The sequence below is a fragment of the Urocitellus parryii genome, chromosome Y, assembly GCF_045843805.1.
Source record: "Urocitellus parryii isolate mUroPar1 chromosome Y, mUroPar1.hap1, whole genome shotgun sequence".
NCBI lineage: Eukaryota > Metazoa > Chordata > Mammalia > Rodentia > Sciuridae > Urocitellus > Urocitellus parryii.
The window spans coordinates 20,519,201-20,625,893 of NC_135548.1; the positions used below are offsets into that span (position 1 = coordinate 20,519,201).

Below are 106,693 nucleotides of genomic sequence, written 5' to 3' on the forward strand. Positions count from 1 at the left end.
GCCTCAGGTTCCTGGTTTTGAGGATTCACCAGGTAAAACAAAATCAAACAGAAATCAGAGCTGAAACACCTTCAGCAGGTGGAGAGGTTGGTGAGGGATTCCAGGCTCATCTGGATTCTGAGCAGGGGACTCAGAGAGTTAGAGAGTGGATGTTGGGGAGCTGGTGAGGGAGCCAGTGGGTGGATGCCGTGGGGAAACCTGCAGTCTCCGTCAGTCTGGGCGGCTCTCACAAAACACCAGAGCTGGGGGACTTAGATGGCAGAAACTATGCTCCTGTGGTTCTGGAGTCTGGGAGTCCAAGATAGGGGCTCTGGCTGATGGGGTTCTGGTGAGGCCCTCTTCTGCCTTGCACATGGCTGCCCCCTTGCTGTGTCCTGACACAGACAGGAGCTCCGGGGTCTCCTCTTATAAGGGTACTAATGCTGTCCTGGGGGCCCTACCCTCATGACCTTGTCAAAACTACACACCTCCTGAAGTCCCCACCTCCTAGTACCATCACACCAGGGGTGGGGGCTTCACCCTATGAACTTGGGGGGACATAAACACTCAATCCATAACACCAGAGAGCAATGGCTGGTCCCACAGCAGACACCTCCTCTAACCTGCTTCTGTGGCACTCAGTTCCAGTGTTGCCGAGGCCCACTCCCACCCCATGTCAGGAACCTGGACTTCCAGGGGTCCTGTCATCTTTATTAATCCAGTGACAATAACTCCACCCCTAACTTGAGGGTTCTGGGAGTCTCTGCTTCTTTGGGGGAAAAGAAAATCCCTACTCAACTGGATCTTCTTCCAGGAAGGTTTCTAAATGCAGAAGGGAAGAGGGTCAAGCTCTGATCCTAGGGTCTGGGGTGACTAGGTCAAAGCCCTGACCACTTGGGTCACTCTGTGCTCCTGCAGCCCTCGCCAGCCCACCAGCAGCCCACAGGGGTTCAAAGTCGTCAAAGATTTATCCAGGTCGACCACCTGCAGAGCACCATGGGGTCTCCTGGATGTCACCTGGATAAAGAAGATAGGATGCCAACTTGGATCAGGAGAAGCACAGCGGGAATCAGCCGAGAGGCCAGGGGAGCTGGCTGCAGGTTCCCAGAGGCTATGCTGGTGATTCCAGCAACTGCCTTCCACAGTCCTCAGGAGACAGCGGAAACACTCCCCACAGCGAGAGCAACTCTTCTGTTTCTACAAATAGGACAGTATGGAAAGGGGAGGGCAGAAGAATAACCTTACTCTTCAGAGAGACCTAACAACACTCGTGGAAGGACTGGGGTCAGCACTGACGGATGTCCAGCTGGCGTGAACCCTTGCTCTGATGGGATGAACCAGGATGTGGCCTCTGTGGTCAAAACCCACAATGCACATCTCACGACCAGGAAAACTCCAGGAAATTGTGAGAGAGGAGGATCCTCCTCTGTGCCTCCCTTAATTCCTTCCAAGGGTAAAGACCCCAAAGACCTAAGGACCTCCCACTAAGCTCCTCCTCTTAAAGGCCCCACCTTTTAAGCTGTCAAGGTCATCAAACCCAAGGAAAGTCTGAGAAGCTCAAGTCTAGAGGACCCCCAGGAGACAGACAACTAAATGCAATGTGGAATTGTGGAAGAAAAGAGAGGTATTGCGTGAAAACAAAGGACAGTTGAACAATCTATGGTGGCAGTTAATAATAATCACTATAGCTTGGATGTAGTTTGTCCCCCAGGGGGTCATGTGCTAGAGGCTTGGTCTCCAGCTTGGTGATGGTAGTGGTGGGTCCTTTAGGAGATAGAGCCTAGTGGGAGGCTTTATCCTTGGAAAGAATTAAGGTGGTTCATGAACTAATTCTCTTGAAAGGGTTGTTGTAAGAAAAGTGAGCCTAACCCTCTAAGCTCGGGTTCTTTGTTTTGCCATAAGATCTCTTGCTCCCTCACGTTTCTGTCATGGCCAATAGGCCCTCACCAGAGGCTGAACCAAAGGGCTGCCAGTCTTGAACTTTCAAGGGTTGAAACTGGGCTAAATAAATCTCTTTTCTTCATAAGTATACTGCCTCAGGTATTTCATTATAGTAATGAAAAGTGGACTGGTTAAAATATAATAGTATCAATATTGATTCGTTAATGAAAACAGAATGCACTATCGTTAAAAATTAATAATGGGGGAAATTGGGCACAGGGTATGTAGAAACTCTGTATTATATGCTCCATGTATCTGTAAGTTTAATTTTATTCTTATAAAAAATAGCATGTATTAAAGAAACAAAAACCTGCAACAATGAGCTTTGGGATGGTCAACCTATAAGCCAGAAAAACTGCCTCTCCAGGAAATTCTTTGAGCTATTCAGTATCTTTTTAATAAAATCATTTTTGCTTAACCCAGCTACCATGGGAGTTCTGTTGTCCTCAACCAAGAAGCTAGACTAACACATGCCCATCCTTATTTACCTACAGCATTTAAAAAAGAAAGAACTGTAGGAGATTTGGTGTCTTTTCCATTTTAAGTTGTCATCTTCATGTCATCTTAATGTCTGAGAAATACCTGGGGACAGAATCAGGATTAATGAGATAATATCTGCAATATGTGTTGAGCTCCCTGGAGCTGCTGGAAGATGAGGCACATGTATTATCATCATTAGAAAAAACATGCTTCAAAATGTCGGCAGGAAGGTGGATATATGTGGAAATCAGTTCAATTACTGGTGCTTTTCAAAATAGATGAGTTCTATAAAAGTTAAAGTGATTTTTCCCCCACAAATAAAATTTCTCTTTAGTTCCTCCATCAAACATTACTGTCTGATGATATTTCAATTATTTTTGGTTGGGCTCCCTTTGACAATATATTCAGGCAGCTTTAGTTTCTCTGTTTCCAGATTATCAAGTGGAATAGTCTCAACCTTCAAACTCTATCTCCATTTTGAGAACTAGCATAGATCATGTGCTTTCTCTTAATGGTATTTGAAATTTCAAAACAAATATCATTATGGCCATAAATAAATCAATACAACGGTAATTATACTGGAAAATATTTTTTTAAATGGGATCTATCTTGCTCCTGCTAGCTAGACATTCTCGAATTTCAGCCTCTAAGTAGCTGGGACTACAGGCAAGCATCACCAAGCCCAGCAAATATTTTTATCTTTAAAGTTACCTTTAAAAAATGTGTCAGCTTATGTAAATACTGAGTGAGCTTGGGGTCTTGCATTTGCCCCTGTTAAAGAGGACAGAGGAGGGGGCTCTTCATGACCCTTGTAACATCCAGACTAGTATGTTATTTTGTTTTCAAAGTTCATAGGAAAGAAATAAAATCATTCCTCAGTATCCACAAGATATTGGTTCCAGCTGTCAAAATCCACGAATGTTCAAGTTCCTTATATAAAACAGTACAGTATTTGCATATAACCTATGCACATCACTTGTATATTCAGCAATTCTCCAAAGTGGTCATATCAGTTACAACTCCATCATGAACATCAGCAATTATTGGCTCTCTGACTCCAGTTTGGTCACCTTCAACCCAAACTAGTCTTTTTTATTTTTTTTTTTAAAAAAAACCTTACAAAAGATTCCACGAATTAGCCAATATATTCTAGAAAATTTCCAACCAATTCTCCAAAACTCTAGTTGATAAATATAAGACCTATTTCCCAAGACATAGTTAAAGATGACTTATTGAACCATTTGAAAACAAGAATTGCCAGTTTCAAAATTGGGTTAGAGGTGTGCTCACTGTTAATCAGATAGCTTATCTTTTCATGATTTAGGATTTTTGACATCTACCTCCTGGCACCAAATTCAGATTTGGTAAAAGTAGATATGTGGGTTGTTTTTTTTTTTTGGGGGGGGCACTGCTGGGAATTGAACCCAGGACCTTGTACATGCTAGGCAAGTGCTCTACTGAACCACACCTACAGCACTTAGCAAATGTATTTTTTAAAATATTTATTTTAGTTTTTTTAGTGGACACAATATCTTTATTTTATTTTTATGTGGTGTTGAGGATTGAACCCAGTGCCCAGCACATGCAGGGCGAGCATGCTACTGCTTGAGCCATATCCTCAGCCAGAATTTTTCTTTTTTAAAAAATGGTAAGTAATTAGGAACTCAACATAAATTGACCTAAATGACAAAGGACATGTAGGAACTCTGCACTAAATAAGTCCATTTTTTGATAAAGTTCATTTTTTGATGAAATTCATTTTAAGAGCATTGTCTTCAAATTTTTTAAGTTGAAAAATACACATAAAAAGACCATTTTTAGCAATGATTCCCAATAGTTGTCACAACTTAATTTGGCCCTGAATGTTACAACAAGGGGAAGTTTATGTTGAACCTTTCAAACGCAGTAGTTTCATATGAAGAACTTTGCTGTAAAATACCATTTGAAGGGAACTCAAGCTCTATGCTTGTCCTCTAGTATCCCCCAAATAGGACAACTCCCCATCCAGCAGGTAAAAGTGTGTGTTTTTCCTTCCACAACCAACCAGCCTCTGTGGAGTGGCTTTTTCTGATTGGCATCCAAATCTTCAGCAGAGCAGAATGAACCACCTGGGGGTGTCGCACAAGCTTTCACAGAACCATCTCCTTTGTCGAGGTTTTTTTTATCTTTTTTTTTTTTTTTTTCAGTGGTAGCCCTCTGCCACTGAGCGACATCCCCAGCCCTTTTTATTATTTTAATCTCGAGACAGGGTCCTCTGAGTTGTCCAGGCTGCCCTGGAACTCGAGATCCTCCTGCTTCAGCCTCCTGATACCTGGGACTAGAGCGTTGTACCATGCTCGGTTTCACCGAAGTTTTCTCATCTGTTCCTGGGCAGAGTTTTGAAAGGGTCTCCTGATGATACATGACACGGCAGGCGCCAGGAATGGGTAGCCAGCCTTTCTGAAGCACTATCAGGGCAAAACACCAATAATTTTTTAAAATACTATTTGCCCAACTTTGAAGAATTTTCCCACCACTTCGAAAATATCACTGTTTTTGTGATATCTCCAAGGCTCCAGAAAACCATGTGTCTTCCAACAGAATCTTGAATAAATTACCACACTCCATCTCCTTTATTGGTTTTTATAATAGAATCAAGAGGGGAGTTCTACCAATCTTCTACAAAACTTGAAGTTTCATGACTCAAGCTAATTCAGCTAATCATCGTCTGATTAAAAACTTGGACTGGCTTAAACAACAATCTGAAAATTTTGCTCTGATTCTTCTCCAAGAAAAACTTGGGCAGCTGTCAGAATGCAGATTTTTCACATGCGATTCTCTGCCACGAAAGTTTGGCCTTTGTTGTTGTTCTTGTTTTAATCTTGGTGATGGAAAAAGCTGAATCATACAAAACAAACCTTCAGCACTTTGTAGATTTCTGATATTATAGTCTAGTTCGGCCCAATCTTATGTGCCTCAGGAAATGAACCTCTGTGGGAAAAACAAATGTATAAGCAGACAAAAATTCTTTTAAAAATATTTTGACTTAAGAATGATTTAAATCAAAGAATTTCTAGCAGTCATACAACATATACTAAAAAAAAAAAAGCCCATCCTTGACACAAATCTGCATATATCTGACAATTAACACTGTCAAACATTTTGATGCCATCTTAAATAGTCTCCTTCTATATATTTGTTTCCACTATGTTATTACAGAATAGCTATGGCTGGGTATGTTATAGAGAAAAGAGGTTGTCGGGAATGGTGGTGCAGATATGTAATCCCATCTGCTCCAGAGGTTGAGGCAGGAGATGTGACCAGGAATGTGACCATGAAATTGGTCAGCCACGCCATGTTCCACGCCTGTGGAGTGATGAAGGGGTGGGTGGTTGGTCCAGGCCTGCCATCATGTCTGCAGGTGGGATGCTGGAGTCACTTTAGCACCCAGGAACCTTGTCCTTGGCCTACCCCATTTAGTGACACCAAGGCAAGGTTTAATAATTTTTCTTGACAATTGTTAGATGCTGTCCTTATGTTAGGTCAGGACAAACACTAATCTTTTCCGACAGAGGAGAGTCTCTGCACCTATTTTTATTCTTTGTTACAGAGTATATGAATGCCAATGTTATTTTAAAGACATATTCATATTTATATTTAAACAGAAAGCACATATACTGTGTAGTAAGAAGCAGAAGAACAAATTGGGTTTTATAGGAAGGTATATATCATACATTGCATTAGCACACCAATTTCCTCTCGATGTTTTCTTGCTTTTTTTTTCCTTCCTAGCCTCTCCATTCCAGAAACTTGTTAATATTTATTCCCTGTGGTTTGTGTCATAAAATAAATGTAAATTCGTCATTTTCCAAGTACAGATGAACCCAACTTAACAACAGTTCAACTTGATTTCTGACTTTACAATGGTGCAGACTTCTAGGTTGTCTGATTACAGCCTTTCATTGTCTTTGAGCTACTTTGTGCCTCAGCAAGTTGTAGGTCACTGTTAGTTTCCGAGGGCCACCATGAGGCAGTCTCTGAGACCAGGGGACTGAGAACAGCAGACATTTCTTTCTGGGGCTCCAGAGGCTACAGGTCTGAGATCAGGGGGAGCTCTCTCCCACATTCTCCCAGCTCCTGGTGGCTGAGACAGTGCTCTGGGTGCCTCAGAATGGACTGAATACACCCTCTGACCCCTGCCTCTCTGTTTACATGGCCTTGGCACTGGGCCTGTGTCACTGTATCCAAATTTTCTTCTAATGAAGATACCAGTCCTATTAGACTTAGGGTTTACGCTAATCCACTATGAGTTAATCTCAACTTGATTACATCTGCAAAGACCTGATTTCAAATAAGGTCAAGTGCTCAGGTTAGGGGTAGAAGTTTTGGTGGACACTGTTCAACCCAGTTCAGTCACTGATAGCGCTGCTTGTTTATAGATATGCAAATTCCATCCGCTTCAGAAGAGGTTCAGCTGACTTCTTGCCCGGCCGCCTTGGAAAACCAGCTAGCTGCCTTCATCTGCATGCTATTTCAATATTTCTGATCTATAAACACATATGCTCTTATCCTTCTCTTTAAACTGGTTGGAACAGCTACCTAGTTTCTTCATTCACTAAATAAAATCTTTAAAATTTTTGTCTGTATGGGAGTGGTGATCTTACTTTTTATTATTAATATTATCTTCTAACAGTGAAAGGAGAAGGATGAAGAGAACTCCAGGGACTCCCCGCCTCTCCTCCCCGGCCCTGGCCAGCCCTGAGAGAACTGCAGAAGCAGGCCAAGGTGGTGCTGGGCCATGGCTGCCTTCTGTGGGGTGCAACTCTACCTGCTCAGCCTCTGGGAGACATTCTCTTGGGTTCTCTGTCCTGCCACTCAGCTGGGGCCCTCCCCTGGTGGCTGAGCACCTGAGCCAAATGCCTTCTTGCCCCAAGGCCACCAGGCTCAGGGGAATAGCCACAGAAGATGAGGGACCCACCAGACAGCCCCCCATCTCCTGCCTTTTGAGAAGCTGCTGCTGCAGCTGGCCCAGCTTTATCACCACCGAGTGTGACTTCTAGCCATGTCAGGGGACTGCTCTGCTTTCCTGTTCCTCCCTGGTTCTCCCTGAACTCAGGGTAGCATGACATCTGTTCCCTCTCTTAACACTTGCTTCCTCTGGCACAGCTGACCATGGATAAGTAGGAAGTCAGCTCTTACAAATTGGGAAAGTTTTCAGATCAATCACTGTTTAAATTGCTTGTTTTTCTTTTTGGAAAAGGACAATTTATTTTTTTATAATATTTCATATTTGTAAATTTTTGTTAGTGGCCTCTGTGGTAGGTGACTTGGCCTAAATTTTCAAAGCCTTTGAATGATATTTGAACAACAGAAGGACTCAAGGAAACTCTTGGGGGTGATGGATATGTTTATTACCTGGATACAGTGATTGCAAAAGTGCAAAAGGAGTGTATATGTATGTCCAAACCTGCCAAATTTCACATGCTTATTAAGTGCAGGGTTTTTTGTTTTGTTTTGGTACCAGGGATTGAACCCAGGGGTAGTTAACCACTGAGCCACATGCCCAGCCATTTTTAATATATATATATATATATATATATATATATATATATATATATATATATATATATATATATATTATTTTGAGACAAACTCTTGCCAAGTTTCTTAGGACCTCACTAAGTTGCTGAGGCTGGCTTTGAACTTGTGATCCTCCTCCGTCAGCCTCCCAATGCTGAGGGCCATTACCAGCTGCTAGGACTATAGGCATGTACCACCAGGCCTGGTAGGTGCAGTATTTTGATGTCCAATAAAGCTGGGAAACAATATAGAAATTCCACTTGCAATAATAACCAGAAAGACACAAAGCAATAGTGAGCTAAGATATACATAAAAATGTGCATTGTGCCTTTGTTTAAAACCACAGGAAATAAAGTAAGGTCTCATCAGAAGTGGACTGTGTGAGCACGTGAGGATATCACTATACACAACTCATTGTCATGCGCATATCAAGAAGATTGTGGATTTTAATTTGTACATTAGTTTGCTAGGACCTCCATAACAAGGTACCATCAACCAGGGAGCTAAAAGAAGAGAAACCTGTCTTCCCTGATGTCTGAGTCTAGACGTCTGATATCACGCAGGACATGCTCTCTTTGAGTCCTGCAGGGGAGGCCCCTCGCCTGTTCCAGCTCCAGGCGGTCCCCAGCACTCCTGGGTGCTCCTTGGCTTGTCACTGTGTCACCCCACCACCATCTTCATGTGGCATGAAGGTCTCTACCTCATGTCTCTCTTCTCCTCTTAAAAGGAAACCAGTCACACTGGATTAAGGGCCCAGCCTAGCCTACTACGACTTCATCTTAACTAATCACATCCACATTGACCTTATTTTCAAATAGGTTCTCATGCTTAGGTACTGGGGCTTAGGACTTCAGTGTTATCTTTTGGGGGAACACAATTAAACACATGAGAGCATGGCAAGAGACCTACAACAGCCAGGCATGGTAACACACCCTGCAACCCCTGCTATTCCAGAGGCTGAGGTAGGAGGAGGGCAAGTTAGAGGCCAGCCTCAGCAATTTAGCAAGACTCTGTCTTAAAATAAAATAATAAAATAAAATAAAATGCTGGGGACATACCCCAGTGGAAAAGCATTTACTTAGCATGCATGAGATCCTTGGTTCTACCAGACTACTCCCCCCACCAGTAAAAAAATTAGCTACAACATATTCTTAAGCAGAAAGAACTAGTTAGAAGATACTATCGTGGGCTGGGGATGTAGTTCAGTGGTAGAGTGCTCACCTGGCATGCTCATAGCCCTGGGTTTAATCCCAGATCCCACCAGAAATTATTTTTGTTGTTGTTTGAGAAGATACCTCCTCCTCCTCCTCCTCCTCCTCCTCTTCCTCCTCCTCCTCCTCTTCCTCCTTCTTCTTCTTTTTGTTTTTTCCCCCTTGTAACAGAGATTGATTCCAAGGGTGCTTAACCACTGAGCCACATCTCCAGCCCTTTTTAAAATTTTTATATTTTGAGACAGGGTCTTGCTGAGGCTGGCCTTGAACTTGCCATCCTCCTGCTTTAGCCTCCTGAGTCCTGGGGTTACGGGAGTGCGCTGCCACCTGGCCTGGCAGGAGACACCATCTTGTTCATTCATGGGAGAGGTCTGGTGAATCCCACAGGATGGCAGGAACTGCGGATCATCTTTCAAGGGTGAGCACCAGCCACACTGTCTCCTTGAGGCCTGGTTCTGACTGAGGAGGAACTCGTGAGCCTTTGAAAGTCAGATTGTCCATGCTTTGTGGCCCTCAAGGGTCAGAGTCAGGTGAACAGATTTTGAGTCTGAAGATTTCAAAGGTGTGACTGCTCCCTTGAGACCAGAGAACACCAATGTTGTGTGACAGCCAAGCCAGGGAACTGGCCTGGGTCCTGGGGGGTTGTATTGGGCAGCCCAAATGCACAAGAAATAAGCAACATGTAAAAATGAAAAATAAACTTTAGGTGGCTTAGGCTTGCCCAGGGACAGGTTGGCGGGTGGAGGAAGGCTGTGGGGTGTAGGAATTCAGTGATCTGCCAGGTGTCGGGGTGGGAGGGAGTGGGCTAATCCAAATCAGACTGGGCTTGCAGAAGTCTGTAAGGTTCTGGAAACTTCTCTGTGTTTGTTATTCCTGTGGGGCTGCCCTGGGCCACAGGGAAAGAAGACAGGCAGGTTGGAGGCCCCTGTGTTCTGCTGTAGAGCTCGAAGGGGCCCCAGCTATGGTTGTGGTAAAGAGGACCCTGATGAAGCAGGAAGCTCTTGCACGGCAGAAGGATGGACAGTGGGCTGGGCTCCCTGAGGGCCCCAGGGTGGACCCACCAGTCCTTGGCTTGTGGCACCTGGGCTTGTGGCATGGACCATCGATGATGGTGATGGCATCTGTGCCTCATCCTTCCCCAGCTTTCCTTCCCCACCCCCATACCGGCCTAACCACTGAGCCACAGTCCCCACCCTTTTTATTTTTTATTTTGAGACGAGGTCTTGCTAAGCTGCCCTGGCTGGTCTCGAGCCTGGGATCCTCCTGCCCCCAGCCTTGGGTGTGCGCCACGCTCAGCTCCTTTACCATCTCTCTGCCTGGATTTTCAATCTTCCAGCCTTGGACCCAAGTCAAGTGGCTGAGCTCTGTTTCTCCCATTTCCTTCTGGCCTGCAGTGTCCCTGGAGGCTATGCTGAGCTCAGGAGGACAGCAGCCGTCCCCCAGGACCCGCTGGAGAGACAAGGGCTGGTGTTCTGCAGAACAGAGCTAGGCCCGTTCTGGCACTTAGGCAATGCCACCGTGTGCCAGGCACTGTTTAAGCATTTGACATAAATTAACTCACTCAATCCTCACCAGAGAACTACGAGGAAGCCACTATTCTTATTCCTGTCTCTACAACAGCAGAAAGACTGTTCTACTTGTCAAGAGGAGTGACTCTGGAGGCTGAGGCGGGAGGATTGCAAGCTGGAGGCCAATCTCAGCAGTTTATCGAGGCCTTGAGTATGTCAGAACCTGTCTCAAAGAATAAAAAGGACTGTGGATGGAGTTCAGTGGTAGAACATTCTTCCCTTGTGCAAGGCCCTGGGTTCAATCCCCAGCACCAAAAACAAATAAGTATAAAATAAAATAAAAAGGAGGACCTGAAGAATGGGGTTTATTTCTGAGGGCTCCTGTGGGTGGGGAGCTGCCAGGCACGGTCTTCATCATCCGGATCTTTCTGTGGGATACCATGCAGCAGCCTCTGGGGATCGGGCAGGGTGGGCTTCCCCAGCCTTGGGGAGTCTGGGGTAAACACTGACCTGCCACAGGAGGAGGAGCTAGTGGCACCGGCACCTAGAACCAGGGGCCTCCTGTGCTGAGGTGGGTGGAGGGAGAGAGTCCTTTCTCAGTTGAGGCTAAAGGCTCGGGGACTGGGCTGCAGCACTGCAGGGTTCCCCTGACACCCTGGGGCAGGGCCTCCAGCTACTGGGTGAAGACAGGGGAGGAGCTGGGTGGCCCTTCCCTCCCCAAGGGCTGCGGGTTAATAATAGCAGCTAATGCTAACCCAGGCTGTCTCCGTTGCAGATTTCACTTCACCTTATTCTGCATGTTACCTTCCTCATCTTCTATTAAAACGGTAGGATGTGGTGTCACAGTCCCTGGAGAGGAAAAATAACTCAGGCTAAAAAGGATGGAGTTTTTGAAAAATATACTGAATGTCACAAACCCTCAGAAAAATCATGAAGGCGTAAGTTAGTTACCTTTAAGTGAGCCCATCTTCGTACCTGTCTTTCAGAGTAGCACATGGGATATCCTCAGTGCTCCCCAAACCTCCCTGTCCCCTCCTGATCAAAGGTCAACACTCTTTGTTTTTCAACACTGAGATTAATTGTGCCTGATTTGTAAACTCCTATGAACGGCATTGTATGTAGTGTGTGCTTTTGTGTGTTTGGCTCCTTTGAATCAGCCTTCTGTGAATGACCTTTCCCTTGCCGTGGTCTGTGGCATAGTCCTTCCATTTTCTTTCTGTATACTACTCCACTGTAAAAGTAGACTGTGACTGTCTTATCCAGTCTGCTGTTGTTAGAAGATACTTGTGCCCCACTGTGATGAGTGGAGCTCCTGTGACTACTTTGCTATTCCAGTCCCTGTCTTATGGAACACACATGCTTATTGCCACTGGGTGTACACAGCAGCGAAGGACTGCAGCCTTGGGTTGGTGCCACGTGGGGTGTGAACCTATATGAGATCATGCTCAACCCTAGAATGGTGCCAGATTCCACCAGGTGCTCTGGGGGGTTAGAGCTGGGGCATGGAGGCCAGGTGGTAGTGGGGGACACCTGACGGGGCAGTGGGGGGTGTGAAGCAGGAGCGAAGGCCGTCTGAGGGTGACTGAGAGAAACAGCAAGCTGGCTGTCTCTATGGGGGTCCCTGGCAGATGTGATGTCACTGTGTGTGATGTGGAAGGTGGAAGGAGGAACCAGTTTGGTCTGGCTGAACAGGATCTCAGGACACCTAGGAACCTCCAGGTGACACTATTGAGGGTGCCACCTGCTGTGCTCTTAAAGCTGGGCCCTGGAGCCCTGGGTCTGGGACTCCTGCTGAAGGTGAGATTGCTGGGGAGCACAGGCACAGAGAAGAGAGAGCCTGTGAGCGCCTGCGGGGGGGTGGTGGGGGGGAAGGGGCGGGGCAGGGAGAGGGCAGGGCTGCCAAGGGCCCAGAGAGCCTCCATCGTGCAGGGCACACCCTCTCTCAGTGCGTCCCTGTTTAACCGGCCCAGGTTGTTTTGCTGGGTGGTACTTAACCGCCTGGGCGTTGGGTCTGCAGGGAGGGTGGACAGCAGTTCCCCAGAGGAGGGCCAGCCTACTGCAGGAAGGGGGGAGTCAAGAGCCGGGCATGGAGAGGAGTTGGCAAGAGGACTTTATGTAAGACCCGGAAGAATTAACCTGAGGCAGGAGAAGAAAAGAGAGAAAGAAGGTGTGAGCTGGGAGATAAAGGAGTTGGAGATTGCAGGACCTGGGAGGTCCCCTGTGGTGCAGATCCACAGGGACTCTGGAGAGAGGAGGGTGGAAGAGTCTGTGCCCCAGGGCTCCTGTGGCTGGAATAAAGTAAAGGCCGTTTTTCCACATTCACAGGAAAACCCTGGGCCTGAGACTCCCCCTCTCAAGGCTGAGAGTCTCTGACATCAACACTTCTGCCTGAGCGCCTGCTACTGCTGAGTGGCAGACGTTCCCGGAAGGCCACGAGGTGAATGAATGGCGAGCATGTGATACCAGGAGTCCCTACAGAGGAACAGTGGTGATTTGTTAGAGAGAGAGAGAGAGAGAGCGCAAGGGACAGTTGTGATTTCATATTGAACACAGTCAGATTTTCTGCTGGAGACAGTGACGGCAGGTCTCTAGGAGATGGACGCTCTGCAGGATGACAGCGTCCTGGAGCATGCTGCATTGTGTGGGAGGAGCGGGCAGGACTGGGGAAGACCCTGTAGGTGAGAAGGCCCAGGAAGAAGAGCAGGCAAAAGGGCTGCGTGAAGGAAAGGCGGATGGGAGGTAGGAGTCCCTGGGTGCTGGCTAGGGGAAAGAAAGTTAGGTCAGCTTGAGACATGGTTAGGGTTGAGGGAAGGAGTTTTAGGAAACAGATCAGCATAGTTCAGAAATCTTCCTCCAAGGGCAGATTATGGGAGCCAAAGATGGAGGTAAGAAGTGGCACCATTTTTTTTCTGATAAAAATCTGGGGAAGAGGACTGGGGATGTGGCTCAAGTGGTAGCGTGCCCGCCTGGCATGCGCGAGGCACTGGGTTAGATCCTCAGCACCACATAGAAATAAAGATGTTGTGTCCACCTAAAACTAAAAAATAAATATTTAAAAAAAATCTGGGGAAGAGCAGATTGGGCCCAAGATTTTGGGACACAGAGAGTGGAGAAGATTGAGATGGTGAGCAGTTAGGCACAATGTGATATGACACAATAATATGTTTATTGCCTTAGGTCAAAACGGAATGTGATACTCTGCCCTCTGAGGGGTTGGTGTGTGGCATCTTCCTGCCAGTTTGGTATTATAGCTCTTCTGAGCTCTGTGGGACACAGGGGACGGGCCCTGTGTGACACCATCAGCAGTAATGCCACAGGTGTCCTCTCCTGCACCCTGGCCCCAGCGCCCTGGGGTGTAGTTAGGCTTCAGTGACATCTGAGAGGAGTGGAAGGAGAGACTTGGGTGTTTCTTCCAGTTCTTGGCCAACAAATCCCAGTGTCCAGCATGAGTCAGCGTTGGCCTTGCCCTGCCTCTGGGTGGCGAGGACCGGGAATTGGCTTGCTCCCTCAACACTTAAGCCCTTTCTGCTCCACTCGATGATGTGAGAACTTTATTGAGGTCCTCTTCTTCTCAGTAACATCTCAAATATTCGGTAACATCTTTGTTCCCTTCAGATTTGAATGATGCCCAGCCTCGGTGGCTGGCGACTCTCCTGACACTAGCTGCACATCTTGTGAGCAGGGCGCAGGCGCAGGATCTTGCCATCCCGAGTAATTGGAAGTAGGACGGTGCTGGGTCCCTTTCCATCCCTGCCAATGCCTGGTGTGGGTGTCTAGAATAAATACATAAATGGCAGATCAACACTGAATCAATAAATACCAGGCAGGGGAGGAAGGGGAAGAGGTCTAACAGGTCTCTAGGCTCCCCTGAGGCATCCATGCAGGCTGGGGGGGAGGTGGGGGGGTGGGGGGGTGTCCCTGGGAGCCAGCTGCTGTCACAGGGAATGTGAGTGTGAGTCACTGGGTGAGGCACCATGAGGAAATCTGTGACAAAACGTGCATATTGAGAAGTGGAGGGTGCATCTGCTGTGCTCATGAGCCAGTTGACTGAGTAACTCCAGATTAGGAGAGGGAAGAATAGAATCCGGGCGTGTATGTCACCCTGTACTGGGATCTTTCTGGTCCTAAAAATAAAATACCAGAATGTTCTGGTGAATTGCTCAAGAGAGCTACATCCTCCCAGCCACAACCCAGATGCAGTCACACTCAAGTGCAGAAAAGCTGCTGACGGAAAGTAGCAGCTGTGGGCAAACCTCAGTCCCCTCTCAGGGTCACACTCTTGCCTAGTACCTGCAGCAGCTGCTCTAATCCCTTCCGGGTCGGAAGGAGGGCAGCTGCTCTAGGAGGTTGGGTGGGGGCTCAGAAATCCCTTCCTTTTCTCCAGAAATGCTTCCTGGGTCCTCAGAGCCACATGCTGCTTTACGACACAACAGGGACCACTCTGCTCGGGACGATTCACGTCCAGCTCACCCTCCTAGCCATGCCCCTCTGCAGTCCTGTGTGAGTGTCAGTCCCCTTCCTGTGGCCCCAGGACCTTGGGGAGCATGAGATATGTGCATCCCTACTTCCAGGTCCAGCCCTGCTGAGCTGAGTGCCCCCAGGATGGGCCACTGGCATGAATCCCGGTGGCTGCGGCTGTGCCCCCTCACTGTTTAGGCAGGAATGGGCCATGTCAGTGTCACCTATGGCCCAGGACTGGAAGTACCCACAGCTGTAACAGAAGAGAAGTCCCAGGGCAAACAGCAGGGCAGTGATCCAAAGAGCCACAGGAGCAGAAGGGAAGGGAAGGGAAGGCATTGCCTGCTTGCTTTACAGGTCACAGCATGGGCAGGTTCCCCGAGAAGCACGGAAGACCTCCAGTTTTCAAATACATACACACGTCTGTGTGTGTGTGTATGTGTTTTATTTTTATTTATTTTAGTATTGAGGATTGAACCCAGGGGCCATTTAACCTCTGAGCCATATCCCCAGCCCTTTATATATATATCTGAGTCAGGCTTTGAACCTGCAGTCCTCCTGCCTCAGCCTCCTGAGCCCCTGGGATCACAAATGTGTGCCACCACCCAGCTAGTCAAGAGTTTTAAATGAGTAAATAAAAGTGGAAAGTGCGACTTGGGAAGATATCTGCAGCAGGTTGGCTATAAAAGAGGAGTGGGGCGGAGGGAAGTGGAGGTCTGAGTGCAGGAGAGCCTGGAGGAGGGGCCCTGGGGCTATTCCCAGTCCTAAGGGCTTAGGGTTTGGAGGCTGAGAAGGGTCAAAGTTCAGGGAACCTGCTGACCAGAGGGGACTCCAGGTGGTCACACAGGTGACTGCTCCCTCCCTTCTCTGCAGAGAAGGAGGTGAGGGCTTTAGGGGAGCGGTGGGCAGGAAGGAAGTCGGGCAGATTTGAGAATCCTGCTTTGGGGCCTGGAAGAGGGCATCCGGAAGGCTGCTGGAGTCAGGGTCGGGCAGGGAGAAAGGAGCCTGTAAGAGAGGGACTCTGGGACACATCCCCTCCAGGGCATGGACAGGAAGAGAGTGTTACCAAATGCTGCATCCTTGTCCCCAAGGCCAATCCAATAACAAGGATATGGTTTTAAGAAAAACGGAAAGGAAATTTTATTGTTTTGCTAGCAAAGGAGGGACACAGGGAGTCCTGTCCCAGGGGCTGTGATTCCGTCCACCAGGGGGAACAGGGTTTTTTATAGAGGTGATTCAAAGGCTACCTTCCTCGTGTTCTCTGTTGGAGTTGGAATTCACTGGTTAATTGGGGAGACAGTCATTTCTGAGATCTGGTGCCATCCCAAGTCTGGATGACCTCATTCCTGTGGTGGTTGTACTCCAGGACGGTAACTCTGCCTAGGATGGGGAAGAAAGGTGATCCTGTTCCCCTGAGATTAGAGAGCAGAGAGATTAGAGAGGATCAAGGAGAGGAAGAGAAAGAAACATGTTCTTTTAAAAATACGTTGCAGTGGCCGAGCATTGAGGTCTAGATTCAAGGCATAAAGTGGACCCCTGTCACAACAGGACCGCAGGAAGGACAGGAACCCCGCAGCTAGCAGGCCTGCTCCCCACTTCCTTCAGGTCTCGATTCAAAATCCACTTTCTCAGCAGGACCATCTCTAATCTTCTCTCAGCTAAAATGTAACCCCTGTTTTCTTTGCCTGTTGTGCCTTCCATTGGCACATAACACTATTTAACATACTATGTTTCCATCTTTTTTATTACATGTTTCTTCCAGGGGAATGGGAGCACTTAAAGGGCAGATGTGGTGGGTAGAATTGTATCCCTTCCCAAATTCACACTAGGGTCCACACTTTCAGTATGTCAGAAAGTGAATTTATTTGGAAATAGGGTCCTTTTAGATGCAGTTAGCTAGACAGGTGTTAGGGCAGGTCCTGGCTCAATACGACAGGTGTTCTCGTTAAGAAACCAGACAGGGACTCAGACACACATGTGGAGAGGCCATGAGAAGATGAGACAGAGATGGGGTGACAGTGCCACAAATCCCAGGGGCATCAGAGATGGACAGAGAGCCACCAGAGGCCAAGACATGGGGCAGACTTGCCTTGAAAGGGTAAAGTTTTTAAGCTGGAAAGATTGAATGTAAAAGATTAGGTATTATTAAGTTCCTCTGTTACACCCAGATTCCTGAGATAGTTAAAACAACACCCTACTAGCCATTTAGCCTAGGGCCCTGTGCAGTTCGTCACAGGGCCTGAACCAATCAGTTTGAATGTGTAACCCGCTTAGGAATGACCAATCACCCCCGCCCAACCTGTTCCCGCCAATGAATGTGCCAATCACGTTTCAGAGTTGTTGTTCAATTTTCCCGTGCCTCATGATGATTTGTTCTGATGTATGCAAAGCCCACTGCCCTCTCCAGAAAGTGTACTTAAGCTCTGCTTGAACCTCTGCTCGTGGCTCTGGGCCGCTCTCCCTTCCTGAGTGATCCTTGAGCCTCAGTGCGCTGAATTAGGATCCTCTTCAATAAACTCCCTCCTGCCTATTGCATGAAGCTGGTCTCTTGTGGTCTCTTTTTCCAACGATTCGCCGGATCCTTACAGCCTTTGAAGTCCTGGGAAGGAACAAATTCTGGGGACACTCTGAGATTGAGCTTTGGAGTCTCAAAGAACTGTCGACACAATGAATTTCTGTCGTTTGAGCCACCTTATTATGTGGCACCTTTTAAGGGCAATCCTAGCAAAAAAATACAGCAGAAAAACTTCAAATTTTTATTTCATTCTAGATCTGAAACAAATTTAGAAGACTGGGAAGTGACAGATAAGGGTACAGACTGCAGTTCTCCCAGCATGCATTGCTTGTTCAGCCAAATCGACCCTGCCTTATGTCTTGTCCCCAAGGGTACATTTAATCTGAATAAGACCATTGACAAGTGTAAGCTAAACAGTAAGGTTCACAATTGTAACACTGGTCCACTTTATGCCTTGAATCTAGCCCTCGCTGCTCGGCCACTGCAACTTATTTTTAAAAGGACATGTTTCTTTCTCTTCCTCTCCTTGATCCTCTCTAATCTCTCCCCCTCCCTAATCTCAGGGGAATAGGATCACCTTTCTTCCCCATCCTAGGCAGAGTTATCTGTCCTGGAGCACAGCCACCACAGGAATGAAGCACCTGAAGATCTCCCAAATTAACCAGTGAATCACTCCTCCAATGGAGAACATGGGGATGTAGCCTTGAATCACCTCCATAAAACCCCCCAGTTCCTTCTGACGGACAGAATCACAGCCTCTAACAGGACTCCCCTGGGTTTCTCTTTTGCTAGCAAAGCAATAAGCTTTTTTCCCCCCTTTTCTCAAAACCACTTCCATAGTATTGGATTGGCATCAAGGACAAGGACAGAGCTTTCTGCAAGAAAAAAAATGATAACTCCAAGATTCTGCTTTAGTCTCTGCTTTGATCACTGAACTTTCACTCAGCGGGGAAAAGTGACAGGGTGGCCACTTGGAGAGCTGGAGTGAAGCATGACTAGGTCCCTGTGCAGAGACCGGCACAGTGCCACACCCCTACTGGTTCAGAAGGTGGCTTTTGAAGGGCTGGCAGCACCAGCAGGTGCGGACCCCCCAAGTTTCCTTGTTTTGAATCCCCAGCAGTCTGAGAAGGGTGGTCACACACAGCGAGATCCGAGTCTGGCTTTGTAGGGAAAACTCCCAGTCAGAAACTGGTCTCAGATCTGGGTGCAGCCCAGGGCCAGCGTCTTCCAACCTGGAGGTGGGTTTTTACAAAGTCCCTGAAGATCCAGTGTGATGTGTGAATGGCTGAGGAAAGGTCAAGTTCCTGATCAGCTGCGCTGTACACCTGCAGAAAGACCTGCAACAGGAACCTGGGGGGTGTGGGGGGTCACAGGTCCTGAGGAATCACCTGCCCTTTTGTCCAAAGGGATCTGTTGAGCATCAACCCAGGTGGTGAGGCACCCTCTTAGAGGCTGGGAGTTCAAGAAATGAGTAAGACCTTGTCACTGCTGACTCTCAGGTTACAAAGGGAGATGACAGTTTGACAAAAATGTATTGGAAAACAGAATAATGAGCACTGTTATCAGGGCCAGTGATTGGGAGAAGGGTGGAGTTTTTCCTGTTCTTGGGAGAGCAACTAGAGAGGTTGTCACTTCATATAAGCCTCCCAGGAGTGGTCTTTAAATTCCATCAACCTTGATGCAAAGGAGGACCCAAGTCTTGTCCTGAGAGTAAAAGGAGCTTTCCTGTCATACCCACTATTGTTAATTCCAGTGGAAGAAGACTGCAGAATGGCAGTTAAGTGTCACAGGCAGAATACTTCCCTCAAAGGAAATGAGGTTCCTTCACAGCTATGGGAGTCTGATTCGACCAGGAGGGATCTAAGGGTCAAACAGCAACGGATCTCTTCATCAGGAGATCCAGACACTCACAGAGGGAGCTTTCTTTGTATTCCCAGCAGATCTCAGTGGTATCTGGTCTGGCCATTCTCGGGTTAACTTGAGGACACTCAAGGTGACTTCCTCTTAGGGCAGACAACTCAGGGAAATTTGCAAAAATTCTAAAACGAATCATTTTGGTTTTACTTGAATTGCTTTTGAAAAAAGAGTAAGAGACGTCCTGTCCCTCATTAACTAGGGCTTCTCTGGAGGCAGTGGCAGAGCGGGAGGAACCTGTTGAGAACCTCAAAGGCTCCAGCCTTTACTTTCTATACTTTCTTCTTTACTTTCTATAGATCTCTCTATATTTTGGCTATGAACCACCATCTTTTAAAAGGCAGCACAATAAGTTTTTCCAACATTTAATATTTTTGTCTCATTTGACTTTTTTTAGAAAAAAATTTTTTTCCATTTCACTTGCTTTTTTAGTTGCTAGCATGGAAACCAACTCTTGGAAAGCTCAATCAACAATGACAAAAACAACAGCAGCAAAGGAATGTGTGAGATGGAGATACCTCAAGAGATCTCCTTTAAATTCATGGTCAGGATCGCCTCCAAGCAAGAATCTCCACTGGAATTTGGTTACATCATTCTAGAACAATAGGAGACAAGTCCAATGTTTGCATTGAGATCTTCCTGTCTAAGACCAAGGTACCATGCTCCAGTCTCTTTCCCTGAGGAGAATTTTCAGGTATACCTTAAGTTTCTTCTTGATATTCTAGAAACATATATTTGAATAACAGCAATGAAAAAAATATTGTAGTTCAAGAAACTCAAGCCACTCAAGGTGGGCCGCTCTTCTAAGGAAACACCTGGGAAAAGGTGCCTTTGTGTACATCAGAGAAAATGCTAGAAATACCCTAAACATCAAGAGTAGGAGGTTGGCCCGGTGTGGTGGGACACCAGGGTCTCAGGAGGCTGGGGGCAGGGGATGGCAAGTTGGAGGCCGGCCTGACTTTAAGATAAAAAATAGAGGCCTAAGGATATAGCTCAGTAGCAGAGCTTTCCTAGATTCCATCCCAGTAGAGGGTGTGGGAGACTAGGAGATTGGTGAAACAAATAATGAATACCCAAAATTAACACATTCAGAATTGGAGCTATCACTGCAGCTTATAGCTGGTGTAGCCATAATCAGAAGCTCCTTTGTTTGATACCACAGTGTGCTCTTTACCCCAAGCAAAGCAGCCTTCCCTACCACAAAATAAAAAGCATTTCTCATTCATTTCATGTGGGCTGATTCTCCTGGTGAATAAGCCAACAAATTTGGAGAAGCAGCTCCCACAGAGCAACTTGTACCATCAGGCGAAGGGATGCTTTCTTTTTAATAATAATGAAATTTAACACTTATAGTGTGCTCAGTTCCAAAAGGTGTAAAGGCTTAAATCCATTGTCATTCAAACTTCCATTCAGTCCCTGGAGGTGGTGACTGCTAATTTTATGAACGTGGGGCATGTGGGTTTACATCCATCTTCCAAATAAGGTGGGGACGGCACTATAGGTACCTTCTGTTTTCATCTTTAAAAAGATGTATACTGCTTGCAATTTTAAAAGGCCTGACACAGAAAGGTAACCAAACTTGTGCTGATTTTGTTTTCATGGCCCAAAAGAAATTATTCATCTGAAGGAATTGTGTAATGTATATCTTTGAAAATCATAAGTTAAAACAATCTGGGAGAATTTAACACAATTCCTTGAAATGTTATGGATTGCAAAGTTAGCCTGAGTTGGAAGTTCTAAGCTATTTTCTCTTCCTATGTAGGTTTTGTACACATAGTATATACATGTTGGCTTTACAAAAATACTTGTTTTTCAGCTGTCTTCCAGAAAGGTTGAGAATATTTTGTCTTTGTGGTAAAGTGGAGTTTATTTTTAAAAGATGGGGTGGGGATGGGGACCCATCTGGGCTAGTTCTTTGCCAGGGACTTGTTACTCTTTCCCTTTTACCCTTCTGTAGTGCTGGGACAGAATCTAGAGCCCTGGCAGGCTAGGTAAGTGCTTTACCACTGAGCTGCACCCCTACCCCCTGCTCTTGTTTATCTTTAAGTGAAAACCATTCCAGTATTATTTGGACTCATATTTCTAAGAAAGAAAAGAAGGAAGTGGTAAAACACTGAACACAGCCTTAATTCCCTCGCTTAGTGGCATGGGTGATAAGGACCAACTTGCTTTAGAGTGCCCCAAAAGTATATGTGGGCAGGGCGCCCTGTCCTTCAGCGTTCTTATTTTAACCAAACCAGACCTCTGGGAGGGAGGGGGCAGTTCAATTTGTAAGTCCCCTGGCTGCTTTTAACAGGCGTTTGGAAAGGCTAACACAAGAACTGTCGACCTTGAAAGGGGAAATTCCCAGTGGGAATTTATGCATCTGTAGCTAGTTACAGAAAAAGGTAAAAAGTAAACCATTATCTGTGGTGTTTTTGGCTTCAGAAAGAAATCCCCGAGTACAGAGCGAAGCCGGTGAGGCCAGGTTCTCTGCCAACTCCGGGCGCATTCAGGTGCGGACTCGTCTTCACCAGAAATCGCTGCTTGGGTCCCACCGCCCTTCCTGGGGCAGAGGTCGTTCCTGCTCATCTGGCGACACTGGAAGACACTGGGTGACCACAACAGTGTGTTGGGCCCAGCGCAGTGTGGCAGTAGGGGTCCAAGGGCTTCAGAGTTCGAGTCTCTCTGGGGCCCATATCACTAACCGGGATTTTGGACCAAGTTGCCCACCGGTGCCCCTCGGCTTGCCGGGCTGCACCTGGGGTCCCCACGCCTCGCCTCCAGTGGTTGCATCCGCACAGTGTCGTTCCTCTTTGGACGAAGGTCTCCCACGAGTGGGCACCTGGTGGGCCCACGAAGATAGGCGCAAAAGAAGGAAGGAAAGGAGGTGGGTGGGCGGAGTGGAGGTTTTGGTCTCCAGGTCGGTCCCCGTGACCCATGGCACTGCTTGTCAGACAGGGCAATGACACGGGGCTCGGGAGGTCCTCACCAGGCGCCTACACGCTCCGTCTCTTCCACTAGACGAGTCACGACGCATCTACCTCACCAAAGCGAGGGGCTCTCTGGCAACCCTCCCATGCTCTTCCTCCTCAACCCGCACCCAGACACTGAGAGGTCAGGCTCGGCCTGGGGGGTAAGTTCGGGACCCCTGGTAGACCGCCCCGGCCTGCGGCCCTTCTCTCAGCTCTTTAGGGCCCAATCGTTGGTTTCCAGGGTAGATCTGTCACAACTCTGTAGATCCCACCCACCACGTGACATTGCCCTGAGGCGGGGAGCTTGGGGTCCCTCATGGCTCGGTTCGGTTGCAGATCCTTTTCACCTAGATGCTCCCCCCAAGTTCCTAACGCTTCCCTACTCCCCAGGATTGCTCTTTTCCAACCCACCGGCAAGCCATGGCTGGCCCCGGTTCTGCGTGACTTGCGGTCTCTGTCAAGCCCTCCATCCCACCGGGGTGAGGCTCGCCCACGGCAGCGACAAGCCCCCAGTTCAGAGGGGCAGCACCGGCTGGGCACTGTTCTCCCCACCGGCCTGGGACCTCAGAGAACGGCTTCTTTCTTGCACCCGAACTCCGCGAGTGGTGCGCCCGGGATTCCCCGGCCTTCAGCGGCCACGGCCGGGGCAGACTTGGTCCCGGAGTCTGGGCTCCGGAGAGGTGACGAAACGGGCTCTGAGCTTCTGCAGCGGTGAGAGAAAAATGCTCCCACTCCGGCCCGGGGCCTGGAGCCCTCTGCGGGGGCGAGTCCCAGGGGCTGGTGGTTTTTCAAGTTGGAAGCGGGCTCTGCCCTCAGCGTCCCCTGACCCCACCTCCGCCCCTGTCCCCAGGGGGCTGGTAGAGGGCGGGGCGGGGCCGCTCATCACCCCAGACGCTGGCTTTCGGCTTCTGTAGTTACTGCTTCTGATTCTCCCGCGCGTGCCTTTCTCGTCTCCAGGCAAAGCCGCTGGGTCCTGCGAGGCCCGGGCTTCGCTCTGAACTCTTGCCAGGGACGCGCCCCGCCCCCCTGCCCGCAGCCGCCTGCGCCGCGCTCAGAAACCCCCTGGCTCCTCCCACCCCCGGGGGCTTTTCTCCAGTCTCCTGTGACTTCTCCTGAGCGCAACCGCGTGGCGCTGATTTCCGCCGGGCTGGAGCGCTCAGGCCATGGCTTTTCTGGGGACGCACGGGGCGAGGAACGGTGACCTCGGTACGCGTCCCGTGTCCTCGTTTTCCTGCCCGCGCGGGGACCCCCGGCCCGCGCCCCGGCCGCCAGCATGGTGCTGCTGGCCGGGCCGGCCGGAGGGCGGTGGGGCGCGATGCTTGTCCCCGCAGCCGCCGACGGCACCCCGGGGCGAGGAGACCAGGGACGACCCAGCGGACTACAAGGAATACGAAGACTTCTCGAGTCTGGCCGACACCCGCAGCATCGCTTGGGACGATTCCTTCTACCCTCCTGAAGGCGAGGACGAGTGCAGCGAGGTGAGCTCGGACAGCGTCTCAGAGGGCATCCCGGAGGCGGCCACCTTCCTGCGCGCCGCCTGCGCCAACGACGTGGGGCTGCTGCAGGCGCTGGTGCGGCCGGGCCCGCGCGTCCAGGAGGCGCAGGAGACCGACCTCAACGGCCGGGTAAGCGGGCGTCCCCGCAGGGCTGTGCTCTCTTCGCTCAGTACCCTCTTTCGCCCCGGCACTCCCCAGATCCAGGCCCAGTCCGGCCCCGCGGTTACCCCGGCCAGAGCGCCTTTTGCTCTCTGTCCGCGCTCGCGGCTGGTGCTGGGCTGGTTCGCTCTGCCGAAAGAGCCTGGCGACGGGAGACGCTGTCACCCCGCTTCCCAGGGCATCCACCGCCCGACACCGCCCCGTGCTCCCTGAACTGGCCCTGGAGGCCGGCGCTGGAATCTTGAGTTGACTCTTGTGGGGCCTCTTCAGCCTTTTCCCCATCTGATCGCTACCTTTCCTCGGGAACCTGGTAGGCGACCCTGAGCCCTCGCCTGCAGGGGACAACCCTTCCTGACCAGCGCCCCGTTTGCCCTCTCTGCCCTCTCGCTGGTCTTGCCCCAAAACTCTGTTCTCAGGTCCGTTCCTCCCGGGGCCAGCAGGATTTGGAAGTGACAGTTCCTTTCTTTACACAGACATACTATTCTTCCCTACCGCTGTTCCTAGTGGCCCGCGCAGCCCCCAGCCAGTATGATCTGTCGCCTGGTCACCGCCAGGAGCCAAGGCCCAGCAGCCCCCACTTCCGGCCAGACAGGGCCCTAGGGGAACAGCCACACACACCTGGGTCGGGCAGGTGGGGTTGGAGGGAAGGAGGCACAGAGGACCCGTTAATTATGCCAAGGTGTTGAAATCCACAAATGTTTAGAAAAAAGTTGGCTTGAGACGACAGGAGAAGGGCTGGCTGTGGAACAGAAGCCACCCAACACTTCCACAGAGAAACTGCAGGGTGACCATGCTGGTCATGTCCCCATTAACCTCTGCTGGGTGGACAAATAGCAGTGTGTTCTCACCTGATTTTCATATCCCCAGACTAGCAAAGCAGGGGTGCAGGTGCCTCTGGGAGCCTGCAACTGACAGAAAATATTCGATTTGATTTTGGGACCCAGGTGACCGTTTCTTTGGCCTATGTTGGGGCACAGGGTGCAAGGTGGTTGGCCCCTTTGTAGTCTGGGTGGGCTTTACAAACATGGGAAGCAACAAGTGTCACTTTTGTTTGTGCTGATTTGACACAACAGTTGTCAGGCAGGGAGAACTAAGGAGGGGACCCAAGGTGGGTTCCCAAGGCCAGCACCACCCCAGTAACCTGTAGTTGCATCATTGTTTGGCACTGGAGGGGGATGCTGAAGCTTGCCCCTTCTGCTCCAGGTAGCTGTGAGTCCCTCCTGAGGCTCAGGTGGCAGTTTTTCTGGCTCTACTTTCAGTTTAACCTAGTGGGAGTTCCCAGCTCAGATGCTCATCTCTCCTCCCTGAAGCCAGTGCCATGCCAGCTTTAAAGGAACCTCAGGAAGGTCACAGGTAGGGTAGGTCCCCTCTCTGTGGTCCCACTGGGCTCAGCCTCCGCTCTTAGCTGCCACAGGGCTCAGCTTTACTAGGTCTCCTTTAGTGGCAAAAAAAAAGATGTTTGAAAACAGCTGAGAAAAGTGACAAGAATGTAAACAGGTCCTAGGGGGCTTAGGCTAGACAGAGAGTCCTGGGACCTCTTTGAAAGCCCCTTCTCAGGGAGTGTAGGGGTGGGGAGTGGGGCTCCAGCCTCCCAGCATCTCTGCCTCAGTTTCTTCCCCTGTAAATAGGGTTACCGACTGCCAGTGCCTCCTGGGTGGAAAGCACAAGACCTCATCCTGCTCATGGAGCTCCGAGAAGAGGACACGAGGCCGTTAGGGGCTTGTCCCCTTTCTCACTCCCCCCCACCTTTGCTCACCTTCCAGCTTGGCCTTGTGTTTTGCTGGGTGAAAGCTTTCTCTGCTTTTATTTTCTCTGGACTGTGAAGGTGGAAACTCATCACGCTTGTTTCTTTGCTTTGAGTCTCCTCTGTACCCCATCCAAGGTGAGGGCCCTGGGCTCCTTAATCTCCCATCAGAAGGAGCAGGGCCCTGTGCTGTGCTGTTCAGGGGACAAGGCAGGGGCTTCCCTTCTCCACCATTGGCTTCATGATGCTGTGGGTTACACAGCCTCTGTCTCCCTGAGAAGCTGCTGAAAGGATCCAGTGTGGCAAGGTCCAATGCACAGACCCATGGAAGATGGGCAGAGCCACAGCAGAACTGTTCACTGGGACTGACTGGGTGCGGGGGTACTTCAGGAGGCTCGGGTGAATCCAGCAGCCCCTGCCTTTGAGCATCTTGGCACAGTAGGGAGAGAGGAACTTGAGAGGGAGCCAGAGCTTCCCGTAGAGGCTGGGTATGAGAAGGGCCTCCAGAATGCAGGGTGAGGACAGTCCTGAAGGCCCTGTTAGAGCCAAAGGAGGCATAGACCAGGGGATGGAGGACATTCTAGTCGGGCAGGTGAGCTGAGGGGGTGGTGGCAGCTGCAGCATGGTTGGTCCTGTGTGGTGTGAGAGGAGGGGATGTGGAAAGCAAGGCCAGAGAGGCTCTCCTGACCAGGTTGAGTGGGGCGTGGTCATGCCAGCCTATAATCCCAGGGACTTGGGGGACCCCAAGTTCAAGGCCAGTCCTAGCAACTTAGTGATGGGCTGGAGATGGAGCTCCGTGGTAGAGTTCTTCCCCGGCTTGTACAAGGCCCTGGGTTCAATCTCCAGCCCTGGAAATAAGAAGAAAAAAACAGGTAATTGGGAAACAAACTAGTTTAGCATGTTAGTGGCCCAACGTGGGGCTGTGGTGTCACATGGCTTGCCCCCTTAGGGCCTGCAGGTTTCCGTTTTAAGAGTTCCATCTTTGGGAGTCCTTTTCCGTTTTCCCCCACCTAAGCCAACAAGGCCCAGGAGGTAGTTACAGGCAATCCAGGTGCAGACAGTGAGGGCTGAGACTCAAGATGGGATGGTGAGTTGACAGAGCAGGTGACACTGGAGCAAAGGACAGAGAAGGTCTCTGAAAAAGAGCCTTGAGGTAGATGGAAGTGGCAGTGCAAAGGCCCTGAGGGAGAAACCTTGCTATGGCCTGGTCTGCGAGTTCATCAGGAGTAGTGACCCCGAGAGCTTGGTGAGTAGAGGGGTCATCGCATTAATGGCAGAGGGACAGCTCTAAAAAGCCAGCTTCCCGGGGGTGCATGGGGGGTTTCTAAAGGCTTCTCCACTTCTTTGCTGGTGTGTTGAGTGGTGCTCTGCCTGTGCCAACAGGCATTCCATTAGGCTCGGGTGACTGAGGATCAGATGTTTCTGTTTAAGAAGACATGTATTTTCCTGCCTCCTTAGATGAGTAGAATACGGGATGTGGCTCGGCACACTGTTTTCCTTCTAGAATATTTATTGCTCTAAAAGGATTGTGTGATTTAATATGCAACAAGTGGATGTGTGTCAGGTGATTCGCTGACAGCATGCAGTGCAGCTCCTGCCGTCTTCAGGGCTTAGGATTATCCTGTTGCCTCTGACGTGGGGACAGTGGAAGTGGCCATAATTCTTTTTCTTAATTCTTGTCCTCCTTGTATTACCACTTGAGAGTCTCGGCTTGGTGGCCCCTTAGGTGGCAATGAAAATGAAGGAAGTGTTGTGCTGTTTTAATTGTCACAGAAGGACACTTTGCATGGCAGACAGCTCCTGAACCAAATTAGGCCCAATCATGCTGACTTTAAAACACTGCACTGCCCTCTGGCTGGCGTTCGGTGCCTGCAGGTTTAAATGACAGGCCCTTAGTTCCTTCGGTTCTATTAGCAGAGCAAAGCCAGACACCCAGGATGGGCGTCTCCTTTCCTCAGGGGCTTCCATTCGAGTTCTGCAGATTCATAGCTGTGATCAGATTTTATCTTGAAATATACTTGAGAAATTTGTCTTGATGTCATTCATTGTTCGAGTGCTCCAGAAAGATGTATAAACTGTGGAATCACGTGCCCTAAGACGAGGCTTACATTATTGCAGCCCATGGGCAGCCCTCCGCCCTCACCAGGCCTGGCACTCACAGCCTGCATGAGCATGGAAACAGGGTGATTACTCCCATTCTTGCTGGTTACTATAGAAAGTGGACAGGCCTTATGTCTCTCCATGTGTACTGGGGTCCAGTGGGCACTAAAAGAGTCTTGTTTGCTGTTTGGGAACCTATGTCCCTGTTGTAGTTGCATCCTCAAATTTTGAGGTGCAGAAAAGCCGGTGGCCAGGGAGATTGGAGTAGAATTCCCCAGGGACTGGAACAGAAGTGAGTCTGTTTTGGTGGCCTGGGAAGACTTGGGCCTGTGGCAGGCAGTTAACAGATGTCCACCACTTCCTCCTTACTGACCATGGTGGGCTGCTCCAGGTCCAGCAGCAGTAGAGAGACCCATGTGTTTCTCATACAGGTGTGTCATTTATCTGTGGCCACAGGAGTGCTGCATATGTTAGTCAGCCTGTTGTTACTGTAATGAAATACCTGAGATAATTAACTCATAAGGAGAAGAAGTTTATTTTGGCTCACTGTTTTGGAGCTTCCAGTCCAAAATTGGGTAAACCCATTGCATTGGGCCTCACCCATTTGCTTCTGGTGGGGGTGCCAGGTGCAACGTTCAGGAGCACGTTGGTGGAGCACAGTGCTTACCATTAGAGGAAGGAAACAAAACAGAAGAGGAAGAGACCAGGGGCTTGCAATTTCAACCTGTCCTCCTCTTTTCCCCCAGCACTGGGAATTGAACCCGGGGCCTTACAAACTGACTTTACATCCCAAATCCTTTTTTAAAATTTTATTTTGAAACAGGATTTTGTTGCGTGGCCCAGGCTGGCCTCAACTTTGCTATCCTCCTGTCTCTGCCTCGGAGTAGTTGGGATCACAGGTCTGCACCACTGTACCTGGCTTGGAATCCCTTGGAGGGAACATCTTCAATGACCTCAGGACCTCCTGCCAGGCCCCACCCGCTAACGTCTGCTCTACCTCCTAAAAGCACCACCCTGAGAACCCAAACTTTAACACGTGGGCCTTTGAGGGACACACAACTAGGAAACCCCAAGGGGGTGTGCCACAGGGACCATTTTGCCAAGGTGGCGCAGCCCAGCTGGTCCAGGCTGGATTTCTAATTAGTCTGCAGTCAGCTGGTGGTCGGCACGGCAGGGCCAGGATGGTCTCTGCTGGGGTGACTCATCTCCGCTCCACATGGCCTCTCAGGTCCCAGCAAGCTTACCCCCTGATGTTTCTCCAAGGCTGCGGCAGAGTTCCAGAAGTCAGCAGGACCTCAGGAGGCTTGGGTTTGGCTCAGGTTCAATGTCACACTCGCTGACACAAGTCTGGAGGTCACACCTAAATTTAAGCAGGAGGAGTGTGACCCCTCCTCTCAAGGGGAAGAGCTGCATGTGGTAGACAGAGGGAGGAGGCATGGGGCCATTTTTACAACCAGTCTAGAGAGGTGAGGGTGAGGGGTGGCTAGGGACACCTTGGGCACTCACCCATGGTGCATCTCCAAGAGCTGGTGGCCTTTGTTCTTAGCTCTTGAGCTGGTTTTGTGTGTGTGTGTATGTGTGTGTGTGTGCATGTGTGTGTGCTCATGTGTGTGCGTGCATGGGGGGTGATCGCTGGAGCTCTTGGCGAGGAGGGGTGTGAACTCACAGTGGCTTCTGAGGGAGGCTCACACAGCTTGTCTACCCTTGGGGGCCGGGATGTGGGGGGGTTGTCTTGGTTCAGGGGTGAAGCGATAGGTTCCTGGAGGGGCAGAGGTGTTCCCATGACTGAGCCAGCGAGGTGGTCTATGTGCAAAACCCACCATCCCTGCAGCACCGCGGCCCCACCCACTGTCCAGGAGCCTGCTGGACCTGCACCCCAGTAGACTCTGGAATGCAGCCAGGGGAGGGGTGAGCTGGCATCCCTGCTGGCCTGAGGCCCCTGCCATTCAGTGGACGTGACTGTGGCGATGGTATCTTCTGTGCTCTGGGAACCTGCAGGAGGCCTCCAGCTTAGGTGTTGGTTGACAGTGCTCAAGAGGATGAGAACTCCACTCCATCTCGAAGGCCCTGCTGAGGTATGCACCAAGGAGAGGCCTAACTCTTAGTGATGGTGTAGGTTGGAACTAGAGTGAATGGTGGTGAATCCAGGGAGATTCCCAGGTACGAACTGGCTTCTGTTTGAAAAGGATGTGATGAGCTCAACCTAAGTGTTTATTTAAAATTCCTGTTTGCTGTGAAAAATGGGACTCCATCATGGAAGTAACCCCAGGACTCGCAGATTCAGCAACCCCAGCATCAGCCCCTCCATGCTACTGTCATTTTGAGGGGAAGGTTACACTGAATGGCAAGGAGTGTGTCTGTTTCAGAATTTTAGGACCTTGTCCCAAGATTAGAGCTGGCAGGGATTTTGTAGTCTGTGTCAACTTCATCTCTGGACAAAATGTCTGAGATGATCAAATTGATAAGGGAAAAGGTTCATTTTAGCTCATGATTGCAGCAGTTTCTGTCTGTGCTCGCTCCACCCGGTTGCTTTGGGCCTGTTCACAGGACGTTGTGGTGGGAGCACGTGGTGGAAGAGGACTGTTCACCTCCTGGCACATCAGGAAGTAAGGAGAGGGGGACAGCTCTGGCCAGTCTCAGTGTCCCATTCAGGGGCCTGCCCTGTGACTCGGCTTCCTTCCTGGGCTCCACCTGCAAAACACTCTACTACCTTGGGAGCGTCCTGGGCTGGGGCCAAGCCTTTAGCACCTGGACCTTTGGCACCACTAGAGATCCAAACTACAGCATGTTATAACCCCTCCGTGTCGTCGTTGGCAGAGTGGGACTCAGGGTAGAGAGAGAGGAGGGGGCGGGGCTGGGTCCAAACCTAGCTTTGACGCTGCTTGTGAAGGTTCCGGCACCCTCAGGGCCTCTCCCTGGGGTTCCTCAGCTTCCCATCTTCACCTCCTGCCTGTGGGAGGAATGGACTGGGATGCTAGGGGGCAATGGATGTCGGGTTTTTCTGTTTTGTTTTTGGTACCAGGGATTGAAACCACTGAGCCACATCATCCCCAGCCCTTTAAAAAATTTTATTTAGAGACAGGGTCTCACTGAGTTGCTTAGCACCTCATTAAATTGCTTAGGCTGGCTTTGAATTCATGATCCTCCTGCCTCAGCCTCCCAAGCTGCTGGGATTACAGGTGTGTGCCACTGCACCTGGCTGTTGGGTGGTTTTGAACATCTTATTTAACTAATGTCCGTCATAAACTTCAAGCCCCCATGAGACCTCCAGGCCTGTGATCCCCTAATGATTTTAGGACTATTCAAATTTCATGTTTCTTTTTTGGTCTGTTATGATAACTTTTATTTTCTAGGAAACTGCTCCATTACATCTAAGTTTATCATTATAAAGCTGTAGAGTTTTTTTTTAATCTTTGTAATAACTGTACTATATACTGGTCCACCCCCCCTTTTTTTAATGATTGAGTAATGAAGATCAGACCAAGGGGCATTCTAACACTGAGCTGCATCCCCAGATCTTTTATATTTTATTTTCAGATGGAGTCTTACTAAGTTGCTTAAGTTCTTTCCAAATTGCTGAGGCTACTACCTTGGGAGTATCCTTGCAATCCTCCTGGCTCAGCCTCCCAAGTAGCTGGGATTATAGGTACGGGCCACCACATCTGGATCCTGTATTTAAAAATTTGTGCTTTTTTTCCTCTTCAAATATTATAAAAACAATCTACTTTATTATTATTTTCTGATAATCAGCTTTTGTTCTAGATCTGTAATCTTTACTCTTTCACCAATTTCTACTATTTCTTTTTACTATGTCCTGGTGATTTTCCATCAAGTATCACTTTTACTTTTCCCCATAAATTTTGCTATGTGGTATTTTTAGTACTGTTCTCTTCTAATTTACATTATGATTTCTTTTTCTTTTTAACCTAAGTAATTTAGAATTGTGCTTAAATTTTTAAAAATGTATCTTTATGCTTTATTTAGAAGAAAAATTTTTAACCTAGTTTAGGGAGCTCGGTCTGTATGATACCACTTCTTTGTAATACCTCTAGTTTTTCTTTTTAAGTTTCTCAAGACTGGCTTTCCAGCCTATGGAGCCAGTAACTAGAAATCACAACCATGGGGCATTCTAAAATTGCTCTAAGTCAAAACAATTCCATATGTAAACCAATGTGTAATTTCATTTAATTCAAAGAAGAATGTAGAGCAGTTGTAAAATTGGACAAAGAGAGTGTGTTTCATTCAAGAGGGCTGGGAAGTAATTCATTGAGACAGCTGGCGGAGAGCTGGTGGGTCTGCATGCTCCTGTGCCTGTGAAATATTAAGAGAGTACGAGGGCAAGGTCGGTTGATGGGACCCATGGAGACCTGCATAGCCTGGAGAACAGGTTGCCCTTCCTCACTCTGCCCGGAGAGAGAGGCCACAGTAGCCTCTGTTTGTAGATCTTAGGTGGTCAGATTTTAAGATGAAGCAGGACCTTAAGAATCCCTGATGTCTTTATAACGTGGGTACATAAAATGTTTTGTAAGAGGTGGTTTTAAGCAGTGTCCCTGAACTGAAGAACATTTAAAGGTGGATTTTTCTTCTCTCTTCTAAAGTCAGAGGTGCAAAAATTAAGGTAGAAGTGAACTCCCACGTGACAGGCGGCTCAGTGGCAAAATTGGATTGGCGTGGTGGGATTTGAAAGCCATTTCCAAGTAGCAGAGAAATAAATGTGTGCTTCCAAAGGCATATTTATGTCAGATCTGCATAAGCTCAGATCAAAAGTAGGCCTTTGGTGGGGTCAGAGAATTCCTGTCTGGCTTCTAAGAGTTTCTGGGATGCTTACCTGGCTTTAGAATTGGAGCCCATGACTCTGGCTAGGGACATTGCCCCAAGAGGGGCAGACAGGTGTATGGAAGGAAGGCCAGATGAGGTGGCAGGAGCAATGTGTCACCTCTGCTCAAGAGGAGCCAGCCAAGGGTGTTAAGTAATAGTCATTCGTAGTAGTCATTCTTCTGAGGCAAGGAAAGTAAAATGTAGTTTGTTCATCTATTTTGCCACGCTGAGGGTCGGTCAAACCCAGGGCCTGTTACATGCTAGGCAACACGCTATATCCCCAGTCCCCGAGGTTGCTTGAAAAATAAAGGAAGACCAGGGAATTATGCTGAGTGACAAGATCTCAAGAAATCACCAGGCGTACGATTCCGTTCATAGGACTTCCTCGAACAAATGCAGTTGTAGAGCCTCCCAAGCTGTTTCCTGGAGGATACGGGGAGAGGTGGAAATATGGAGGACAGTTAACTGTGATCCCACTTTAGCCCTGAAACACAGGGTCTGTCAAAGAGGGCTGTCACTGCAACTGCACATGGTTGGAGTATCTGGCTCAGAACTATGGAGTACCTTGCCGGGATCAAAACTTCAGAAGAACCTGGATGCCAAGAAGAGACCTCCTCGTTGCTAAGACCCCCCAGCTCTGTCTTCTGGGTACAGATGCTGCCAATCCTAGGGGCCTCCTTGACTCCCAGGTCCCAAAGCCTCCAGTTTCAGTGATGCTCTTCTTCAACAGACCCTGAGTTTCTCTCTCTCTCTCTCTCTCTTTTTTTTTTGTGGTGCTGGGGATTGAACTCAAGGCCTTGGGCATGCGAGGTAATCACTCTACCAACTGAGCTATCTCCCCAGCCCCGACCCTGAGTTACCCGAGGCAATCTTGGGGTCAGGTTTACGAATTGCCCTTTGTATTTCCAACAGCCTCTCCTCTCCCCATTTCTTCTGTGCCGCAGCTTTGGGAGGTTCTAAGACTGCAATTATGAAATTGGACTAGCAAATATGGCTTCTAATCACCATCTCCCCTGTTCTTTGGGATTTCTGCTACCTTTTATCAAAAGATAATTTGAGTTTTGTAGCTCACCTACAAGTAAGCTGGCTTCACGGTCTGGTGATTATAAGGGGTGCTTGTAAAATGTTTGTTTCTAAAATTTGTTGTTTCAGAGTAATTATGATTAATATCTAGAAGCCGATTTCTGGTGAATTATCCATTTGTTTTGTACTATTGTCAAGCAGCTTCATAGTTGATAATTTACCTAGTAAGTGAATTGGAGCCCATGACTCTGGCTAGGGACATTGCCCCGAGAGGCAATAAAGTTGCTCTTCTTTAGATGGGTTGAAGGAAAGTGTGCCTTTCCTTTTATCCAAACCTTACTAATTTTGGAAATGAAAGCAGGGTCCGACCTAGTGGATGGGGGGAGGGGACCAACTGGAGACGTTGGGTGTTGAAAGGGGTGGTGAAGGGACCAACCAAAGTGTGGGCATCTAAAGGAGCTTTCCCCATAACCTCCCCTGGCCCACTGAGCCAGACCTGCATTTTAAGAGGGTTTTCATGTTAGAAGAACTCTAGCCATTTCCTGGGAGTGGATAAGTGGGCGTGGAGTTTGGTGGTGACAGATGAAGGCTTGATTAGGGTGGTTAAACTAACCACCTCATTAAAAACAAAACCCTGATATTTTGATCCCAGTTTCCTTTAACCTGAAATGGAGACACTTCTGAAGGTAATAACATCTTCCTGAGGTTCTTTGCAGAATAGATTAGTAACTTAAATAGAAAGTTTCTGCTCTGCGCTAGACACTCAATAAACAGAGCTCTAGTTTTTGTAGGTGAATTAGTCTCAAATGGTTTTCCATTACTGCTGGTTCCCTTTCAGCCAGGGAAAAAGGTGGAAGCAAAGTAAATGTTTAGCTAAAGATGAATCATAAAGAAAATGGCATGTCCACATGGTGAGGACTCTTGTGTCCATTAGAAGTGGCAGCTGGTGCCTGGGGATGACAAAGCTGTGGGGGAGACCGGGAGGAAGCAGAGAAGGGTCTGGGGCTCCTCTGGGTGCACCTTGCGGCACCTCTGGCTCCAGGTGGGTAGAGAACGAGGTGCTGCCCCAAGAGATGGAACTGAGGCAGATTTGGGCTTGGAGGACATCAGAGTCCAGACGCAGGTAGCTGGGCAAGGGGGGCGTTTCTGCGAGGGATTGTGCCCGCAATGGCCATAGCTTTTCTCTGTCTTTGATGTTCTCCTGAGTACAGATTAGAGCAAAGGGCCCTGGAGCAGGGCAGGTTCTGTCTGTTGCACTGTCAAGTGAGCAGCTGCGGAGGATCCCCCGTGTTCCTCCCGTGCTGGGAGGGTCAGTCTGTGTGGTTTCCTTCTGGACTTTTGGCTTCGGTCCTTTACAACTGGAGCGACAATAGTCATCTGCTAAAAATAGTGGTGGTGACATTTTTCCTCGGTCAGTTCTGCTGGCACTGTGGTGAGGTTTTTTCCTTTGATGTGAGATCACGGGCATATTTCTAGGAAATGAGTTCCTGGTACCGCAGAGCAGGCTCAGTTGACCTTGACCTTGCTTGAGACCTTGAACTGACCTTGGTGCACTGAGGGGCCCTTAGATTACAGGAGCTGTATCTCCTTGCTGACCATTATCATTGGGGTGGGGGTGTCAGACATTTGGGGACCCCGTCCCCCTGGAGTGCAGAGGGCACAGTGGAGCAGGGGAAGGAGCCTCATGTCTTTTCACCTGTATGTCCTATGTTCAAAGGGTGGGCTGGCCAGGCACCCTGAGGCCCCTCGGGCTCACCTGCCCAAGGGGTGATGGGTGGGTGGCTGCTCTCAGCAGGCAAGCATTGGCCCTAGGGGTCCTTCAGCTCAGACTCTTCATCACAGGAGAGCCATCACCCAACTTGGGGACACAGGACATATCTTTTTGGTGGGCCTTTGGGAGACAGGAGATCCTTCATCAGGGAGGGCTCATAGACAGGAATGGATTGAGAGGTTCAGCCTCCAATCATGTGGAGTGAACATACTTCTTGGAAAAATTCAGTTAGTTAAAACACACAAGGAAAGCTCTGGTGAGTCGTTTTTAATAGAAATCATCTTTTTAACTTTTCATCTTTTTAACAATTCTAAATCCTTTGGGTTTTTTTGCAATGAGGCACAAGTGTATTGAGTTGATTAAAAGAACATGAGACCTACCTCATTTGTTAGAAGCAGTGACTGTAGTGACTCTGTGGACAATTAATTTTACTGGGTCCCAAAATATTTAAGATGCCATGAACTTTCCATTTCCTAATTTTAATTCAGTGGGGACTTTCAAAAATAATCAAATACTCTTATTATCCTTCTGTTTGGGTTGGGCGGGTTCCACATTTCTGCTTGCAAAGGGGTTGATTCTGAGTGTGAGTTCTAGTGTAACATGAAGGCTGTGGGTTTTTATATCAGTAATACAGAAATTGTCACTGTTGAGTAATGGCATTTTGGCAAAGGAATAGACATCACAATACCAGACTTTAAACCATGTGCTACAGAGCTATAGTAACAAAAATGGCATGATAATGGTACCAAAATAGACGTGTAGACCAAGGTACAGAGTAGAGGTCATAGAGACAAACCCACATAAATATGGTTATGTCATACTAGACAAGGGTGCCAAAAACATTCACTGGAGAAAGACAGCCTGTTCAACAAATGGTGCTGGCAAAACTGGAAATCCATATGTAGCAAAGTGAAATTAAACCTCTATCTGTCACCCTGCACAAAAATCAACTCAAAGTGGATCAAAGACTTAGGCACTACAACAGAGACCCTGTGGCTAATAGAAGAAAAACTAGGCCCAAATCTTTACCATGTTGGCCTAGGACCTGACTTCCTCAACAAGACTCCTAAAGCGCAAGAAGTAAAATTAAGAATCAATAAATGGGATGGATTCAAATTAAAAAGCTTCTTCTCAGCAAAGGAAACAATTAATAATGTGAGGAAAGAACCTACAGATTGGGAGAAAATCTTTACCACATGCACCTCCGATAAAGCATTATTCTCTAGGATATATAAAGAACTCAAAAACTTAACACCAAAAAAGACGAAATAATCCAATCTATAAATGGGCTAAGGAACTGAACAGACACTTTACAGAAGAAGAAATACAATTGATCAACAAATTTATAAAAAAGTGTTCAATATCTCTAGCAATTAGAGAAATGCAAATCAAAACTACTCTAATATTTCATCTCCTGTCAAAATGGCAATCATCAAGAATATAGGCAACAATAAATGTTGGCAAGGATGTGGTGAAAAATGTACACTCATACATTGCTGGTGGGATTGTAAATTGGTGCAACCACTATGGAAAGCAGTATGGAGATTCCTCAGAACATGGGGAATGGAATCACCATTTGACCCAAAGGACTTAAAATCAGCATACTGTATTGATGCAGCCTCATCAATGTTCATAGCAGCTCAATTCACAATAGCTAGACTATGGAACCAACTTAGGTGTCCCTCAACAGATGAATGGATAAAGAAAATGTGGTATATATACTCAATGGAATATTACTCAGCTTTAAAGAAGAGTGAAATTATGGCATTTGCCAGAAAATGGTTGGAGTTGGAGAATATCATGCTAAGCAAAATAAGCCCATTTCATAAAATCAAAGGCTGAATGTTTTCTCTAATATGTGGATGCTAATTCACAAAAAAGGCTGGGGCACTAGGGAATAATAGCATTACCTTAGATTAGGTAGATGGAAGTGATGGTAGGGTAGGGTAGGGGATGTGGGGATAGGAAAGATAGTAGAATGAAACAGACATTATTACTGTATGTGTATATGTGACTGCGTGACCGATATGATTCTGCAACATGTACACTCAGAAAAACAAGAATATATCCCATCTATGTATATCAAAGTGCATAAATGCATTCTACTGTCATGTATAACTATTTAAAACAAATAAAAGGATTTTTAAAAACCACAATATCAAATGCTGAAGGAATAATAAAGTTTTGTGTTTTCAATATCTTTCCAACAAGTGGAATATGTAGTTTTAAAAATATTTGAATAGAATTACGTATGCATGGCTTTGAAAGTCACTTATACTTACAGAATCCCAAGGTCTCTACCCAGAAAATCAGATAGACTCACATATAGATGTTTTTCAGCTTTGAAAATGTGGACTTTTAGTATCCTATGATTATTTAACACGAGTGATTAATAAAATTCAGCAGTTCAAATTAAATAATCAGAGGATGCTTAAGAAAAAAAACTATAAAAAGAAAGCTAATTAAAATGCTATAGTAGAGAATCCCCAAAATGCAAAACAGAAAGAAATCATTTGAAGCCAGGCATGATAGGTCACACCTGTAATTCTAGCTACTTGGGAGGCTCAGGCAGGAACACCACATGTTTGAGACCAGCCTCATCAACTTAGCAAGACCCTGTCTCAAAATAAAATTATATAAAAGCTAGGGATGTGGCTCAGGGGTAGAGCACCAACCTAGCATGTGCCAGCTTAGGGTTCTATTCCCAGGGCCCTCCCATGTACCCACACAAAGTAATTTGCAAAAGAAAGTGGAAAAAAAGAAATCTTTATAAATAAAAAAGAATGCAGTCGCACTGAGTTCACATACCATACAGTTCACTGGTTCAAGGTATGAAAATCGGTGGTTTCCAGTATACCCACGGATGATTGGCAGCCACTGCCACAGACAACTGTAGCAGCTTTTCATCCCTCCAGAATCTCAGACCCTTTTAGCTCTCACCTTAAATCCCTCCCATCCCTAAGCAACCATTAAGCTACTTTCTGTAGATTATGTACATTATTTATAGAAGGACTTTGACATTATTTATAGAAGGATTCTTATGAACGAACTGGATCCTTGTAACTTAATGTCAACACGCCTTGACATTCTCAATAACATTCTCTCAGTGAGAGCTGACTCATGGGAACCGCCTGCCACACCAAGGGCGACCTGTGTCGGCAAGTCCCCTGCTCCTAACTCTGTGGTGCCAGCGTAAGGAAGGGCGGTTTTTCAGTATCTTTTGTTGTTGTTGAGTCCAGGACCTCACCCGTGCCAGGCCAGGGCTCTACCATGGAGCTACAGCCTCAGGCTTTTTGAACATCATTTTGTTTTGAGACAGGGCCTTGCTAAGTGGCCCAGGTCAGCCTGGTTCTTGTGATCCTCCTGCCTCCAGTTCCTCCTTGTAACGTGTCCATCTGCCCTCCTGCCGCTTCCTTCCTTTCCTCTTAGCCACCTGCTGTGTCTCTCCTGACATTAAGGAAAAGCCAAACAAAACCCAAACTCACTTGCCAGGGGGTTGGGCCTGGCAGGCCCTTGAGGTGCCAGCTGGCCAAGGCCAAGGGCTGAGAGTGGTGGGTGTGGTGCCCTTGATCTGCCTACAGCCTGGGCTCAGGGTGAGCCTGGCCTTGGGCACTTAGGGCTTCCCTGGCGGGTGGGTGTCACAAAGGCCCCTCTCTTGGCTGTCACCCTCACCCCCATGAATTCTCATTTCTTCCCACCCACCCCCAAAGCTCCTCCTGGCCTTGGTGGGGCTGCCTCTTCTCTCTCCCCCAGCGTTTTGGGCACTATCACAAGAATGGGGAATGAGACGCTCTCCTGGGGTTCAGACTCAGTCACCTCTCAGCCAGGTGTGTGTGTGTGCGTGTGAGTGTGTGTGTGTGTGTGTGTGAGAGAGAGAGAGAGAGAGAGAGAGAAAGAGAGAGAGAGAGAGAGAGAGAGAGAGAGAGAGAGAGAGCGCACAAGAGCAGCTAGTGCCACGTGCACAGTGGTCTGACCACCCCCGGGAGCAGGCAGCCCCCACAGTCATGAGAGCCAATTTCTTAAAGTAAACCTCTTTCTGTCCATGTCTCCTATTGGTCCTGACTCTGGAGAGCTCTTGCTGGTCCTCCCTCAGCAATGTCCCCTGCTGGCAGTCTGGTGCTGCTGATGCCAGCTTGGCCCTGGGCCTTGGTCCCGAGAGCCACACTGGCACCTGGGTGGTCTGCGGATTCCTCTGGCTTCCCTTCCTTGAGCCTCTCCTGCTTTCTTGCTGCTGCTGCCTCCAGAGCCGGCTTCCTGGGTTTGCAGTCGGTAGCCTGAGCTTGTGAGGGCCCTGTTCTGAAATCTTGATGCTTGGGAACCAGGGCCTGAATTTCCATCTTGCACCAGGATGCAGATTACACAGTTGGTCCTGGCTGCCCCCCTATTTTGTTGTATCCAAGCAGTGCAGGCTCCCCCCAGGATGGTCTCTCACTTATATCGCTTCCCCCTGAGTCTGCATTGTCTGGTGTGTCCTGCTCCCACTTCTGGTTTTGTCCCCACGGGCAGCTCTTATTAAAGCCTTGTCTTCAAGACTGTTCCTTTAAGGCCCCCCAGACCGTGTTCTGTATGTGTCCCTTTGTGTCAAACAAATGGGTGACCTGCTGTCCCCCAGTCATGCTGGGCCACCTGCCCCCAACCATGCAGAACATGCCTTCCCTCTGAGGCCATCTCGGGTCTCTTTTGCATGCATTTCCCGTGCCGTCACCACATGGCTTCTCGCTGACTGCTCTCAGTGAGGCCCCTCTGCTTTGTCTGTAGGATTAGTGATTTCTCTTGAAGTGAGGTCAGCTGCGTGACGGAAAACCCTCCATAGATCTCGTTGCTCATGGTTGGTGGTTTGTATCTGTTGCCGAATGGAACTTGGGTACTGTGTCCTGCTGCCAGTTACACACCCTTGATTTTGAAGTTGCCAGATGCTCCTCAACTGGTGTTGGGGTCATGTCTCCGCAAACCCATCTTAGGGTGAAAATATCATCACACACTCTTGCCTACATCCCACGCAGGTGACGGAATTGGGGTCTCTCTTGGTGGAGTGGGCTGGCTGCGGATAAAAGCTAATAAAGAGAAAATGGAGGGAAAAAAACACAGTACCCGGGAAGTGATTTTGGAAAGCGGAGGCAGGAAGGCTCTCGGATCTTAGGGATGAAGCTTTAACACTGGAAAGAGAGAGAGATGGAGCCCGCGTTTGCTTTATTTATGTGGGGGGGAACATCAAAGGTCTTCCATGGAATGTTCTTTGCCATCTAAGGTAGGAGAAGGGCAGCCCAGTTCCCAACAGGTTACACCCAACTCTGGAGCTATGAGAGCTGTCTCACTAGCACAGCAAAGACAGAGACCTCATGGCTTGGGTGGCCCTATATTCATGGGAAAGCTAGAATAGTTCCCAAGGAAAAAATCTAGGTCTCCAGGGCTCATGGGTGGCCTCCCACAACACACCAAATACACCTAGCCTGCTGTACATTAGGCTTTTCCTGTGACCTTGGGCTTTTTGGGAACAGAGGCCCACTGCCTCTGTCCAGCCTGAGAGACAGGGTGGGACCCACCACTTGTTGCTAGGCTAGGCACAGATCCAAATTAAAAATTCAGAGTTAGTTTCTACTGCTTGTGTATTGCCTTCACATCACGTGGTCGCAGAATTGGAAGTCGAGCCACCGTTAAGTTGGATGTCCTCTGTCTTCTAAGCAGGACAAAGCTTCTCAGTGTAGGCACTGCTGACGCCTTGGGTCCCAAGGACTGTCCTGTGCATTGCAGAGTGCTGAGTAGCATCCTGACCTCTGTCCACTCAAGGCCAGTATCCACATGCTCCCTAGCTGTGTAACCAAAACTGTCCCTGGGGACACAGTTACTCCGAGCTGAAAATCACTGCAGATTAGGGAGGAGGAGACTGCTGGAGTTGTGAACCTGGGCACCATTAACCTGGAGAGGGTTGTGAGGTCATAGAAAGTTTCACAGAGTTGGCACACCTGGTGCCTCTCCTGCTTCTTTCTCACCGAGAGCTCTATCAGGTGCTTTTCATTTATTTATTCACTTATATGTTTATGATGTTGTAATTATGATGGTTTTTTTAACACTTTTTTTTGTGGTGCTAGGGATTGAACCCAGGGCCTCACTCATGCTAGGCACATGCCAACTGAGCTGCATCCCAAGTCCTTTCAATTTTAATTTGAGTCAGGGTCTTGCTAAGTTACCCAGACTGGCTTTGAGCTTCTGATCCATCCTTCTTCCTCAGCCTCTTGAGTAGCTGAGATTACAGGCATGAGCTACTGCTCGTGGCTCCAGTTCCTCCGATTTCTTGATTGTCCCTCTGCATTTATCCAGTGCCTGCGACGGGAGACATCATGGGTGAGTGGAGGTGACCACCATGTGTGCTGTGAAAATTTAATTGACAGTGAAGCTAATGAAGAGCCAGAGACAACCTACCTCATGCTCAGCAAGATTGCATGATATGTATTTAGCCAAGAAAACTGAATATTAGTTTTTCATTTAAGGGATTTTTAATAACTAATAACAAATGAAGCAAATATTTATGCCTTGCATTTGTTCCTTTAAAAAGACATATTGCAGGGCTGGGGCTGTGGCTCAGTGGTAGAGTGCTTGCCTGACATGTGTGAGGCACTGGGTTCGATTCTCAGCACCACATATAAATGAATGAATAAAATAAAGGTCTATCAACAACTAAAAAAAAATATAAAAAAAGAAATGTTACATAATACAGTTTGCCTTAAATATGCTTGATTGTGCCTTAGGTTGCCTTTTTGGAGTCTAATGTGTTCATTTACTTAGCAAGTATTTATTGAATGTCTATACCTGTGCCAGGTGCTGTTCTAGGAGCAGAACCCTGAACTGAGAGGGATATTGTTGCTCTGATGATCTTATTTGCTGTTGGGGAAAGAGTGCGATGACTGAGACATGTGCAGTCCTTAGCAAGGGAGGCCTGATAAGTGCTCAGGAGGAAGGATAAAGACGGACAGGCAGGGGATGAACGGCTCTTGCAGTCCCGGGTCGACGCTGAAATTTCCCTTCCTTGCTGAGGAAGGAAACTTTGAGTAAAGACTCAAAGGTAGAGAAAGTTGTGTTGCTTGGAAGTTTAGGCAAATATGTTCCAGGCAGATGGAGCTGGTGGGAAGCCTGGAATGTTCTAGAACAGCCAGGAGGCAGAGAGGCTGGGGCAGAGCAGGCTGGGAGGAGGAGAAAACCTGAGGGACTAGTGATTCACTGTAGACCTTAAGCTGTGGCTGTCAGGCCCACTTCCAGGTGGAGGGTCCACTTCCACTGGACTCAGGTTTCAGCGTGTGACCATGGGAGTGTGAAGGACCAGGCTGCCCTTGCTCCGGTGAAGGGAAGGACCCAGAACTGGAAAGCACTTCCTGGGTGCTGCACTTCCTCATGAGCCCCCCGCCTGCTGCCCAGAGGCCCACTTGGCCGTGGGGTGCACTCAGGTTGGGATTGCTGCTGGCTGGGCACCTCCCTGGAAGAAGGGGCCCCGGGCTGTGGAGTTGAGAGGGGCCCACCTGAAGCAGAGCTGTGGTCCTGGAGTCACATGGGTGGCCTCACAGTGTGGCCCCACCTCTGGGTCCTCCCGCGAGACAGATGCTTTTTATCAGTCCTACGCCTGGCCCAGTTCTTTTCTGATGATTCCAGTGGACGGTGGTACAGTCCATGCGTCTTGAGAGTCCCCCGTCGTTTCTGCTCATTATGCGACAGTGTGGAATAATACAGCCCTGTGTGAAGGATGGAGGGAAGTCTTGGTGCCACAATTCCAGTTGGAAATCATTGTATCTGACACAGTGTGGGAATATGGTGTGTGTCAGGTTCCTGTAAGAGTGTGTGTGTGTGTGTGTGTGTGTGTGTGTGTGTGTGAGAGAGAGAGAGAGAGAGAGAGAGAGAGAGAGAGAGAGAGAGAGAGAGACTTTCTTCCCTCAGCTTTCCGTAGTTCCTAAGACAACATTCAGACCAATAAATAATCCTTGTCTGCAGTGTTTTAGTGCTGAACAAGTTTTTCTGTGCTGCATCTTAATGCATGGTTTAGGAAATTGCTATCGGTCTCCTGTAGTCAGAGCCAGATTCAATGGGGAAAGATCTTTCCAGTGCAAATGTGGGCCTTTCCCAGTACATTTACATCCACCACATTTACATGTACCGGGACATTACTCATTTGTTTCCTGCAGTTTAACTTATCAGCAGTGCAAATGGGGGCCTTTTCAGTGCATTTACATGTACCAGGACATCATGTTTCCTGGCTTTTAACTTAATAGTGGTATGTGCTTGGCTAAGAAGCCGGGAGAAACTTTTGCTTGCTGTGTTTCAAGGGGCAATGGATTTGGGGCTCTGTGAATCTTTCACTGCAGGAGAATGTTTCTGCTGTGTGTGTGTGTGTGTGGAGGGGTGGTGCTAGGGTTGAACCCAGGACCTTGCACATGCTAGACAAGTGCTGTACCACTGAGCTACGTCCCCAGCCCTTTATTATTCTATTTTGAGACAGGGTTTTGTTGAATTACCCAGACTGGCCTTGAACTTGGAATCGTCCTACCTCAGCCTCAGCCTCAGCCTCAGCCTCAGCCTCAGCCTCCCAGGTAGCTGGGATCATAGGTGTGTACCCACTCTAATCCCCTGGCCTAAGTGAAGTTGCCTCATTTTCCCTGTGAGTGATCAACCCATACTGTGAGCATCTCTGACATCAAATACTAATGTTTGTTAGGTATTTTACTCTGCTTCTAATAGAAATACTTATTGGGAAAAAGAGAAATACTAAACAAAGAAGAAATAAAAAACAAGTGACCTAGGTGACCAGTGCTTGGACATAATGATAGTTAACATTTGGGTTTCTTTTCTGACCTGTGCTATGGAATGTGTAGGATCTATCAGTCTGTAAAGTTATCCATAAATACAATCAGATCCTCCTTTTTTTCCACACTCTGAGCTCATTTCTATGTTAGAAATGCATCAGAATTTTGAACTCAATTTTCTATATACATCGTAGATTATTGGCTAATTTGGGGGCATTTTGGTTGTTTCTAGCCTCCTGCTATGTAGCTCATGCTCTGATGCATGGATGTCTTAGTGCAACCCCTGCTGGCTCTTGGGCCTTCCTTTTTAGATCACTCCCTAGAAAGCCTATTATTTGGTATCACAGTATGAGCCTTTAAAAAGCCACCTTGCTCTTCAGGAAGACCACACCGATTTGCCTTTCCACCAGTGGGGTGTGAAATTGCTCACTTTGCTATATTCTTATCTTACCAAACACTGATTATTACAAGTATTGAAATGGCTTTTTGGCCTTTGAAACATTAAAAGTCATGTATGCTTATTGTAAAATATTCAGATGACATAGAAAGGTAAAATACCAAAGATGAAAAAGAGTCACTGCCAGTTTATTATCTAGACATAATTGCATATTTAGGTATTACTTTAGAGATATTTAATATAATATGATACATGTAATTTTTTTTTTCATAGCCACATATTGAGGGCGTCTTTCTATGTCAGCTAATAGTACGATGAATTACTTTTCTGGATATTTTAATTTATTTAATCCCTGATTTCCGGTGGACGTCAGTTATTCCTAGTGTATGATTTAGGAACAGAACAGTGATTCACATGTATTCTTGCACACTAATCTATTTATTTTCTTGGGAAATTATTGGAGCTTGAGTTTGGATCAGTATTTTGAAGTTATCTGCTTGCCCTTGAGGCAGGATTAGGCTTTTATCCGCCATGCCATGCATGGTCATGCACTCGGTTTGGCCAGTTTAGCAAGAAGCAAGTTGCATAGCTTTTGGGCAAATGTTTGAAGACCCAGTGCTTGATTTGCTGTGCCCTCCTTTCCCTCTTCTAGGTAGTGTCTCCTCCAACAGCCTGTATCCTGGAAAGGAAAGCAATGGGGAAAGAGCTGACCTGCAGTGACATGTGGTATGAACAAGAAGCAGACATTGGTCATAAGCCTTTGGGATTTGGGGATTGCTTGTTATTGCTGCATAACCAAGCCTATACTGACCAACATAGTGCATATGAACAAATTGCCCTGTAGGAAAAGAGGGCTTGATTATTGTCATGATAATACTGCTGTGGCATCCATCTTCTGCCCTTAACCAAAGCATTTTGAGGCAGTCTTTGCCCTGAGCTTCTTGCAACATTACTTCTGTTTTAAGCCTGGAACCCAGTAATATCATCCCTGAGTTTCCTGCTTGGCCTCAGGTGCTCGTCAAGTTGCCCACTCCTGTCCTGTCAGGGGAAACCACTAGGCAGTGCCCCAGACCTCAGTGTTGGCTCTGGCCCCTGGTTCCTGCCCTTCTCTCTTGCCTGATGGTTCATTGCACTTGTTCTGGAAGACTCCTCCAGTCCCTCTGGCCTGGTCAGGGGAGCTGCCCTCTCCTCTTGGACTCGGTGGGTAATAAACTCCATCTTGTCATTGTTCCTGTCTCGGCGTGCCTCCCCGTACCTCCCTGCCTGTATCACACCTAGCCTAGAGACCTCACCTGACAGATCCCAGCACAGCATACTAGCGGGGTCATACCCATAGACTTGCCAACACTGGTGATTCCAACTTCTTTTCATCTTTTTTCCATTCAAGGTCACAAAATGATACTTTACCTTAAGGTGTGTGTCTTTGATTTTTGGAGTTGAAACATGTTCAATAGAATTTGTTTTCTAGCATTTCATACTTTTTCTCTTTTTGAATTACTTCTTTATATCTTTTGCCTGTTTTTTGAGGTCTAAGGATTATATTTTTGTCTGTCTTTTTGAGGGCTAAGGATTTTTTTCAAACATGCTAAAGATGTTAATTCTTTATCTATCATATGTATCACATTCTTTTTTTAGTTTGTAATTTAAAAAATCTTGTTTGGGGTTCGTAGAATCTCTTGCATTTGTGGTCTAATATCTTTGCCCATTTTGGACAATTCTCTCTATTGTCTTATCATACTATTTGACCCCTTTCTCTTTTTCTTCTTGCTCTGTGACATCAAATTCACGCATTTCGGACTCTATCCACCATGTTACAGGTATATCTCACTTTTTTCTATCTTTCTTATCCTTTCTGTTCTTTACTTGCTCTTTAGCTTAATCTGTTGTTGCTTTTTAAATTCTTTTTGGATCTATTTTTTAATTGATACATACAAACATAAAAATTGTACATATTAATGGGGTACTATGTAACGCTTCAGTAAATGTGTACATGAGCAATGTTTAAGTCAGTATAAGCATATCTGCCTCAAGAATATTTCAGTTTTTTTTCTTGTCTTCTCCTTCTCTTTCTTCTTCAGAACTGGGAATGGAACTCAGGGTGCTCCACTTTTGAACTGCAAAACCAGCTCCTATGCATTTTTAAAAAAGTATCAAGACAGGGTCTTGCTGAGTTGCTGAGGCTGGCCTCAAACTTGGAATCCTCCTGCCTGTGCCTCCCATGTAGCTGGGATTACAGCATGCACCCATGTCCAGCTCTACCATTTCATTATGAAGAAAACTTATAGGAGCCTTTCTTTTTGCTTTTTGAAATACACAGTGTATTATTTTATCTGTGGTCATCCTACTATACAATAGCACACCAAAATTTTTGTTCAACTGTAACTTAATCTCCAATGAACAACTTTTCCCTATCCCTTCTCTCCCCCCCGATTTTTAAATTCTTTTTTATCCTTAGTGCTGGGAATCGCCCAGCACCTTAGCATACTAGTCAAATGGTTCACCACTGAGCTACACCTCAAGCCCATATATTCTTAATTTGTTATATATATATATATATATATATATATATATATATTTTTTTTTTTTTTACTTATTTTTTTAGTTGATTCATCTTTACTCTGTTTATTCTTCTAGTTCTCTGGTAAAATTCATTTGTCATCTTTTTAAAAGAACATATTAAGTATTTATTTATTTATTTATTTATTTATTTATTTATTTATTTATTTATTTTTGTGATACTGGGGTTTGAATCCAAGGTTGTTGTGCCATTGAGCTACATCCCCAGCCCTTTTAATTTATTTTGAAAGAGGATCTCACTAAGTTGCCCAGGCTGGCCTCAATTTTGCGATCCTCCTGCCTTCTCCAGAGTCACTGGGATTACGGGTATATGCCACTGTGCCTGGCTAGGTACTTACGTCAAACTTGGATAATTCCAGTGTATGGATGTCCTTGGAGATGTTTTCTTTTGTCTGTTTTTCTCTTGGTCTGGTCTCCCAATATGTCCAGTAATTTTTTTGGAGTGCTAGACATTGTGCATAAAAATTGCAGTACTCTGGATGGTGTTGTCTTCCTCCAGAGAGATTTTAGTTTTGCTTCTGGCAGACAGAGCCAGGCAGGTGATTGTGGACTAGGTCGTAGTCTTTGCAGGGTCAGCTGCTCTTTGTGGCTTGCCTGACTTGAAGGGGGGATTTCCTATGGAATCATGGCGGCTTCCCAGGCCTGTTATCCTGGGCAGCTGTGGACTCCCTGATCTTCAGACTGTCTCTCTGGAGGCTCAGCAGCCCTGCTGCTCTCTGTGTGGTTTCTGAGCCTCAGAGCCCTGTGAATTCACAAATGCCACCTGGGGATAGTGACCAGAATGGCAGCCCATCTTCAGGCTGTGCCCTTCTTCCTGGGCAGGGGCCTGTGGGACCTGGTTGTGTTGGAAATGCGATGCCTCTGAGTGGATATTAAACAAATGGAGTTATTGCTGTTACTTGTTCTCAGTGGCAGAGGGTCTGATTGAAGCTAGTGTCTTAGGGCTGAAAGAGAAGGTCCCTGGTCTGTTTTCCAGTGTTTTGCTGAGAAGGTTTGAATTTTTGTAGAGTCAGATTTATCTATCTTACTCTTTGTGGTCTCTGGCTGCACTATCATGCTTCAGTTGCTTTTTCTAAGCCAACTTTATAGAAGTCGTCATCTACATTTTCCTCCAGTGCTGTTGTGTATTCAGTGATTCATTTTGGCATAAGAGATGAGGTGGAGATCCAGCCTCACTCTTGCCCATATGGCAGGGTGTTCGTCCAGCACTGTCGACTGAGTGATCCGTTTTCTGTGAAGTTCTGAAGTATGATCCTTACTGTTTAGTATCTGGTTTCTTGTTAATAGTGTAATTTACATGACTTTGCTTATTAGTATTTATTAGCTCTTTGCTAATTTGGGGGTTTTCTATGTTTTACTCATTTGAAAAAACTGTATTCTTGGTGTTTTCATGTTAATATTTAATGTATTTTTGTTGATATTTAAATAAACTTGTATATGTTATTAATTTTGATTGCTGTTTTTGGATTGCCTTTTAGTTTGGGTTATGACTTTTTTTTCACAGTATTAGGGATTGAATTAAGCACCTCATGTGGGCTAAGCAAGTGTCCCATCCTTTTTGACTTTTTATTTGGGGACAGGGTCTAGCTAAGTTTTTCAGGGTGTCCTCAGTCTTGGGGTACTCTTGCCTTGGCTGCCCGAGTAGCTGGGATTACAGGTGTGCCTACAATGTGTGGTTTTGCTCATGATTTTTTTTCCTACCAGGGATTGAACACAGAGGTACTTAACTACTGAGCCACATCCCCAGCCCTTTTTATTTTTTAATTTGAAACAGAGTCTCGCAAAGTTACTTAGAGCCTTGCTAAGTTGTTGAGGCTGCTTTTGAACTTGGAATCTTCCTGCCTCAGCCTCCCAAATTGCTGGAATTACAGGCATGTGCCACTGCACCCAGCTGCTTATGATTTTTGATATAAGTGAATATTGTGTTTTTATGCAGTTAAATACATTTGTGTATTTATGTCATTTCATTCATTGTTTTGATGCTTTTGAGATCCTTCCTCATCTCATGATCAGCAGACTGCCTTAGGATATCGATATGTGCTAACATTAATTTTTACCTTTAACGTTTTAGTCCTTTTGTGTTAAATTTTGATTCATGGTATGTGCCATGCTGAATCATTCACTTTTCCAGCAATGTTGGTGAAATTCTTCATCTGCTGTTCAGATTATTCCTAGAACACATATGTGCCTTTAAAGGAAGGGTCTTATTCTGGACCACCTGCTCTGTTTTTTCCCCATGTGTTGGTGTTTTTATTCTTTTTAGTATTCTACTTTTTCTTTTCCTCATTTTTGTTAAGATGGTACGTGCATGTGATAGAACAAAGAATCTGCAGGGGCTGGGAGTGAAAGTGGCCGTTACTCTCTCTGACCTCTGCCCACCTGTCTGCTGTTTAGGGCCATCGCTTGTGACCACTTCTCCTTTCCCTGTCTGTGGTCCCTCCTTGCCGGTATGCAGCCTGGTCTAGTGACCTGACTTGGTTTATCCCTTCAGGACAATACTTAGGGTTCCTTGCTGTGACAGATGGAGTTTTTTGCTACTACCTTACTTTTCCCTGGATCCAGTCAGACCCACCCACCCATAATTTTGTCTGCATTTGTTCTAGTTCCTTGCATAATATATTTTATTTCAACCTCAACTCCTTTCCCATCAATTGTATCCAGCATTTTTTGACTGGTAAGGACGTTCCTAACCTGTTCCCCTTCTCCTCTCCACGTCCACCTCTCCTTGTCTTTACTCCTTTTCCAATGATGAGCTTAATGACATTTCCTTAACTGTGTCATTGTGTTTATTATCTCAGTTTTAGAATTTGATCTTACAGGTTGAAGGTTGATCTTACAGGTTGATCTTACAGGTTGTTTATGTGGTTAGAGCTCTCTATTGTTATTTTTGATGTAAATGGAATTGTTTGGTAGGTTGTACGTCAAGTCTGGTTTCTTCACTGAGCACAATACTTGTGAAATCCCATCCCTGTCATTTCAGCAAGTAGCTCATTGCTTTTTATTGCTTAACAAAATCCATTGTGTGGAGATATCTCACCTTGTTTATTTGTTTATTTATTGATTGGTTGGTTTGCTGCTGGGGATCTGGGATTGAACCCAGGTTTTACCACTGAGCTGCATTCCCAGCCCTTTCTGTTTTTTATTTTGACCAAGTTGCTAAGGGCCTGGCTAAGTTGCAAAAGCTGACCTTGAACTTGCCATCCTTCTGCCTTAGTCTCACCAGTTGCTGGGATTACAGGCATTCACTATTGCACCTGGCTCTATCCATCTTTTAACGGACATTTTGTTGTGTCCAGTTTGAGGCCTTTATGAATAAAGCTGAAATTAACATTCAAGTTCAAAAAACAAACAACTCTTTCATTGGTTGAAGAGTCAGCTAGTGGTCTAGGATTGCCTCTCCTTTTCTGAGCAATAATGCATTTTAAATTGCTATAGCATACATTTTACTTGGTGTTTTTTCTTTTTTCTTTCTTTTTTTTTGTAAAACTGCAGCTGTTTATTCATTGTGCCTCTTTAAGGAAAAGAAAACAGGATTGGTCTGACTTTCATAGCCCCACTTTTGCAATTTGGATACAGCATAGGCTTTACTTCACTTAGGACATTAGTTCAGGTATTAGAAAATTTACAGGTGGATCTTGGGAGCATCTGATCAGCTGACAGGCCTTCTTATTTCAGAACAATGGAGGGGCAGGTGTAACTTCAAAGAATAGAGCTGAAGCCAGGGTGAATCAGAGGCAGCAATGGCTTGTGACAGCCAACTGTCAGTAACATAGGCATAATGAGTCCCGAGGTGCCATCGTCTTGGGAGGGAGTGATCCTACTGAATGTAAGCTTGCTTGAGGAGGGGTTTGGGAACTTGGGGTTGAGACATGGGCCAGAAGTCAGTGGGCCCTGCATGGAATGTGTTTCAGAGAACTGTGAGCAGGTGAACTCTGGCTTCTCCCTGGCACTGACAAGGGATCTCTTTGACGAGTTGGTTGCTGGGTGGTTTGTTTCTTTTGCATTTGTATTTAGTCATTTGAAGGAACAGCATGTATGTTACTGGGCTTGATTTGCAAATATGTGTTCCATTCATATCCCTTGCCAGCCATGATTTCCCTCACAGTAAAAGTCGAGGTTCCTGGTGACTGGAAGAGTGTAAACTAAGCAAATTGCTAGGTACTTTGAATACTTGAGTGCACAGCACAGTCAGATTTTATGTTTGCAAATGTGCAAAGCAAATACCTGCTCTCAAAGCAGCTGCTACTGACAGGATGCCGCCGAGGCCAGGAACAGAGTTGGTCCTGAAAGGGCCTTTCCAAGCATGGTGCCAGGTACACTGAAATAGTTAACTCTTGAACCAACAAAGGGATGCTGGTGTTTCTACTGAAGACATTAGTTCTGCACTGGATCAGCTGACATGCTTCTGAGTTCAGAATGACGGAGGAGCACATGTAACTGGCCCCTCCATGGTACTTGATAGGGATCAAGTACCATTCCATCACTTCATGAATAAAAAGGGAAATTGAACATCAAAAAAGGAGGAAGAGCAGCTTCTGAGGGAAAAAGACTGTTCTGGAAGTTGAACATGTGGAGCTGTATGAAGGGCTCACCTCTCTGTCCATTTGTGCTGTGTTCTCATTTGGACTTTCTTGGGAATGACATGGGACCCTGGATGGGGCTGTAGCCCAGCAGTGCCCTGTACTTGCCAGTGCAGATGCCCATGTCAACAGCTATGCTGAGGTTTCCAGTCTTGCATGGAAGATGGCACAGGGCCTCTTGCTTCTTCTCTGAGGGTCCCCTGTCTCTCTAAAGGTGGGGAAGGTGCCTCAGCATCAGGGGTCACCAGCCTTAGCTGAGCACTAAGAGCACCAGGGAGCAGGAGGCCTGGCATGGCGAGAGGGAGACCTACAGCTCTCTGCTCCTCACAGGGAAGAGATGGTCTGCTCTGGTGGGTAGGTGCAGGGGACTTTAGTGAGGATCTCTTTGCAGAGGTGTGGGAAGGGCATCAGGAGGCCATGAGGGCCATCGTAGTCTTGAGGTGAGTCACTGCAAGGACCAGAAGACCCCCATGTCCCAGGAGACAAGAAGAGTGGCATTTGGCCTAGAACAGAGCCAGGAAGGACAAGCTGTGGCCAACGTGGAGGAGTGCAGCTGGCCAGCAAGATGGCTTCCCTTCCTCTAGTCCCTGCCTCTGATCTGCTTGGGTCCCCAGGGACCAGCTAGAACCATACAGATGGACCTCCTAGCACCCATCAGTCACCTGGTTGTGTGTGGGGGGGTTGCAATCCCAGGTGCCTGGCACCCGGGCCCAGTGAGGACACTTACGCAGTCCTGTTTCATGGTGTCTTTTGCTGAGGGGGCCCCCTTTCTGCTGCAGGCATGTTCAGAGTCACTGACCGTCCCTCAGCTCTTCCTCCAGAACCGGTTCCCACGTTCTTTGCATCTCAGTTTCCCAGAGAGAGCTGGTTCAGCTCTTCCTGGCCCTCAGCCCAGCAGGCACCATTATCCTTGCAAGGACCCTCAGCATCATCCTGCCCCAGAGTGTGGGGCCCTGGCTTGTGGCATCTGGTGTTTTCACCCCAGACACCCAGTACCTGCCATCCTGTGTGGGTTTCCTAGACTGGACATCAGTGTTCCTGAAGATAAATCCGTGCCATTGGCCAGGATTGTGTGCACGCCAGGCCACGGAGATGGGGCTGCACTGGAAAAGCACTGGAGAAGATAACAGAGGAGCATTTGGAGGGACAAGCCCCTGGCCTGCTGGGGACAAGCTAAAGGCTTGCTAATATTTGGTTGCCTTTTAGGACCTTAACTTCCCGTGAACTGTAGCTCACCCTGGCTCACCTTGGCTCCTCCTGGACCCGGCCTCCCATTCACCTTTTGCTCTAGCTGAGCTCCCCCAACCCTGCGCCCCTGCAGACCCCTGATTCCATCCCCTGTCCCCTCCCTGAGGCACCTGGCTCAGACCCGACCCTGACTCAACCCCAGCCCCTCATCCCCCTTTGAGATTCCCCCTCCCCAGCTCACAGCTCAACACCCCTGACCCTGGACCCTATTCCAGGTGGCCCTGCCTGTGCCCCCGTTCACAACTCTCCCCTGCCTCCTCCCACCGAGGACAGCTCCTCTCTGCGACAGACTGCTGTGTCCATCGGGCTGGTTTTGGGGCTGTCTCTGGACCTAACTGTGGTGTCATATCATGTGCTTGGGGTGATGACGAGTCAGAGTCGGATCCAGTCAATGTCTCCATAGTGAGCCAAGCTGGCGAGACCAAACGTCGAGGGGCCACTTGTGGTGGTCATGAGGACCGGGCGAGGGTGTCTTCTGGCTGACCAGGGGCCACCATTCCCTTCCTTGTCGTGGGCATGTTCCCTACTCAGTACCGTTCCTAATTTCCTGGTTAGGGAGAGGTGAGGGGGGATGGCTTGTGACACATGGTGATCTTAGAACACACGTCCTTCCCATGGTCCCTTTTGCCTGCTCTTCCTCTGTGCAGCTGTGCTCATCCCCATAGGATCCGGAAGACCTTCAGGGCCACCGAGGGTTGGGGGCTTAAGACTGAAGTCTCGAGGGGACTCAGGTGTCACCCATGAGGTGGGTAAGACAGGGACCTGGAGGAAGGGTTCCTGGGAGAACAGGACAGGGTTCCCTAACGGGAGAGGGGTTCTCTAACAGTGTCTGGCCTGGGGGCCTGGTGGGGTTGGGCTTGAGGGACCCACAGGGAGGATTGGAACAGGCAGGACCTGACCACAGATGGGTGGGGACAGGGAGGTGGCTGGCTGCAAGGTCCAGGGGCAGAACTGGGTTTTCTTGGTGGAGGAAGATGGGAAGGGCTGTGCTGTGGTGGTGAAGGAGTTGTTCTGGATGGAAGGCTGCGTCAGCGAGGGAGGGTGTGTCCTGGAGGTTCCAGGCCTGCAGAAGCTCTGCCTGCACTTACGTGAGCTTCTGGGCTGAGCAGCCTGGCCTGGAGCATCTGCTGATGGGACGTGCCCAGGCCTGAGCTTGCCTGGGAAGGGGACCGGACGGGCTGTGGGGAGTCTCCTCACCATCACCGAGTGGATCCGTGTGTTCTCTGTGGCTGGGCATTGGACATAGGTACAGGGTCTGGTGGCTGGTGGGACCCGGTGAGACTCCTGGCCACAGACCCTGTTGGGGGCTCAGCCAACTGAGAAGATCCCGTCTTGCCTGTGCCTGGGGGCACGGGGGAGTCTATTGTTCTTGGCATGAGTGGAACAGATTGTTCTAGGCTAGGAAAAAATCAAACCAAAACAACAAAACGATTTAATTACGTGCCAGCACCCTTGGAAATTAGTTATTCTTTCTAATATGAATCTCTAATGCAAGTTGGATATATCTCAGATGCGTGTGTGTGGGAGTTTTTAAAAATTGTTTTTGAATTTATGGACCTTAGGCCTGGGTTTTCTGGCTCTTTCTGTTTTTCATGGGGCCCAGGTCAGAAGCCAGCCCCCTACTTTCCCCACGCCCGTCAGAAGTCTAATCCCCCTGCGTCAGTCACTTCTGAGCCTGTCCTGGGGCACCGGGAGATGCCACCTCACTCATTGTGTCATTTTATGCAGGTGACTCCTGGTGGGCCTCCTACTTCTGTCCCCACCTGTCCCAGTGCTGGCAGTGCCTCGTCACCTTCAAGCCCTGCTTTACGTTTGTGGCACTTGATGGAGGAATAATTCATACTGGTGACATGAACACCTTCTGAATGGCCAGGCGGTGGTTTTCAACAGATACAGCCAGACATCGCTTAGCAACAGGAATGTGTTCGGATAACGAGTTGTCAGGTGAATTTGTTGTGGGGACATCATGCAGTGGTGCGGGCCCATCACTAGGTGGCCTCTTGTACTGTCAAGCGACACAGTGCCCTGTGCAGGGGTGCATACTTATAATCCCCGCTACTCTGGAGGCTGAGGCCAGAGGATTGGGAGTTTGAGGCCAGCCTTGGCAACTTAGCCAGATCCTGTCTCAAAGTAAAACAAAAAGGGCTGGGGAGGCAGCTCATGGCCGAGTGCTTGCTCTGGTTCAATCCTGGGTATGGCCAAAAAAAAGTAATAAACTGGAGGCACGAGTCTGATGCCAGCCCAGCGTAAGTAGGAGTCCACTCTGAAATAATGATAAAAACTCTAGCAAACAGTAAGTTTAATATGGTCACTGGTTGTCCTCAAATGTCATGTACTACACATGACAAGATGCGCTACACTTTGTATGACTTTGTGCAGTAAATTAATTTACATCAGCCTCACTCTAGACATGAATTTATGATGGCCTTGATGTTGTTGGTGACAGGAGTCTTTCAGCTTCGTGTAATCATCGTACCATGGATTGAACCCTGAGCCTTGGCCGTGAGAAGCAGGTGCTCTACCATGAGCTGCATTGTCCAGGCTGATCTGCACCTGTGATCCTCCGGCCTCAGCCTCACAAGTGATATATTGGGATCTTACGGGACCACGGTTGTACATGGGATGTCACTGACTGAAATGTCATTATGTGTCACATTACTGTACTTGTACCTGTGTGATCGTCCCCCCCTCCTAAAACACAAGCCATGCTGTCCCCAGTTAGTTTCCTCCTGCTCCTTTTAGTTAGTCTGCACCCATGAAAGCCAACCGCCATTTACACAGTGAAGCGGGGTTGACCTTCAGAGGACTGGCACGTGACAGGCTGTGTTGCCTGGCTTCTGTCCTCGACACACTGGGTTTGACATGCACCTATCTTGTGTGTACCCCGAGTTGCTTCTCATTTTAAATAGCTTCATTGAGATATAATTTACATAGCATACAGTTTGCCCATTTAAAGTCTACAACTCAATGTATTTTTTGCATATTCCATTTTTAATTTTTAAAATTGTGCTAAACTATAGATTTGGTCATTTTGATCATATAGTAAGTGTGTTATTTGCTGGCATTGATTCTGTTTGCATTGCTGTGCAATATCACCACTATTTTCAATTTTTTTCCATCACCCCAAACAGAACCCTGTAACCATTAAGCAATAACTTTTCCTGCAGCCCCTGTAACCTCTAATCTACATTCTTCCCTGTTCAACTTATTTCACATAAACACAATTGTGTATTTGTCCTTTTGTGTCTGGCTTATATCACTTAACATGTTTCCAAGCTTCCTTTCTGTCGTAGTGTAAATTTCATTCCTTTTTAAGACTGGATGATATTCTGTTATATGGATATACCAGTTTGCTTATCCATTCATGTATTGATGGGCACTTGGGTGGCCTTCATGTTTTAGCTATTGTGAGCAATTCTGCTGGGAGCATGGGTGTACAAATGTCTGTGTGTACCCTCCTTTTAACCTAGGAGTGGAATTGATGGATCCTTTGGTAACTCTGGTGTCCAGCTGTTTGAGGACCACAGTAGCTGCACATCTGAGATTATGACCAGCAATGCAGAAAGGTTCTGATTTCTCCAGAGCCTGGCCAGCACTTGTTGGTTTGTCTCTGTGTCAAGTCACAACCGTCTTAGGAAGTGTGAGCGGCATCTCATGTGGTTCGGTTGGCACTTCCCTGGTGACTAATGCTGTCGAGCATGTTTTCAGGTGCCTTTGGCCACTTGTGTCTTCTCCTTGCCTGTGTTGCTTTTTATGCTATTGTTACTTTATTGACATATTTGCATATTGGGAAATGCATACTTCTTAGAAGTAAAACTTAATGCATTTGACAAATTTATATATGCACATACAAATATCACCCAAATTGAGACAGGATGATTCTGTCACCCAGAAGTTCTCTATGCTACTTTCCATGAATCCCCACACTCTTCCCATCACTGTGTATTAATTATTAATCTTGCTTATTCTTGGATTTCATTAGATGACTAAAAAAACAAGCATTTGTGTGTGTGTGTGTGTGTGTGTGTGTGTGTGTGTGTGTGTGTGTATTTGGCTGTTGTGTTAGTGTAGTGTTTGAGGTCTGTGTCAGTGTTCTTGTGTATCAACCAGGACTTGGTCTTTGTTGCTGACAGTTTTCCTGGGTTTGGGTACAGCCGAGTTTACTCATTCAGTCTCTTGATGATGAATGAGTTTTTTGCTGTTTTTGGCTTTTCTGAATAAAGCCGCCCTAAATGTTTTTGTACATGTCTTTATGTGGAGATAGTCTCTTCTCCTGAGTGGAGTTGCTGGGTCACAAGCTAGGTACGTGCTGAACTTTAATAGAAACTGTCAGTTTTCCAGTGTGGTTGTTCCATTTTACACCCCCACCCCCTGGGAACACACGTCCCACACCCTTGCCAGCATTTGGTATTGTCAGTCTTTAATTTTAGCCACTCTGGTGGGTGTGTGGTGGTATCTCATTATGGGTTTAATTTGCATCTCCCTGATGACTAATGATATCAGCACCTTCACATTTGGAAAAGGTTGTGATTTACATTTTTTACATTAAATAGTTAAGATCCTAATGAACACCTGCAGAACAGCCCTGGGAGCTCAGGACATCTGTTCTGATTGACAGATATCAGTTTCAGACACATCTTCAATCACAAATGAGTTGGCAACTCAGTTAAAAAATAAAAAGCGAGGGGAGGCATGTATTTAAAGAATATTTGGAAAATAGAGGAAAATGGCCAGGCTCTCTCCTCCCACCTTGCCTCCCACTGAGAGCTTGCATTCTAGAGGGAAAATTCTGGTCCTGACACACACTGATAGCACAGTGATGTTCCTCCTCCAGCTCTGAGCACATTCCAGCCCCTTGGCCCTCCTGCCTCATGCTGACCTGGGATGACCGTCCACCAAGCTCTGGCTCTTCACAGCTGTCTCTGCACTTGCAACACGGCCCCTCCTCCCTGGTCCCACAGGGCGACTCTTGGCTTGGCTGAGGAGGCTCAGCCTGCGACCGTGCCAACTCCTCCCCTGCCTGGACCAGTTTCCGTAGTCTGTGTCCCTCAGTCCCCTGGGCCAGCGCCGCCTCATCATTGTTTACTTCCTCCTCTCCCTCCCAGGCCCTGTCCTGTTAACATTCATCTTCATGTGCCCAGCCAGGCCCCAGCAGGCCGCACCCCTGCTTGTTGGGTGGGGACAGATGCCCATGGGTTGTTGGCCTTCCTCCCCAGGAGCGAGCTTTCCGTGGTTTATTTCATCACACCCTTTCCAAGTGTGTGTGACCACACCTGTGTATTCCTAAATCTATGACACAAAATACAGGCCCCCGGACCTTGCATCCTGACCTTCTCCCTGGGGCCACTGCACCCCAGCCTGTGACATGGGGCTGCCATTTGTCCCCATGGGAGCAGGGAGCCCCAGAGTTGGAGGTGGCCAGGTGGCTGGCAAGACCAGCTAGGAGGCGTTTGAGGCGTGGCCCGAGGCACCTAGGCCAGGACTAGGCGAGGATTTGTTTGGATCATGTGTGAGAGCCCAGGCATGACAGAAAGTGGACGCTTCTCCCCGTCCAAAGAAGCAGCGGTCAGGCTAAGAATTAATGAGGTGCATCGAGCTGTATCTGGCATCCCCGAGGGAGTGACTGACAAGTGTGTGCCTGGTGCCCAGGTGCAGCGTTGGCATTGTCACCGTCCACCTGAGAGCCCCCCCTGAGCACCAGCCTGGGACCTTGACCTGTAGGCCCTATAGCTCCCGGGCCATGTTAAAAGACCAGGATTCAGGAGGCCTAGGCTGGGGCCGGGATCCTGCCTGTCTCTGAGCTCCCTGTGACCCTGATGCTGCTGGTCCCAGAGCCTCACATGAGTGGCTGGGGCTGAACCTAAACCCACCAGGAAAGAGCAAGTTGGTTGTTGGTGACTGGCCGGGTGGTCCATTCTCGTCCACTCTAAGTGAGGCAGACCAGCATTTGTACATCATGGAATTTCTACTTGTGAAAACATTGCCTTTAAGAAAGGATTTGGGCTTTCTTTATCATTAAGGAGATCGTACTGATACCTGCGTGCCTGCAGTGCATGGGGGGTGGGCGAGCTGCTAGGCACACGCTCCAACCATCTGAGTAGGCTTAATTCTTTGAATTGAAAATTTGTAGCCAATTTAGATTGGGGGGGGTACTTTTATGTTGTGATTTTACAGGAAATTCATGAAATTTTGATGGTAAACTCTAGGTCCAGAAAGGTTCCATTCATTGTTCATTGATTGCTGGTTATAGACTTATACAGACCCTCCCAACTCTTTCTTTTTTGGGGTCCTGGGGGTTGACCCCTGGGCTTTGCATGTGCTGGGCAAGTGGTCTATCTCAGAGCCACACCCACAGCCCTTTTTATTTTACTTTGAGACAGAATCTCCCTGAGTTTCCCAGGCTGGCCTGGAACTCGCCACCCTCCTGCCTCAGCCTCATGCAGCTGGGATCACAGGCCTGGCCACTGCCTGCCCCAGCTCCCCCCAAGGGGTTCTTTGATGGGAACAGCCTTTCTTCCTTTCACTGTTTCCTTACAACCTGTGAACACGCTTTTGTAATTAAACAAGTTGGAGATGGGAAGCTTTGTCGGGATTTGTATTTTCATAAAAATTCTGCATTTTCTAATTATTAAAGAGAAGCAACTATTCATTGTAGGAAAGAATGGGACTTTTTACTAGAGAAAAACATAAAGAAAAAGAAGTCAGTAATAAGCTCATCATTCAGAATCGTCACTCCTGAAATTTGGGTGCATTTCCTGGTATATTTTTATGCGTGTTAATGGATAATTTTACAGACTTGTCTATAACAGTTTTCACTTTATATTACTATTTCATACTGTCCTCATGATTAAACTTCTTTACAGTTTTCATTTTTAATTTACTTAATTTTTTTGGTGAGGGGGTACTGGGGAATGAACTCAGGGGCACTCGACTAAATCCCCAACCTGATTTTATATTTTGTCTAGAGACAGGGTCTCACTGAGTTGCTTAGAGCCTCCCTTTTTCTGAGTCTGGCTTTGAACTCTTGATTCTCCTGTTTCAGCCTCCTGAGCCCCTGGGATCACAGGTGTGTGCCACCACACCTGGCATATTCCACACTTTTAGTAATACTTGATAACAGGAGATTATATACCATAGGAAATTTTCTTAAACCCCATTTCCAACTAATTTCAAAAGGAAAGGACATTTTTTTTAAGAAATAACATTGTCCTCTGTCTTCTAAGAATCTAGTGAATCCTGGCTGAAGCCCAGAGGGGAAATTTTCTTAGCTGCTTTGTGGCAAATTCTACTGTACCTAGCATACATCTAGTAGATTATGGTTAATAAAATACTAGTACATTTTGTTTAATTATATTTCCACATAAACGTATTCAACCCCAAGCAGAGATCCATTCTCAATACAGACCTAAACTTGTCTGTTAGTGTGTCCAGGTTGTAGAAGATTGGGAATGGATCTTGTCAATAGTCTATCCTGGGGCTGGGGACGTGGCTTAAGCGGTAGCACGCTCGCCTGGCATGCGCAGGGCGCTGGGTTCAATCCTCAGCACCAAGTAAAATAGAATAAAGATGTTGTGTCCAGCAAAAACTAAAAATAAATATTAAAAAAAAACTCTCTAAAAAATAGTCTCTCCTATGTACTTGTGATGTTTATTACATTGTTGCTGTATTATGTCGTCCCCAAACACAATGATTTAAATGAACACTTGGTTTATTTTCTCTCACGGTCTGTGGCTCAGGAACTTGGGAGCAGCCTGGGTGGTTCTGACGGAGAGAATGAGGAGATGGTTGTCTGAAGGCCTGGCCCAGGCTGTGGGGTCCCCTTCTGAAGCGCCTCACTCCATGGCTGATGAGTTGGTGGCTGGCGGCCTCAGTTCCTCTCCTTGGAGAATCTCTCCACGGGTGTGCTGGAGAGTCCGCATGGCATGACGGCTGGCTTCCACCAGAGCCTGTAATCCAAGAGACCAAGGTCAAAGCCACAGGCCGCTTTAGGGGTGCCTATCATTACTTCCATCATATTCTGTGGGCTACACAAGGCCATCCTGATTCAGCACCGGAGGTGACTACCAAGAGTGTGAGACCAGAAGGCAAAGATCACTGGGCCCTCTTGGAGCCGGCTGCCCCATCTGTCACTGTGAATATTAGAAGTATTATTATATTAGCGTGGAATTGCAATGACGTATGTCTTTTGGTTTTCAAAAATGATTCCTGACTTATAACTCCCTTTCCAAGGTGGGCCATAGAAATTCATCTTCCCCCACCTTCACTTGGCCATAAAGAATTCTGTGATCTACCTTGTCTGTTAAGACTCTCTTCATTCCAGAGAAGCCCTACCCAATGTCCTGAAGGAAGGAATGCTACTGAGAGAGGCCAAGGAGAATCTGAGTAGGCAGGCCCTAATGAGTGTCCCCACCCAGCCTGTTAGCCTAGTGCCTGTGCCATGAGTCTCAGGGGAAAAACACACAGGGACAGGGTTCCCGCAGGGAGCTGAACATGCGAGGTGCTTGGAGGCAGATGCACCCCTAGAAGACATGGAAGCCCCATGTCCTTTCTCCCACACCTTGCCCTATGCATCTCTTCAATTGTATCTTTCATAAGGTCCTTCATAATAAACCAATGAATGTGTTTCCCTGAGTCCTGTGAGCTGCTCAGGCAAATTAAACCCAAAGAAGGGTAGTGGGAGCCCTGATTGACAGCTGGCTGGTCAGAAGTGCATGTTATAAACCACCTGGAGCTTGTGACTGGCACCTGAAGTGGGGGACAGTCCTGGGGACTGAGGCCCGGTCTGTGTGATCTCACACCATCTGCACTGGCTAAGAGGATGCCAATCAGGCTCACCACTGCTGCAGAGCATGCTTCGGGTCAGGGGTCTCCTGTGTTGATTGTGGGGAAGCAGAGGGAAAACCAGATACCTTGTCATCCTGACCCATGGAGGAATAAGGAAGAAAGGTGTGCTCGTGTCAGATGGATGTGTTTCCTCCCCTAGCAGGGCCAAGAGGTCTCCCAGGTGTTGCTCCTCCAGTTGTGTTTCCTTGTAGTTCTGCACTGAGCTGTGTGCGTCCACGATAAAAATCCCAATCCTGATTTCAAGGTCACTCAGTGAGTCAATGGTCTGAAGAACATGGATTGCCCTGACTGTCACTGCCTTTGGTTTCCCCGTTGGTGAAAGGTGTGGCTTCCTGTCCCCACCTGCTGCACTGTGTGGAAACCACTCCTGGCGCTGGGAAACTGGGACATTAGAAGAGACTCTGAGACGTGAGCAGATTGTGTGTGTATGAGTGCATGTGTGTGTGCTGAACTCGCAGGCAGTTAGGTTCATAAAGTGACTTGCAAACTTAGGCAGCTTTTTAAATTTTGTTTTTAATCTTTGTAGTGCTAGGAATTAAACTCGGGGCTTGATGTGTGGTAGGCAAGTATCTGCCATGGAGCCACAGCTCAGATGAAATTACCATCAATCTGAAATCATAAATCCAAGTAAGGTTTGCAATGATAGTAAAATTCACATTTTATGCAAAATTTAATCTAAAGGGGAAATTGTTTTGAATTACTGACAACCTTGAACTCATTAAATCCTACTTCTAGGACGACAGAGTGAACCCTCCCTTGGAAAGAATTCTCTTGATCTATTTTACTTGGAAAGAATTCTCCTGATGTATTTTACACGTTTATTTGTCCTTTTATTAGTGTTTGCCTCATTTATTTCTTCAAAACAATTTATTTGGCATATTTTTACTTGAGGCAGAAAAGCATCAATAAAAATATGAATATCATTGGGAGCACTCCTGTCATGTGACTTTATTTGGATAATTAAAGAAGCATGAACCTTGAAAGGACATTGAAACAGATTCAGATTATAAAACCTACAAGGCTTGTCTCTCACAGAATGGCCAGTTAGGTTTCCCTTTTCTCCTTTCAGAAAAACAGAAGAACTTCAGTCTTTCCAGAGCCACGCACACATGTTGGAAAGGAAAGAAGGGATGGTATCATACCCCTCTTCCGAACTGTGGTCATTATTATTTTTTCATCTAATACTGTCCTGGGAACATCTTTACAATCAGCAGCTGCATTGTGGCTTCATTCCTAGCTCAGTGACATGGGTTCCCATGCATGTACCTAATTAGCTAGCCATTTCTCTCTATGTTTTAGTACCGGGGATTGAACTCAGGGGCACTTAACCACTGACCCACATCCCCAGCACTTTTTGGTATTTTATTTTGAGACAGGGTCTTACTGAGTTGCTTAGGGCTTCCCTAACCTGCTGAGGCTGGCTTTGAACTTGCAACCCTCGTGCTTCGGTCTCTGGAGCTGCTGGGATTATCGGCGTGTGCCATCGCGCCCGGCTGGCTAGCCATCTCTGTGGATTTCAGGCTTTGGCAGTTGCAGATCTTTCTGCAGATCTCTGGACACACTTCTGATGTCCCCACAGCGCATTCCTGAGGGTGGAGTTCCTGGGTTCAGCGCCTTGGGTTCTTTGGGTCTGCCTATTGCTCTCAGATCTCTTACTCATCCTCAGCTCTGGGCCCAGCGTGGTGCTTGCCACACTGAGAGGCAACCGTCTGCCCTGAGGTTTCCTCAAGTCACTTCCTTTCTTGAGTGCGGAAGCAAGATAAAGACCTGAAGCTCATCTCACCCGTTGCCAGCCCTTGGTTCGGAGTGAGCCGAGCGTCGTGGAGGTAGGAGGTCCTGGAGTACTTCAGCGGCTTGAGCATTCATTCCACAGATGCTTATCGACATCTTGCAGATGTCAGGAAACCAAACTAGAAAGGTAGGATTGTGACCCACTCGGGCCCAGCATCCGTGGCAGACTGGCATGTTCAGGGGCTTGAACATGGATAGTCTGCAGAAGGGTCAGGCATGGAGATCCACTACGCCTTGTGGGCAGTGGGCAGAGGAAGGGCTCTCAAGTCAGAGGCTTGAAGGGAAGGAGCCAGAAGTGTCTCTGGGGACACCTAACCATGGCACCTCATCTGGCCACACTGGGTTCAGCCAGCTCAGCTTCTAAATGTATGCCCTGAATGGCAAATCCCCGGCTGCTGGGCTCACCTTGTACAATGTCTTTAGAATGTATGGTGTAACATGGGTGTCAAATTTTTGTTTCTCAAAAAGTCCAAACTCCTGTCCTTACCAGTGCATAACTGTAAGTGCATCTTCTTCCTGATCAAGTAGCAAATACAGACTCTTAAAATAAAGCACAGTCCCGGGGTGGAGGGGCAGTGGCATTGCAGACAGTTGTTGATGCGACACAGTGGTAGGCTCACACTACTGTCACATACACACACACACTCAGGACAGGCCGTGTTCACTGGGATGACAAGCAACCCCAGATTTCAGTGGCTTAGCATGACCGGGACTTGCTTCCTGCTCACCCATGCACGGGTGCCAACTGCGGGGCTGGGTGTGGGGCCTGTCCTCCCTCCCTGAATGGAGCCCAGGCTGAGCGTCACTCTTTCTCAGCATCTGGATGGTTCAGGCAGAAAGCAGGGAATGTGGCAGACTGTATGCCCTCTTTCAGTGGAAGCAACACGTGCCATTTGGCTGACATTTCATTACCCAAAGCAAGTCTGAGTCAAGTCAGAATCTCACAAAAGGTTGGGAAGTGGAGTTCTACCATGTGGCCCGAAAGGGTACCGTGGGAACAGCTCCGGTGATCAACGCAACTGAAGTGTCCTTGGGCTTTTGTTTTTAAATTTTTTTTGTCTCTTTTCACCATCTCCTTCGTGGGCCATTGCTCACCCATGGCAAGTGTGTCCCCTCTCTGTACTAGTGTGTCCCCTCTCTGTACTAGTGTGTAGGACAAGTGGAAGAGAACACTGCTGGGGGCATTTGGGGGCACAGGGGGATCAAGCCCAGGGGGCTCCACCACTGAGCTACATTCCCAGCCCTTTAAATCCTTCATTCTGAGACAGTCTTGCTAAGTTGCCAAGGCTGGCCTTGAAATTGTGATTCTCCTGCCTCAGCCTCCCGAGTCACTGGGATTATAGGTGTGCTCCTGTGCCTGGCTGTCAGGGCATTTTTAAGGAATGCTAACTAAGGGGTGTTGGGACAGTGAGACACACCAGGCCATGAGCTGGCAACATTTCTGGAGAAATGAGCTCATCTTATTCATAGTTAAACCACTGAGTCGACGACTTTCAGCAGCAGGGCCTTTCTCCCTCTCCAGTCGCTCAGTGCTCAGCCCATGTCTGCTCCTGCAGCTCAAGCATCTGGTCTTAGGGCATCCCCTTGTGACTTGGGGTCTGTTATGGTCTTTTTTTTTTTTTGGTACCAGGGATTAAACCCAGGCAGGGGCGCTTAATCACTGAGCCACATCCCCAGGCCCTTTTTAGTTTTTATTTTGAGGTAGGATCTCCTAAATTGATTAGGGCTTCACTAAGTTGCTGAGGCTGGCCTTGATGGTCTGGTGTTTTGACAGGCTGCTCTTTCCTCCTGGCAGAAAGAATAACTGATTGTTTAAAGTGAAGGTTTCTAATTGTCTTAGTCTGTTTTATGCTGCTATAACAAAATACTGCAGACTAGGTAGTTTACAGACAACATAGGTTTGTTTGGCTGATGGTTCTGAATATGGGGAGTCCCAGATCCAGGGGCCCAATTGGTAAGGGCCCTCTTTCTGCATCATCTCAGATGACCCACATGGCTCTGGGGTGGCCAGGGCTGCTTGGGTACAACCCCCACCCTTCGCAGGTGGTTCCTTTTCTGTTGTTCAGAGGTTTGTTTGCTGATGAGAATGCCGTTGGCCTAGACGCTGTCTTGCCTGCTTTTCATGGTTGATTAAAGTGATGTAAGTTCTTCATGGTAATAATTGCTTTATTTTAAAGAATTCAAATTTCGCAGAAACAGCGGGTAGGAGTGACGGTAGTTCTTTAGTGTTCCTTCCTGCCCTGTGTTAGTAGGAGTTCTCCAGAGTACTGTGTGTGTGTGTGTGTGTGTGTGTGTGTGTGTGTGTGTGTTTATATATGTGGTGAGAATCGTTGTAAGGACTTGTTGGCTGATAGGACTGTGGGGGTGGAGGCTCAGGGAGGCGTGGCATCTGAACTCAAGGCAGGTGCTGGTCACCCTCTTACTGTCTAGTGTGTGGGGGCATCATCTTTTTTCTTAAGGCCTTCAACTTATCAGACGAGGCCCACCACACTATGATGGTCTGATTTACTCAAAGTCTACATTTTTTTTTTTTCGAACTTAGGATTGAACTCAGGGGAGCTCTACCACTGAGCTATATCCCCCGACCCTTTTTATTTTAGACGGGGTCTTGCTAAGATGCCGAAATTGGCCTGGAACTTGCCATCCTCCTGCTTTAGCCTCCCAAGTCCCCAGCATTACAGGCATGTACCACCATACTCAGCTCAAAGCCGACCATTTTAAGTCTTATCTAAAAACCTACCTTCACAGAAACATCTGGAGGAACGTCAATCCAGACACCAGGTCGCATGGCCCAGCTGGCACCACACCACCCTCCCTCCCTGTGCTGTTTTGGTGGGGCATGTTTGTGTGTGGCTCTGAGTGTTCTGACCCGCGGAGCCTGCTGCCACCCCTTCATTGCTATTGCTGTAGATGCTGTGAACAGATCCCTGGTGTCATGTCCTCCCTTCTTCCTGCAGGGAACGGGCCTTGGCTCAGCCCTTGTTTTTGGTTCTGGGATTGAACTCAGGACCTCACACACGCACAAGTTGAGGGCCCTCTTTTTTCAGGTCATGGTCATTTCCGACCAGGGATGTCACTGGCGTCCAGGCTGCCATCAGTAGTGGCCTGTGGTGTGTTTGGGGCGGTCTTTCCTGAGGGGGCAGGAGGGGTGTGGAGGTGCAGGTGACCCTGGGCCCAGCTGGAGAGCACCCTCTACCCCCGGGAGAAGCTCCCTGCCCCTGAGTCCTTACTCCTGGTCCTTCATAGGTCGTGTGGGTGGCAGGGCCCCTGCCGTTGGCCTTCTGAGGTGGGTCTGTGGTGTGTGCTGACAGCTGGCCAGGGCTCTGTTCCCCTCACTCCTGAGCTCTGCCCCAGGAGCTCTCCTGGGAAGGCGGGGAGCACTGTGCAGGGCCCCTTAGCTCTAGGGGACCCCTGGCAGGGTTCACTCACTCCTAGGACAGAAAAATGAGAAATTGGCAACTAGACACCCAGAGAGGGGACCTGTTGTCACTGTGATCCCAGCCCTGGTGGAGTGCAGTGCCGTGCATCTACTAGATAATTGACAGCGGTGCTTTTGTTGATGTGAGAAGATGACTGCTGAGGGATCGCTCCTGAAATATGCTGCCAAGGGTCCTGTTTCCATGGGTCTGTCTTGTTAATGCAGGAAATTGTGGCATAGTGGAGAAGTCCTACCACCCAGGGAAGCTCAGAATGAGGTCTGGGTGCCAGCTGGAGTCCCAGGTGTCCCTACCATTGTGTAACAGGAGCCCTCAGGACAGGCCCACTGCAGAGAGGAACTGGCAGCATGAGACCCGGTTAGCAGAGAAACTGCAAGTTCCAGGAGCTTGTTTGTGAGTGGATCGGCCGCTCACTCCATGTTCTTTTCTCTTTAAAATCAAACTATTGAAAACCTTTTCATGCTATGAATAGATCACTTCAAAGAGTACATCCGCTAGTGAATGCTCCATTGAATGGCTTTCACTGAGTTGACGATGTGGTGAGGATGTCGATGTTGAAACCTATCATGGGTGTCCTCTAGAACTTACAACAACATCCATGATTTTCTGTCCTCTTGGAAGGGCCTCTGGGAGGCTTATTGAGATAACAGGCGGGGGGTGGGGGTCTGTGAAAAATGATGTTTTTATTAAGAATCTGGTGGTGGTTGTGCTGGGCCACTGTGGGGTTGCTCTGAACTTGACCTTGATGTCCCAAAGCAGTGGCAGGTGTACTGGAAGTGCTGGCTGTGGCTTGAGTATTAGCTCTGGGTTGGATTTTATTGTCTCACTGCATCTGCATGTCTGAGGAGGTGGACCCGAGTCTCAGCCTGCTAAAAGGTGTCTCAGTTAGCTCTGGCTGCTATAACAAACACAGTAGACTGTGAGGCTTGTGAGTCACAGGAACCTCATTCTCACAGTTCTGGCGGCTGGAAGTTCCAGATCAGGTGACAGTAGGGTTGGTTTCTGTTGAAGATGGCCACCTTCTCTCTGTGTCCCCACGTGGTGGCAGAAGGGGCTACAGAGATCTTCAAGGTGCCTTTTATGAGGCTCCACCCTCAGGACCTCAAACCCTGGAGACACTACCTCCAAATATCACCACGTTGTGGGTAGAGATCTGACAGGCAGTGCCCTCGGCAACCAATGGCTGCCTCGTCTGGCCTTGTGTTTCTTGACCTTTGGTCATTCCCGAATACGTTTTCCTCACATGTGTGGGGGGACGTGCGTGTGTGTGTGTGAGAGTGGATGTGTGTGTGCTGGCGATGTCAGGCCTGGGTATTCAGACTCTGCAGTTTCAAAGGACAGCACAGGGTCCCCACCCCTTCCTCCTACCACTGACTCGATGGACTGATAGAGTAAACCCTGCTTCAGGAAGTCCTCTGACCCCACAGGGAATGTCACAGAGTTCCAGGGGGGAAGAGCCCTTTCCCTGGGAGTCACAGGGGGAAAAATCTGCTTGTGCCAGCACAGACTTCAGTGTGACTCACATTCACGGGCAGTTTTGATGATATGCTGCTGATAAGGCAAGTGCATTCATGAATTGGGAATTTTTCCATGGCAACCGTACAAAACCCAATTCGTATGAACTTATCATCTTTTCTTCTCTCTCTCTTAAAAAAAAGAACAACAAAAAGAAGGGTGCAAAGTGTTATCACCCCACGTAATTGGAAAGTCCAGAACCACCATGTCAGGTGAGGCTTGATCCAGCTGCCCTTACCGTGGCTGCAGGACCGGGTTCCCTATCTTTCCACTCTGCCTTCCTTGACTGGAGCCTCGCCCTCCAGCTTCTCCACCTTCTCCTGGGCAGCAGCAGAGCACAGTGGCTGCCAGAGCCCAGGACCCCCTTGCCCCCTCCTCCAGCCAGAGCCACGGAAGCTCTCCCCATAGCTCTTGCTCAACCCCTGTATCTGTCATTGTCCCTGTTAGGTGACATGCCTCTCCAACCCAGTCTCTGTGCTCAGGGATGGAGAGGTGACGGCTGGGATCCCTGGAAGGGGGAAGGCTCACTCCCGTGGAAACAGGGGCTGACTCAGAGTGACTCATTCCCCAAAGAACAATTGCGCCATGTTAACCCGAGGAGAGGATGGATGTTGGATGCCACAAACACACACCCACTGTGGTGCTTTTGAGATTTGTCCTGTAATGAAAAGTGACACTAGCCAGTTTAGAGAAGAGGGAGAAGAGGTGGTCACTGTGCACAGGGGATCAAGGTTGGTAAAAGGGGGCTGAGTTCTCAGGGCCAGTTCTTAGGGCCGAGAAACCTAGCTCCAAACAGCAGAACTTTCTTGTCCCGTTGTCTGGAGATCGGAAGTCTGAAGCCCGGGGTCATGGGAGGCCACATTCACCAAGGCCTGCAGAGGAGAGTTCGTCCTGCCTCTGCCAGCCCTCACTGTCCTCTGCAGTCTCTGCCATGTGGTCACATGGCCACGTGGTCACATGGCTTCTCCCTGTGCCTCCCCCGTCTCCTGTAGGACTGTAATCACATTGGATTGGGGTCTACTCTACTGAGGTGTGGTCTTGTCTTAACTGCACCCATCTACAGTGACCCTGTCTCCAGATAAGTTAACACTCATGGCACGGGGGTCAGGACTTACCATCTCCATCTGCAGGGTCACAGTTTGTTTCATAGAAAAGCCTTTCTGGGGAGTCTCAGGGAGGACTTGGTGGCTTGGTGTTTATTTTGGCTGATGGGCAAGGCTGGCTGCAGGCCCTTGGCCCTGACTGTTTTATGGTGGAGTTGCTTTGTCTCACCTCATAAGGGATCTGTAGACCCCACAGAGAGGGCTGTGGCTTAGGGCCCATTGAGCACTGAAGACAGTGAGCCAGGGACCTGCCACATGGGATGGATTTGTCTCCATCTCCACGACCTGCTGCTTCCTGTCCGTCATGGCCCGTGGACACCAGTGAGTGCAGGGATGTGGGGACCAAGACTCAGCTCTGCATTCTGGCTTCCTGTGTCCCTCGCTAAGGGACCCAGGCAAGTTCAGTGGCTGTAGGCTACAGAGGCCATCCTGTGAACCAGGTGACAGGTCTCTTCTCATGGTCACTGTGTTAGACGTGCAGGTGGGAGGCTGTGCCTGGCAGCTGGCAGGGGCTTCATGGTGGTCTCATCGCTGTTGCTGCTGGAGATGAGTACGATGGCAGACCTGTCATATGCTGTCCCCTCACCAGTGCACGATGGCAGGCCTGGCAGGCCTGTCATATGCTGTCCCCTCACCCATGCATGATGGCAAGCCTGTCGTCTGCTGTCCCCTTACCCACACACAAAGGCGGGCCCATCGTCTGCTGTCCTCATGCACAATGGTGGGTCTGTAATATACTGTCCCCTTACCCAGGTACGATGGCGAACTTGACATACACTCTCCCCTCACCCATGCATAATGGTGGGCCTGTCATCCGCTGTCCTCGCTCACCCATGCACGATGGCAGGCCTGTCGTCTGCTGTCCCCATGCACGATGGGACTATCATAAGCTGTCTTTTCACCCATGCACAATGGCAGGCCCCTCATCCATGCACAATGGCAGACTGTCATATGCTGTCCCCTCACAAATGCACAAAGGCAGGCCTGTCGTCTGCTGTCCCCTCAGCAAGGCACAATGGCGGACCTGTCATATGCTGTCCCCTCACCCATGCATGATGGTGGGCCTGTTATACACTGTCCCCTCACCAGTGAATGATGGTGGGCCTATAATATACTGTCCCCTCACCAGTGAATGATGGCAAACTTGACATACACTCTCCCCTCACCCATGCATAATGGCAGGCCTGTCGTCTGCTGTCCCCATGCATGATGGTGGGACTGTCATAAGCTGTCCTTTCACCCATGCATGATGGCAGGCCTGTTGTCCGCTGCCCCCTCACCCATGCACAATGGCAGCCTGTCCTCTGCTCTCCTCCTCACTCACCAACCTGCTGTAGGGTTATGTTTCCTTGTCTTGCTGGAGACCAGTGGTCTCAGGCTGTTGGGGTGGACCTTGCTGTCCTCCTGTTCAGCAGAGGTCTTAGAGGAGCTCAAATGCTTTCGCCCTTCTAGGAACAGAGGACACAGGGAAAATCAGGCCACCTCTACTATAAAGTTGCTGATGGTGTACACATCGGACATGACTCTCTGTTGATGGTCTCGGATATTAATATTGCATTCGCCTAATGGCTTGGCATTTATTTAGTTACCAGCTCTCCAGAATCAACCTTCGGCTTGCTTCTCTCTCCTGTTTGGACCTCTTCCCCAGGGCCACACAGTGTCCACCTCTCCCCAGGTCTCCTCCTGGCTGTCAACGAGGCCAACTTTCCCAGCACCTGCTCCACGTATCTCCTCCATCTCATTTGATGGCAGCCGCATCTGCCCAGTTGCTTAGCCTGAACTTTGGGGTCCTCCTGGGCTCTTCTCTTCCTTTCACAAACCATGTTCACTCTAATAGCAAAAAACTTCACAAGGTGTCTGGAATCCAAACGTGTCTCTCCTCTGCCCCTCTGCCACCTTCCTGGTCTCCTGGAGCCTGCTTCTGGCCCCGCAGCCAGACCTGAAGCAGAGTGGACAGCCCACTCCCCCAAGCTCTGCGCCCTGCTCCGTCCCTGCTGGCTGTGGACTCCTCCCAGGGAAGGCGCCATCCGAGGATGCTCTGTGTTTCCTCTCTGGGGCTGTTTCCCCTCAATGTCCCCCAGGCTCATTCCCTCGGCTCCTTCATGTCCTGGGTCCAACAGCCCCTTCTCCCCAGTCTCCCTGCCCCACATCCTGCCCTGTACTCACATCTCACCTGCCCCATATTACAGTCTAAATCCCCCGAGCACTTGCACGTCTCCGAGGCCTGCAGTTCACTCCCCGAAGGCGGGAGCCGACTCTTCCCCGACCTCTCCACCCTCCAGGCCTCCCTCCCATCTGATCAGAAGACCTTTGAGCATGAGCCAGCAGGTGATTTGCTCCACAGTGTCACTGAGAGCTGGGGACTGGGGGTCCTTGTTGCACTTATCCAGCGCCTGGAGGTCAGTGGTGGGTTGAGGACGCTGAGGCTGTGCCCCTCTGACCCGCTTCCCTCTTCGTTTCTAGACCGGCCTTATTGTTGCCTGCTACCATGGCTTTGTGGACACTGTGGTGGCCTTAGCCAAGTGCCCCCACGTTGACGTCAACTGGCAGGACAACGAGGGGAACACGGCCCTCATCACAGCTGCGCAGGCAGGTAAGGAAGGATGCAAACCGATCTGTGCTAACAGGTGCAAGGAGGGGGCTGACGGGTGTGCGGGCCCCTCCTCTCTGTGTGTTGGGGACCATGAGATGACCCACTCCTGCGGAATGCAGCCTGGGGCAGACCAGCTCCTTTGGACATGCAGTTGCACCAGAGACCCAATCACCCTCACCCAGAACGTCACAGCCGGCCAGCTCCCCGGGAAGTCATGGCTGGTGCTGTGAACCCACTAGATGAAGAGACAGGAAGAGACACGACCATGTTTTAGTGGCAGCTAAACAAGAAAGTAGATACACTTGGAAGTGACCTTGCATTTTACCTATAGATTTAAAGGAACACCAGGAATTGCTTTCTGAGGGCTGTTAGACTATTAGCCTACCAAGGTGAGGCTGAATTAGCGAGATGGCCCTGGAAGTGTGGGTGGGTACAGGTCCTCAGGCCTGTTCACTGTCATCTCAGGAGGCCAGCACTTACCATGGCCACGTGCATCCTGGCCTCCTCCTTAGATTGTGTTCAAGCATTTTTTGAGGTCAGTGTGAAACCTGCATTTTCCCCTCATGGTAACACTTTAGTTTTAACTGAGGTCTTGACCAAGTCTGTAACTAATCTTTTCAAAGAAATTGGCTTCCAACGAATATTCAGACCTTTGTACCATCAGGCTCCACATCAATCATGGGTAGAAAATATTTTACAAAGTTTGTACTGAACACATTCAGATTTTTTTCGTGTTGTTATTCCCTAAACAATTCAATGTAACAACTGTTTTAATGTAGTATTTACGTTGAAGTAGGTGTTATCAGTAATCTAGAGATTTAAAGTGTACAGGCAGATGTATAAGTTATATGCAAATACTATGCCATTTTCTATAAGGCATGTAGGCCTCGAAGTCCCTGAGGAGGGATAACTGTGTATCTGTCTCATCAGTCAAGACCTCAAATGCAGGTAATGCAGCTGCCTCAGACTGAACCAGAAAGAGAAGGGCTTGTGTATTAAGGAACTTAAGGTAGTTGTTCACAAATGGGGCCCAGGGCCAAGAAGGCGGAGGAAATGCTCCAAACCACACTGTCCCTTGACCTTGGTAAGGAAGTGTCTGCTGTTGTCCCCAAAGACAGACCTCCTGGCCCTTCTTGCTGCCTTGGTTGCTGTGTCAGTGCTTGCCTGGGTGGATCTGATTGGGGTCCCTAGGAAAACTGGAAACAGTATATGATTGCTTCATTCAGCAGAGTGGGAGGTGGTCTGTGCACCCCCCTTGTCCTTCAGAACACAGGGCAGAGGGCTCCCAAAACTCAGAAAGGACCGGGGTTTGTGCAAATACCTGTTTCCCTAAGTGTGGTCTCCATTGAGGACTCCAGGCACTGCAAGCCGAGGTCACAACTTGGAGAGCAGCAAGCATGTGAAAGGCCATGGTGAGGTGCTGGGTGATCAGAACCTCTGGTGGCTCTGGTGGGCCAGGCACCGTGTCAGGGACCAGGACTCCCAGCAAGGGGAGGCTTTGTCCTTAAGTCATTTTCTAGCTCACGGGACAGAAGTAGACGTGGAACCCAGCGCTGTCTGTTGGGGCTCTGATGAAGGCGTGCCCTGGGTGTCATGAATGAAGATCACTCCATCTGGCCTGGATGTTCAGGGCAGGGATCGCTGAAGAGGTGGCTCGAGTCCAGTGTTCTAGATGTCAGAGGCAGGTCCTTTGATACAATGGATTGCAAAGCCCTGGGGCCGAGGTGGCACTGAGAGAATCTCTGGAATGGCCGGTCTGAGGGACAGAGCAGGTGGTTGGTGGTAGGATGAAGATGCCTGGGAGAGACGAGAGGCCCTTGAAGAAGGCAGGGGCCTGATCACTAAGGGTCTGGTGCAAGGGGATGCATTCCAGTGGCATGGGGCCAGGTGTGTGGTGATGGGGCCCCAGGAGGTTCCAGAGCATGTGGCTGGAGCACTGTTGCCAGAGGATGTGAGGTGGGCAGTGGAGAAGGGTGAGCGGTGGGTGTTGTGGTCAGGCATCTGCACAGGGTCAGCGCCGGCTGCAGAGGGGACAGAGAACAGGGAGTGGGAGACACACAGGCTCCGTTCTGGCCATGGGGCCTTTGAAATGCTGTGAGACATGGAGTGAGCCGACCTGGCTGGCGGTGGAGAGGACAGCACTGTCCTCGCTGTCCCTCCTGGCAAAAGCTGGGTTTACTTGGATGGGGGACCCTGAGGGCGGAGGACGGGGTAGGATCCTGAGCAGTGTGAGAACGGGAGGGAAGGAGGCTCCTTTTCTGATTAATTTGCGAGAGTGTTCACTGGGACTGTTTAAAACTGTTTTTATTTTGTATTCACATGTAAGTAACAATTTATCTAGAAAAATAGCACACCCCTCCCTCCCTCCCTTCCTCCCTCATTTCCTCCGTTTCCTTTAGTCTCACAGAGGAAGAGGTGGAGCCCAGCCTGCTCTCTGCATCTCTGTTATGCTTTGGGTGGGGGGGTCCCCCCAAAGCTCATGTGTGAGACAGTGCAAGAAGGTTCAGAGGAGAAATGACTGGGTTGTAAGAACCTTAACCAGCCAGTGATGAATCCCCTGATGGAATTAACTGAGTGGCAGCTGAAGTGGTGGGCATGGCCTGAGGAGGTGGGCGTGGCTGGAGGGGCCTGAAGGCGGGGCTTGGGGGTATCTGGCCAGTGGTCTCTCTGCCTCCTGATCACCATGTGAGCTTCCCTCTGCCATTCTCTCCCACCATGATGCCCTGCTGCGCCCTGAGCCTGAGCCATGGAGCTGGCCTTCTATGGACTAACACCTCTGAAACTGTGAGCCTTCAGTTACACTTTCCTTCTCTGCCTTGTTCTGGTCAGATCTTTCAGTCCCAGCAGTGAAAAGCTAAAACAGTGCTGTACCTGGAGGAGCTCCCACCCCACCCTTGACACTGAGAGAGGAATCCAAACCCCTACTGTGTGCGCCTCAGCCCTTTTTGTGTTTGTTTGACTTAAACTCAGTGTTTTTCCTTTAGGAAACTCCCCTGCCCCCATCTCTGGCTCCGGGTCTGCCTTGTTTTGTTTTTGCCCCCCTTGGGTGTCCATGGACCTGGAGATGAGGTCACCTGTCCAGCTCCAGTTTTGTCTCACCATTCTGTCTGCATCCTTTCACTCCAGGGTCCAGGGAAACCCCTCAGATCCCCCACTCCCTGGTTTGGCGGCCATTTCCCAGTACTTTCTTTAGAAAGCTCAAGTTGGCAAGCAGTTCCCCCAGTTGTTTGCCTGTTGGTACTGGGGAGTGAACCAGGGTGCTGAGCCACTGAGCCACATCCCAGCCCTTTCTGTTCTTCTTCCTTTGACACAAGGTCTCACTAAGTTGCTTAGGGCCTTGCTAAATTGCTGAGGCTGGCTTTGAACTTGAGATCCTCCTGCCTCAGCCTCTCCTGAGCTGCTAGGATTATAGGTGTGTGCCACGATGTGTGGCCTAAAACTTTAGTCTGAGAAATTGAGAACACTTGAATGAAAAGTAAGAGAGTCTGCTCAGAAGATTCCACAGTGGTCAGCCACTGTGCCAATTTGCTGCTTTCTCTGCTGACCCATTAGAGTTAGTGGCAGACACCACCCTGACCTACGCCAGCAGGATCTCCTCAACAGCAGGCAAAACGCATCCCTGCCACATCCAACAAATCCCACATTGATTCAGTGAAATTATTTATTATATCTCAGACTGATAGTCCAACTCCCCCCATTGCCCTGAAAACACCTTTATAGTTTTGCTGCTGATATTTTTTGTTGTTGTTATTTTTAAGTAGACACGACAGTAGAGTGTATTTTGATGTATTGTAATACGAGGAGTAGAACTTGTTCTGATGAGGATCCTGTCCTGTGGTTGTACACGACGTGGAATTACACTGATCGTATATTCATATATGAACATAGGAGAGTTATGTCTGATTTATTCCACCATCTTTCCTATTCTCATCCCCACTTCCTTCCCTTCATGCCCCTTTGTTGATGAACTCTGATGGGAGGCGAGATTACTTCAGTGTTGAGCCCCTTCAACTCGCCACCCTGAAGGGGATCTGCCCTTTTTGGTTCCAGGAACAGGGCCAGCTTCACGGGCTGTGAGCTCTGCGCTGGACAGGTCCTGGCTCACAGGGCCCCTGCTCCTCTTCCTTCCTGCCCTGAATCTGCCTTGCACCTTGCCCCGATCCTGTGGCTGCCCCACTTGGTTCTGAACATCACTGTCCTCACACTGACCAGGAGATTTTCTTTCTCTTGCATTGGCTTGCCCTTGTCCAACCCTGACTTGAGTCCCAGGAGGCCTGTGTCCTAGGGAAGGAAGGGCTGCAATGGCTCAGCCCAGGACCAGGCCTGGGGTGTGGCAGGAAGCACTCAACAGGGTGGGTCCTGCTCCCACCCTGCAGACATCCCTGGGTCAGGGAGGGAGGTGAAACTCCAAACCTTTGTTCCTGTGTTCTGATGAGAGGAAATTTATAGCCAGACACCAAAAGCCAAACAAGAGAACTTTATTATTATAAGTGATAGTAAAGAGAAAGTGAGATGAAAGCCACGTAAAAGCAAAGCGAGGCTCGTCTCTGAGCAGAGAACAACAAAGGAGACGATGCCGTCCTCAATTTATTACTGTTTGATGTTGACCAGGAGAGCTGGGGACCACCTCTGCACTCTGACAATCAGGTGTTCAGCTCCTTCACGTCGGCTGGTGGAGTTTTGACCTGAGTTGGTTCTCTCCAGAACCATCATGGTGGACGTCCTATTTAGCAGGACTTCATCTACAAGTCAACCCCATGTTAATGTGGGCATGGGGGTCAGCAGCTGGTCAGGAGTTACCTTAGTGCACCTGTGCTACTAAAGGAATCTTCCTTCCCAGAAAGATGGAGACACTTACAGCGGTAATTCCTAGCTTCACATCAACTCAGTGGACCCTGTCAAGAGATAGACCCATTAATCCTTTCCTCTTAACATGTTTTCCCATTTGTTCCTTTGCTTCTGTTTATCTTCTACAAATTAACTGCCACCCTTTGCTTTCTTTTCCACTTTGCAAGTGGTTTCAAGAAGACACCAAACTAATCTGAAGAACACCTGTGACCTAGCCACGCATTCCTGCTCATTCCTCGCTACTTACCTAACACCTGCACTACAGATTTCTTCTCAGTCAAGTGTGGTGGGGCTGCCACGGGATCAGGGGGCAGCCCACCCTCTGCCTGGGGTTACCTCTGGAGAAGGCTGACCCCCAGGCACACGGCCCATCGTGGCCTCACATGTCCAGTGTGTTGAAGAGTGTGAGGGTGGGTCTCAGGGCATCCATGAGGACCACCTCTTCCCCACCCCTGCTTCTCATCTGCAGGGCTCTGCCAGACTTTTGCCCTGATGTACTTAGATCCGTGTAATACTCCCTTCCGCTTCCCCAAGGTGGCCTGTCTCCACTACCCCAAGTCAGGTGTCCATAGAGGAACACAGAGACTATGATGTTAATGTGAAAGCCAGGAAGGGAAGGAGGAGCTGCTCACGGCTTCCCATTTTACCAAGGGGGCTCTTCTGCTCCAACCAGGAGGTGGTCTACTCCAACACCATTCTATAGTCATCCTCTTGATGATTCCAAAAGTTGTACAATAGGTGCTGACAACTAAAGGAAAATCACGGCAGAATTAATATGAGAGAAAGAGGGAGTGGAAGAGAGAGCCCCTGTCCCCCTCCTGACTCTCTGTTCCAAGTCAGCACTTGGGTCCCCAGGAGCCACGGTGCAGCCAGCTGCAGTCAGACCTCACACACGTGTACACACACTTGTAACTTGCACAACCAGGATAACATGGTGGTTGTAATCCTCTGCCCTTGGTCTGGCTAGGAACTCCTTCTGTGTCCTCCTGGTCCTCACAGCCACCCTCCTGAGGGTGACCTGTGCTCCCTGTACTTTCCACTGAGACCCACGTGTGGCAAGGAGGAGGGAGCATGTTGCTTTTGCTTACTGCAGTGGACCTGGCTCTCCTCACAGCCCTTCTTCTTGAAGGACTTGCTGAATAAGTATTTGTTTTAAAAGAAGGTACTGTGTGGAATGGAGGAACCGTGGCTCACTTATGTGCCCCACAGCTACTGAGTGGGCAGGTCTTGAATGAGCCATGTGATCAAGGCTGCACTGGGGTCCTGTGAGCAGGCATGACTGTCTGCGCTGTCAGCCCAGGTGGCAGGAAGCGGAGTGAGTGGCAGAGGACTGGAGGCACTGACGAAGGAACTCACTCCAGGTGGCAGGGCAGGGTTAGGGGAACCATTGCTTGGAGGGTGGAGACAGACTCTGTGAGGGTGGCCCAGGCCCAGAAGGCTGCCACTCCAACCTGGGGCTGAGCTGGGAGGCCAGGCCAGTCTCCTGATGAGCCCGTCTGAAACTTCAGGGGTAGCAACCCCAGCAGGTGCAGGAGGAGGCCAGCCTCCCAGGCCACAAGCAGGCACAGAGGGAGAGAAGAAATGCACAGAGATTGTTCTGAATTGCTTCCTAAAGGGCCTGGCAAATCCCGGGTTTCCTGCCCCTGCCCAGCATTTTCCTGTGGGCCTCTGTGTTCCTGTGAGGTCCTTCCTTGGGAGCAGGGTACCGCCCCTCTCTGAGCTGGGCAGGCAGGAGGGAGCCTGGCAGCCCAGCCCCACCCTCCATCAGTCTCCTGCCTGTCCTGCAGGCAGCCAGCTCTGCTCCCCCATCTGCTCCCCCACTGCTCCGCGGAAGAATTCCTGGGAGAGTCCTGCTCTCCTTCTGGCGGGTGGGATGCTGTATTTCCAAAGCCGACAGTTCCCTCTACTGGCCTGGTTTGGGGAACTACATTTTGAGCGCCTGGAGTGACAGCAGTCAGGTTTTTAGGCAACCTGAATTCTTTTTATTTTCTGTTTCCTTTCCTGGAATCAAGAAGTCCCCGTTTCATTTGTTACTATGTTCTTAGTGACGGCACGATCCTTACCCCCTAACCGGCCTCAGGAGTGGTTGAATGAATCAGTGATTAGTTGTGTTGTCTTGATAATCAGAAACCTTTTAATAAATGAGCTTCTGCGTCGAGGGGACCGTCTTTTTCACTTGATGAATATTTGTCGCACTCCCCTGGGTGTTCACTAGGAGACTGCTGGTGACGTGGGGCAGTTTTTGGGATGATGGGGGAAAGTTGAGGGGTTCCCTTCTGTGGTTTCTGTTCCCTCTGAAGTAGGAGGTGAGTCATCTCCTAGGAGAGGAGCTTGCCATGAGGCAGGTGGCTTCAGACGGTAAAAAGTTCAAAATTTCCCACATGCTTGGTGGGTAGTCAACCAGGAAGCACAGGAGTGGTCCAGGCCAAGCGGCCCCTCAGGCTCGGGTACCAGGGACTTCTACCACCTCATGTGCTTTGGGTGGAGATGCCATTGCTACATGGACCCAGAGCCTGGGGCCGGGGTGGAGCCGGAGTTGGCTGTGGCTTTCCTCCTGCTCTTGCGCTGTGGCCTGTCCACTCACTTGGTGAGAAACACGCTGAATCAACCACTTGTCTCCCTCCTCCTGCCCTCCCTGTCTGGCCACGATCCTCTGCCTCCTGTGTGCGCCTACGCTAGCATCCTGGTGACCTCCTGCCACAGGGTAGCACTGGCGAACAGGATGGATAGGATCATCACCAGGCAGTGGCTGGGAATCCTTGTCCCTGCCTTGCACTCTTTTGGAGTGGCCCTGAGCTCATTCTCCTTTTTTAAAAACAGATTTTAGATTTTAGAACACTTTAGACTTAGAGAAAAACTGCAAATTGTACAAAGAATTCCTGTGCATCTCGCATCCAGTTTCGTCTGTTGCTCAGATCTGCGTTAGTGTCACGCTGTTGACCAAGGACTGAGCCTGTGAGCATGTGTAGTTGTTAACGAAAGTCCCCTCTTTATTTGGATTTCCCCAGATTTTCCTGTCCCTGGTTCCCATCTGACATCTCACAGCGTATGTGGTCATCATGTCCAGGAGCCTCAGATGTTCCATTTGTGATGTGTGTCTGTGTCCAACAGAGGAAGGCTCTGGGCTCCAGTCTGGGTGCCGTGGTTGACAGGGTGGCTGTCATGGGGAAGACAGGAGCCACTGGGTGCATCCACAGGGTCTGGTATTCCGTTCTCGTGATGCTTAAGCTGGCGCCGGGCCCTGGGGGGAGGCCTGGGCCATGGCAGGGAGGCCGGGTCCTCAGGCAGCTGGCAGCCTCCAGCCCACTCAGCCCTCTCATTCTGCAGGCAGAATCTCATTTCTGTCCCACCTCAGGAGAATGATGGCCTCATCTCCTCCCCCCCCCCCCACAGTGCCATCCATTGGAGGCCTCTGTCCTGAAATTGGAGAGTCTAACCCTGGGGGTCCTGGATCCTCCAAGGCTGGGGGCTTCCTTGGGTTGGGGGAGATGCTGAGTTAACCAGAGGAGTGCAGGGAAGTGTCCATGAGGTCCAAGCTTGTGGCCCTGATGTGGAGCTGGGCGTAACAGCGTTGGAGTGACCTGGGAGGCTGCAGATGGCCGACTGTTGGTATGTCAGGACGGATGTGGCTGCACACCCAGCACCGCCCCGGGCTCTGCAAGAGGGACTTGTGCAGATGGCTCACATCCCCAAGGGAATGCTCACCATCACCTGCAGGGGCCAGGATGGGGCAGGCAGCTGGGGGGGTGGCTAGCCAGGGCCAGGGACAAAGGCGCTGGGAGAGGACCTGTTTCCCACTTGGTGTGGTTGGTCCCGGGACAGTGAGGAAGGTCCTTTAGGTCAGTAGTTCTCAACCCAGGTGATTGTACCCCCTCCCGTTCCCACCCTACCAGGGGACAGATGGCAGTGTCTGGGCCCATATTTTGTTGCCACAGTTGGGGCAGGAGTTGGGGTTTCGTGGCTGCTGGCACTTCGTGGGTCAAGACCAGGTGCTGCTAGTGGTCCTTCAGTGCCCAGGACAGCTGCACCCCAGAGTGATCCAACCCAGTGCCAGGATGCTGTAGGGAATCGAGGTGTGTCTGTGGTCCCGTGTGTGTGTGGTCGGGGGAGTCCAGCACAGAAAGACTGAGGGGGTGGGCTAGCCTTGGGCTTGGGTGGCAGACCCCGGAGCCACCTTGTGGCTCAGGAAGCTCTACTTGAGACAGGGTTTTCCGGGGATGGATGCTTGAACTATTGCCTTTTGCACAATGGTCTCCTGATTCACCCCGACCGAGAGCACCTTGGGCTTTTTGAGAATATCTCTGGCAATAAGCAGAAAATTGGATCCGTTTTTGGAGGAGCCAGATGAGAAAGGGGAGAAATCTATACTCCCTAATGAGTTTCCTGAAGCTTCTCAGCTGCTCAGGGTTGTGGCTGAGGCAGGCTCCTTGTGATCATGTGTTAGTGGGGGGTGGGGAGGGAGGGAGGGAGGGACAGACACTCTCTTCTGAGTGGCAGCAGAGGTGTGAACATGAGCTGGTGTTATCTTTTTGCTAAGAAGATGAGCTTTTCCTCCCTGAAGCACTGGAGCACTTGGAAATGCTTCGGAGGCTCAGTCCTGGTTTAGCTTCTGTCTGCCCCAGCGGCTCCAGCTGGGAGCTGCCAGCGCCCTCCTGTGATGACACTGCTGTCCCTGCCCAGCCTCCTCTGCCACACGGTGGGACCCTGCACCACTCAGGTGGGTGGCTGAAGGGGCCTGAGTGAACCTGAGACATCCATGTGGCCAGGACTGGGCGCTCTGCCTCCTCCTGCTTCCTCGGCTCTGGAAGGATTGTCTTGGGATCAGAGAGGAAAATGTGCAGAGCAGGAAGCTGCCCGGGGCCTGGCTTCCTCTTGTGCCACCTCCCGACATACTCCGGTCCCTCTGGAGGCCTCGTGTGAGTGAAACCCACACGTGTACCGTTCTCTTTCAGGGCACTCCACCATCACCAGCTGCCTGTTGAACTATTTCCCTGGTCTTGACCTTGAAAGGAGGAACGTGTTTGGCTTCACCGCCCTGATAAAAGCAGCTATGCAGGGCTGGATGGAGTGCGTCAGAGCCCTGATGCTCGCAGGTATGTGCCTCTTGTCCCTCGCACCTGTGGGCCCTGGAAATAACTGACTCCTTTAAAGAATGTCCCTCAAAGAGACGAATCATCCCCATGGAAACAGCCTGGCAGATGCCACGAAGAATGGGTTCTTTGTTGAGGTGGTGACAGTTGCCTTCCGGGTTGTGGAGGGGGTCACAGCCAGCAGTTCAGTGCAGATCAGTGCTGAGCTCTGGGAGGAGTGACGCCTTCCCTTGCCCTTGGCTTCCTTCCACCCACACATCTGCTACCAACCTGTGCACATCTGCTCTTCAGAAATGTGCATTCTGGTCTTGGCCCTGGGTGGTCCCACGGCTATTGGAGTGGGCACAGGAGGGGTGGTCCAGACCAGGCTGCCTCCTGCTTGCTGGCAGTTGGAGCTGCAGGATGAAGTGTTGTGTGGCAGTTTTCAGAGTCAGTGGAAAGTTCCAGGCTTCAGCTTGGGATCAACAGGGCAGCCCCCTTTGTCCCTTAGGTCCTTGTCAGCCTGGAGAAGACACTCACCGGTCCCCATCTGCAAAATGGGGGTAATGACCTCTTTCGGTCCCTCCTCCCTGAGGACGAAATAGTTTACTTTTTAAACTCTCAAGGGCTATGCCGTTTTAATGAGCTACTAAACCAAATTCCTTCTGATGAACCTCTAATTCTTTTCCTGCCTTGAAACTGGGGTCAGAGATAGTCTTTAGTGCCACCTCACCAGGTTATTTGGAGAATTAAGGGAGAAGATGTGTCTAAGTACATGTAATGCACTCAATATCCAATAGCTGTTGCTCGTATTCATTTACTGCCTTAATTTATCTTTATTTTTGGCTGTGGCACGGGGGTCAGCCAATTCTGCTTAGTGCTACGAGTTCCTGAAGAGCTGACATTTTCCCTCTGTTAGTCCATTCTTGCTGCTATAGCAAAATACCAGATGGGATGATTTATAAACAATATGTTTATTGCTCACTGTTCAGAGGCAGGGAAGCCAAGCTCCAGGTACCAGCAGACTGATGTCCACTGGGGGCCTGTTTCCTCTTGTCATGTCCTCCCCTATTGGAAGGGCTGGGGGCACCCTCTGGCCTCTTGCATGAGGGCACCAATCCCATTCCTGAGGCCATCCTGTGACCAAGCACCTCCTAAAGCCCCCACCTCTTTATACCATCCCCTTGGGTATGGAGTGCCACACTATGAAGTCTGGGGGGACCAACATTCAGATGGTGGTTCTCCTGGCAATGCCATCAGAGCTCTTCCAGATCCCGTCTCCTCTGTTAATACGCCTTCTCTGTCCCAGGACCCGAGCTGGCTCCCTGTCTAGTTGTCATGTGTTCCCAGTTGCCTCTGGCCTGTGACAGTTTGTCTTCATGTATTGTTTATGACTCGGCATTGTGTGGTGCACCCTGACCTGAATTTGTTTTTCTTTCATCCATCTGGGATTTGGGGATTTACAACTTTTAATTTTTTTCCTCCTGCTTTAAACTCCGAGTCTTACAGGATGCTATAGGACAAATAAACTCAAAGAACAAGGATGGAGGTTTTGAAGATTGCAAATCTACTTAGAAATATAAAAGGATCATAATTAAAATTGATCCCATTGGTTGTGCTTTTGATTCAGTGGCAGTTTTAGTTTTTAAAAGCTCAGTTTCAGCAGAGGTTAGGCCCTACCTGTCCTGTGTCAGTGAGAAGTGGTCCCTCCTAGTTAAATGGTGATTGTAGGATGCTCTTGTGAGTGGCAGAAGCTTCATCTGCTTTCATTCCTTTTGGATTGAGTTTTAATCGAGTGCAGATTGTTAGTAATTTACTTTTTCTACTGACAGTGTATGGTGTCAGTCATATCAAATGCATTTTTCCCAACAAGTTAATTTGAATTACCAACTTTTTTTTTTCTTTTTGGTGGGAGGTCAATTGCCTTCTAATCGCCCTGGAAAACACGAGGGGCTCAATCTCACTATCATTGTCATTTCGTCTTCTTTGGGTCTCTTAGAAGTTTCCGGCATTTGCTGAAGTATTTATAAGATCTCAGAAATGCCCTCCACATCTCTTGGGGAGATGGTGCTGGGGGCGATGGGCTGGGTGTTAAGGTCACCTGCATCCCACCAGCTGTGGTTACAGATTAGACATTGGGTCTGTAGACGCTCTTCCCTGTCCCCCCTGGGAGTTCTCCCCCAGTGAAGTCTGGAGCCCTTGTAGGCACAGACCCTGCCTGTCCATGCCTCGGGCTTCCCTCTCCTGCACTGTGCTGAGGGTAAGTGACACAGAAAGCCAGGGAGCAGGCTTCGACCAGCTCCATACCTGTGGCAATCACTTGCCTTTCTGGACTGCGGTTTGCTCTTTTCTGGGATGGAAGCTGTGATGGCTCTGAGAGAGGGAGCTCTCTCTTGCCAGGGCCACCCTAGATGCCTGCCATCAGGACATGCCACTTAGGATTGTGTTGTTACCATTATTAGGGAGTTTATGTATTCTGTAGTTATTCATTAAGTGAATAAAAGAGCAAGGCATATTTTTCTCTTTGAAAAATATCCTGTGATGAGACCTTTAACTTACTAGGGCAGTAAGCATGTAACTCAGGGGTTTCTTAACCTTGGCATGATTTTGAGATTTGGGGCCAGATAAGTTCATGTTGTGGGTGGGGGGGGAGGTTCTGACAACTGTAGGTTGTTCAGTGATGTCCCTGGCCTCTACCCTCTAGATGGCTGAAGTATCCCCAGTCATGACAGCCACAAAGTCCCAGGCACTGCAAACATCCTCTGCGGGGGTTGGGGGGGGGAATGGCGACTATTGTTATAACTAATAAGTGAGAAAGGATGAAAAAAAGAGAAGATCTTTTTGTTCTTAGATATGTTTCTCCCTCCCAGCTGGTTCTATGTTGTCTAAAATAAAGATGAGACCTTTTCTAACTACTAAGTTAGATTACAATTCTCAACTATTTTTATGTTTCTTATTTCCATTTAAACATATCCACATCAGGAGAACTTAAAGCACTGAAAGTTCCCAACAGCCTGAGCATTTCTTGTAGATTGACAGACCCTTCAACATGGAGTGAGTCTAGCTTAGGAAGATTACCCAGGAGTTAACTGCAAAACAGTCATCCTGTGATAATTTGAAAAGTAAAGTGTGCAACCATTAATACATATAAAAACATGCCTTTCTAAGTTCTTTAGATGAGGTGATCTTTGTTTCCTGAATGTTTTTCTGCACCTGAGTTTCTGAGAACCCATGTCCTGGGTTCTGTTCCAGGCAACTACAGATATAAAATATCTCTAAAAAATGCATTTGTATGGAACCGGTACAGACCTGTTACCTTGTCACTGGTCACTGGACAATACAGCCTAGCAACTGCTTACATGGCATTTACCTTGCCTTAGGTTTTATAAGTAACCTAGAAATGGTTTGGTGTCTGGAAGTGCATGGGTTATATGCAAAGATCATGCCATTTTCTACAAGGGAGTTGAGCATCCTTGGAATTTGGTGTCCATGGGGGTCTTGGAAGCAATCCCCTCTGGACACTGAAGGGTAACTGTGCTTGTCATTCATAATTTACCTGCTATGTCCTGGCCATCAATGTCACCCTTAGCAGTGGTTTCTGAGGAAGTGAATCCCTAATTAAGCACCGCTCAGATCTTAAAACTGCATGGCAGTCACAATGGCTCTTGTTCTTTGGGGTGTTTATATTTTCTGAGCATTTTGAAAAGGTGGGGGACAACAGGAAGAAGGACGCTGCGCTCTGGACAGCTGTTCCTTTCGTTTTCCATTAGCATTTGAAAAATGTCTCTTTCACGCAGTGTTCATTAAGATTTTAATTTTGCAGTTTGTTCCTTTTTTAAGTGACATGCAATTAATTAAGGTTTAATGTGTCATCTATTTTCTGCAATGACATTTTTACTGCCCCCTTTTCATTTTAGTCAGTTTATAAATTGTACTCTAACTAATGAGTTCTCCTGATTTCTGGTTCCAAATAATTACCACTCTTGTAAGATGGCTATTCTTTAATGTGTCACAGAATTAAGACCATTAGCAGGTGAGCTCAGGTGAGCCAGGTCTGCCTGGCTCTGAGGCCACTATGGGCTGGCAGGGCAGGGAAGTGGCAGTGCCCCCCGCCTCTCTCAACTCAGCACGTATTGATCAGCCACCGCATGTCAACACCTGGGTCTGTGTGGGATATAAATGAAGCTGCCTCTGCCAGGCCTTTCTCCAGGGAGCTCACAGAATAGATAATTGCCCTAGTTTTTCACATTGCTTTTCCAGTGGAGATATGACTAATGGGACTTGAAATCCTGAATGATTTCTAACTGTATGTGAGGCTGAGTTTGGACCAAGATTAACAGCAACTTTGTAATAATTTTTACATTGCCAAGTTGAAATTTATGCATATTTCACCAGGACGATTTGGAGTTTAATGTTGGAATGTTTGTATGTGAGGGGCGGGGGTAGTGGGTAGAATGGAGAGACATTCAGGAAGACGTTGGGGATACATCATTAAAGATTCTCTAGAGAATCAGAACTGATAGGGTGCATAAATTGAGAGATTTATTTTAAGGAATTGGCTCATGTAGTTGTGGGGGTTGGTAAGTCTAAAATTTGTAGGCTAGGCCCACAGGTAGGAGTTAATACTGAAGTCTAGAGGCAGAACTTTTTCTTTTATTCCATGTTTTTTTGTTGGTGCATTATAATTTTTCTATGTTTTATTTATTCTGCTTAGTTATACATGACAGCAGAATGTATTTCAATTCATTGTACACAATGGAGCATAACTTTTCAATTCTCTGGTTGTACACGATGTAGAGTTGTACCATTCGTGCCATTATACATGTATCTAGGGTAATGATGTCTGTCTCATTCCACCATCTTTCCTGCCCCACACCCCCTTCCCTCCCCCACCCTCCTCTTTGCCCATTCCAAAGTTCCTCCATTCTTCCCATGCCCCCCCACCATTATGAATCAGAACCCACTAATCCGAGAAAACATTCTGCCTTTGATTTTATGGGACTGGCTTACTTTATGTAGCATGATATTCTCCAGCTCTATCCATTTACGTGCAAATGCCATAATTTTATTCTTTTTTAATGCTGAGAAACAGTCCATTGTGTATACATACCAGTCTCTTTATCCATCCATCTACTGATGGGCATCTAGGTTGGTTCCACTGATAAGCTATTGTGAATTAAGCTGCTATAAACATTGATGTGGCTGCATCACTGTAGTATGGTGTATTATAATTATATATAACGATGGGATTTGCTGTTGCATATTCATATATGAAGGCAACAAGAACTTTTTCTTCTCTAGGAAATTTGAGTCTTTGCTCTTAAGGCAGTCAATGATTGGATGAGGCCCAGCCACTTCTTTGGGGTTGATCTCCTGGACTTAAAGTTAACTGATTAGAAGGTGTTAGCCAAAGCTACAAGATCCCTTCAGGCCACACCTAGATTAGTGTTTGATGAAAGCACTGGATGTTCTAGTGTAGCCAAGCTGACACAGAATACTGACCATCACACCTGCCCTGCTGGGTGGTTGCTAGCACACAGAGCTGAGTGCAGGGGACCCAAGGCGCTCCCTGGAGCTCTCCACTCCCTGGAGCTTGCCAGCTTTGCAGCCCAGGCAGGTCCCCAGCCACCATGACCATCATTCATTCTGTCATGAACCTTTGTTACAGGCATGCCTCACACCTGCCAGGATTAGATGTGTTGCAGAAGAAAAATGCATAAGATATGGCCTCTGTTTTGGAATAGCGCACCGTCTGGTCTTTAGGAATATGGGCTGCAGTCCCCCAGCCAGTTAACTCCCCAGTGGGAGGGGTGAAAGACTACCATTTCCCACAAAAGAGGACCTACAGCAGCCCTCCAAATGACAGGACAGAAGAGATGGTACCAAGTGCCTTGCAAGTGACTGTTACCATTAGCATTTAGAGCACTCCAGCTGCATCATCAAGTGATCTCGAGACATCTTTGTTGTCTAGTCATGTCTCCATTGGCAGAGAGCTGTGGAATCTTCTTTCTTTCTTTTGGGTACCAGGGATTGAATTCAGAGGCACTCAACCACTGAGCCACATCCCCAGCCCTGTTGTGTATTTTATTTAGAGACAGGGGCTCACAGACTTGCTTAGTGCCTTGCTATTGCTGAGGCTGGCTTTGAACTTGCAATCAATCCTCCTGCCTCAACCTCCTGAGCTGCTGAGATTCAGGAGAGGAGCCACTGCACCCAGCTGGAATTTTATTTCTTTAAAAAAAAATCATGATTTAGATTTAGACATTTTTTTTTAATTTAGAAAAGACAAAAGCATCAAATGATGCATGAGATACCTTTTCTGTTGCAGTGGTAAATGCAGTAGGTGACTGTCACATGCAGGTGGCAGTGGTCCAGGATAGAGCTTGTTATTAGGTTTTGGAAAGTTTACCTTTGTTCCATTCTTTGCCTGTGAATTGCTGCTACAGCCACCCATTTGTGCTTCTTGTTTTTCAGGGGCAGATGTACATGCCCGGGACAGCCACCGTGGGATGTCACCCCAGGAGTGGGCTGCTTACACAGGCAGGGTGGAGGCTGTCCGACTCATGCAGAGGCTGCTGGAGCGACACTGCCCTGAACAGTTTGGGGAGAAATACAGGCCAGAGCTGCTGCTGACCCCAGAGGTGGCTCTGAAGCCTGCAGCCTCCAAAAACTGCTTGCAGAGGCTCGCTGAATTCATGCGGTCCGCGCTGACCCCGCGCTCAGTCCGGGGCCTGGAGGATGGGGGCGTCCTTGACCATATGGTCAGGATGACCACAAGCCTTTACAGTCCTGCTGTGGCCATCATCTGCCAAACTGTGTGTCCTGAGGACCTTCCCTGTGTTGGAAAACGGCGGCTGGCAGTGCAGGAAATCCTGGCTGTTAAGGGGGACCAGGGCACCCTTGCCCAAGAGAGGGACGAGGCAGAAGGTGCTGAACAGCAATTTCGGACTTCTGAGGTGGTGGGGGGCTCCAGAGAGGAGGCTCCAAGACTCAGTCCCCCGTCTCCCTACCTTCCAGGGGCCCAGGAGTCAGCCTCTGCCTGGCGGAAGGCCAGCCTCATGCCCCTGCAGCTCCTGCACCGGAGCAGTGTGTGGCCGCGTGTGGTGGTCCCCAGGGTCTGCATCAGCAAGGCGCCTGCGCCCACCTTCCAGCCAGAGCGCGTAGGTCGCAAGGGCAGCGCCAAGGACAGCACCCACCTGCAGATCCCCAAGTGGCGGTACAAGGAGGCCAAGGAAGAAAAGAAGAAGGCAGAAGAGGCCGAGAGGAAGCGCCAGGAGGAAGCTCAGAATAAAAAGTGGGCACCGCGCTGGAGGAAAACGACATGAAGGGGGTCGATGGGCAGAGGGCCTATGTCGGGCTAGCGCTGCGGGGGGCGTAGAGCCCCAGCGGGCAGGAGGGTGGGGGCGGGGGCATGACCTTGGAGAATGTGGAGTGGCGCTGGGGAGGCTGTCCCCTGGCTGGGCGCTCAGGTGCGCACCAGGCTCCTACAGTGCCCTCATACCAAGCTGCGCCACCTCTCCTGACAGCTGCCTTCTGGGATGACAGGAAGTGGTCAAGTGTTCCCAAGAGGGAGCTGGGAACAGCACTATTGAGTTGCCTAACCCTCCTTCCCCTAGCAATCAATACACCTAGCGGGCAATACACTTAATGTCTCCCTTTAGAGAACCTCAATTAAGAATTTTTAAAAACCAATTTATCAAAGGGCGGGGTTTTTTTGCATAATTTTGTACTTTTAATCATTATATACCAATCTGCAGCATTTTTCAGGTGATGAGGATGTTTGTATTTAAGGCAGTTTTAATATATGAGTCTGAAGACCCCTGGTTTAAAATGCTGTATCTAGAAATAAATATTTGTGAGAGCTGTATGAATTCACATAATTCACGGGATTCTCCTTTTTGCCATTGGTTTTGGCTTTTGCCTTTCCATCTCATTGTGGGTGTGCTTTGGTGTAGATTTTCCTATTTGATTAATTGATGCTGAATATTTGTTTTTATTTGATGGAAGCATTGACTTTTACAGCAAAATTATCAAATGAAATAGTTCAGATTTCAGTATCTTATTTTAAATTTCTCTTGCTCATACAGTAATAATAATGAAAATCATTGTCGAATTATTAGGAAACAATGCATTAACTGCATTTCTTGCTAGACTAATTTTAAACAGGGGGCTTTGGAAAAACTGCATAGGAAATCTTTTATTGGATATAAGAGAAAAATTGTCTTTTAATAAGTGGGGTGAGCTCAACAAATGATTACTGGAAATACAAAATTAAGTCTTACGTGCTCTTAGATAAGTCAAATCTGTATATCCTTAAAATGTAAAAATTCACGAAACATAGGATCCCAGAGGGATGGAATTGCTGAAGGGGGCAGGAGGGTGATTTTTAGGAACAGGGGGGCTAGAACTGAGTTTTAACAAGTTTGTTTTGGGCAAATTTCTAGGAGTATTTGGCATTTTCAGGGCAGCCCTCTCATCCAGGCTCAAGTGGAGTTTATTTTTATTTCTCCTTTGATGATTGTCCCTGATCTTTAGTTTGTCCTCATGCCAACTGTATGAGATGTCCAGGATGTGGGGACTTTGGCAGGATGCAGATGTGATTTGCCTGGGCCCTGAACTCTCAGGGGAGTTTTCTGTTCATGCTTTTATATCCAAAGACTGAGAAATTCTTACTGGATCTTAGAGTATCTGTTATACATGCACTTTATTTAAATATTTAATTGAAATACTGGGAACCATGGATTCAGAAACTATCATAGGCTGTGGAAGTTCTTTACTATAACCCTGGATATGTGCTGACATGCACTTATCTGTCTCATGATGCAGGCAGTGGGTGGCTCTGGGTTCTCCTTGCGGCTTCCCATCAGCACCTTCGGGGTGTTGAGCAATCAGGGATCTCACACTAGCCCTTCCCCACTTATCAGATCATAAGGCTGGGCCTAGGCTGTTGGAGAGACTGGTGAGATAAAAATACTGAGTTTCAGAATCAGATTTTAGCATGTTTCTCCTTAATCCCAGAAAGACATCAAGATGAATGCCACAGAATCCTGGACCCACCTTTAGAACTACGCATATTAGTTGGTTGTGGATCACCCCTGTGGCTTGGAAATTGGATTTGACCACATCTTCTTGACCTCAGTTATTTTTGGAGGTTGAATTTTCTGGGTCCCTGGCATTGTGGCATCTCCGTGCCATGTCTGTAGAATGCACAGCTTCACCTAACTTGCCACAAGCTCCTCCCTCATCAGCTGAGTGCCCAGCCAGGCAGTGCCAAATGGCCTCTAATACGTGGCTTTCAATACTGAGTGCCCTGAGGACCACCAGGCAGTTTGTCAACATTTCCTGCCTTTACCCCTACTGCAGAGGCTGGCACTGTGTTGTTCTGGGGGAGAAGAACCCCAGTGTTTGAGTTCCCAGGAGAGTACACTGCAGCTTGTGTTGTGAACTGCAGCTTCTCCTCTCACTTAGGGGTTGCTCTTCCTGGACACCCATCCTGAGCTCCCACAAAAGACTCTAACTTTGTAAGAATGTCAATTGTCATTGTCATTGTTAGGCAGTGTGTGTTCTGGCTGATTCAGCATCTGCCTGCCACTGCATTGCCACGTAATCCTACTTGCTAACCACCATGGGACCTATGCACTGGGAATGGTATGGAGCCCCGCACCCCATCAAGCCATGTCTCTGCTGCTATCTGATCAGAAGTGCACATTCCTGGTCCCATCCGGCCCCCTATCTCACACGACCCATTGTTAGTGTCCAGTGATGGGTGGACTGTCAATAGTGAGACAGGTGATTTCTTCAGTTTCTCTTCTGGGGCCTCCTCTCCTGTTTGTTTCAGCCTTGATCAGCTGCACAGGACACACCTGACCATCATGGGGCCTGGCCAGCAATACTGCTGGTGTCCACAAGACAGCTCTAGAGATACATGCATTTAGAAAGTCTACTAGGCCAGCAAACTGGGGTCAGCCCAGCAGTTTCTTTGGCAGAGTTGAAGGTGAACCCGCCACATTCCCTGTTCCATGGGAGTCGCCATGACCTGGTAGGATTCATGAAGTAAGAATGACAGATTCGTGGGAGAGCTGACTGGCAGGAGGGGAGCTGAGGTGAACCCCCAGACAGAAGAACTTATCTGTGAAGCCCAAAGGACTCAAGTGCAGGAAGTGTCCATGCAGAGCCTGGTACAAACTCTCACCAGTCCCTATCTCCAGAATCAAGTCACTGTGGGCTGCCTGGGGAGGCCCTTTTCTGGGATGTCCTCGGGTGGGGTCCAGGTGGCTTCTGGACCAGGTGCCCAGCACTTGTCACTGTGGCTGTGTGGAAGCATATTTGCCAGCAGTGTTTTCCTTCAAGGACAATGTCTCTCCCCTCTTTCCTCTCTCTAAGGAAGAGGCTTTTGCACTTGTTTTCTCGGCCTCTTTGGAGTGGGTTACATGACAGCCAGTGGACACTGTGCCCAGTCTTGGGCAGGCAGTGCAGGAGGTCAGGAAGAGAAGTCTGGATGCTTCTCAGCAGGTGGTCTTTGGAGTCTCTCAATTTGTGGATCTGTGGGAGCACAAGGACAGATATCCTCAAGTGGGACCCTCCTACCCAGGCTTGATAGTGTCACTGCGAGAAGGGTGGGGGAGGCAGGTGGGGGCAGCAGCTGGGCTTGTGATTAGCTCCACTGAGAGAGTGAGTAAGCTGGGTCACCTTGAGGAGGCTTGTGGGGCTCAGTGAGCCAGTCCCTTCTTAGGCAACATTGTTTGGGTGACCTTTTCTGGGTATGGGATTTGCAGAGAAGATATGATTGTCTGGTCCCTGAGGCGGAGAGAAACCACCCCTGGTCTCCCTGACAGTCCAGCTGGAATCATTTGTGTGTGTTTTTACTGCTTTGAACAGCGGCACCTCGTCACTGAGGCTCCGCCCTCCATTTATCATCAGGTACTGATGGGCGAGGACCCACCACAGTGTCCCCTCCAGCTTTCACATTCCTTCCCTGAAATCCTCTTTACCTTCTCTTTAGTTCCCCCTTCCTTTTCTTTCTTGGCCTGTTTTCTCTCCCAGTTTGGTTAAACTCCTTGCTCATCTTTGGCATCAGCTGTCCTGAGGTCTAAAATAATCAGAACAGGGATTCCTGAGAAGCATTATGGTGGCCCTGCTGCATTGTCAGGTCAGGACCTCTGATTCCCCAAGGATGAGTGAGCAGCAGGCCCCGCCGCTCCTGCACTGGGGTCCCGCCTCAGCACCCAACCCCTCCCACTTTTAGGAAGGGTGGCCTGGTCTGCTCTCCTGACATGGGACAGCACAGAGGGCGCAGGCTTGAGGCCTCTGCTTGCACCCAGGGTGTTTATTAACTGAAAATAGTGAATTTCAAGTTGACAGGTATCTTCTCAGGGATTTATATATAAATATAGTTAGGAGAACGTTGAAGTATATTTTAATATGTTTTAGAGCTTGAGTAAATTATGATTAAACTGGACAGAAAAAATATTTCAAAAACCTTGTTAATGCTGCTGATTTTAAGTGAGGTTTCTGGAACTTACCCTTTGGCAGAGATTTCCTTGGTTACTGGAGATTGGGGGACCCTGGCAGAGGAATTGGCTGTGGGTGGCTGTGAAGTCGCTTCTGTGTGAGAAGAGGTGGCTACTTGACAACACAGATGGGTTCTTCATGGCTTCTACCTCTAGAGCTGGCTACGCCAGGTCTGACGCTGCAGGTACAGAGTGATGCTGATGCGGTTTTTCCCATTTGCTGTGTGCTTAAGCTTCCTGCAGGTGGCCCTGTACTAGCCTACCAAGAAGGAGCCAGGAAAGTCGGAGCTGCTCCACTCTGTTTGCTGTAGAGAAGTGCCCATGTCACATCATGGACATCCTGGGAATCACGGATATCATGGTGCAGCCTCTCGGGCTACCCTAGCAGATTCCCAGCAGCTAGATACCTCAGAATTGCAAGACCATCACCACCTCTGCTTTGGGCACTCCTGAGATGACAGCTTACTACATGGCTCAGAAGAGTTTGTGACATGGGCTGGAAAATGGGATTTGTGATGCCTCTGTTCATTCCTTCCCTGCTGTCAGCAGTAACCAGACCTCTGGAGTAGAGGCTGCTGTGGGTGAGACAGAGGCCCAGGAGGGGGCCAGATTACGGCCTGAAGTGATAGAAAGGCTGCCATCTCAGTTGGGAAGCCACAGGACTCCCAAGTTCCATGAAGAAATGACTCTTGGAGAGTGAGGGAGTGAGCCCAAAGCAAGGAGAGGGTAGGAAGTGCCCTGCACGCTCCCCCTGTCCACACTTCCTAAAGCTAGAAGACCCTTTTTGTATAATTTGCCTTGACCTAAGTTTGCCCTGGAGAGTGAGTTACATCCTGATGCGAGTCTCCGGGTGTACCGTTAACACTACGTTTGCTTTCCACTCGGATCGGAGTGGTCAGGCACTACTGTGCACTCCCAGCACAGTTGGTCTGTTATGTGATCAAGTACTTTTTCTTTACAGTACTTGAGAAGTCACCTATCTTCCATGTGTTTCCTCAGGATCCTGGTCTTCCACAGCAGGTAGCTGTTTGAATTCTGGACCCTGCTGCCTCGTTCTTGGTTTGCTGCCCACCAGAAGCACACCCTCCCACACTTTGAGCCAGACAGTCACCAGGAGGGCCTCCATCTTCTAGGGAAAGAAAGGATGGAACATTGATCCTGTTTTTATTAAGATTCATAGGAAACAGAAAGTGTCGATCACAATAGATCCTTATAACAAGCCAGTCACGGTTATTGAGGCATGTGGAACTTTCACAGCGGATGACATTAGCCACAAAGAACTTAGAACAAAACTAGTTTTTTCCTAAAATGCTGATTGTTCAAGTTCCCACCTCTGGACGCATTTAGAACTTGTTTTATGCACCTATATAATAACTCTTGAGTCAGCGAGTCATTTCTGTGCCCTTGGGTTCACATTTCTTCATTAAGATTTTAAAATAAGTGGCTAAAAAAAGCCTCTGCTTTTTTTTTAATTTAAAGAAACACGAGAAAACAAAACAAAACAACTACCTGCATTGATTTGACTGATTTTCAAGGACATTGAATGCCAGTGCTCACACTCAGTTTCTTCACTCTGCCTGCAATAAGACTTCTGTGCAAAGTGCACCCCTGTTGTGTGCCAACAAGCACAGTGTGTGATAGGGTGACTATGTGCAGAGGTGACCAGGCACACACACGTACACGCACACCAGGTACACACAGATTACCTCAAGAGAGACCAGATTGCCTGGAAAGGTGACAGTGGCTCCCAGGGAGTGTCTAGGTGACCCGCTTGGTCAGAAGAATCATAAACCTGAGGGCTCCTTCGGAGTCCAGGTAACATCTCTTTTTGAAAGATGACCTAGGCAGTTTGATCAAAGCCACTTCGGCCGGGTCTGTGAGATCTCTCTGCCTTGATCAAGGCACCTGACCATCCTTTACGAGTTCTAGAAGCTGGTTTGGAACCACTTAAATATGGTTACACTCAATGGGAACCAAGTGCATGATACCACACTCCCAGGAATGGTTCCCAGCAATCCCAGGAACCCTCAGTGGATTCAGACTCTTGGTTTGAATCAGATAAAATGAAGAGTCAGAGCTAATTTTACTGGGATTTTCTTTGCTCAGATGACAGATGGCCTTTACTGGATGTCCCAGGATCTGTGTTTTTAAGCAGTGGTGTTTTTGTGATGGGTTAGGAATGGAACAGACTTTTGCACAGGGTGCTGGGTTTCAAATTTTGTCATTTTGGTACAAATAGGTCTTATAACCTGTTTTCTGGATGTAAAGCTATGTTTTTTAATTATTTCTGTAAACCCAGACTTGATACTGTAAAACTATTGAATATGGATATAATTGTATACATTTCAGAGTGTTTTATTTTAAGGTGAGAGTTTTGTTACAGTTTTATAAGAGATATTTTCTTATTTAGATCTCAGGGCTATCTTGGGACCTTCATCTAAATGTGACCCCCCTCCCCAGCAACATCAATTATTGATATTCAAAAGTTCATGATTTTTAAGTTAAATGTGATATTTTCAACAGAAAGAATGTTTTTTTCATTTTTAACTTATGACAAATACTATTGAATATTTTATGTCTAGAAAAAAAGATGTGGTAGTGTAAAAACATGGGGAAATTGTGGCAAAAGAATTAAAACCACTTGCAAAAGAAATATATTCTCATGTGATATTTGAATAAACTTGTGTGTACAAATTACAATATATATATATATATATATATATATATATATATATATATATATATATATATATAGTATATTTCATGTGATATTTTAATTGAATCAGATTTGTACTTTTTCCACACTCTTTCACTTAATTTTTCCAAGGTAAGTGTTTAAAATATGTCAATTCCCCATGAATACTTTCTCATACAGTGAAATGATGGAGAATTGAGATGGTGTTTCTCAGACGCTCCCATAGGCAGGAATTCACATCACACACAGAAGCAAAATAGAGCTTCCTTTTACCTGTATGGTATGCTGGATGTGTTTTGGGGGACCTTTTAAAATAATTTAAAAAGTATTTTATAAACTTTTTGGGGATTGGGTACCAGGGATTGAATCCAGGGGTGCTTAACAACTGATCCACAGCCCCAGCCTTTTTAATAAAATTAAAATTTTTTAATAAAATTAAAATTTTCATTTCCCCAGTTATTGGTGAGGTTGAGTATCTTTGCATGTTTCTCCAACAATTTTTATTTTCTGTTTCCTAAATTTCTTATTTATATTTGTTCTTCATTTTTTATTTTACAGTTTAGCACCATTTTTGCTGATTTTTTTAAGGTTTGCTATGTATTTGAGGAATTGAAGAGGATACCTTTTGTAAGTAAACATAATTTAAATCAAATTTGTCAAGCTTTTTTAATATTTACATTTTGTGTTTCTCTAAGGAGGCCCTTTCTACCCCAAATCAGCAGTTTAATTTTTCTATAGTTTCTTCTAATGATGTATAGGCATGTATTTTTTTTTTCTTTTTAGCTTAAAGAATTAAAAATACTTCATCATTTAGGTTGATTTTTATATTTTTTGTTTTAATTAGTTATACATTGCAGTAGAATACATTTATGCACTTTGATATATCACACTTAAATGGGGTAAAATTTCTCACTTTTCTGACTCTGCATGTGGTAGAATCACATCAGTCATTCAGTCATGTGTATACATAGAGTAATAATGTCTGTTGCATTCTACTATCCTTCCTATTCCACACCCCCTCCCCTCCCTTCATTCCTCTCTACCTAAAGTCACTCTAATCTTCTCTAGTGCCCCCCCACACCTTATTATGAATTAGTTTATTTTGATAGGACTTGAAATAATTAGTTCATATTTACTTGGAAGTTTTACTCTGATCTTAGGAAGTCTAAAGTCCAACTCATTAAACATCATAATAATACATGATTTTTAAGGAAGGACCCAAATAGGTGATTTCCTCTTTAACTTTAAACAAAACTTTGTCCTAGGGTAGAATCATAATTGGAGGTAATTGATGCTTGCTTATAAAATATTCAACGATGTATTTGGTGGGAGGAAATACTAAATGAGAAGTTAACAGACAAGGAATGGACCTTGTAAAACAGTCTGAGAACTGGGACATGAAAAGTGAGAGGGGGAGGCAGGGAGAGGAAGACGGTGGTCTTGTCTCTGGTATCTGGCTGGAATAATTGAGGGCCTGGAAGCACTAAGCTCCCCCCCTGCAAGCTGGGAGTGTGGTGGGTAGACATAGGCCAGCACTTCCCTGGGGGTTCACCCTGTCCAGTGGCCTTGGGAGGAGTGTGTGCCTGCATAGTGTGGTCAGGAATGTCCGTGGAGGCTTCTGCATGCAGGCGCCCTTGCCCCTGGTTCACCACAGAACTTCTGTTACCACTGGCTCACAGGTCATGCCTGCTGTGTGCCTCGGTGAGGACTGGACAAGTTTCCAGCCAGGGCCATGAAAGGCAGTCCTGAGCCTCCAGTCTGCCCACAGCTGTCAGTGCAAATTGCTCAGGTAGATTGCCAGCTTGCAGCCAGTGGCTCTGTGATCCTCAGGGGTCACTGCCCCTACAGGAGGGTTGGCCAGATGGTTCTCTGAGCAGGTGTGGAGAGTGCCCAGAGGGCCATGAGCAGGGCAGACACCGCTGACCATCCACCTATGTTGCATGCTTCTTGTTGCCCTACTGTGTTCAACTCTGCCCTGCTCTCTTTAAAAAAATCAACAGAAACTGAACAAAAGTTGAATGTTTTCCTAGCTAGAAAAAAATATGTGAATAAAACTCAAGTCCACCTTGATATTTCAGAAGTGTGATTTAAAAAAAAAAAAGAATATCAAGAAATTAGCTGCAAGGAGATGACTTTACCTTGTCTTTACCTCCTACTAAGACAGAAGCCTGGTCAGTGTCACAGCTGGGTGAGAGTCTGGATAGGGACTAGATTCACAGACTATGGTGAGGAAGCCATTTCCCTATAGTAGAAAGGGGACTGTCCTTATTTCCAGGTCAAAGGAGTCCGTTAGTGAAGCCACTCAACAGCCTGGGCTCACTATGTCCAATCTGGATCCTGCAAAGGGATCTGCTCTGAACACCCACTACCCTTTCTCCCCCATGGTGCATCCCTGACCTGTCACAGCCTTAGGTGACTAAGTGCAGGTGCAGATGAGAGGCCCTTCCTGTCCCCATCCTACTAGCATGGCCTCCCTGTGCATGATGCATTCTACTCCCTTGAATTAAGTGCAGTGTCTTCTTGGGGTGACAGGAATAGGTCAGGGGCGGGAAATGCCACACCTGTCCTCTTCCTATCCCTGGCTCTATAGGTACTGGGTCTGAATGCCCCTATCCTCATACTGAGCCCTGAGAGCAGGACTCCACTCTCTGTCCCAGTCCTGGACTCGGGGCTAGGAGGCCCTTGATACACTGTGGCAACCTCCACATTCTTCCAGATTAACCCCCATTACCTGAACCAGTGGTCTTCAAATGGTGATCCAAGCAGTATCAACAAACCCAGAAAATTGTCAGAAATGTGTGTTCTTGGGCCCCACCTGGATTCCTTGGATTGCTACAGCAAATCACTACAACTTGGATGACTTGTAACAACAGAAATGTATTTTTTCTGTAATGGCGGCCAGAAGTTCAATGAGCCACATTCCCTCAGAAGCCCATGGGGAGGGTCCTTCCTTGCCTCTGCATGCTTAAATGGCTGCTCATAATCCTTACCCTTCCTTCACTTGTGGCAATATTGCTCCCATGTGTTCCTGTCACCACGTGGCCATCTACTGTGTCTGTGTCTGAATTTCGCTTTTCTAGTCATTGGATTAGCCTCACCCTACCTGAGTGGGATCATGTGTTAAGTGTATTACATGTTTAAGGTCCCTATTTCCAAATAAGCTCACACAGGTACCAGAGGTTAGGACTTGAATGATATTTGTGGGGACACCGCCACCCGAGGATGCTGACTCAGAGCCTGGAGGGCTCTTGACCCCTTCATGCCCACTGGATGCAAATCTGAGTGCCTTCCTTGCCTGGACTAATTCTTGTCCACCTGTGGTTAGGGAGGGATTCCTACCTGGGTTGTGAGTGGAGCACACAGCACTGGACAGATGAGAGCAGCAGATAGAACCACAAATGCTCACAGCCTGGGCGAGAAAGACCCTGCAGGCCACAATGGACCACATGGGGAGCCAGTGGCAGAGGGCATGCCAGGAGGTGGGCACCCGCTGGTTTCTGCAAGAAGATGTGACTGGCATTTTGGGAAATTGCAGGGATTAGCAGGCCCTGTGTCTGGTCGTGGGACAGGAAGACTGCTGGCTATTTGTCCACAAGCTGAGTGGGGGATGGAATGTGGTTGGACCATAATGGTCTCTCCTGGTTCTATCAGCAGTCGAGGAGGCATGCGATATTAATTTTAGGTTCAGGTCTTACACCATATTAATTTGTAAAATGTACCTCAAATCCTTCACCTGTCATTGGCTGCCATCAGGGTCCAAGCTTCAGTCCTCCCAGGCAGAAAACCATGAATCCGTCCCTGCTGCCCTCCAGCTCAAAACCTGCCACTCCTTTCTGCTGCACCTAGAGAAATACCCAGCCTCCTTCCCTGGCCTTGAGGTAGGCGGGGAGCAGCCTGCTGTGCTCCCTGTGTTGGGGATGTCCTGAAGATGAGAGGGGATGAGAGGATGAGAAGGGTCTCCCAGCAGACTCGTGGATTTGTGCTTCTCCCTGTGACACAGGTCTGCCGGGTCCTAGCTCTGCTCTCCTTAGGTCCACTTCTGGACACCCAGCAAAAGCTTGACTCAGTCTTTCTGCCATCTCACTTGTTCCCCAGTGGCACTCTCTGTGTTATCCTACCTGGCCTCCACCCCACACCTAGCAAAACCTCCTAGGGAGCTGGAGCCCCATCTTTCCCCTTCCCAGGTTCTAGAGTGGGGCTTGCACCATAAGAGTTGCTCCATTTCAACTATGTGTTGCAGGAGAGGTGTCCTGGCTTTCTGCTGAGCTGGGGCCATGAACTGAGTCCAGCTCTCATCCCCTAAAGGGCAGCTTGGACCTCATAGGGCAGAGGCCACAGGTCAGCTCTGCCCCCTACTGGCCATGGGGTCCCAGGGGCAAATCACTGAACTTCTTAGTGTCCATTTCAGCAAGGATTGTTCCCACTTTTAGGGTTTTCATGATGTAATTAATTGACATAGAAATCATAGTAAGGTATTAACAAGTTGGTGGCCACTGAACGGTTGTGTCCTACCTTCTTCTGTCAGACTCCAGACTAAATAATGGACTTCCATAGACTCCAGGGATGACCACAGAGACATCCACCTCTTGAGTCAGGATCCCAGGTATGTGAGTGGAGATTGAAACATGGTCCTCCACCTCCCACACCCACCTGCTCACATTAGTCAGCTCCAAAGGCTCCTTGACTACACACAGGCCACATTCATGGCTTCCTGCATCTTTTTATCCAAAAATTAAAGATGGATCACAGCTTGTGCCTGCTCAACATGTACTTGGTGTCCTCAGGGCTAAAGCCCCTGCATCCCACAACAGGGCAGGAGCAAGGAGAGGGTCTTGTGACCCTTTGTGCTTCTATCCGGAAGCCTCTTGAATGCTAGACAGGGCGGAACCCCCCTCCCAGCTTTAGCTGTGTGGCTTCTGACCCACACTTTTGAGCTGTGTCCTTTCCAGGAGCAAGCCCCCTTTAGGGAGGTAAGCAGAGGCTGCCCCTGTTTGGAGCAGTTACTGACCTGAGGTGGACTCTTCTGTTCAGGGCTCAGAAATGGCCTGCTACCTGTTGGCCTGGGCAGAGCAACTGTCCTACCAAACCCCTCTCCAGACATTGCAGATGAGGCCATGTTGATGGAGGTGCTGGCATTTGACTAGGGGGATGTTGAATGACAATTGAAATAAGCTAAATCATCTCTGAAATAATGGCAATGTAGAAAATACTGGCTTTATTAGATCCAACCTGGCTCTTTTCCCAGAAAAACATACAAGGAAGAAGATGCTTGGCTTGCTTAATTAAACTAGATGACAACAGACATATCCTAAGCTATGTGCAGAAAGTCTTTGGAGACAGAGTGACGGGTTTGATCCTGGCTGCGTGCTTTCCTTGTGATCCTGCTTTGCGCATGAATCAGTGAACACTGAATGCCAGTGCCTGTGCTACAGAGGGATCACCTCAGCAGATTCTGTGCCCATTGCCTTGACTGATGGTCCTGGAGGTTCCCCATGTCTTTCCTGCCTCCCTGCCCTCCAAGTGATCAAGAGCATCTCTCAAGGCCCCCAGCAAAGCCTGATACAGAGTAGAGAAGCACAGTACTGGCTTTATCAGGGTGACACATATTTTAAGTCCTTCTGAGTTCTAAGGATGTCCATAAACGTCTCCCCAGGGAGAATCAGGCCAACCTGCTCAGCCACAGGCCCTGTATGAACTCCAGTGAGCTGCTCTTAACTATGCATGGTCTTCAGACAGGTAGAGAGGGGTCCTTGATTCCTTGCTCCCCTGTGCAATCATGTTCCCAAAGAATCTACGTTCCACCTTGCCATATGTGCTGGGGGGTCCTTCACACAGGGACAGTGTCCTGAATGGTCTGGGCCAATATCTTTCCAGTTGTGGTGAGATGGTGGCAGGTGTCTGCCAGGAGGAGTCATCATCTCCCCGGAGCCCTGTGTGCAACCAGGAGTCCTGTCCTTGGACCTCCCAGGAGAAGAAGGACAATTCTCTCACCTGCCCTCCCATAACCCACCACTTGGAACTGGGAGGAAAAGCTTTAGACCCATTGCAAGAATCTCTTCAGCTCCAGAACCAGTGGTCCTGAGCTCTGGCCCTGCAGATCGTCAGGGGTGGAGCCTGCACTGGCATATAGACATGGAGGCTGCATCCAACAGAACATGTGTCTAATTTTTTTATCTTTCTTTTCTCATTCATCGGCAAATAAAACTTATGCTACTTTCTTAAAGAAGTTGATTTTCTTAAAGAAGCATAGGCTGTATGGGGGAAGCCAGGGCTAAAAAATGCATGTTCAGTCTCACTAAGCCACAGGCCACTGCCCTTGGTTTCCCTGTACCCTCCATAAATTAATTGGATCCCCCGTGAGGGGATCTAATGTGGGATCCCTTACCTAGACCAAGCACAGAGGGTGATGTCCTCCTGATCCTTGAGGGCCTGAGGTGGCCCATGGGGCCATCTGATACTCAGGTCTTCATTTCTGCTTTGCAAAAGGATTGGGGGTCCAGAGTTAGCCAAACTGCAAGGTGTGGGGGCACAGTCCCCAAGACATGCTCACTTCTGATGAAATAGCATCATCAGATGCTGGGGGGAGGGTGTTCTCCAAACTGTCCTCAGCTCCAGTAATTTCCTAGAAGGACTCAAGAACTCAGGGAAAGCCACATACTTATGGGTCACCCCTCAGTGCTGAGGTCCCCCTCCTTCCTGTGCCAACTAGTTCTCACAACTAAAAATGTCTCCAAACTTTGCCCAAATTCCCTGGGCAGCAACATAACCCCCAGATGATTACCACTGCTCCAGGGATGATGAACATTGTCATTATAGTTCCAATAGTGTTCCGTGTTCTCTGTGAGAGGAACGCCTGCAGGTTTTGGGTAATTTGCACAGGAAACTGAGCCCTTATGCTATAAAATGTTGGACTTTCTCTTTGAAGTGACCAGTGGCATTGGACAATGACAATGTTGAAATGTAATCAAAAAGCTGTTCAGGTCTTCTGGGTTGAGTCCCAAATCCTCCAGATTATATTAGTTCATAACATCAGATAGTGTTGGGTCTTTTCTGGTTGACAAATTGGATTTTTTTAAAGCAAGGCAGTTGGATATATAATATTTAGGATTAAAGGGGAGAATAAGGGGAAATTATTTTCTCTTGCCCTTAACTGAATTTTAGAGAGTCTGTTTGAAAGAGCAAGTTCAACGTTAGGCAGAATGTGTGAAGTCACCTCATTAGGACCGATATAAAAACAGACTTAAGATGCTTGGAGACTCAAAGAACAATGACCTGCAATGGACTCTTTAATACATTTTTTAGTTGTAGATGGACAGAATACCTTTATTTTATTTATTTTATATGGTGTAGAGGATCAAACCCAGTACCTCACACATACAAGGCAAGCACTTCACCACTGAGCCACAACCCCAGCCCTGCAATGGACTCTATGCTTAATTTTATGAGTCAACTTGGCTGGTCTGTAGAGCCCAGATATTTGGTTAAACATTGTTCTAGATGTTTCTGCAAGGGTGTTTTGGGATGTGGTTTACATTTACATTGAAGACCTTTGTGTAAAACAGATTCCCCTCCATAAAGTGGCGGACTGCCTCTAATCTATTGAAGGTCTGAACAGAACAAAACCCGCACACGCTGCCTGAGCAACAGGGGATTCTGCAGAAGAGAGCACCAAGACTTCACTGCAACATAGCTCTTCTGGGGCTACCAGCCTACCAGCTCACCCTGCAAATAGAGAATTTGCCCAGTCTCCATAGTTCATAAGCCAATTCTTTAAAAAAAGTTTCTGTGTGTGTATGTGTGTATGTAGTCACATGCCACTAAGGACAGGGATACATTCTGAGAAATGCATCCATAGGTGATTTTGTTATCTGCAAACACCTTAGAATGCACTACACAAACCAAGATGGCAGCCACATCCCTTTGCAATAGAGGCTTATAGGCCTACCACTGTATATGTGGCCCGTTGTGGAACAAAACATTGCTATGAGGTACATGACTGTCTATCTACAACATCTTATTGGTTCAGGTTCTCCAGAGAACCCTGACAAATATAACCATTCTGTGGACATTTCAGGTAATCAAAGTTTCATGGTTTGCCACCATCACCCACTCACCTCCCTGTTCTTCAGGAGCATGTGGTTATAGAGGCCTCCTGGGAGGGTTACGAAATGCCTGGGTTTTTGTTTTGTTTTGTTTTTATCCTGCAGAGGCCAGCAGGATGCCAAGTCTTGTGGGGAAAAACTTTACTTTGAGTTTGTAAAAAGAAGCATTTAACCAGCGCAGCATCTGTGGAGTCAGGAAATATGCAGAACAGTGGAAGAACACCGTGAGCTGTCCAGGCAGGAGGCAGATGTTTTGAAAATAATTAATTCATTACAAACCTGCTAGGTCAACAATATCTGTCTTTCCCCCACAGTCCCTGCTCATTCTCTGGCTGTCTGAGCTCAAGGCTCCTCCCGCCCGGGCTGTGCCCTCCCCTTGGCTGGAGGTCACTCCCATGTCTCCATTGCCAGGTCTCTTGCAAATGGTGGGCACATCTCACCCTGTAGCTTTGTGGCCGTGTGGACATGGGTGCTTACCTGACGCCTGAACCTGGGCTTAGGGAAGAGCCAGGACTGGTTGTATAGTTCTGTGCAAGTGTTTGTGCCCTTCCAGTCAATATTCGAGTTTGTGACCCAAGACTTGATCCTCTGGTCCATGACCTTACACCAGCCCACCCTGTTGGTAACCACACCTAAGTAAAGTGGATTTTTTTTTCCTCCAAGGTCTGTCTCCGGTCAGTGTTGGAGGAAGTCCTAAGATTGGCTGGAACAACTCCACTTGCAGTCCATTCTACTCTCAGTTCAGTCTTTCAAGGCTCAGATGGTTTTGAACCACCTTCAGCTGGCCCTGTGTGGTGCACTCTCTCATCTTTTCCTTGCCTCTTCTGCAGAATGAGAGGCTTTCCTGAGAGGCTTAGTGTGTGCTTCTGCAATGGGTGCCATTAGCTGTCCTCTTCCTAACCTCAACACCATTTCCCTGTGTTCACATCTGCTTATGTCCCCCTCATCTTCCCCTCAAGGGTAGGCTCATGAACTATGGGAACCAGGGGCAGAGAGCTCTCTGCAAAGGGGGGGGGCATCTGCCACTTTGTGCCCCCTTCTAGTCTTCTCTCCCCACCCCTGCAGATGGCTCTGCTTGGTGACCAGTGGCACTGCCATGAACTGAGCATGGAAGGTACAGTGATGAAAAGGTGATTTACTGAAGGAACAATTAATGGACTGGTGTTGCTAGGAGTTTATCAAGAGGTTGGTGTCCTGGGTTGACTAGTGTCCCCCCCAAAAAATTCAAGCACTGCCTCCCACTGCCTGTAGATGTGACCTCATTTGGAAGTAGGGTTTTTTTCATTTGTAATTGGTGAAGATGATGTCACGTTGGATCAGAGGAGGCACAAATCTAATGACTGGTGTCCTTTTGGACATTTGGACATAGATACACACAGAAGCAGATGGCCATCTGACTTCAGAGTCTGAGATGAGATTTATGTTGCTCTGAGCCAAAAAATGGCAAAGGTGGTGGCTGCCTGAAGCTTGGTGGTGGGAAGAAGCCCCTCTTATGCCTTCAGAGGGAGGACAGATGTCCTGCCAGCACCTTGACTTTCAACATCCAGATTCCAGAATGGGCAAAGGATGTGACTCTGTTGTTTGGAGCCACTCAGTTTGTGGCTCTATTATGGAAGCAGCAGGAAACCAATAATTCAGGAGACAATGGTATTTCTTAGTGACAGGGAAACCCCCGGGGTCAGTCCCGTCCATGTCTGATGTTTGTGTGGTGTTTCCATCCACCACTGTGGATTGATGGAGAATATTGACTTCCCCATGACACAAAATGAGTAAGACCCTCAGCCCTGTCCCCAGGAGACAGGACACACACACACACATACAAACAGCAGCTTCCAGAGGCAGCAGAATGTGACAGAGAGGGCTGTAGGGAGTTGCATTGTGTGCATAACGGCCACACCCAAGCTTGGTCCATCCTGACCTTGCAGCTTCCAGGGAGAAAATTCTAGGGGTCCCTCCCAGCTCAAACTT

The 106,693-nt window shown here is 48.3% G+C and overlaps 1 protein-coding gene across 1 annotated transcript; it reads left to right on the forward strand.

Moving 5' to 3' along the window:
• The first annotated feature begins 23,792 nt into the window (after window positions 1-23,792).
• Window positions 23,793-94,656, forward strand: LOC144251099 (ankyrin repeat domain-containing protein 33B-like). Its single transcript, XM_077794214.1, is given in 6 exon segments — window positions 23,793-23,812; window positions 23,814-24,144; window positions 72,372-72,501; window positions 82,302-82,442; window positions 88,893-89,712; window positions 94,162-94,656. Coding segments are annotated over 6 exon segments (1,467 nt in total). The 3' UTR covers window positions 94,187-94,656.
• Window positions 94,657-106,693: the final 12,037 nt, after the last annotated feature.